We start from the raw sequence: 144179 nt of genomic DNA on the forward strand, positions 1-144179 counted from the left end.
TCATTTTTGAGAAGTGGGGCAAAACAGGGAGCAAAATAGAAAAAAATAAAACTTTGTACTCAGACAAATTAAACTACAGTTATGTATCTTATATGTACTAAGCAATGCTTTGATGCAACCTCCCAACTTTTCTCTTTTTTTTTTTTTTAAAATGTGCTTTTTACCTTGGACTGTGTAATATAATGTCAACTTTATCTTTAACAGCATTCAAGATGTTTTTTAACATTTCAAAACACATCGTCAACAATTCCACAACAAATATCAAATATCATAATGAAATATTACCAAAATATTCATCTGAGGTGGTGACGAAAACCTGAATTTGTAGTCTTTTTAACTATCAAATACATTGAATCAATCAATTACTGTATTAAAACAAACACAGCAAACAGTGAGTCTGTTATTGTTTATAAAGCTTTTATTCAAGAGTCACATTTAAGTATTTTGATATATTACTGGAACACAAAATCTGACAGTGGTGACACATTTGGCATTTCTTTCACAAAACAAATAGAGTTCATGTTTTTTTTTTGTTTTTGTTTTTTTCTGTTGATGCTAGATGCTAATTGAACCTGCTTCAGGAGAATAAAATGATTGAAATATTTCAAATAATTTCCTCAGAAATTGGAAGATGGTGTTGACATATCATGGTTGTGACCAGGAAATATTAACATTATGGATTTAAAATATTCTAAAACTATGAAACTGACAGTGATGTACTCTGCAGAGGAGGACTGTGGCGAGGGGGTCCTTTAGAGTGACCCCTGATATTCCCTGATTTTATAACATTTTAATACATTTCTGACGGTGTTGACAAAAAGTGGGGACACAACTTTGAAACCTTATGAAACATGCATGTGTCACCGAAAAACAAACTTGCCTTGATAAGAGACATTATTAAGTGTTGCTTTTCATAAGACAAGGTATTTTCCATCATTAAAAAAAAACAAAAAACATTTTTGTCCATTTTATAGCTTATGAATGATTGAACCCTTCTTTGTACACACTGTTTTAGATGTAGTGAGAAGATAATAAGTGTCCTAAATTTCACATAATAATGATCAAATTAAATTGAAGGGGATATTTGTGTTAATTAAATAGATTCTATTAGGCTATTAATCCCCATAACATTTACAATTGATTTTTTTTTTAAACCTAATAGGAGTTACAATTTTGCCCCATGTCTCAAGAATGACTGATTTACAAAAACGACCTGCAAAAAACTAATTTGATATTTCAAATATCTCACTTAGACCCCAGCTGAACAAGCGCGGCCACATAGCGTCCTCTGTCGGTGGTATTTTTCAGTGCAGCCCGTGACGATGTGACTCATCGCGTGCAGTTCAGGGCGGGAGAGCGAGGAGCGCTGAGAGTCGCACTTCCACTAGCAGCCCTTACACACACATTGATCAGTACTAACCTCTCTCTCTCTCTCTCTCACACACACACACACACACACACACACACAAACACACACACACACACACTCACTCACTCACTCAGGGCTGGACTCAGACTCAGCCGGGCCGTACCTCTGCCGTCTTCGGATCTACAGTCGCCGGAACGTTTAGGAGTTTTAAGTGGTTTTAATGTTCGCCGGAACGAGCGGTAAGTCAAAGCTTTGTGTGATTAGTGCGTTAGGATGCTAACATGGTTAGCCGGTTAGCATCTGGTTAAGACACAACAAACGTGCGTTAAACAACATCCGTGTGATTTGACAGCTGTAAGCATGCTCTGTTGGGGCACACGACGCTGATTTAGCCTTGTTCCAGTGGATCTGATCATCACGGTCTGTGTTAGGAACGTATAGCCAGTTAGCTATTATTTATATCCTCTTCCTCTCTATGGATATATGGAGCTCATAAGGAGCTTATGGGCCAGATCAGGCCTGCTTTCACATGATGTGTCCATGATCATCACCAGACATGGATGCTTTTCTCTCTTTCCACATGTGGTTTTGTTAGCATTGATGCTAGGAGAATACTTAATGACGGTGGACTTCTCTGGTTTATAGGATGAGCTTGGTTAATTGCATCACAACGAGAAGCTGGATGTGGTTTTGCAAGCTTGCTTCTGATGAGCCTGAGCATCTTGGTAGCTGTGGTTTAATGCTTTCAGTATGAAAGGCTGTGATCACATTACTGATCCATTGCTGCTTGTCTGTGTTTGCAGGATTCCTTTAGCATTATTTACATTAAAAGACTTTAATTTGCTGGATTTCAAAAGGCTTGATGGTTTCTTGGGAGCCTTCAAGTCTTCACTTAGAGGTTTCATTCTTCATCAGGTCTTTCATACTCCATTGCAGGGAGTTCAGAAGATCAGATTCAGTTCTGAGCCTGATCAATATATCTCATAAGGTGTGGAGCACGTTCCTTCAGCTTAGTGTACTGTAATCATGTTACACACCCTGAAAGGTAAAACTAGGCCGGCAACTGCTGGCTTGCTGGCTGCTGTCTTGTAATTTGTGGTTGGAATGTTTTGTTAATATGCAAGACATAACCTTCCCTTTGGTCAAGTGATAACCTTACAAAGCAGACTGTACCATATTTGACACATTCACATTTGGCTGGGTGGTTAATAACACATTTTTCTGTTGTGTGACAAACACATTTTAATATCACTATACACGGACTTTAAAGACTTCACAGCAAAAAGGCATGTAAAAAGCAAAAGGCCTTTTACTTTAAGGTTGTCGTACGTGTCTTTTTGCTGTGAAGTCTTTAATGTTTTTTATAAAGTAAACGTAAGGACTTTTATATTGTTAGTAATATGTAATATTTGATCAAACAAACTTAGGTTTGATTGATTATCCATATTTAATTTTTAGAAAAATGTATTAAATGTGATAAAGGTTTATTTATCTCAATAATCATTGCTCCTCACAATTAAAACTACAGTGCTTTGGTCATAAACATTCAAATATCAGCTGACTAAGATGTGTTGTACTGTAATAAAGATCTTGGTTATACTTTATTTTAAGGTGTCCTTGTTACAGTGTAATTATACATTTAAGCATTGAGTAATATTAATGAACTACATGTACTTACTATATGGTTAGGTGTTGGCTTAGGGTTACTTGCATGTATTTATGCATAATTTGTTGTTATTGTAATAGTAAATACATGCAACGTGTAACAAGGATACATTAAAAAAAAAGTAAATTATGTAAATTACAACTAGATGACAGAATCTTACTTTTTGGCAATATAAATAACAGCATTGGCACAAAATTGCATATTTTGCCTCTGGATAAAATTGAGGTGAGCTTGAGTATGAAGTACATATTCTAACAATATTATCCTATATGGGTCATAAAAGCCAGTTTTTGTACAGTTCAATGAACTTTTCCATTAAAATGAATAAGCAATACATTTCACGTGTCAGGCTTTACAGAGTTAACTCTGCTTGTCTCACCTGTGTAATGAGAGGGACTGCAGTATTACACAACAGTTACAGTGCATTCCTGGCAATCATATCCTTTGTCAAGAATTTTCCAAAAAGGTGGAGCTGTGTAAGGACTGTAAATGTATTCTGATTTCAGTGTTTTGGCATGAAACATTTAAGGTAGGGGTTGACTGTGCAGCTGGGGTCATTTAAATCTATTACTACTGCGTGGTAATTGGTGGCCGGCCAGTGTTAGGCATTACTGTGGGATATGAGTTATTTAGGCTTTGCTGTAGGCTCAAGCTGAAATCTGAAATGCTGTTTGTCTTAATCTCCCACTTTGCTTATGTACAACAGGGTTTGGGCCCCCTTGTTTGGAAGACATCCAGCTTTTATAAATGCATACTAATATTATCCTTAGAAATTCTCACCACTTCAGTGTGGGCTTTGCTAGTAATATCAGTAATAATCAGCTGTTTATGATGACAACATAATCACTAGTGCAGGGGGCCAAACAGTGATCCAAATCCTTGAACGATTGCTCCTCTTAAACCACAACAAGCTCTGTTTTATGAAAAGAGAAGGACATTTCTTTTAGCTGAACAAAAGCTGGTGTAGTGGCCTGTAGTGCTCATTGTTAATGAACCAAGCTATTATAGGTGTACTATGAAAGCACTATGGAAAATTAATGGACCTTGCAGGCTAAGTAATGTTTTTTGCTAAGGCAAGCATGCTGCTGCTACTCATACTGGGTTAGGGATTTGAATGAACCCATAAGTTTAAGAATTAATTGTATAGTTTACCCAAAAATTAAAATTATGTCATAATTCAATCACCTTGAGTAAATGATACAATTTTAATTTTTGGGAGAACTATACATTTAATTCCTAAAGAGAATTGCTTAATATATTTAGTTGCAAAAATTGCATTAAGCCCAAAAAAATGTCTTGTTAGCGTTCACAACACACTATTAGCATTACAATTTCATTAAATGCTACATATAAAGCTTTTTAGTAACACCTCTCACTTAAGCATGAATAGCTGTTACCAAAAAAATTAATAATGTATGCAGACTACACAATTAAAAAAAATCACAGAAATCTAACCTTTCATTGGATAATAAGAATTTAAAATGGGGGGAAATATCATTATGAAATGAATGTTTTTCTCAAAAACACATTGGACACAATTATTGGCACCCCTAGAAAGTCTTATGAGTAAAATATCTCGGAATATATTCCTATTCATATTCACAATTTTGAGCATTACAGGGTGATTATGAACATGAAATTATCCAGCCATGGCTTCCTGTTTCACAGAAATATAAATAGGAGGGAAAACAAAGCCCAAATTCCCTTAATCATCCATTACGAAAAACCAAAGAATATATTTCTGATGTACAGCAAAAGATAATTGAGCTTCACAAATTAGTGAAGTGGCTTCAAGAAAAGAGCTAGAGCAGTGAAAATTCCCATTTCCACCATCAGGGCAATAATTAAGAATTTCCAATCAACAGAAAATGTTACGAAACTGCCTGGAAGAGGATGTGTCTATATCGTCCTAATGCACGGTGAGGAGGAGAGTTTGAGTGGCTAAAGACTCTCCAAGGACCACAGCTGGAGAATTGCAGAAAATAGTTGAGTCTCGGGTCAGAAATCCTTAAAAAAATGGTAAAACAGCACCTACATCACCACAAAGATGGGTTATGTGAACACAGGGATAAAAAGTACCCCATGTGTACAATGAAATATACTGCTGTATTTTTGATGTTGTGGGCCTATATTTCTGCTGGAGGTCCTGGACATCTTGTTTAGACACATGGCATCATGGATTCTATCAAATACCAACAGATAAAAATAAATAAGTGACTGACTCTGCTAGAAATCTTATAATGGGTCATGTTTGGATCATAATCCAAACACAAACCTCAAAAACAACACAAAAATGGGTCACTGAGCACAAAACCAAGCTTCTGCTGGCCATTCCAGTCCTCTGACCTGAACCCTGTAGAAAATGAGTGAGGTGAACTGAAGAGAAGAAGCACCAACATGGAGCTGGGAATCTGAAGGATCTGGAGTGATTCTGGATGAAGGAATGGTCTCTGATCTCTTGTCAGGTGTTCTCTAACCTCATCAGGCATTATAGGAGAAAATTTAGAGCTGTTAAACTGGCAAATGGAGGCTTCAAAAAATATTGAATAAAAGGGTGCCGTTAATTGTGGCCAACATGTATTAGAGAAAAACATTTATTTCATAATGATACCCCCCCCCCCCCCCCCCCCCATTTTAAATTCTTATTATCCAATGAAAGGTTAGATTTTTGTGAATTATTTTTAAATAAAAGATCAAAAGGATTAACAATGCAGATTAATTTTCACAGCTGCCTTTGATCATATTTACCAAGGGTGCCGATATTTTTGGCCATGACTGTAGTTAATAGAATTTATTGATACAACCAATGCATTAAAAAAAGCATGACTGATTAAATAGAAAACTGTGAATATTGGTTAAGAATGTCAGTCAAAGCAATTATAAGTCAGACACTAGGGGGAAAAGCCATATGTAGGATCCAAAATATCATATAAAATTCATAATGGACTCTTTTGACTTTGACCAGCCGCAAACTATTAACACCAACATGCTAAAAAGCACTCAAAAACCCTGGCATCAATTTTGAATGCAAGCACCACTCAGATTTTCTAAAGAAAATTTTAAATGCGGTACTGCTGTATAGTAATTTTGTGCATATGTTTTAGCAACCCTTATCGTCTTTCTGATGTGTGACATGATTTTTGGAGATATGGAGAATAAATAGAATGGCACGCACATGTGAAAGTCATGGCAGCTCTCATGGCAGTCATCTCCAGCACTGGCCAGAGGTTAATGCCACTAAAATTGAATCAGCCCTGTTAGGAGTCAGCCTCTCTTCTGGAGCACCAGCTTACTTGCCAGACTTGTGGCTTTTATTTTTTCACTAACGAGAGGAGATCAATACAAATCTATGATGGTCCATTTTGAAGGCTTGTGGCAGTGGAACCACTCTGTGGCTTTGCATGATGGGAGTACTCAGATTTTCAGTGAAATCTGCTATTGGGCTATATAAACGTGAATAATTTATTATTGCGGCCAGAATAAAGAGTTAAAATTGACTCTTATACTAGAGTAAAAACTGGTTACTACATTGCTACTAATCTCAGCAGTGCTTGATTCTGATTGTTCAAATAGTTTGACCTTTATATAGGGCTGCAACAACTAATCGATAAAATCGATTATTATCGATTATGAAAATCATCGACAACGATTCTCATTATCGATTAATCGGGTCTGCCCACAGTGCACGTCCAACTTCAGCTGGTTAGTCAAATTACGGCACTGAATAATGCATTTCTATGGACAAAATGCATCTAAAAATAGTGGAGGAAACGGAATGAGATTCTGCCGGAGAAGCACGTGATCCAAGCTGCCCAAAACATGATAATTCTTTATTTTAAGCTTTAAGTTAATGCATAAGAGTAATGGCTTGCCCTGTCAGGCGCTTTGACAGATGCGTGTGCGTCCTCAGCGCAAAAACGTTCAGTTTACGGTCATATCCTTATCTATAAATGCCACAAATTCACGCGAGCATTTCCATTTTTGCATAAAGGTCCGTCCTGACAGTCTGTGTTAAGTTTAAAATACCGAATGAGCGCCGGCGCGGCGGGCGCGCGCACGCGCGTCAGACGGACAGAACACAGTAGAGAGGGAGACAATTAATAGGCTTTTCAGTGCAAACATATCCATTGTGCTGAATTATCTGTTGTTGAAAGTTAATTTAAGGTTTAAAATAAATTAAAATATTTTATGAGAGTAGGAACTTTAAAGGGATAACAGCGTGTCTGTCTGAATATAAACATGAGACGCTCCATAACGGCCTTTTACAGGATAAAGAAATGACGAGGTGACTGTGATCAAAGTAGTTCCTGCAGAACATTACTCTTACCTGTTGGTTAACACTGAGTTTGTGTTTTTATTCGTCTTTATTATTATCTTTATTATTTTAATTTTTAATAGAGGTTTAAACTATATTAAATTTTTACAATGCTTAACAAATTTATGTAAGTTTTTTAACAATGTGTTTATGTAAGGTTTGTGCTAGGGATGTAACGATTACCGGTTTGACGATAAATCATGATAAAATTCCCCGCGGTTAGTATTACCGTTTCATATTTTAATTATCATTAAAACCGTATTCGATTACCGTGATTTAAACAACTCGCGATAAATAAATACTGTCCAGCATAAAGCAGAGTTTTCAGTAACAGTCTCACGTGCGCACAGCAGCACAGTAGTTTCGTTCTGAGTGAAAATAGGGCGGAAAGGCTGGGAGGTTTTAAAAGAGTGCTAAGGGAATTATACAAATTAATATATCAATGAATTAATCATATGAATGTACCTCTGAAGGATCTGACTGTCTTCAGAAACAATTCGATGGCATTTTGTTTTCATCTTCGCTCCATGTAATACCTAAAGGAAGTGTTCGCGGAGTTCACGGGAATCAGCTGTAATTCAGCTTTTCCGTATAAAGCGCCACCTGCTGCCAGAGAGTGGATTTACAGACACTTATTTACATTCAGCCTGTGTGCAGTTTCTGTCTGGCCAAAAAATTGACCAAATTTGCATGACCTGCTGTAAATTTTAACCGGTTGATGAAAAACAAACTTATGTACATTTAAACAATTCAGATATGCTATATAGGATTATTTATGGAGCAGATAAAATACATATAATCATTTATTAATTATCATTTTAATTTAACCCTTTTCTTTAAAGGCTGAAATGTGTGGTCTACCTTTATGTTAAACTTTTTCAAAGCTTTATTTGAACATTTACATTATTTATTTGAACATGCTATTAAACTGGTGTCAGTCAAATTGTCATTTAAAATCCAGACCTCACTGGTAATGTTATTGTTTTAGTGATTATGCAAACAAAAAGTCATTTTATTTGCTGTTTGTTGATTTTTAAGTATGAAACTTGGTGAAGTGATTTATGTTTCGGTACTTTTTGAACATCTCCAGCACATTTTAACAATACCGTGATAATACTGATAACCGTGATAATTTTGGTCACTATAATCGTGATTAGAAATTTTCATACCGTTACATCCCTAGTTTGTGCCACTGCTGCTCTAAAGTAACAGTATTGGTGATAACCAAAATCATTTTTCGGCTTTCTGTACTGGTTAGTACTCCAATATGTGTAAGCTCTTTAGTAACAGTAGTAGGCTATTTTTAATGCTATAATATCATTATTGCTGTTATCTATGAAAGAAAACCAGAGCACTTATTTTTTTTTTGTATTTTTTTATTTGAGTATTTTTTTTTCGCGATACCCAATTGCAGTCAAAAAGTACATAAACAATACCAGCAAGAATGCAAGCTGTTATGAGGACATTTTTTATTATTATGTCCAATAAATGACAATAACATTTTTAAATTTAAACAAATTTTTGACAAATTTCTAAAATATGTTTTCTCTTTATTATGATAAGTGGTCTAATAAATTAAGCACTGTATGTTTTCATAGCATTCAGTTGTCACGTTTGTTTGAAGGACATTGGGCAGAATGTGGAATAGTGTTTTTTTTGGTCAATATTTTTTTAATCCGATTAATCGATTAATCGAAAGAATAATCGGCCAACTAATCGATTATCAAAATAATCGTTAGTTGCAGCCCTACCTTTATACAGTTTAACAAGCATGACTAGTAGATTTTACGGTCCCACTTTATATTAAGTGGCCTTAACTACTATGTACTTACATATAAATTAATCATTTGATACAATGCACTTACTGTGTACGTGTTTTTACATTGTACTTATATTTTTAAAATACTTCTATGTAATTACATCTGTAATTTAGTTCTGTAATTACATATTTAAAATTACATTGTTGACCCATCCCTTACACCTTAACCCAACCTTAAACCTACCCATACCACCAAACCTGTCCCAAACCTTATACGTATCCCACCTCAATAGCAGCAAAAGTGTTTTGCAATACAATATGACCACAATAAGTACATTTTTTTTTTTTAATGTAAGTACATAGTAGTTATGGTCACCTAAGATAAAGTGTGACCGATTTTACATGCATAAAATATTTCAGAAAAGCCTTTGACTCTTATTTTTGTAATATATAGTAGTCAACATTTGAAGTGGATCAAAACCTTTCATCAGAGTTGTCCTAAAACCAAAATGCGTTCTTGTCTTAGCCTCTTAGGACAACTTTGATGAACTTTTTTGATCCACTTCAAATGTTGACTACTGTATAAAATGTCTTTGTCTTCTCTGGTGAAGCGTCTTGAGCAGCTTTTTAAAAATAAAATAAAAAATGGATTCACCACAATATTTACTTGGAGAAAGAGTGGTAGAGCTTTCAGAAGTTTTGGTAGCCTATGGGCTAAAATTGGTTATGTAATGTCACTGGTCAAACCATTGGGCCACACAGAGCTTTAAGGTCTTCAATGTGACGTCAACATGCAAGATTACAAACGTTCTATGATAATTGTGGTTATCAATTTATGACTGTTTGTGTACTTATGACTAATTTTTGTGCTTGTGTATCTCTGATTATCAGGAACCTGCCATCATGGGATTGCTGTTACCAGCCAATGTGCTGAAGTGAGCTGGATTTTTCCTCCGGTTTAAGCCCCACCCCTCCATCCCACCGGAGGACCAGCAATCATGGCGGGAATCAAGCGTGGGTATGACGGAAAGATCGCTGGACTATATGACCTGGCCAAGACGCTCGGCCGTGGCCATTTCGCTGTGGTCAAACTAGCACGTCATGTCTTCACCGGCGAAAAAGTGGCAGTCAAGGTAATTGACAAGACCAAGCTTGACACGGTCGCAACCGGTCACCTGTTCCAGGAGGTCCGCTGTATGAAACTAGTCCAGCACCCCAACATCGTTCGGCTCTATGAGGTCATCGACACGCAGACCAAGCTCTACCTGATCCTGGAGCTCGGCGATGGTGGTGACATGTTCGATTACATCATGAAGCACGAGGAGGGACTGAACGAGGAGCTGGCCAAGAAATATTTTGCCCAGATCGTGCATGCCATCTCGTACTGTCACCGGTTGCATGTGGTTCACCGTGACCTGAAGCCGGAGAATGTGGTGTTCTTTGAGAAACAGGGCCTGGTCAAGCTCACCGACTTTGGCTTCAGTAATAAGTTTCAGCCGGGAAAGAAGCTGACCACCAGCTGTGGGTCGCTGGCTTATTCTGCCCCTGAGATCCTGCTGGGAGATGAGTATGATGCACCTGCTGTAGGTAAGTGTGTCTGTAACTGTGGATAGTAATTCTGACTCCAAAGGTCAAAACAAATAAATGCCTATGGCATTTATCCAAGTACATTTTATTTCCTCATTATTATTTTAGTGTTTCGAAAAACTGTTTTAGGATTACAGTGATTTTATCATGTGTTAAGGAGGTTGTTTTCCATAACGCTCAAGTTTGGTTGAGGAGGTTTTTGCCCCCATAGACTAAAAGTAAGAGTTTGGATCTTCCAACCGTACAATAATCCAAACACAAACCTCAAAAACAACACAAAAATGGGTCACTGAGCTCAACCCTTATCATCTTTCTGATGTGTGACATGATTTTTGGAGATATGGAGAATAAATAGAATGGTTGTGTCGTTGCTAAAATTAAAACCATGAAAATGGATTTAATAACATTGCATAAAATAAACATGAACTGAAATAAAATATAGAAAACCTTAAATGTATTTACCCTAAGCATAATATATAACTATATGTATAAGTAAGGAATAATTGACGATGGGCCGTGGATATATAATGCACACTCGAGGTGGTGATGCGGCCACTACGCGAAACGGAGTCTGTGCGTCTCTCAAAAGTGTTCGGCAGCAATGTCTCTAATGTTAATTATAGTGAAACTTGAAGTTAACTTTCTTTTTTGAAGTTTTTGTGAGAAGTCATGCACTTTTTAAATTGTTAAATTATGTTACTGATAAAATGGTCAGAGTAGCGCTAACAATATTAGTGCGTATGTTAACGTGTGTGCAAACTGTTTGTGAGGGAGAGCGAGCGGGAGAGATAGTGTATGTGCTTTCCGTACATAATAAAACGTAATTTTGTGGCAAAGACATGAATATAATCTGTCATTTGTATCCTTATGTTTACTATATTTATTTGTTTGGCCAGTGTCGTTGTGGGTTTTGGTTCTTTTGCTGTTTTAGGCTGTAAGGACATTTGAAATAACGCAAATCATTTGGTGACGTGATATGGACATGTAATGCGGTGCCTGGAACTACGTTCGCCGTGCGTTTCCCTGAAAATAATTGCACAGGTCTTGCAAAATTTCAAAATCCCTGGTAGCCCTTTGGGCAGGAATTCTTAAGATTTTGGTAGCACAAAATGAATTTAACTAGCCCGAATAAAAGAGACATCAGCTGAAGTTCACTGTGGACAATTCAGCATGATCAAAAACTTTCGTGATTGTATTTTTCCTTCAAATTGCATGTCAGGAGAGTAGGGGTGCAACAGATGACACACCTCGTAATTGTATTACATATTTTGTGTCACAGATCAGGTCATTTTTTGGATGAGCAACAAAGTGGCTCTTTATTATTTAAATAACACTTTAAGTACTTGGATACCACAGCAAAAAAATAGGAGCATAACTAATGAAGCTCTTTTAAAGAAAAGTGAACCATCAGTAATAAAATGAGAACAAATGAACAAATTTCAAGCATAGATAAATAAAATAGAACAAAGTTATGAATAAAATAAGGCGCGCAGAAAACAGCGAGTACCTAATTGAATTATCTTTCGCCTCTTCATGTGCTTCAATGGTTTCAAATGCTTGAATGTTTGAATAGGCAAAATGTACAAATGATACACTATGATCCATTTCACCCCTACAAGAAATTTTATATCACTATTCAATATAGTCCATTGGGTAGGGCGGTGATGCATTGTGGTAGAGAATTATTACGGAGGCAGCTGACGTTAATGAAGAACTTTAAATCGCAGACTACAATTCCAGTTCATCAATAAGGTGAGAACCAGACCCCTTATAAATGTAAATATACTCGATTGAATTAAATTAATGGAAAAGTCTAGTGTAGTAGTAGTAATAGTATATGTTTGCGGTCGTAATGATGACAGTAGCGTACACAAAATAGTATCTGTTCCATGCTCCGGCGCGGTTAGCGCTCACACTACATGCGTACTGCGCCCGAGCTCAAACGAATCGTGCCCTGGCCTACCTCTTCCAACCGGGCCAGGGGCGGCTAAACGAACCGCGCATGGTTCAAGACGCCTAGTGTGAATACACCCTAACTGAAAGATACAATATTTTCCAAGCCCTTATACATTGGTAAACTATCCCAGTGTGAGCATGACTGATCAGTGGTTTAACAGCAGCACAATTTATTGATTTATTAAATGATCTGTCACTGTAAGGCATTGCCATACTTCTGCCAAAAACACAGCTTAACCTCTTTATCAGAAAACATGTCAGAACAAACCCCTTAACCCTAGATACTCCAAATGTGGTTCTTCTCGTCAGTTAAGAGGAACTGTCATTTGAGCTTCAAGTTCTGGATCATTAGGCTATGGATTCTTGAAGTGCGTTGGCGGATTCCTTTCATCATTGCTGTGTTAGCTCCCCAAGATAATGAACACAAGTGTGCAAGTTGATGCAGGCTGAGATATAACCTTTCCAAGGCTAAGGCTGAAGAGGCGTTAGGCATGTCGGGGCATGCAAAGCTTCAGTCCATCGACTGGCCAATACAGAGCAACAAAGGAGAGAGCCCTGAGCATCTTTCAAAAGCATCTTGAACCATCAACTCACCAAAAATGACTTATGGCTGCTTATGTAATTGATTTAGCATTTGATATGAAATATGCAAATCAAATAATGTCTCCTCATTTAACTTTCTTTATTAATTAAAATATAAAATAATAATAATTTTTTTTGTAATAAAAATTGCTACATTAAATGTAGCAAATCTTGTAGCCTAATCATGTAGCATTTAAAACAGTACTTTTTAAGGTTTTATTTTTAATTTATTTGGCAAAATTTGACATATAAGTATTAGCTAATAAAAAACCTAATATCTATAGAAGAGAGGTGTGTTTATGCTGAAAAGCTTTCATTTAAGCATGCATGATGCTTGAGTTATCCCAGCACACTAGCACAGATAGCATAGTTAAACTGTATTGGTATTGCATCTCTGTACACATTTGTATGGTAATCTTTGCTTAATTGTATTTCCAGTCCTTATACAGGCAGATGGTGGGACAGTTAATCCGCTCTTTGTTTGAGCTGAGCTTCCCTGCTGGAGCCTTGATTAAACACTCTTTATTGACACTGTCAGTGTGATCAAATAGATATTGTGCTCTGATGTCGGTGGGTTCCCTTCTGAGGTGATTTCTGGTTTCGCTTCCTAATCGATAATAATTTGTCCATTGTTTGGCTGGGAAACCTGTTTAATACCTGTTTGTGCTTCTGGAAAGATGCATCTCTGTAAAACAGAGACCGGCCGTGCAGACAGGTGTATTTTGGACTCTAACTGTCAGGCCCTGTATTTGTGATAATTTCTTGTAATGTGGATAAATACACCAGGGGAGGGATAGTTTAAAGGGGTCATATGATGTTGCTAAAAAGAACGTTATTTTGTGTATTAGGTGTAATGCAATGTGTTTGTGTTTTAAGGTTCAAAAAACACATCATTTTCCACATACTGTACATTATTGTTGCGCCGCCTTTCTGAAACGTGTCCATTTTTACAAAGCTCATCAGTCTGAGAAGCGAGGCGTGCTCTGATTGGCCAGCTATCCAGTGCATTGTGATTGGCCGAATATTTCAAGCGTGTCATGGCGTGACGAGACAAAAACAATAAAATTCATTATAAACGAGGCATTTGTTGCATCCAGTGTGGACATAATTACTGGTTATAATGACTTATACTGTCTTTTTACACGTTGTGTTGTATTGCACCGCGTAAACATTACCATGTCTGCATTTGTGATCGGAGAAACGACAAACAACAAGCGCTACTCTACACTGCTCCAAAGTTGCCTTCGAATAGTCAGTGGCATATTCTTTAAACATGAAAAAATACTTACAGGCTGTGAGTCAGAAGCGCCAGACAGTTGGAATTGCCCCACTTTATAGAAACAGCCTATGAACTTAACCACTGATTTCTAGTTGTGTCCTCTTTTGGAAGCCCAAACAAAGTACTTTTGTTTTCACAACGAAACACAGCGTCTCCAGGACATGGTGCCAGCGGCAACAGCAATACTAAAAATCTAAAAATCACGCCTTCTTTCATCGCTTATACATTTGGGCGGTTTTCTGCAAATCTTCCCACACCGTGACGTATATATGTGGGGGCATGTTTAAATGAACCGTTTTAGGAGGGCGTGGACAAGTCTTTACTTTTATAAAGTATATCTCTTTGAGTTTGATGCTTTAGTCTTTGTAACTTTGGGGATCTTATCTATGCATGAACAGCTTGTAACTAGGGTTGGGCGATGCCTACAAAATTGGCATCGGACGATGTCTGCAGTGAAACATTGCGATGGACGATGACATCGGGGGGGTGGGGGTAGGAGTTAGGGAGTGTGCCCGAAGTGTAAATCTGTATTTAGAACGGCAAGGAAAACAAATTACAATTGCCAACGGTTGCCTGTTACAGTACATAAAATTTAACTTACCACATAAACAGACAGAGTAAGGAGAGATCTGGTCGCACACTGGACGAGAAGAGCAGCGTTGTGCCACATCTTTAAAATTCAAACACATTTTCTATGAGCATACACACACTGATGGTGCCATTCGGCGTCTGTTCGCGGCACCTAGCAACGATTCAAAACAATGTAAAGACGTAGCGCGATGCGGCTGAGCTTCTCATCCAGTGTGCGACCAGCTTGAGACGATAGCGAATGATCTTGTAAAATGTGTGCTAAGTACTGCCACTCCATAGTATAAACGGAGTATGTGCGATCATGAATCTCGAAAGTGAAACTAAAAAGCGATCGAGTAAAAAGCAGTTTCAGTGCCATGCATAATAGCGGCTCCCTGATGCCCACAATTTAGGATATATACAGTATAATTACCCAATGATATAACTGCGAGAGAAATTAGGCTACTGAAATATATATTTTCCTCCCATTATGTATTTATTCCCTTTTGGGGTCCCGTAGTAGGCTACACGGCATTTTCTTTCCGAACACGGTACTGGTATGCGGCGGATTGTGGGGGGTGGAATCGCGATGCCGGCTCAACATGGCATCGTCTATCGGCCCAACCCTACTGGTAACACTCCAAAAAGAAAGCAAAACTTGAAATCGCATCATATGACCCCTTTAATATCTGATGGGTTAAACCAATAATACTTGAATTGCAATAGTCTCTTTTTATAAATGTATACATTTCATCTCAACTGCAATGAAATATTAAGTGTAACCAGGATAAATGCTATAATTAAAGCGATGGTAATATTTGGGGAAAATAACCTAACATTGTATTGTATTGTGGTTGTGTGTAGCACCTACAGCTCTGCATAAACTTCTAGTACAGACATCAGGTGTTATGCTGTTTATTAATTCAAGTTTAACTTAGCTAATTGGTGTACTAGCATTGAAAAAAAAATACGTATGACTGGCAGTGACCTTCAGTATTGAATTGTTCATTTTGCAATCACTTTTAAAAAGAGACACATGGAACATGCCCTGGCTTAATGGATTCAGAGTTTTCTGCGGTGATGGAAACACATGACGAGATGTCCCAACCTTGGCCTCTCCATCTTCATAAAAGTGATGAGCAATGGGATTCATTTTCAACATAAATCATTTCCAGGGTTTATTTGGTCCAACTTAATACATTTCGTACAGTAAGTCTAAAAAACATATATAAACACAGTAGCTTATTTGTAATCTTGTGATATAACTTTAATGGTTTATGGATAGGTATATTTATTGGAACACCTTTTACACTCCTTGCAATTTTAGATACTTGACTATCCTAACCCATCCTTAAATAATTTTTATGACATTTTTACTATTATACTATTATCTATTATAATAAAATGAATGAGATTTTACTCTGAGAAAAACAGGCTTGTGAAAGTTTCCGTCATTTGAAACGATGGCAACTCTGAAAGGAATTTGACTTTTCCACTTCATTTAGTTGATTGATAGCGTGATGCTTGACGATATCTGATTAAAAAGACTGATGAACATGTTGAATCATACCTTGACACGTTTGTTCTTGTTGGTTTCCTTCAGATGTCACTTCTGAACTCTTCACTTAGAGTCAAGGCTAAGTTAACATATTTACACCAGAACAAGTCTTTTGTCAGGGAAACCATGTACAACAGGATTTAAAAACATTTCCCATGGTCATTGAAAGCCTGTATACATTTTAAAATGATGAATTTTAGTCATGGGAATTTATTAAAATGTATAGACACAATTTTTTTATTTTATTTTAATTAGTTTTTTCAAGTATTCTCTAAATTAAATGCTAATATGATTGATTGATTTTAATTCAGAGGCTCTTTAATTAATACTCTAAACATGTAAACAACGACAACAACACCATATGCATTGTGTGCAAAATTGTTTGCAAATTTCATGTTGTTTATCTGTACAGCTGTGTGTGAACAGGCCTTTACTGGATTGGTGCTAAAAATAGACTTTAATATTTGTCTGGCACTGTCTGTGTTTAGCTAGTTTTTAAATCAGCAGCCTCAGAGACAGACTACGTGATTTTTAGATGAGCATGCTTTTTTTTTTTAAATATATGAGTTCATGTAGTCACAGGGCTTTTATGCAGGGTGTCATACCTGCCTCTGACAAACAAATCAGAGCTTCTGTCTTAAATATTGGCCTTATTTAAAATCAGATGAGATCACTGAAGTATGTGTAACAAGCAGCATATGGAAAATTGTGTCCTTGGATGTTGTTAATTAAATAGTCTCCTTATTAAGGGATGGCAAAATAGTGGCTTCTTTGCATCAACATTATGTCCTTGTAATCTTAAATATTTATTATTTATAGCAAAGCTAAAATTTTCTTTAAGCTCTGCAGTGTTGACTTTGGTTCGACTTGTTGTATGATAATCTAAACACCGGAAACACAAGCTGAATTCCAGGACCATGAACACTGATGTCTGTAAATTCAGTCTTGATCGTGGTTGGTTGGTTTATTGGCTCAATGACAGTTGAGTTTGCAAGGCTTTTGGTTTGTTTTAAACGTTATCGACTAGACATTTTTTCAAACGATAAATTCCTGCAAAGCATTTAAAAATGGTGCATCAGCGTTACATTTTACATTTACATTTATTCATTTAGCTGACGCTTTTATCCAAAGCGACTTACAATTGCTATATATGTCAGAGGTCGCACGCCTCTGGAGCAACTAGGGGGTTAAGTGTCTTGCTCAGGGACACATTGGTGTCTCTCAGTGGATTCGAACCCGGGTCTCTCACACCAAAGGCATGTGTCTTATCCACTGCGCCATCACCACCCACGCCACCACCACCACCACGCGTTTATTCTACTAGTCTAGCTACATGAGAAAAATTGTCTCCATTTTACACATTCAAAAGTCTCATGTGAACACCTTGTAGTGGTATCATGTAATGTTTCTTTTATCGCTGCATCTATCTAGAACCCTGTCCATTCAGTCATCGGAAACCATCACCAAAGGCAAACGTGTACACACTGCGGGAAACACACACACACACACACCTAAAGACTGATGGCTGGAGTGCAGATTGTGTGTGAATGTTCTCAGCTTTCTTCCACACTTCCAGCAGAGTCCCTCAGCTCAAGTCGACAGCTCAGGTTCACCTCCTAGAGCGTCTCACGCCTGCTATAAATGACTTTTTCTGAAGTTATCTTTCATCAGAACATCATGCAATGGCACGTAGTTATTTATAAGACTTGTGTTTGAAAAGAAAAATCAATATTTAGTGAAATTTTACATAAATTAAGCTAATTTTCAGTCCCACATTATGCCACAATATCTTAAGTAAGATTAATGTAAAAGTTAGTTTGGATAGTTTGTAATATCTTCGCAATACAGCCATCATGACAAAGTATGTTAATACAATAATATTTTATTTTTACTACTTGGGTAGGTAAAAAAATACCAGTACTTTGTCAATACATGTTTTTAAGTTACAAAACCAGTCTTACAGTGTAGTTCAAAGTACTGACACTTGAACTGCTGTCTGAATGACAGGTGGCTGCATTCGAAGAATCGGCATGCGCTACATGAAGACTGTGCATAGAGTATGCTGCTGTGCATGTGAAAAGTCAAACGCAAGTTCCTATCCTGGTGCTGTATTGATGTAAACAGTCAAAACAAATCGCTGCATTTTGCCTTGACAGTGCATTAGGCTAATAGACCTTCCTGCCACTCTATTATGTCATTAATATTAATAAAGCAACAATATTGGCCAGAAGAAAAGACAACCACTCACTGCTTTTAATTTATTTCTTCACTACTGACTGTTTGCTCAACACTGTAAAAAAAGAAAAGTTGAGCCAACTTAAAATTAAGGCAACCGGCTTTAACGGATTTTTGAGTTCTCTCAACTTATTTTTGTAGGAGATTCTCAACTTTTTGTTGGATAAACTTAAAACAACAAGTTGAGAAAACTCAAAAATCTGCTGAAGCTGGTTGCCTTCATTTTTTTTTTTTTCACAGTGAAATAATGATTTGGTGAACCTTGGAATATTGTTTACTTGAGTTATGCTTTCAAGCTATGCGTGCCATTGATTTAATTTGTTTATATTAATAGTCAACTATTTAAATAAACAAGTGTGTTTAGTAGTGTATATGTTTTTGGTGCAATATTGAAATTGATATCTAGAGCATGAAAATTTTGCTGCTGTTATTATAAGCTGATCAAATATTGGTATCAAGACATCCCTAACCAATTGAATGAAACTGACAAAAGTGAAAAGTGGATAGTCCAGTGGATCATTTGGCTGCTAAAGGTATGACAAAAGGTATGAAAATGTTCAGAAATATAGCAAAATGAATGATTTGCCAGTAACTGGTAAGAAAACCCTAAGGCAAGCTGGATTTATGTTAATACTTTTTGAATGTTTGGGGTCAGTAAGACATCCTACTTTATATAATTTAAAGAAAGTAGTGTTTTTATTCAGCAAGGATGCATTAAATTGATCAAAAGTGGCAGTAAAGACATTTACGTATATATATATACATAAAAAAAGAAAGATTCCTGCTCTAACCAACTCTTACCTGAGACTAATGTCAGCTGAATGTCAGCTCTGTCGTTTTGTGATGTGCGGTAGCATTGAGGTAGGCTAGTTAACAGTAAAGGATTTTTTTTTGCATGTGTGTTAGAAGAGGAAATGATGCGTACTTTCTGTCAGAGCAGCACGGTGCTCCTCTATGGGCCGCTCTGAAGCTGGTTACTGGAGAGGAGAACCGGTGCGGTGAGCTCACCAGAGAAAGTTGCCAAGTGACTAATCCCCAATCACTAATTAAAGCTTCAGCAAGGCACATATGCTGCCTGCACGCTTACGCAAGTTCCGTCACTTCTGCTGCACTGGCACCACAACGAGGGGACGGCAGTGAGGTGTATCTTCTGTGCTGTGCAATGCTGAAGCTCTGGATCACAGAGAGAGGGAGCAGAACACAAATGTGAGAGATGGATGATGCAGGCTATTAAAGGAAATGGAGGAACTATGTTTAGAGTGGCGTCTTTCTTTTCCTGATTTTGCCTGAGACAGGTGTACAATGTGAAGTCCACCCAGAGGGCCATTAATCCAGGCCACTGGTTGCTATGGTAACACCTCCTGCCGCTGTTGAACCAGGTGTGTCCAGCACTCTTGAGGTTTTCCAGAGACATGTGCCTCCTGTTCAGATCACCTGTCAGACCTGACACCAGGACAGAAGAAAAAGGCTCCAGGTGCAGGTTCACTGATGCGTCCCACTCTTTCAGGGATAAACAAGACTTTTTCTTTTATGTTTTCAGCCAGGTCCAGATTTGTACTTTCCCAGCCAGTATTTTCACTGGCCCAGTCACCACAAATATAAATGAATATAGGATTTAAAAAAAATAATTAAACAATTAAATAAAAATGCATATATCTATACATAATTCAAAATAGTTTCGTTTAGTAATAATGTGATTAATAAATATTTTATATGAAAGGAAAAATATTTAATAATTTTACATTTAATTTTAATCATGAATTTTACGATTTTGTAATTTAAATTATTTTTCATTTGGTATACTGGATATTTTTTTACTGCTAAACTGTAACTAATGTACTATAATTCTATTAATAATAATAATAATAATAATAATATTATGTAATATTTTATTTAAAAGAAAACTATTAAAGTAGTAATCACATATATAATTAGCTACCATCAACTGTTTGGTTACCAACATTAATCAAAATATCTTCTTTGTGTTCAAAAGACAAAATAAACTCATACAAGTTTACAACAACTTGATGGTGAACTATCCGTTTAGGTCAGGGGTAGCTGGAGGTAGCTGGAGGGCCGAAGCCCTGCAGCGTTTAGATGCAACCCTAATTAAACACCTGATCCAGCTAATCAAGTCAATCAGGCTTATTTGAAAACTACATGGTATGTGTGTTGGAGCAGGGTTGGAACAAAACTCTGCAGGTCTGCGGCCCTCCAGGAACTAGGTTTGACGCCCCTGGTTTAGGTTTCAATCCGAAACACTAGTTATCTAAATTTAATTATAAACATGACTATATTTATGAACAAACTTTATTTGAAAAACGATGTCATTTTAAACTCGTTCTGATTGATTAAAGTATATCAAATTGTTTTCTACAATTTTAGCAACCTCATATTCAGTATTATCCAGCTAGATAACTGTACCATGGTGGTTCACAGCAGAAGAATTTGTAGTGTTCAGTGCTCTGCAGTGTTCTTTTGATGCCAGTTGTTCCCTTCATTTCTCACTTTTAGATTGGTTTCCCTGATGGTCTCTTCAGATGAAATGTGTTGGTTCATCTGTTTTTCCTTAACTCTGAGGACTCGGTTAATATTGAGCAACATCAGCTGGTGTCTAGTTGCGTGAGCCGAGAACATTATTAATGTCTAAAAATAAATCTGACTGGCCTTCCCCAGTTGGTATTCTCTATTGTCGCAGGTGTCTGTGCAGTGATTTGGCACTTCATATGCTTTGTGTGTGTGCGTGTTTTTGCACGCAACTTCCTTGTTCAGGAACACGCCTTTCTTCTCAGACAGTGAGTCTTTTCAGTAGCTGTCTGACCTTTGTTTCAATAGGACTCTTTATTTTGTGATAGCACAGATGGAGGGAACACAGTGGTTAGGAGTGACGGGACAAATGAGGGCAAAGCACTTCTTTTCCTCGTGAACCTATTGCCCTCAAACAAGGATGTGCTACAAATCCGTATCGTTCAGTTCTTGCTGGAGCATCAGTTAGAGCTCACAGATGCCACAAACATACAAAAACCCTTAGGCCCTGCCCTGAAACTTAAATAGTCCTCATTGTTTTGGTCCCATTGTTCAGGTCAGCAGTCACAGGATGTTATTAGACCCCTGAATTGCTATATATATTTATTTGAATATATTACAAATAAATGCATTTAAACTGTCTAGTTTATTAGAATTTAAAAAATGTGGTCAAAATTGAATGTTGAATTTAAATTGACAAATAAAATTGTTAAATGTAGCAAAATATATTAACTTTTATTTATTCATTTTTGTATTTACTTTTTAATTGATGAATTAATTCCTTTGGTACTTCAGACGGTTTTACATGTGCATTTACCACCCTAGGATTTCTCCCCAGAATGAAACGGTCTGTTATTGGCTTATGTGGAAGGGTCATGAATAATAATGTTGAGCTCTGCTCTGATTGGATGTTTCACAGCGCGGCTCATTTCAGCTTATTTCTCACACAGCAGGAAGGAAACAGGGAAAATATATATTTCAATATTTTCTCTCCTAGTTATATCGTTGGGTAATTCTACTGTATATAAAATGCAGGCATCAGGGAGCCGCTATTACTCTGCGGGCACTGAAACTGCTTTCAAATGCACGATCGCTTGTTACCTTCACTTTCGAGATTCGCGATCGCACTTATTCTGTTTGAGCGGCAGTACTTGCCACACATTTTACAAGATCAGATGCTTTTCAGTGGTGGTCAGGATCTGTAAATCATTCGCCATCATCCTCAGTCATCTCTCCTTACTCTGTTTATGTGGTAAGTGAAATCTTATGTACTGTAATGTAACAGGCTACCGCTAGCAAGGAGCTAACCATGTCCCTTTAGTGGCTCGTGTTATTTTATTAGAACGCGTTATTTGCTTTCTGTGCCTTTCTGAATACAGACACCAACCCATCCCTGCACAGCCTGGAACATAACATTTATTTCCATGATCTGCCATTTTTGCTGTTGTCCTCGCTTGTTTCTTCACAATATCTGCAGAACTTCTGATGGTTCGGCTGGCGGCTGGCCTAGAACATGGGCAGGTATATGCAAATGTTGGGAGCGTAACTATTAGTGATCCCGACTGTAACGTCACAGTCGGTGTTATGTTCTGATTCGCCTATGTTTCAGTGGGCTTTTTAAATTTTTTATTCACGAGATTTACATAAGGAGGAGGAAACAATGCTGTTTGAGGTGTATGTCATTTCCATTTTTCTATTTTTTTTATTATTCAACTATGCCAAGGTAAATACAGTTTTCCATTCTATGGCACCTTTAAATAAATGGCAAATGTTTTCACATCTTGTTTCATCCATTTTCATCCATCATGTAAGTGTCCAAATGCCATGAGTCATTGGATGTGTAACTAAAAATTTGTTGTGACGTGTGTTACATAAGTATAGGGTAACTAGCATTTAATCAAATGTTATTGAAAAGTACTTTTTTATGACTTGGTGAACTGCAATTATAGACATCTGATTTGGAGTTGGACCAGATTTTATTTTTAGCTTGAAGAACTGTACATTACTTATGTAATAGTAAGCACTAGTTAAGGTCTTGTGTATTTGAACGCGTCATGCTTTCTGTCATGCAGTCCTGCGGATTATGTGTTACTCTTACTCATACTTAGGGTTCGAAAATTGAACAAAACTCAAACCACATTGTATTTATTTATGACAATGCATGCCTCTAATTGTGTGAATTTTATGCTGTTCTATTACCTGCAGTTACACTTATGGAGTGGAAACATACAGTGATAATGTTTTGGGTATTATGGAGTAACATATTTTATAACTTCTAACCATACATTTCATTGCGATTTATAGTTAGTTAATTTTCCAATTTACCTGGTATTTCATTTTGCCTTTTAACAGAAATTTAACAGAAATAAGATGACAAAAATGAGAAGAAACAAAACTATTTATATAAAATGCAGCCACAAGATTTGATGTCAGAGGAATTTCTGGGAATGCTAATATTTTTATTAGGCATATTTTACTTGCAAAAACCATACATTTGACAGTATTTTACAATAAATTACAGATAATACAGTGTTATACCATATAGTGTTTTTACTGTATTTGAAGGTACATTAGCCATTCATTGAACAGAAATTTTAGTTAACCCTAAAACACAAAGCAATGAAATGCAAAATTTAAAATACAGGTAAAACACCAGTAAAAAAAATAAAAATGCAATATTTCTTTATTCCTAAATGCCCTTTATGTTAATGCAGTAAATTGTGCCCTATAGTACTGATTTATATATTAAATAAATATGCCTATTTAAAGCTGTTAAAGTCATGTTTAAATTGTTAAATGTAACAATAAAATAAAATACATTTTTAAATGCAACTTTTATTGATTGACTTTTGTATTTCTTTTTTTTTTATTATTAATACATTGATTCATTCTTGTTTTTTTTTAGCTGTTCAGCAGGGCATTGGAAGGCTTAAATAAAGCATTTGAGATTAGTTGGGGTTGGACTGTGTATGTGCACACCATGCTAGCGAATCGATCTTGGATTACATTATGCTGTAAATATTTTATGTTTAGTGCAGGCGTTTCTAGTGCCAAGGTTCTGTAAGAGTCTAAGATGCATCCAGGCTTGAGCATTGTCCAGTCTTGGAGTTAAAATAACCCAAGTTTTGCATAATGAGCCCTGACGTCAAGTGCTTTGTGACAACAAACCGTGGATAGAGCTGCATCTGACGGCTTGACACATAGAAAAGCACTCCAGTCACAGAGGGGCGTAGTCATCTGTTGATGTCTTCCTACAGTTCTACTGCAGACTTCACAGACTGAGCCATTGTTTCTTTATGAGGGAACTACATTTAAGTTCATCCACAGCTGACAGACAGAGCGCCACAGATGGACTCGTACACTAAAGCGGCCCTTTGTTTGGCCATAACCCATTAGTTTTTGTATAGCGCTGGAGAGAGTGTGTTTGAGGCATTGTCCTGTCGCCAAATGCATTTATATTGGAAGTACTCAGACGGTGAAATGAGATGTTTGATTTATTTTGCTTCGATTTATCTTTTTGATGTGCCAAAGAGATGTGAATGTCAGAGATGTTGTCTCTTAATGTCTTCGTATTGTTATAATGTCATTATCTCAATGAGTTTCAGTGTCTTTGTGTATGGCTTTTGTCGCGGTTTCTTTTCTTGAATGAATTGGCAAAGGCATGATCTATCAGTAACTTGATTGTGATTGTTATAATAGTGTGCTGAGTCCTGTGTTGAATGGCTGAAGGAAGCCATCAAGTGAATAAAGGCCCTTTCACATGATGTGTGTCAACGTTTTCCAGCACGTTGAATTAGATGGAGTTAAATGCCGACAAGATGAAGTCCCACAAGTCAATCATAATTTTTTTTTTTTTAAGAATGGCAAGGAGTCAAGCATATCTCAGTACCCAATAAATATAATGGGTCCTGTGAGAGAGGGGCGCTCCCAAAAAAAATAAAAAAAACTACTTGGGAACAGAGATAAGATGACAGATTTGTATATAAAAAAACGTTTAATTGGATTCAAGTAAACCCTATGTAGCAATATTCAGAATATTAAGGTCAGTTATAGGTATCAAACAGAATTACTGCATAATGGTTTGAAAATAAAACCAGTTGAGTCTACTATTAACCCCCCCCCCCCCCCCCCCCCCCCCCTCCCGTTACCATTTAAAAAACATTAACACATTCCCATGAACTATGGCAGATCAAACCAAGAACAAACCTTGATCTGCCTGCACCCCTTAATATGGTCTGTGGCGTCAACAAAAACCTGCACATTACTGTAGCACCAACATTGGCCCCATAGTCACATATTGATTAGGTAGTATCTCTATTAAAAAATAAATAAAAAAATAAAATAAAATAAAGAAAGAGAAGGAATAAAACATAAAAAAATAACATCATAATCAGTAAGCGATACTGTATGCACAGTGAAAGCTTCTAGTAACTATGAATTAAGAAGTGAATATTAAAGTGAACAGTGAAAGACACAGTCACCCAACCATTTAGAGGATCTCTTCTCCGATTAAACAGCAAATGTCCAGCTGGAGTTCACTGAGAGTTGGTGGATGAAAGGGATCTGAGAAAAACTGTTGCTTCTTCTGGGGAGTGTAGCATTTTAGGTTCACCTTGATTGAGAATGACCTTCAGCGTTGCAGGATAAAGGAGAAAATTCTGGATGCCAGCGTCTCTCATCTCCTTCCTAATTGGCGCAAATGCACTTCTTCTTTTTGCGGTGACCGGAGAAAAATCTGGAAAGAAAGACAGCGTTGCTCTGTCAGAAGTTTTCACCGGGGCATGAAACCCTATGTAGCAATTTCCAATGAATCATTTGATGATTAGGGTTTTTAGAAGACAATTTAAACATACCCCATACCTGATCGGAAAATGAAACATGCACATCCTCATTAAGATTCAAGAAATAGGTTGACAAAAAGTAGGCCCGCAGAATGAGCTCCCTGTCCATGTGCAGCAGTTTATAGATGAATACCCGTGGTTTAGCGCGATCTGAGGAGAGCCTTGTGTACACGCGATGCGCTCGCTCCACTTCAATCTCTTTGCCCGCCAGAGACGGGAGCCACGTCGGTAGCAATCTTTTCAAAAAGCCCATAGGGTCGTCCTTTTCAGAACTTTCAGGCAGTCCAACCAGACGCAGATTGCTGCGCCTATTGCGATCCTGCAAGTCCACAACCTGTTGCTCGAGCGCGGCTACTCGCCTATCGTGATCTGCGACGACAGATTTTGTTCTCTCATCTCCCTTGTAAGAAGATCCAGTTTAGAGCATAGCGACTGAACAACTGACATGTGAGAAGCAAACTCGTTCCACATCGCCGTCAACTCGGTTCTTAGAATGTCCTCAAAGTGTGTAACAGTGTTCGCCATCTTGTCCATCATATCGCTCGCGGTCGGTAGCTTGGATTTCTTCTTAGTCGGAGAAGCCGACGGAGACAACTCATGCTGTTTCCGATTGTATGCCATCAGGGAAAGTATTATTAATGAATAAAACTTAAAATAAAACAAGAAAAAAATCAGCAGAAAGGGGCCAAACGTACGGAGCTCTACTCAAGTGCAACTAGGTTCATGAACAGGTCACGTGACTCTCCGCTGTGCCCCTTTTTCTTGATGCCACCAGGGTGGCGTTTACACTGACTGCTTGGGCCCGCCATTGCTGCTTGCAGCTATAATTTATTTTTGAGTTAAGCATATTGGTCTGTTTATTGATTCAGGATGTACCCTTTCTTCAGTCATTCAAAATTAAACAGACTTTGATTTATTAAAGCATAGCTCTCCATTCTATTTCCTGGTGCTCATAATGGTCAGTGCAGCTCCTACCTTTTATCCATGTAAAGTCTCTTATTACAGATGGATTATGAAACCAGTCGAGTACATTTGATTCTCAATTTTTTTCACATTTTGTTTAAAATTGGAGCATGGCATGGCACAGACCTTTATTTGAAAGCATTAATTATTCAAGACCATTGGCATCATGAAGGTGTGTTGTATGGATTCTCTCTCTTGCATTTGGTTTAGTTTAAATTTAATGAATGAAAAAGTCATGTGGGATATATTTGAAACTGACTTTGTCAAAATCGTGTCGCATGACATTTATTTGGCAGATTGAAGATCTTCAAATATTAATAAGCAGTGAAGCAATTGTTTTATGTTTTATGTCAAACGTCTTTTTTGGCTTTAGGCCCACCCCAAACTGAACAAATTTTTTAAATAAATATAAAATTGAGAAATTAAAAACATGCTCATCTTAGAGACACATTCAAACCATTGTGGGTATGAACTGCAGTTTAATGTATATTTGAATTAATTAATATATAGCCTTATTTCAAGTCTAAAGGCTTGTTCACAGCAAGGAAGATAACTATAATTATACATTTTTAATAATAATCTTAATTCCTTGAGAATATGGGAAATTCAGACCATAACTGTAACAATATGACAAAATTCAACTGATTAACATTCACAGCCAATCAGAATTAAGACTACATAACTGCAGAGTGTGCTTATACAGAACATTATCACCATACAACATATTTATATTTATAGTTATAGCCATTGTTCTTGGTGTGAATGGGCCTTAAGTGGGTACTTCAAGACCAGGACCATTGTTCATAGTGAGAAATCTAGCTGCGAAAGACTGCATTCTATATAATATTATTTTCTGCTGCCACCATAAATTAACTTTTTTTTTAGTTGAAGTTTAATAATCAGAACTGACAAAGCTTACACAATCATATTGTCCATAGTTAGAGCATGCTGTGTGTTTACCCTGGTGTCAGTGATAGAGTTTTAAACACTGCAGGATATCTGGCTATACAGTTACCTCTTGCTGGGCCAGATTTGTTTCTGATCCATCTGTCTGTCAGTGGTCAGAGCAGAACCCGCAGCCTGTGGGTGTACAGGTCATTACAGCCGAATAGTCCCAGCAGGGACAGAAACGGTCCAGAGCCACTGGCACGGTGCATAACCACGGCTGCTCAGTGCCTCAGGTGTACTGCTTCACACTCTGCAGCAGATTGGAGCTCTCCGAGGGGCCATTATCAGATAAAACATCTCCCATTACCTTCTAGAAATGCACTCCTGCCATCTGTGCAAGCTAGAGCAAGAAATCATGCCTCTTCCATTTTCTCAAATGTGTTGTCAATTTCATAAAATGGGCCTATTAAAGTGGTTTGCTTCTTGCCACTGCAAACTGTTGCTGTAGTTGCGGTGACATCCCTGGAGACTGAAGGGATAATGGAAGTTTTGCTTAAACTTTCTCATTTCATTTACAGCTGTACTTGCCATTTCTGATTTAAGATTAGGAAGTACATGCTGCTGCAGACCACTCATGCAGTGTTTTTTCACTGTTTAGTTATTGAACATTCCGTAGCACTTGTTAATTACGTCCCTTGTGTTTTGACATGCAGGGCTCGTGGGGCAGATTTTGGCTGAGACAAACCAATTTTTCTCAGTCTGTGGGCCACCCATGCTGCTAAATTGATTTAAGATCTGTTAATGGGCTCGATCACTTCTCCCAAACTCTGTTGACTTTCCGCTGTTCACAACCAGAGCACAGAGTCACTGAACATCTCGCACGATTACAAAAAAGCTGTCATCAGTTCTAGAAACCACACCTCTTTAAAACTGTAGCATTTTGTGATTAGTAAAATTTGCACAGAACTTCAGGGACAACTCCAGGGATATCTGTGTGCCAGCTCTATTACTGGTGTTCCCAACTGTTGCCAGTAGATCATAAGCCATTGTCACAAATGTTTATTTTTTCTATCATGGGAAAGTGAGCAGACACTGTTTATTGAGAATCATAAATATTGAAAATGAATACAAATAATGTGCCAGATGTTACTCTTTGCCAAATTCTTGGTTGACATTGTAGGTATGTAGACCTTTGTCTGTCTTGTTTCATTCTGCCTTCCTGAGGCAACGAAGGCTCTATGATGTGTTTTTCTCTCTCTCTTCACTATTCTAACGAATTAAACAGTCTTTTGAAAATGCTGATGACATTTTAACCCTCTTCCCTGTAGATATCTGGAGTCTAGGGGTCATCCTCTTTATGCTGGTGTGCGGTCAGCCCCCTTTCCAAGAGGCCAACGACAGCGAGACCCTGACTATGATCATGGACTGCAAATACACTGTACCTACTCACGTCTCCAATGCCTGCAAAGAGTAAGTTGCTGCCTTAACCTCTGCCTTGGTCCCAGTCGGATAGTCTCTGGCATTTCCTGCAGCTTTAATGTCCACATTTTTTCCTTTAGGCTATTGAGACACAATGGCTTAATGGAGCCTTTCACTGTACATTCATTATCTAGAAAGCCAGACAGTAATGTTGACATGAATGTTAATAAGCTACCTCAGGCAGACTCGGAGTGACCTTCTCAGAATCGATATATATATATATATATTTATTTTTATTTTTATTTTTTCCTTCTGTGGCTAGTTTGAAAAGCTATCTGCCACTGTCATAGTTATATTTTGGCAGGTCATTAATTGTCATACACATAATTGCAAATAATGATTTCTTTTGTGCCCTTTACAGTGAAACCTTAGAAGGTCTAATGCAAATTAAGCTAATTTGACAACATTCATGGCATAATTTTTGGCATTCAGTTCAACAACGTCATTTGCACCGCGCTCCTCCGTTACTTGATCTTTTTATTTTGGTGCGTAAATCTGTTAAGTTACTTTATATAAGAAATTATGATCCACACTCACGACAACAGTCCTCTTTTGCCGTTTTATTTGACGAACATCACCAATGGGGAAAAGACTACCGATGGCTACCAAGCCTTCCTCAGTGTGTAAAGCAATTACATCCCTCCACCCACTTTTCAAGTCACCAATTATGTCGACGTCATCACTCATTACTCAATGTTGAATCACCACAATCATTAAAACATTTCCTTTTAACTACTAAACAATTTTCACGACACAAAACAACATATTCACTAGTATATCACGCTACACATCCGTGACTGAGGCAAGAATTATGTTATTCATTTATCACTATTATACAAGCCTACAGTTTAAATAAACAATCAACAATATGTACTCCACCAATTGACTTTATATAGTATAACAGTGGAAAATTCAATAATTAGAAACATCAGAAATACATCGTCATAAGCGATTATGGTTTTCACACTGTAAATACTCTAGATTTATTATATAACATCTTAAAGATGAATTCGTCCAATTATAGTACACTAAAGCAAAACAGAAAGTTCTAGTTCTTCATTCATGCCATTTGGTGTCAGTGATTTAAGTTTATGAATCCAAAATGCTTCTCGTTTCCATAGTTCCTTATTTATATTACCTCCTCGACGTGACCCAAAAACCTCTTCTATTCCTATACATTAAAATTGCTTGAAGTCGTGTCTCATTTCATTAAAATGTCTCGCTACTGAAGAGGTTATATCTTGTCGTCATATACTCGATTTATGTTCGTTAATTCGTAATTTCAACTGACGCGATGATTTTCCTATATATATCTTTTGACATGTATGTACTAGTATTTATAACCACACTCCCTCCACCTTTATCTGCTCTTTGAATAGTCAATGTCGGATCATTAATTAATGCTGATAATGCTTCTCTTTGCACTCTTGTTAAATTTAGCTTCTTATGCAATTCATTATGGGGTTCTTGTAATAATTTTTCCACATCGTTTTCTACAAGTCTACAGAAAGTATTAACTGAATGATTATGAATTACTGGTGTGAAAGTACTTTTCGGTTTAAACTGTTGTACATATGGAGTTGCATTCACATTCGAATTAAAAAAAACTTCTCAATTTCACATTTCTAAAAAACTTAAATAATTCAACCTTGACCATAAATGGATTTGAGACATTATATGGTACAAATGATAGTCCTTTACTGAATAATGTAGTTTGTTCAGTGGATAATTCTTTGTCCGCTAAATTAAATACACTTGGGAGGCTTGGTAGCCGAAACGTTTGTGTCTTTTCCCCGTTGGTGATGTTCGTCAAATAAAACGGAAAAAGAAGACTGTTCTCGTGAATGCGGATCATAATTTCTTATAATTTTTGGCATTACCATCAAAAATATTTGACTCTTGCCCTCTTTTTTTTAAACCAATAAGTTGTACTTACAGTGGAAGTAAATCAGATCGAGAATGTGAGATTTGCTCCATGTTACAATTTGCTTGTGGTTACATTGTGCCTCTTAATTGTATAATTGCACATATTGGAAGAATTTACACTGCCAAGTGTCTTCCAAGATGTTTGAGGTAGGGCTGGGCGATATGGCTGAAAACTGTATCACGATATCAGTGTTTCATATCGGTCGATATCGATAATTATTGATATTTTTTTTTAAGGTGGTACATCAAGTTCGTGGTATTACCAGTCTTGGCGGGGACGACGGTCTTGCATAATTTGAAGACGACATTTGGTCTGACTACGGTCAGACTTATAATATCCAAAAACTGCCATACTGGGAGCTGACTTTCTCTTTTATTTACAATTTCCTCGCTCGCTGCGGCACTCATTTTCTGCTTATGAAGAGGAATCCAGCAGACCAGCCAATAGGGTCTGGCTGCAGACGTGCACTCTCAGCCGCGCGTGCGCACTTTTTTTTTTTTTTTTTTTTTACGCGTGCGCACTTAGACACGAGACAACGATATGGCGCAACCAAACATGATACTGTTACATGATTGGCTGTTAGCGTGTCACTCCCTACGTTGCTAGGTTACCAGAGAGCGAGTGCCTTTGTTAATGCAACCAAACTTGCTTCGCAGCCTTTGTTTTCTTCCGACGAAGAATAAAAAATATCGAACGTTTTATCGAACACATTTTTTATTGATATCGTTCACGTGTCTATTGCGATACATATCGTTATCGTTTTATCGCCCAGCCCTAGTTTGAGGTCATCTGCAACTTTCATTGCACCAAAAATACTCTCAAAATTCTGGGGTCCAATTTTTTTTTTTTGCATTAAATAGATCCAAAGTGACCATAAAGACATTGCAGTGTTAATAAAGATTATAATTTAAAATAAATGCTGTTCATTTGAATTTTCTGTTCATCAAAGATTCCTGAAAAAAGGTATATCGGTTTTCACAAAAATATTAAGCAGCACAACTGTTTTCAACATTTATAATAAAAAAAAATTCTTGACCACCAAAACAACATATTAGAATGCTTTCTGAAGGATCATGTGACACTGAAGACTGAAGTAATTACTGCTGAAAATTAATCCTTGCCATCCCAGGAATTAAATACTGTTCAAAATAGAAATTCAATTGTATAAATATAGCTGCGAGCAGCGATGACGGGCCCAAGCCGCCAGTGCATACGCCACCCCGGTGGCATCGAAAAACGGTGCCCAGCGAGCACACACAATACAGTAACCCTCTGGCAGTTTGGTTTTAAGGGATACGGCAATTAAAGGGTTAATCCAAACCATCAACTCTGTGAAACACAGACACACAGAACAACATAAAACTTTAAATTCTGTCAAAATATATTTTTCATTGGTAGTTGATGTTAGTTAATGCATTTACTAATGTTAACAAATGAGAAATTATTAGTTACCAAAGCTTTTAATGATTTATAAGCATTTTTTAATGATTTATTTTTCCATTAACAAACATGAATAATTTTTACTAACACAAATAAATAAAGTAAAAAATATATTGTTAATATTTAATGTTATTTGTGAATTAACCAATGTTAAAAAACAACATTATTTAACTGTTGTTAATTTACATCATTAATAATTATATACCATTTAATGGTGATCAATATTAAAAAAATTTAAAGTTTTATCTTTTGAGCATGACTATTTTTCTAATATTAAAAATATTTTGTTCATTGTTAGTTCATTGTAAGTTCATACTATCAATGAAGAATTAACATGCTGTAAAAAATATATTTTTCATTGTTAGTTCATGTTAATTAATGCATTCCCTACTGTTAACAAATGAGACTTCATTATAAAGTGTTATCAAAACCTGTAATGCTTTATAAGCATTTTTTAAGGATTTTATTGAGAAGTTTAAACAGACTCACTCTCTCTCTCTCTCTCTCTCTCCCCCCCTCCACACTCACTGAACTCACACAGTCAGTCACCCACCCAGTCACCTACCGCACACATTAGAAGTACAGTGACAGGAGATCTCTAAGTTTTAAATTTTTCTCCTAAGCATAGTGTATTGTAAATTCATGAAATTAAGCACATATCCTTACACTGTATTGTTCTGTGTATGTAATTTTTTATGAAGTGTTTGGAAGCTGCTCTTAAAAGATAAAAAAAAAAAGTTTTCTCTTTTTTCTGTAACTTTAATAAATTACCATTAAAACACCATTAAAGATATCCTAAATCCGTCCGCAATTTAGCATCTTCAGTATTTTGGCATCATGAGAAAAAATGTTTGGTGTGATTTCCGTGTTTCTGTTTGGAGGAGTATGAATTTGTTTACAGCTCGTTTTTAAAAAAAAACCACATTAAAATAAATATAGCCGACTTCCTGTTGGTCGTAGCTAATGACTGTAAATTAGAAAGTTGTCCGGATTAATAAGAACAATTTATGTACCGAGTTTGGTGTCTGTAGCTATCATTATATATATATATATATATATATATATATAATCATTAATAATTATATACCATTTAATGTTGATCAATATTAATTCCAAAATGTGTTAATATATTATTAAATTTTAAAGTTTATCTTTTGAACATGACTATTTTTCTAACATTAAAAAGATTAATAAATGCTTTTAAAAAAAATGTTCTTTGTTAGTTCATACTATCATGGAAGAATTAACATGCTGTAAAAATATATTTTTCATTGTTAGTTCATGTTAAATAATGCATTTCCTAATGTTAAGAAATGAGACCTTATTATAAAGTGTTATCAAAATCTTTAATGATTTATAAGCATTTTTTTAAGATTTTAAAAAACAGACCCTCTCTCTCTCTTTCTCTCTCTCACCCACTGGCTCAATCCACACAGTCACTCACACAGTCACTGACAGCCCACCCCACCCCCACCCCTCACTCAGCTGCAGTGACAGGGAGCTCTCACTCAGAAGCAGCTCTGATAGTTTTAAAATTTTCTCCTCTGCATAGTGTATTGTAAATTCATGAAATTAATCACATATCGTCAGACTGTATTGTTCTGTGTATGTAATTTTTTATGAAGTGTTTGAAAGCTGCTCTTAAAAAAAAAAAAAAAAAAAAAAGAATTCTCTTTTTTACTGTAACTTTAATAAATTGCCATTAAATCATCGTTCAAGATATCCTAAATCCGTCCGCAATTTAGCATCTTCAGTATTTTGGCATCATGAGAAAAAATGTTTGGTGTGATTTCCGTGTTTCTGTTTGGAGGAGTATGAATTTGTTTACAGCCCGTTTTTTAAAAAAACCCACATTAAAATAAATATAGCCGACTTCCTGTTGGTCGTAGCTAATGACTGTAAATTAGAAAGTTGTCCGGATTAATAAGAACAATTTATGTACCGAGTTTGGTGTCTGTAGCTAAAACTAACCCCCCCATTTTTGACAAAAGGTGGCGCTATAGAGTGCCTCTTCCACGCCCGTTTATGAGCTTTTTCCAGTGTCTAACTATCATTAATACTCATATGTGTGTTGAGTTTCATGACATTCTAAACATGTTATCTGCCTCAAAATCACCAGAAACGAATTTTCAACTTTGACACGTTGCCATGGCAACATAATTTTAGATATCAATATTCCCTTCACAGTTTTACATCGGCCGTGTTTTGACATTATTCTGGTGAAGTTTGAAGCAAATCGAGTAAAAATAAGATGCTGAATTCAAAGCATTTTGAAAACGACACACTTCCTGCAGCCAGTTGGTGGCGCTATAACTTTCAGTCATAATAGTCACATCTATCCGATCGGCATCATACAACGAACAAATCACTGAAGTTTGATATACATCATACAATGTATGTGGACGTTATTAGGCATTTCCTGGGTCTCATTTTTCGCCATAACTTCATCGCCTCGCCACGGGCAAACCGTTCAACATATCAAAAATATCTTCGCAATTTAGCGTCCCCAATGTCTTGAGATCATGTTCACCGAGTTTGGTGGCAATCGTATGGAAATCCTCAGAGGAGTATATCAAATTCCAGAGCATGCGCTTTTTAAACAGCCCTGAATAGCCGACTTCCTGTTGGGCGGAGCCTAAGACATGCTGCGCGGAAGTTGTTCAGCTCAATGAGTTCTATATGTGTACCGAGTTTCATATGAATACGTGCAAGTATGTGTGAGCTATACATCGTGTTTTCTGACAATTTTCCAGGGGGCGCCGTAGAGCCCCTGTGCCACGCCCGGGTCCCAGCCTCAGCGGCGTCCTAATGGCCGCAGGTTCCAATGTGCGTGCCAATTTTCGAGAGTTTTCGGGCACGTTAAGGCCCCCAAAAGTGCCCGGATGATTGAAATAAAAAATAAAAAAAATAATATAGCTGCGAGCAGCGATGACGGGCCCAAGCCGTCAGCATACGCCATCCCGGTGGCATCGATAAAACGGTGCCCAGCGAGCACACCCATTACAGTAACCCTCTGGCAGTTTGGTTTTAAGGGATACGGCAATTAAAGGGTTATTCCAAACCATCAACTCTGTGAAACACACACACACAGAACAACATATAAAACTTTAAATTCTGTGAAAATATATTTTTCATTGGTAGTTGATGTTAGTTAATGCATTTACTAATGCTAACAAATGAGAAATTATTATAGTTACCAAAGGTTTTAATGATTTATAAGCATTTTTTAATGATTTATTTTTCCATTAACTAACATGAATAATTTATTCTAACACAAATGAATAAAGTAAAACATATATTGTTAATATTTAATGTTATTTGTGAATTAACCAATGTTAAAAACAACATTATTTAACTGTTGTTAATTTACATCATTAATAAATATATACCATTTAATGTTTATCAAAATCAATTCCAAAATGTGTTAATATATTATTACATTTTAAAGTTTTATCTTTTGAACATGACTATTTTTCTAATATTAAAAATATTTTGTTCATTGTAAGTTCATACTATCAATGAAGAATTAACATGCTGTAAAAAATATATTTTTCATTGTTAGTTCATGTTAATTAATGCATTCCCTACTGTTAACAAAAGAGACTTAATTATAAAGTGTTATCAAAACCTTTAATGCTTTATAAGCATTTTTTAAGGATTTTATTGAGAAGTTTAAACAGACCCTCTCTCTCTCTCTCTCTCTCTCTCCCCCTCCACACTCACTGAACTCACACAGTCAGTCACCCACCCAGTCACCCACCGCACACATTAGAAGCACAGAGACAGGAGAACTCTGATAGTTTTAATTTTCTGCTCTCCATAGTGTATTGTAAATTCATGAAATTAATCACATATCTCAGACTGTCTTGTTCTGTGTATGTAATTTTTTATGAAGTGTTTGGAAGCTGCTCTTTAAAGATAAAAAAAAAAAGTGTTCTTTTTTACTGTAACTTTAATAAATTGCCATTAAATCACCGTTCAAGATATCCTAAATCAGTCCGCAATGTAGCATCTTCAGTATCTTGGAAGCATGTGAAAAAATGTTTGGTGTGAATTTTTGGTTTCTGCTTGAAGGAGTATGAATTTGTTTACAGCCCGTTTAAAAAAAAAAAAAACACATAAAAAAAAAAAATTGCCGATTTCCTGTTGGTCGTAGCTAATGACTGTAAATTAGAAAGTTGTCCGGATTAATAAGAACAATTTATGTACCGAGTTTGGTGTCTGTAGCTATCATTATATATATATATATATATATATATATATAATCATTAATAATTATATACCATTTAATGTTGATCAATATTAATTCCAAAATGTGTTTATATATTATTACATTTTAAAGTTTATCTTTTGAACATGACTAATTTTCTAACATTAAAAAGATTAATAAATGCTTTAAAAAAATTGTTCTTTGTTAGTTCATACTATCATGGAAGAATTAACATGCTGTAAAAATATATTTTTCATTGTTAGTTCACGTTAATTAATGCATTTCCTAATGTTAAGAATTGAGACCTTATTATAAAGTGTTATCAAAATCTTTAATGATTTATAAGCATTTTTTAAAGATTTAAAAAAACAGACCCTCTCTCTCTCTTTCTCTCTCTCACCCACTGGCTCAATCCACACAGTCACTCACACAGTCACTCACACCCCACCCCACCCCCACCCCTCACTCAGCTGCAGGCTGACAGGGATCTCTCACTCAGAAGCAGTCTAAGTCTAACTCTCTGATAGTTTTCAAATTTTCTCCTCTGCATAGTGTATTGTAAATTCATAAAATTAATCACATATCCTCAGACTGTATTGTTCTGTGTATGTAATTTTTTATGAAGTGTTTGGAAGCTGCTCTTAAAAGATAAAAAAAAAAAAGAAATGATCTTTTTTACTGTAACTTTAATAAATTGCCATTAAATCATCGTTCAAGATATCCTAAATCCGTCCGCAATTTAGCATCTTCAGTATTTTGGCATCATGATAAAAAATGTTTGGTGTGATTTCCGTGTTTCTGCTTGGAGGAGTATTAATTTGTTTACAGCCCGTTTTTAAAAAAAACCCACATTAAAATAAATATAGCCGACTTCCTGTTGGTCGTAGCTAATGACTGTAAATTAGAAAGTTGTCCGGATTAATAAGAACAATTTATGTACCGAGTTTGGTGTCTGTAGCTAAAACTAACCCCCCCATTTTTGACAAAAGGTGGCGCTATAGAGTGCCTCTTCCACGCCCGTTTATGAGCTTTTTCCAGTGTCTAACTATCATTAATACTCATATGTGTGTTGAGTTTCATGACATTCTAAACATGTTATCTGCCTCAAAATCACCAGAAACGAATTTTCAACTTTGACACGTTGCCATGGCAACATAATTTTAGATATCAATATTCCCTTCACAGTTTTACATCGGCCGTGTTTTGACATTATTCTGGTGAAGTTTGAAGCAAATCGAGTAAAAATAAGATGCTGAATTCAAAGCATTTTGAAAACGACACACTTCCTGCAGCCAGTTGGTGGCGCTATAACTTTCAGTCATAATAGTCACATCTATCCGATCGGCATCATACAACGAACAAATCACTGAAGTTTGATATACATCATACAATGTATGTGGACGTTATTAGGCATTTCCTGGGTCTCATTTTTCGCCATAACTTCATCGCCTCGCCACGGGCAAACCGTTCAACATATCAAAAATATCTTCGCAATTTAGCGTCCCCAATGTCTTGAGATCATGTTCACCGAGTTTGGTGGCAATCGTATGGAAATCCTCAGAGGAGTATATCAAATTCCAGAGCATGCGCTTTTTAAACAGCCCTGAATAGCCGACTTCCTGTTGGGCGGAGCCTAAGACATGCTGCGCGGAAGTTGTTCGGCTCAATGAGTTCTATATGTGTACCGAGTTTCATATGAATACGTGCAAGTATGTGTGAGCTATACATCGTGTTTTCTGACAATTTTCCAGGGGGCGCCGTAGAGCCCCTGTGCCACGCCCGGGTCCCAGCCTCAGCGGCGTCCTAATGGCCGCAGGTTCCAATGTGCGTGCCAATTTTCGAGAGTTTTCGGGCACGTTAAGGCCCCCAAAAGTGCCCGGATGATTGAAATAAAAAATAAAAAAAATAATATAGCTGCGAGCAGCGATGACGGGCCCAAGCCGTCAGCATACGCCATCCCGGTGGCATCGATAAAACGGTGCCCAGCGAGCACACCCATTACAGTAACCCTCTGGCAGTTTGGTTTTAAGGGATACGGCAATTAAAGGGTTATTCCAAACCATCAACTCTGTGAAACACACACACACAGAACAACATATAAAACTTTAAATTCTGTGAAAATATATTTTTCATTGGTAGTTGATGTTAGTTAATGCATTTACTAATGCTAACAAATGAGAAATTATTATAGTTACCAAAGGTTTTAATGATTTATAAGCATTTTTTAATGATTTATTTTTCCATTAACTAACATGAATAATTTATTCTAACACAAATGAATAAAGTAAAACATATATTGTTAATATTTAATGTTATTTGTGAATTAACCAATGTTAAAAACAACATTATTTAACTGTTGTTAATTTACATCATTAATAAATATATACCATTTAATGTTTATCAAAATCAATTCCAAAATGTGTTAATATATTATTACATTTTAAAGTTTTATCTTTTGAACATGACTATTTTTCTAATATTAAAAATATTTTGTTCATTGTAAGTTCATACTATCAATGAAGAATTAACATGCTGTAAAAAATATATTTTTCATTGTTAGTTCATGTTAATTAATGCATTCCCTACTGTTAACAAAAGAGACTTAATTATAAAGTGTTATCAAAACCTTTAATGCTTTATAAGCATTTTTTAAGGATTTTATTGAGAAGTTTAAACAGACCCTCTCTCTCTCTCTCTCTCTCTCTCCCCCTCCACACTCACTGAACTCACACAGTCAGTCACCCACCCAGTCACCCACCGCACACATTAGAAGCACAGAGACAGGAGAACTCTGATAGTTTTAATTTTCTGCTCTCCATAGTGTATTGTAAATTCATGAAATTAATCACATATCTCAGACTGTCTTGTTCTGTGTATGTAATTTTTTATGAAGTGTTTGGAAGCTGCTCTTTAAAGATAAAAAAAAAAAGTGTTCTTTTTTACTGTAACTTTAATAAATTGCCATTAAATCACCGTTCAAGATATCCTAAATCAGTCCGCAATGTAGCATCTTCAGTATCTTGGAAGCATGTGAAAAAATGTTTGGTGTGAATTTTTGGTTTCTGCTTGAAGGAGTATGAATTTGTTTACAGCCCGTTTAAAAAAAAAAAAAACACATAAAAAAAAAAAATTGCCGATTTCCTGTTGGTCGTAGCTAATGACTGTAAATTAGAAAGTTGTCCGGATTAATAAGAACAATTTATGTACCGAGTTTGGTGTCTGTAGCTATCATTATATATATATATATATATATATATATATATAATCATTAATAATTATATACCATTTAATGTTGATCAATATTAATTCCAAAATGTGTTTATATATTATTACATTTTAAAGTTTATCTTTTGAACATGACTAATTTTCTAACATTAAAAAGATTAATAAATGCTTTAAAAAAATTGTTCTTTGTTAGTTCATACTATCATGGAAGAATTAACATGCTGTAAAAATATATTTTTCATTGTTAGTTCACGTTAATTAATGCATTTCCTAATGTTAAGAATTGAGACCTTATTATAAAGTGTTATCAAAATCTTTAATGATTTATAAGCATTTTTTAAAGATTTAAAAAAACAGACCCTCTCTCTCTCTTTCTCTCTCTCACCCACTGGCTCAATCCACACAGTCACTCACACAGTCACTCACACCCCACCCCACCCCCACCCCTCACTCAGCTGCAGGCTGACAGGGATCTCTCACTCAGAAGCAGTCTAAGTCTAACTCTCTGATAGTTTTCAAATTTTCTCCTCTGCATAGTGTATTGTAAATTCATAAAATTAATCACATATCCTCAGACTGTATTGTTCTGTGTATGTAATTTTTTATGAAGTGTTTGGAAGCTGCTCTTAAAAGATAAAAAAAAAAAAGAAATGATCTTTTTTACTGTAACTTTAATAAATTGCCATTAAATCATCGTTCAAGATATCCTAAATCCGTCCGCAATTTAGCATCTTCAGTATTTTGGCATCATGATAAAAAATGTTTGGTGTGATTTCCGTGTTTCTGCTTGGAGGAGTATTAATTTGTTTACAGCCCGTTTTTAAAAAAAACCCACATTAAAATAAATATAGCCGACTTCCTGTTGGTCGTAGCTAATGACTGTAAATTAGAAAGTTGTCCGGATTAATTAGAACAATTTATGTACCGAGTTTGGGGTCTGTAGCTAAAACTAACCCCCTCATTTTTGACAAAAGGTGGCGCTATAGAGTGCCTCTTCCACGCCCGTATATGAGCTTTTTCCAGTGTCTAACTATCATTAATACTCATATGTGTGTTGAGTTTCATGACATTCTAAACATGTTATCTGCCTCAAAATCACCAGAAACGAATTTTCAACTTTGACACGTTGCCATGGCAACATAATTTTAGATATCAATCTTCCCTTCACAGTTTTACATCGGCCGTGTTTTGACATTATTCTGGTGAAGTTTGAAGCAAATCGAGTAAAAATAAGATGCTGAATTCAAAGCATTTTGAAAACGACACACTTCCTGCAGCCAGTTGGTGGCGCTATAACTTTCAGTCATAATAGTCACATCTATCCGATCGGCATCATACAAAGAACAAATCACTGAAGTTTGATCTACATCATACAATGTATGTGGACGTTATTAGGCATTTCCTGGGTCTCATTTTTCGCCATAACTTCATCGCCTCGCCACGGGCAAACCGTTCGACATATCAAAAATATCTTCGCAATTTAGCGTCCCCAATGTCCTGAGATCATGTTCACCGAGTTTGGTGGCAATCGTATGGAAATCCTCAGAGGAGTATATCAAATTCCAGAGCATGCGCTTTTTAAACAGCCCTGAATAGCCGACTTCCTGTTGGGCGGAGCCTAAGACATGCTGCGTGAAAGTTGTTCAGCTCAATGAGTTCTATATGTGTACCGAGTTTCATATGAATACGTGCAAGTATGTGTGAGCTATACATCAAGTTTTCTGACAATTTTCCAGGGGGCGCCGTAGAGCCCCTGTGCCACGCCCGGGTCCCAGCCTCAGCGGCGTCCTAATGGCCGCAGGTTCCAATGTGCGTGCCAATTTTCGAGAGTTTTCGGGCACGTTAAGGCCCCCAAAAGTGCCCGGATGATTGAAATAAAAAAAAAAAAAAAAAAAAAAAAAAAAAAAAAAAATAATAAATATAGCTGCGAGCAGCGATGACGGGCCCAAGCCGCCAGTGCATACGCCACCCCCGGTGGCATCGAAAAACGGTGCCCAGCGAGCACACACAATACAGTAACCCTCTGGCAGTTTGGTTTTAAGGGATACGGCAATTAAAGGGTTAATCCAAACCATCAACTCTGTGAAACACAGACACACAGAACAACATAAAACTTTAAATTCTGTCAAAATATATTTTTCATTGGTAGTTGATGTTAGTTAATGCATTTACTAATGTTAACAAATGAGAAATTATTAGTTACCAAAGCTTTTAATGATTTATAAGCATTTTTTAATGATTTATTTTTCCATTAACAAACATGAATAATTTTTACTAACACAAATAAATAAAGTAAAAAATATATTGTTAATATTTAATGTTATTTGTGAATTAACCAATGTTAAAAAACAACATTATTTAACTGTTGTTAATTTACATCATTAATAATTATATACCATTTAATGGTGATCAATATTAAAAAAAATTAAAGTTTTATCTTTTGAGCATGACTATTTTTCTAATATTAAAAATATTTTGTTCATTGTTAGTTCATTGTAAGTTCATACTATCAATGAAGAATTAACATGCTGTAAAAAATATATTTCTCATTGTTAGTTCATGTTAATTAATGCATTCCCTACTGTTAACAATTGAGACTTCATTATAAAGTGTTATCAAAACCTGTAATGCTTTATAAGCATTTTTTAAGGATTTTATTGAGAAGTTTAAACAGACTCACTCTCTCTCTCTCTCTCTCTATCTCTCTCTCTCTCTCTCTCTCCCCCCCTCCACACTCACTGAACTCACACAGTCAGTCACCCACCCAGTCACCTACCGCACACATTAGAAGTACAGTGACAGGAGATCTCTAAGTTTTAAATTTTTCTCCTAAGCATAGTGTATTGTAAATTCATGAAATTAAGCACATATCCTTACACTGTATTGTTCTGTGTATGTAATTTTTTATGAAGTGTTTGGAAGCTGCTCTTAAAAGATAAAAAAAAAAAGTTTTCTCTTTTTTCTGTAACTTTAATAAATTGCCATTAAAACACCGTTAAAGATATCCTAAATCCGTCCGCAATTTAGCATCTTCAGTATTTTGGCATCATGAGAAAAAATGTTTGGTGTGATTTCCGTGTTTCTGTTTGGAGGAGTATGAATTTGTTTACAGCTCGTTTTTAAAAAAAAACCACATTAAAATAAATATAGCCGACTTCCTGTTGGTCGTAGCTAATGACTGTAAATTAGAAAGTTGTCCGGATTAATAAGAACAATTTATGTACCGAGTTTGGTGTCTGTAGCTATCATTATATATATATATATATATATATATATATATATATAATCATTAATAATTATATACCATTTAATGTTGATCAATATTAATTCCAAAATGTGTTAATATATTATTAAATTTTAAAGTTTATCTTTTGAACATGACTATTTTTCTAACATTAAAAAGATTAATAAATGCTTTTAAAAAAAATGTTCTTTGTTAGTTCATACTATCATGGAAGAATTAACATGCTGTAAAAATATATTTTTCATTGTTAGTTCATGTTAAATAATGCATTTCCTAATGTTAAGAAATGAGACCTTATTATAAAGTGTTATCAAAATCTTTAATGATTTATAAGCATTTTTTTAAGATTTTAAAAAACAGACCCTCTCTCTCTCTTTCTCTCTCTCACCCACTGGCTCAATCCACACAGTCACTCACACAGTCACTGACAGCCCACCCCACCCCCACCCCTCACTCAGCTGCAGTGACAGGGAGCTCTCAATCAGAAGCAGCTCTGATAGTTTTAAAATTTTCTCCTCTGCATAGTGTATTGTAAATTCATGAAATTAATCACATATCGTCAGACTGTATTGTTCTGTGTATGTAATTTTTTATGAAGTGTTTGAAAGCTGCTCTTAAAAAAAAAAAAAAAAAAAGAATTCTCTTTTTTACTGTAACTTTAATAAATTGCCATTAAATCATCGTTCAAGATATCCTAAATCCGTCCGCAATTTAGCATCTTCAGTATTTTGGCATCATGAGAAAAAATGTTTGGTGTGATTTCCGTGTTTCTGTTTGGAGGAGTATGAATTTGTTTACAGCCTGTTTTTTAAAAAAACCCACATTAAAATAAATATAGCCGACTTCCTGTTGGTCGTAGCTAATGACTGTAAATTAGAAAGTTGTCCGGATTAATAAGAACAATTTATGTACCAAGTTTGGTGTCTGTAGCTAAAACTAACCCCCCCATTTTTGACAAAAGGTGGCGCTATAGAGTGCCTCTTCCACGCCCGTTTATGAGCTTTTTCCAGTGTCTAACTATCATTAATACTCATATGTGTGTTGAGTTTCATGACATTCTAAACATGTTATCTGCCTCAAAATCACCAGAAACGAATTTTCAACTTTGACACGTTGCCATGGCAACATAATTTTAGATATCAATATTCCCTTCACAGTTTTACATCGGCCGTGTTTTGACATTAGTCTGGTGAAGTTTGAAGCAAATCGAGTAAAAATAAGATGCTGAATTCAAAGCATTTTGAAAACGACACACTTCCTGCAGCCAGTTGGTGGCGCTATAACTTTCAGTCATAATAGTCACATCTATCCGATCGGCATCATACCACGAACAAATCACTGAAGTTTGATCTACATCATACAATGTATGTGGACGTTATTAGGCATTTCCTGGGTCTCATTTTTCGCCATAACTTCATCGCCTCGCCACGGGCAAACCGTTCGACATATCAAAAATATCTTCGCAATTTAGCGTCCCCAATGTCTTGAGATCATGTTCACCGAGTTTGGTGGCAATCGTATGGAAATCCTCAGAGGAGTATATCAAATTCCAGAGCATGCGCTTTTTAAACAGCCCTGAATAGCCGACTTCCTGTTGGGCGGAGCCTAAGACATGCTGCGCGGAAGTTGTTCGGCTCAATGAGTTCTATATGTGTACCGAGTTTCATATGAATACGTGCAAGTATGTGTGAGCTATACATCGTGTTTTCTGACAATTTTCCAGGGGGCGCCGTAGAGCCCCTGTGCCACGCCCGGGTCCCAGCCTCAGCGGCGTCCTAATGGCCGCAGGTTCCAATGTGCGTGCCAATTTTCGAGAGTTTTCGGGCACGTTAAGGCCCCCAAAAGTGCCCGGATGATTGAAATAAAAAAAAAAAAAAAAAAAAAAAAAAAATAAATATAGCTGCAAGCAGCGATGACGGGCCCAAGCCGTCAGCATACGCCACCCCAGTGGCATCGATAAAACGGTGCCCAGCGAGCACACGCATCACAGTAACCCTCTGGCAGTTTGGTTTTAAGGGATACGGCAATTAAAGGGTTAGTCCAAACCATCAACTCTGTGAAACACACACACACACAAAACAACATATAAAACTTTAAATTCTGTGAAAATATATTTTTCATTGGTAGTTGATGTTAGTTAATGCATTTACTAATGCTAACAAATGAGAAATTATTATAGTTACCAAAGGTTTTAATGATTTATAAGCATTTTTTAATGATTTATTTTTCCATTAACTAACATGAATAATTTACTAACACAAATGAATAAAGTAAAAAATATATTGTTAATATTTAATGTTATTTGTGAATTAACCAATGTTAAAAAAACAACATTATTTAACTGTTGTTAATTTACATCATTAATAAATATATACCATTTAATGTTTATCAAAATCAATTCCAAAATGTGTTAATATATTATTAAATTTTAACGTTTTATCTTTTGAACATGACTATTTTTCTAATATTAAAAATATTTTGTTCATTGTTAGCTCATTGTAAGTTCATACTATCAATGAAGAATTAACATGCTGTAAAAAATATATTTTTCATTGTTAGTTCATGTTAATTAATGCATTCCCTACTGTTAACAAATGAGACTTAATTATAAAGTGTTATCAAAACCTTTAATGCTTTATAAGCATTTTTTAAGGATTTTATTGAGAAGTTTAAACAGACCCTCTCTCTCTCTCTCTCACTCTCTCTCTCTCTCTCTCTCCCCCTCCACACTCACTGAACTCACACAGTCAGTCACCCACCCAGTCACCCACCGCACACATTAGGAGCGCAGTGACAGGAGATCTCTGATAGTTTTTAAATTTTCTCCTCTCCATAGTGTATTGTAAATTCATGAAATTAATCACATATCGTCAGACTGTATTGTTCTGTGTATGTAATTTTTTATGAAGTGTTTGGAAGCTGCTCTTAAAAGATAAAAAAAAAAGTTTTCTCTTTTTTCTGTAACTTTAATAAGTTGCCATTAAAACACCGTTCAAGATATCCTAAATCCGTCCGCAATTTAGCATCTTCAGTATTTTGGCATCATGAGAAAAAATGTTTGGTGTGATTTCTGTGTTTCTGCTTGAAGGAGTATTAATTTGTTTACAGCCTGTTTTTAAAAAAAACCCACATTAAAATAAATATAGCCGACTTCCTGTTGGTCGTAGCTAATGTCTGTAAATTAGAAAGTTGTCCGGATTAATAAGAACAATTTATGTACCGAGTTTGGTGTCTGTAGCTATCATTATATATATATATATATATAATCATTAATAATTATATACCATTTAATGTTGATCAATATTAATTCCAAAATGTGTTAATATATTATTAAATTTTAAAGTTTATCTTTTGAACATGACTATTTTTCTAACATTAAAAAGATTAATAAATGCTTTAAAAAAAACTGTTCTTTGTTAGTTCATACTATCATGGAAGAATTAACATGCTGTAAAAATATATTTTTCATTGTTAGTTCACGTTAATTAATGCATTTCCTAATGTTAAGAATTGAGACCTTATTTAATGATTTATAAGCATTTTTTAAAGATTTTAAAAAACAGACCCTCTCTCTCTTTCTCTCTCTCACCCAGCTCCTCAATCCACACAGTCACTCACACAGTCACTCACACCCCACCCCTCACTCAGATGCAGGCTGGCAGGGAGCTCTCACTCAGCAGTCTAAGAGCTCTCTGATAGTTTTTAAATTTTCTCCTAAGCATAGTGTATTGTAAATTCATGAAATTAATCACATATCCTCAGACTGTATTGTTCTGTGTATGTAATTTTTTATGAAGTGTTTGGAAGCTGCTCTTAAAAGATAAAAAAAAAATTATCTTTTTTACTGTAACTTTAATAAATTGCCATTAAATCATCGTTCAAGATATCCTAAATCCGTCCGCAATTTAGCATCTTCAGTATTTTGGCATCATGATAAAAAATGTTTGGTGTGATTTCCGTGTTTTTGCTTGGAGGAGTATTAATTTGTTTACAGCCCGTTTTTTAAAAAAACCCACATTAAAATAAATATAGCCGACTTCCTGTTGGTCGTAGCTAATGACTGTAAATTAGAAAGTTGTCCGGATTAATAAGAACAATTTATGTACCGAGTTTGGTGTCTGTAGCTAAAACTAACCCCCCCATTTTTGACAAAAGGTGGCGCTATAGAGTGCCTCTTCCACGCCCGTTTATGAGCTTTTTCCAGTGTCTAACTATCATTAATACTGATATGTGTGTTGAGTTTCATGACATTCTAAACATGTTATCTGCCTCAAAATCACCAGAAACGAATTTTCAACTTTGACACGTTGCCATGGTAACATAATTTTAGATATCAATATTCCCTTCACAGTTTTACATCGGCCGTGTTTTGACATTATTCTGGTGAAGTTTGAAGCAAATCGAGTAAAAATAAGATGCTGAATTCAAAGCATTTTGAAAACGACACACTTCCTGCAGCCAGTTGGTGGCGCTATAACTTTCAGTCATAATAGTCACATCTATCCGATCGGCATCACACAACGAACAAATCAATGAAGTTTGATCTACATCATACAATGTATGTGGACGTTATTAGGCATTTCCTGTGTCTCATTTTTCGCCATAACTTCATCGCCTCGCCACGGGCAAACCGTTCGACATATCAAAAATATCTTCGCAATTTAGCGTCCCCAATGTCTTGAGATCATGTTCACCGAGTTTGGTGGCAATCGTATGGAAATCCTCAGAGGAGTATATCAAATTCCAGAGCATGCGCTTTTTAAACAGCCCTGAATAGCCGACTTCCTGTTGGGCGGAGCCTAAAACATGCAGCGTGAAAGTTGTTCGGCTCAATGAGTTCTATATGTGTACCGAGTTTCATATGAATACGTGCAAGTATGTGTGAGCTATACATCAAGCTTTCTGACAATTTTGCAGGGGGCGCCGTAGAGCCCCTGTGCCACGCCCGGGTCCCAGCCTCAGCGGCGTCCTAATGGCCGCAGGTTCCAATGTGTGTGCCAATTTTCAAGAGTTTTCGGGCACGTTAAGGCCCCCAAAAGTACCCGGATAGTCGAAATAAAAAATAATAAAAAAAAAAATAAATATAGCTGCGAGCAGCGATGACGGGCCCAAGCCGTCAGCATACGCCACCCCGGTGGCATCGATAAAACGGTGCCCAGCGAGCACAAGCATCACAGTAACCCTCTGGCAGTTTGGTTTTAAGGGATACGGCAATTAAAGGGTTAATCCAAACCATCAACTCTGTGAAACACACACACACAGAACAACATATAAAACTTTAAATTCTGTGAAAATATATTTTTCATTGGTAGTTGATGTTAGTTAATGCATTTACTAATGCTAACAAATGAGAAATTATTATAGTTACCAAAGGTTTTAATGATTTATTTTTCCATTAACTAACATGAATAATTTTTTCTAACACAAATGAATAAAGTAAAAAATATATTGTTAATATTTAATGTTATTTGTGCATTCACCAATGTTAAAAAACAACATTATTTAACTGTTGTTAGTTAACATCATTAATAAATATATACCATTTAATGTTGATCAAAATCAATTCCAAAATGTGTTAATATATTATTACATTTTAAAGTTTTATCTTTTGAACATGACTATTTTTCTAATATTAAAAATATTTTGTTCATTGTTAGTTCATTGTAAGTTCATACTATCAATGAAGAATTAACATGCTGTAAAAAATATATTTTTCATTGTTAGTTCATGTTAATTAATGCATTCCCTACTGTTAACAAATGAGACTTAATTATAAAGTGTTATCAAAACCTTTAATGCTTTATAAGCATTTTTTAAGGATTTTATTGAGAAGTTTAAACAGACCCTCTCTCTCTCTCTCTCTCTCTCTCTCTCTCTCTCTCTCCCTCCACACTCACTGAACTCACACAGTCAGTCACCCACCCAGTCACCTACCGCACACATTAGAAGCACAGAGACAGCAGATCTCTGATAGTTTTAATTTTCTGCTCTCCATAGTGTATTGTAAATTCATGAAATTAATCACATATCCTCAGACGGTCTTGTTCTGTGTATGTAATTTTTTATGAAGTGTTTGGAAGCTGCTCTTTAAAGATAAAAAAAAAAAAAGTGTTCTTTTTTTACTGTAACTTTAATAAATTGCCATTAAATCACCGTTCAAGATATCCTAAATCGGTCCGCAATGAAGCATCTTCAGTATCTTGGAAGCATGTGAAAAAATGTTTGGTGTGAATTTTTGGTTTCTGCTTGAAGGAGTATGAATTTGTTTACAGCCCGTTTAAAAAAAAAAAAAACGCATTAAAAACAAATAGCCGATTTCCTGTTGGTCGTAGCTAATGACTGTAAATTAGAAAGTTGTCCGGATTAATAAGAACAATTTATGTACCGAGTTTGGTGTCTGTAGCTATCATTATATATATATAATCATTAATAATTATATACCATTTAATGTTGATCAATATTAATCCAAAATGTGTTTATATATTATTAAATTTTAAAGTTTATCTTTTGAACATGACTATTTTTCTAACATTAAAAAGATTAATAAATGCTTTAAAAAAATTGTTCTTTGTTAGTTCATACTATCATGGAAGAATTAACATGCTGTAAAAATATATTTTTCATTGTTAGTTCACGTTAATTAATGCATTTCCTAATGTTAAGAATTGAGACCTTATTATAAAGTGTTATCAAAATCTTTAATGATTTATAAGCATTTTTTAAAGATTTAAAAAAACAGACCCTCTCTCTCTTTCTCTCTCTCACCCACTGCCTCAATCCACACAGTCACTCACACAGTCACTCACACCCCACCCCCACCCCCACCCCTCACTCAGCAGCAGTGACAGGGAGCTCTCACTCAGAAGCAGCTCTGATAGTTTTTTAATTTTCTCCTCTGCATAGTGTATTGTAAATTCATGAAATTAATCACATATCCTCAGACTGTATTGTTCTGTGTATGTAATTTTTTATGAAGTGTTTGGAAGCTGCTCTTAAAAGATAAAAAAAAAAAAAAATTATCTTTTTTACTGTAACTTTAATAAATTGCCATTAAATCATCGTTCAAGATATCCTAAATCCATCCGCAATTTAGCATCTTCAGTATTTTGGCATCATGATAAAAAATGTTTGGTGTGATTTCCGTGTTTCTGCTTGGAGGAGTATTAATTTGTTTACAGCCCGTTTTTAAAAAAAACCCACATTAAAATAAATATAGCCGACTTCCTGTTGGTCGTAGCTAATGACTGTAAATTAGAAAGTTGTCCGGATTAATAAGAACAATTTATGTACCAAGTTTGGTGTCTGTAGCTAAAACTAACCCCCCCATTTTTGACAAAAGGTGGCGCTATAGAGTGCCTCTTCCACGCCCGTTTATGAGCTTTTTCCAGTGTCTAACTATCATTAATACTCATATGTGTGTTGAGTTTCATGACATTCTAAACATGTTATCTGCCTCAAAATCACCAGAAACGAATTTTCAACTTTGACACGTTGCCATGGCAACATAATTTTAGATATCAATATTCCCTTCACAGTTTTACATCGGCCGTGTTTTGACATTATTCTGGTGAAGTTTGAAGCAAATCGAGTAAAAATAAGATGCTGAATTCAAAGCATTTTGAAAATGACACACTTCCTGCAGCCAGTTGGTGGCGCTATAACTTTCAGTCATAATAGTCACATCTATCCGATCGGCATCATACAACGAACAAACCACTGGAGTTTGATCTACATCATACAATGTATGTGGACGTTATTAGGCATTTCCTGGGTCTCATTTTTCGCCATAACTTCATCGCCTCGCCACGGGCAAACTGTTCGACATATCAAAAATATCTTCGCAATTTAGCGTCCCCAATGTCTTGAGATCATGTTCACCGAGTTTGGTGGCAATCGTATGGAAATCCTCAGAGGAGTATATCAAATTCCAGAGCATGCGCTTTTTAAACAGCCCTGAATAGCCGACTTCCTGTTGGGCGGAGCCTAAGACATGCAGCGTGAAAGTTGTTCGGCTCAATGAGTTCTATATGTGTACCGAGTTTCATATGAATACGTGCAAGTATGTGTGAGCTATACATCACGCTTTCTGACAATCTTCCAGGGGGCGCCGTAGAGCCCCTGTGCCACGCCCGGGTCCCAGCGTCTGTGGCGTCCTAATGGCCGCAGGTTCCAATGTGCGTGCCAATTTTCAATAGTTTTCGGGCACGTTAAGGCCCCCAAAAGTACCCGGATAGTCGAAATAAAAAATAATAAAAAAAAAAAAAAAAATAATAATCCTTAGAAGAACAATAGGGCCCTGCGCCTTACTGGCTTGGGCCCTAATAATCCTTAGGGGAACAATAGGGCCCTGCGCCTTACTGGCTTGGGCCCTAATAATCCTTAGAAGAACAATAGGGCCCTGCGCCTTACTGGCTTGGGCCCTAATAATCCTTAGAAGAACAATAGGGCCCTGCGCCTTACTGGCTTGGGCCCTAATAATATGCATAAAGAGATCTGATGTGTCCCTAAGGTGTCAGGGTACTTGTGATTGGTTTACCGGAAGTCAGAGTTTGATAGGCTGCCACATTCAGACTGATCGTATTTTGTCAAACAGCACGGTTATGTAACTGATAAGCTCCAGGCGTAAGCCAGAACTAACCTTTCATTCACTCACAACACCCCCCCCCCCCCCCCCCCCCCCCCTCCACTTCAAACCGTGTCATTTAGCTCACACTACTAGCTGCCTCTTGCGGTTTGTCCTCAGGAACTTGCATGTCAGGCCAGTGTGTGTTTGTTTTCCAGTTCTTTGTCCGGGCTTTGTGAGCACACATGTTTAGCGTTAACATCTTTCAGAACTACTGCCTACAGTTAAAATTAGACTGTGCTTACAGCATAGCTTAAATAGAAAGCCTGTTCACAGAGGAACAGTGCAGAACACACACGCATGTTCATGTCCAGCTGGTGGACACGCTACAATCTGGTCCAAAATGGTTTGTGTGCTTTGCATGCCCTGCCACCATTTGAGCAGAAATTTGTCTTTGAACATCATCTTTTGAACAGTCTTGGCAGGTGTGTGTGTGTGTTTTCTCAATATATGCAAATTAGTTGCTTTACAAGTACATGTTAGTTACATTTACATGGTGATTAATTGCAATTACTTTCATGTAATGGTGTTTGCTCCCAAATAATTAAATAATAATGAGTTATTTTTATACCTGATATGTTTTTGTCTTATCATTCAACATAAGCCTCAATTCTGTCAAGTTTATATATACCTAAACATAGGAGCCTGATAAAAATGCTTAATGTCTTCTGTGCCTTTATTTACAGGAATAGGGGATAATCACAGTCTAAGTACCAAAACACATTTCAGACACTTCAGAAAAGTTAGGATGTGTTATAATGGTGCTGCAGACTTCATCCTGTCATTATCACTTCCATAGAGAACAAGGTGGAAACTGTGCGGCGGGGTAAGGAAATGTGTTGGGTCTCTCTGCGGGATGCCATTGTTAGGCTGCTAGAAGTATCACACAATGCTCGGCTGGAAATTAGATGAACAGTTGGGCCAGTTTAGCACTGAAACAACCTGTTTAACTAGTGATAAATATTTCAGTGCATATCTGCGTAAAGATCAATTACTCATTGAAATGCAAATTACTTTTCGAATGAAATGAATTTTTAGTTTTGTCTTTGTAAAGGTGACAAATTGTGACCTACTACAAAGGAGTTGGTTATTCAAAGCTGCGTCATCATGACTTCAGGATAACCTAGTTTAGGCAGTTTATTAAATGAGTAAGACATATTTCACAGCACAGCTCATATGGAAAGTGAAAATGGACAGTGAATCCATTCAAGACAGTATTTTCCAGCCTTAAAGGGTAACTCCGCTAATTTTCAACCAGCTTTGTATTATTAGTGTTGGCAGTGTTTGTAAATGTTTATTTGTATTTAAAGTCTACTAGCGATGTTTTAAGATGGTTTAAAATCTGCAAAATTGATCTTTAATGAAAAGACAAAGTTATAAATTAAATTCCTCACCCCTTCCACACTGGATTTCACAACAGTCAAATTTTTATGAAGTTCTCAATAGCTAATCCAATAATTCTGACTATTATTAGAAGCAATACTCAATGTAGTTAACCAAAAATCACATTTACACAGCAGAAACAGTTCTTTTTCAATGTGAAAGCATAATATGGTGTCCTAATGCAAAAAAGTATCTTTTCCATGTTAAGCAGAATTGTTGAAGCAGTTGTGACCGTGATATGCGATTCTATTTTTGGGACGGGTTCTATTTCTGCAATATCGTGGTTGAGAGTTCTTTATCAATAACTCCCAGGTACTTGTGTTTTTGTAACAATATTACAGTTATTTCATTGCAAAAAAACTTTAATAGTTATAAATCATAAGTGACAATTTATTATTTACCTCGGATCTTCAATATATTATAATAACCTTGATGTTTATCAATTTGACTATGTACTTTGTATTTATTTATTTATTTTTATAAGTGTGATACAGCGTTTTCATTGGCTGTGATTTCATGGTGGTTTTTATTGGCCATTTGGCTTCTACACAGTGATATGTCATTTGTTCACAATCCCAGTTTGCATAATTGTATATTAAATATTATAAGTTATTATATTGACTGCTCATGTGGCATCGCACAGCATTTTGCTCACAAACTCACTGACAACCTACGTGTTGTCACATCTGGTTAGGACATGGTGTAAAATCATACGTATTTGTTTATGTATACGTCGTTATGGGTAACTACACAGTTTAGACCCGTTGAGCCAGCATTTTTACATGTTAATAAGGTTAACCCAGTAAGCTGCGGAAACGTTCATGTGGAGAGCACTGGGCTAATTGGCTGTTGGCATGTGATTAAACTTTCTATGGGGGTCCAGTCGGCTCCAAATGCTCACTGAGCTGAATCTCTTTCAGTCAGCAGGGGACACCCGAAAAACATTTTTTTTATGATAAAACACTTTTTTTCTGTTCTTTATAGGGGGCATAACACACACAGTTTCACCCAATCTCATGTTAATCTTGAGTACCTATAGAGTAGTATTGCATCCTTCATATCTCCAAAAAGTCTTTAGTTTTATCATATTTATAAAAGAAAGATGCAGCTTTACGATTCTCTCTGAAAAAAGCAGAGCTCTTGGAGACATGCCGTGGGTGGACCTAAAGAGTGACTAGTACTTGAGCGCCGATCACCAACGAAACACAGACATTTGATGCCGTTTCACTTACCATCTGCAGTTCTGAATCATGACCGGGACCTTTTATAGCTGGGACTGCTCCATCTTTCAGTATTAAACGAGATGTGCAAATCCAGCGTCGAACTGGGCCTTGTTTATAAAACGTTCGTCAACAAACACAGTTGAGAAACTCCGTCGCTACCCCCGAAAAACAAACTGCATCCACGGTTTACGTAACGCTGGGTTCTTCGGGAAGCTGAACAAGGTTATCTTTCTCTCACAACCAAAAACACTTCTTTAGAGACATTCTTCCCGAGCGAGTCCCGTGCAGTGCAGCCGGATGAAGCGCGTTGATGGGCGCGCTCTCGCGCTGGTCGATGTGTGCACAGGTGCGTTCTTCCGGGAGAAATGTCCATATAAGGAATTCCACCCTCGTTTACATCATCAAGAGCCACGATCGAAAAAAACTCAGAAACTTATACGAACTCGTAAGTAAGTTTTTTGGCACAGAAATACTCTGTTTTACGTCCAAATTGTTTTTTTGAAATTTTGCCCCATGCTTAGCATGAAAATCCATCTCTTTAACAGTGTAAATAACTCTGAATGCATGAAACAGCATTGTACCCCTCCTCCCTTTAAAAATAAACAATCAAACAAAACTTTAAATTGATTGGAGGCTGTTTTGGGAGGGAAACCTATTTCATAAGTTATTACATTTGTAGTTCTGTTTGGTTTCATTAATGCCTAGAGTTGTCGTTTTTAATTAATTTAACCGTTATTTTGATCTTTTCATTGTTCTAATTTTCTCCACGTATATTCCAAGGTTTGGCAATGTTCTTTTGCAAAATTTCTAATTTTTAAGTTGAAGTAAAATAATAAACTAAAACTAGTAAAATTATGTAGACATTTAAAATAATGATAAAAATTCACAACAAAATAACTGAAACTGAAAGAAAAAAATAAACCTAGCGTGTGTCAAAACAAGGAAAGATTGTTCAACACTGGTTGCACTATCATTCTGTCTTAATATCTCTTCTCATCAGGGTGTGCCCTGCTCTACATCCACTTCTGCAAATTCTTCCCATGACTTTATTATCCCTTTTCTGTGTTTAGTTTGGCTCATGCCATACAAACTTCCAGTGTTTAAGCTGGCATGCACTGTCAGGGTGTATTTTGGCTCCTGAAAGAGCCAGCTGTCTGATTTAGCCCTCTCTATACCCCTGTGACTGCTGTAAGGTTGCTTTCTCTCTCATCGCTGCAGAATCACAGATGAATTTGATAGGCGTTGCAGCACACCATGTGGTTAATGCATGTACAAGCAGTGGTTGGCTCATCAACATGGCTGTACTTCCATCTGCCACCATTTTCATGTCAATCATCATTAACATGAATAATTCATCATTATTTGGTCAATTTTTTACGCCACATTCCTTGAGGAGGAGGTGGGTGTTGAATTTCCTCTGGATGTCATCCACATTCTTGGTGCAAGACAAAAAGAAAGTGTAACTCACAGCCTAAGTTCGTGCACTAAATATTGTGTCTTCTGTTGATTTTTCTTTGTGTGATATCTGCTGTTTTTATCCTCGGAAACCTCAGGAATAGCGTAAACATTCCAAGCAGATCTCCATGGTTGTTTCTGCGATGGCCTTTCCACTAGCAGAGATACTGGAGATAAATTTAGACTAAACAATCAAAGTGCCCAGTTCTCGGCTCGAGGGAAGAACATCCTTGACAAATCCCTGCTGAAGTCAAAGTGTTAATTTATGCCTCTCTTTTCTATATATTTTTCCCCTGGACAGAGTAGACATTTACTTTTATGTTAGAGTAAAAACCTTCACTTGTGTCCCAACCTTGAGATAGCTTGTGTGTGTGTGTGTGTGTGTGTGTTTAGGTAAGCAGCCATGGTTTGCTGCAGTGTTTTGGACCGTTCAGCAGCGATAGAGTGATTTATTAGGATTGAGTAGGAGTCTTATCAGGGCTCCCTGCCATGCTGGAGATCCAAGCGGTGTGTGGAGTCTCAGGGGAAGTAGTTGCTGACAGCAGTCTGGCATCATAGAGAGAGATAGAGTCAGTCCATGAGTCCAGCGCTTTTAGCTTCCACACCTGAACTCACTGCAGCAAGTCACAATCCAACATGTTAGCTGATTTTTACTTTAAAGCTTTGATATTATTAAAAGGCTTAAAGATGTAGTGTGATTTATGTGCCACTATTGCCGATAAATGGAAATGTATTTATTTATTCAGATTACAAATAAAATATTGTTTATTTATTTCATTTTATAACCTTTCATTGGATAAGAATTTAAAATGGGGGGGAAGTATCATTATGAAATAAATGTTTTTCTCTAATACATGTTAGCCACAATTAACGGCACCCTTTTATTCAATACTTTTTGAAACCTCCATTTGCCAGTTTAACAGCTCTAAATGTTCTCCTATAATGCCTGATGAGATTACAGAACACCTGACAAGAGATCAGAGACCATTCCTTCATCCAGAATCACTCCAGATCCTTTATATTCCCAGCTCCATGACGGTGCTTCTCCTCTTCAGTTCACCTCACTCATTTTCTACAGGGTTCAGGTCAGAGGACTGGAATGGCCATAGCAGAAGCTTGGTTTTGTGCTCAGTGACCCATTTTTGTGTTATTTTTGAGGTTTGTGTTTGGATTATTGTACGGTTGGAAGATCCAAACATGGCCCATTTATAAGATTTCTAACAGAGTCAGTCACTTATTGATTTTTATCTGTTCATTTTATCTGTTCAAGTATTTGATAGAATCCATGATGCCATGTGTCTAAACAAGATGTCCAGGTCCTCCAGCAGAAATATAGGCCCACAACATCAAAAATACAGCAGTATATTTCATTGTACACATGGGGTACTTTTTATCCCTGTGTTCACCAAACCCATCTTGAGTGTTTGCAGCTAAAAAGCTAATTTTTTAGTTTCATCTGACCATAGAAGCCAGTCCCATTTGAAGTTCCAGTCGTGTCTGATAACTGAATATGCTGGAGATTGTTTTTGGATGGAGATTGTTTTTGGATGAGCTAGGAGAATCTTTCTTGAAACCCTCCCAAACAGCATGTTGTGATGTAGGTGCTGTTTGACAATTTTTTTTTAAGGATTTCTGACCCCGAGACTCAACTATTTTCAGCAATTCTCCAGCTGTGATCCTTGAAGAGTCTTTAGCCACTCAAACTCTCCTCCTCACCGTTCATTGGGACGATATAGACACGTCCTCTTCCAGGCAGTTTCGTAACATTTTCTGTTGATTGGAAATTCTTAATTATTGCCCTGATGGTGGAAATGGGGATTTTCACTGCTCTAGCTCTTTTCTTAAAGCCACTTCACTAATTTGTGAAGCTCAATTATCTTTTGCTGTACATCAGAAATATATTCTTTGGTTTTTCGTAATGGATGATTAAGGGAATTTGGGCTTTGTTTTCCCTCCTATTTATATTTCTGTGAAACAGGAAGCCATGGCTGAATAATTTCATGTTCATAATCACCCTGGAGTGCTCAAAATTGTGAATATGAATGGGAATATTCTTCAGAGATATTTTACTCATAAGAATTTCTAGGGGTGCCAATAATTGTGTCCAATGTGTATTTGAGAAAAACATTCATTTCATAATGATATTTCCCCCCATTTTAAATTCTTATTATCTAATGAAAGGTTAGATTTCTGTGAATTTTTTATTAATTTTTTTTAAAATAAAAGATCAAAAGGATTAACAATGCAGATTCATTTTCACAGCCTTCTTTGGTCATATTTACCAAGGGTGCCGATATTTTTGGCCATGACTGTGTATATGTATGTATGTATATATGTATGTATATATATATATATATATATATATATCTCATAGATAGAAAAAAAAAAAGTATAGGGAACGCTAGTGTTAGATAAATAAAAAGTCAATAGAATAGAAAAAGAATAGAGAAAGACAGTGTTAGAGGCTTTTTTTAAGAAAACAAGCAGTTAGAAAACGAATAGAGAGTGCAAGTGTTAGAGCTTTAAAAAAAAATCAAATAGATAAAGTTTAATAACAATAGCGAGTGCTAGAGTTAAAGGGTCCAAAAAGGGTCAAACTTTTATTGAAGGTTGAAAAAATATTTGAATTAGATTTTTTTTTTTTTTTTTTTTAAATGTCTAAACCTCCTTTTTTTGTCATTCAGTTTTAGTTTAATTAGCAAATTAGTGGACTTTTTCTTTCATGCAATGTTGACAGCATTTTATTTCATATTTCAGTGTTTTTCGCTTTAGATTATTTCACTCATCATTTTAGCTTGCAGCTTGTCAGAGTCTCTATGATTTCCATTTTAAGCTCTTTTGTCTGGATTTGGTTTTTATCTTCGGGGCTTTTCAGACTGGGTATTTTAAGGCGACCATGTCACGCAGATTAATTTAGTCGCTGCGTGCTTGCATAATATTCTCACTCTCATTAAACAACTACCGGTTTTCACACATTTGATTTGCATTTGAAATTCAAGCTATTGAGCTGAGAGACAGTTCTTCACCTTATCAACAGCAAACTACTCAAAACTCTAGCTTTTGTGGAATTTCGACTTGTCTTCAGCTGATAAGAACATTTAAGTAGTTAAATGACCTTCTCAGAAAGGTTAGCAACTAGATGTAATTGTCATTTCCAGAATGTGTCAAGAGCGTCAATCCTCACCGAGAAGGAATATAACCGTTTTAGATAAAGCCCTGAAGCCTTTTCTTCCTGCTGCAGAAGTTGTTTTCCACTGTAGAGTGCAGAAATGGAAATTTCTACTGTAGCATGAATATTTCATAGATTCATAGCCAAGTATTTGCTTTCAAAGACGTTTTTTTACACGTCGTTTGTCTAAGTGGTGTTTTTTTTCTAGTGACAGATTCTTTGTCAGTTTTGAGGAGGTAGATTGCTTCCTCCTCTGCCACAAGGAACCAGGAATGTGAGTGGAAAACTTAACAGGAATTGCAGATTGGCATTGGACAACAGTGCTTCTTGCAGCACTTTTCAGCAGTGATGCCGTATGCAAAAACCACATAAAAGTTGACCAGTGTAGTTAAATTAATGAAGACATTTTCTTTTTAGTGAATCAAAAACAGACCTCATGACCAGTGTATCCTGATTCACAAACAAACAACTCCTGGTTCCCAATGACCCAGTTCTTTTGAATAAATCTAAAATACAATGTGACCAGTGTCATCCGATTCACATGCAAATGACTCTTGTGACCCAGTTGTTTTTAATGAATCAAAAACATGCAGTGTATCATTGTCATCTGATTCACAAACAAATGATTCTCATGAGCTAGTTATTTTAATGATTTGTTAAAAAAAAGATAGGTTACAAGTTTGAATTAAACAAAGCTTTCACTAACCCCAACTATTTCAGAGCAGCTAGTGAATTAACATCTTACAAGAATCTGCAAGTATGTTGTTTTCAAGGATATCAAAATGAAAAAGAAAATATGCACTGTACCTTTAAATGTTTCAATGGCATATTAGTAAACTCAAGCGTCCTTTTCTTGATGACAGGAACACTGAGACATTAGTTTGAGATATCAGAGTTGTCCTGACAGGCTGTGTGCAGAAACAACATACAAATTGACCAGTGTAGTCATGAAGAAATGACTCTTATGAGATGGTTATTTTTAGTAAATCAAAAACAGATCTCATGAGCAGTGTATGCTGATTCCCAAACAAAAAATTCTTATGACCCAGTTCTTTTTAATAAATCAGAAAAACAACATGACCAGTGTCATCCGATTCATCTGATATGACAAAGTTGATGATTTGTTTAAAAAGATGGTTTACAAGTTTGAATTAGTCTGACAAATCTTTTAATTACTTTCCATTCAAAGCGGATAGTGAATTAACGTCTTACACTAAGCTGCAAGGTAAGGTTGTGACGGTGAGGAAATCTCCCCACCGGTTAATCGACGTGTAACGACACGGGTAATACCGATATCACCGTGGGGGTGTGGTGGTGGTTCCCACTTTTTCTCTCTTTCCTTCACTTTTAAATAGCTTGTAAAAGCGTGGTGCGCATTTTACTTTCACTTTCAAATTAGCGGCAATTCGGCTTAAAGCAATTGTTTGTTTTTAGTTCGAGCTTTCCCTCTTTTTCTCGCTTTCCTTCACTTTTAATTAAACAGCTTAAAAGCGCCGTGCGCATTTTACTTTCACTTTCGAACTAGCATCAATTCAAGAAACAACAAAATTCAACTTCAAACTCAACTATTACTCAATCTATATATAAATCATAGAACTTTTATTAACAAATCAAATCAAAATACACCATTCTATAGGCTATCCCTAATATAAAATTACAAATAACTTAAGTTTAAATAGTGTTTGCTGATTTTCCATTTTGTATACCTGTGGAACCAAATAAATAAGAAACGTATAATGTTTATTAGCAAAACAAATAAGAAAGCTTGGAGGCACGGCATACACCATGTCAAATAAAATAAATTAATTACACAAAGTTTAAATAAAGTAAAAATGAGCAAATATTGTAGAACAACACCATCTGTCGCAGCAAGCCTAGTGCAAGGAATATCTATATAAAAAAGAAACTGCATTTTTACCGTTAAATGTTTCAGCAGCACATTAGTAAACTCAAGTGTCCTTTTATTGATGACAGGAATACCGAGACCTTATTTAATCCGAAACTTTGAGATGTCAAATGCAGCGCATAGTTTGTTCCTTTTGGCTTTTTAATATTGACATTGAAAGGTTACATCTGGACCCCATTACGTTGTCCCACAGCCTTTGATAATTACACTCTTTTTACGTTACCCTAATGACAGCTGTTGTTGCCAGAATGCCCAATGACTGTAGTTATTTTTGAGACCCCGGAGAGGAAGTGTCATCCTGACAACTTGCAGTCTTGTCCCCTATCATATTGTGACAGGGAGAAATTGTGGCTTTAATCACTTCGGTTCTGTTCTAAAAGCGTCCCGTTGTTCCGAATCCCATTTTTGGCACTGTAATGGAAATTTCAGATGTAATGTCTGTTTATAAGAGCCCGGCAGCATATTCAAGGGGAGACAAACAGGCAGATTCTCTCGCCAGTTCTCATATCTATTTATTCTCTCTCTGCCTTAACAAATTTCTTGCATGCAGATAATGACTAGAGCAGGCTGTGCTGCTTCTGCAGCTCAGCAGTGATGATTCTCAGACTGCTGCTGTAAGCCCGCTGAATATCCTTGACTATTTCATGGTAATTTTTCCACATACGTGTGCTGAATGCTGCGCCCCGGTCGAACTTTGCCTCAGCGGCTGCTCATAACAACAGCAACTCAAGTCATTTTCAGTCAGCTAATACAAGTGTTATTGGCTTCTCCTCAGCTAATGATAGAAAGGCCCTCTTTGGCAGCTACATCTCAAGCACATTGCACTCTCCGTTTGTTTTTAATGTGAAAAACTAAGAGTTAAATTAATTAGGAATTTGACCAATGAAACATTAGAACTTGAAATAATGATCTGAATATCATTGCGCATTTACCCCCAGATACATATTGGACAGTCCCCGAACTAACTTCTGATCCTTCAAAAAAACTGCATCTTCATCTTCTCTTCCTGTTCTTCACAGCCTGATAAACCGAATGCTACAAAGGGATCCGAAGAGGCGAGCGTCGCTGGAGGAGATCGAGAGCCACGCATGGCTTCAAGGAGTGGACCCATCTCCAGCCACCAAATACAACACCCCACTGGTGTCTCATAAGAATCTGTCAGAAGAGGAACACAACAGCATCATCCAACGCATGGTGCTGGGAGACATCGCTGACAGAGAAGCCATCATCGAGTAAGGCTTGTTCTAGGCTTGTGATACAAATGTTAAGAAGCTGGGATATCCTCGGGCTAATGTACAGCATTTTCCACAGAAGAAATACCTCTCTGTCATTCTTTGATTTTCCTTAAGCAGGACTGTCTTGAAATGAAAGACTACTTTAGAAAGGGCCTCCAGGTTTGTGTAATCCGTTTTAAGATTTTGGTGTAAAGTGTGTCAGAGCTCTTCACTTGAAGATGAGTCAGCTGGACAGGGGATGGGTGATGTCAATTAATACATCTCAGCCAACATCTTAGGCCCAAAAAGTACTCTACACAATACAAGAACTCTAAAGCTTCTTGCTACACAAGCTTGATTTCAAAAATGTTTGCATTCTGAAATAAGTCCAAATGCAATTCATTGCGCAACACAAGTTGTCATACATTTTTAGCATTTTAGTGTTTCGCCACAAAGAGCACTATAACATAGTTACCTGAACTGTAGTCTCTATCATAAGTGTTATTTTCAGGTCAACTGCTGTAATGGTGGACCAAGAGTTTGAAAAGAATCTTACCATAATCTTAAGTGTTCATAAGTATTTGACTAGCTCATAACTATTTAATGAGTCGTTTGAAGTGTATCTGTCGATATTGAATTAAGCAATTACTTAAATGATCTTTAAATCCAATGAAACATTAGAGCTTAAAGTGCCCCTATTATGGATTTTTGAAAATTAGCTTTCATGCAGTCTGTAACAGAGCTCTAAGTGAATGAAAACATCCTGCAAAGTTTTTAATCTGAAAGTGCACCGTGTGTAAAGTTATTGTCTCTCAAAAGAAAGAGTCGACTCTGAATCATTGAAATGAGTCGTTTTTAAAAGGAATCCCATGCCGTTTCATGTTGACGTCAACATGTTGTGCGCTGACCTGGAAAAACTTGATTTTCGTGTTGGTCTGAATGAAAATGCAAATTCATTCATGGTTTAATTTATCACCTGAAAACACAACATTTTCATGTTATTTTCAGTTTTAGTTTTCGGCTAATTGAAAACTTTTTAATTTCCGTTTCATTAAAAAATTAATTTGTATACACCACTAAATTTGACAATGTTAATTGCAATCTTTATGAAATCTGAAAATGAATAGCCATACTGTTGTGTCCATCTAGGCTGTTGTAAGACAGCATGGTTTTATTAGTAATAGGGTACCATTTTTCACAAATGTTAAAAACTAAGTTAATTTCACTGTCAGTGGAGCATGAAACAAACATAGTGCAGAAGACTCCAACTGTACAGTCTTGTAGAACGATGCATGCTGGGTGACGGTTCAAAGCACCCATCAGTCTTTTCTTTGTCTTTGATCCCACTCCGCAGCAGCTGGGGAACCCCAGTATGAACCCTACTATGAGAAACTGTAGTCAATCAGCCTTAAACGAACCCTCAATATGTTCTAAAGAAGTGTACTGAATAATTGCATTAAAATCCCAAGTACGAGTCATTCTTCCTTTTGTACAATTTTCATGCTTCACACACACACAAAAAATATATAAGTTTACCCGAAGATCACAGCCGATGTGTCGCTATTTATGGTATTTGCTCAGCGCCTCAGAGCTGAACAAAGCCATGAACACAGGCCATGACGTGGTCTCGCCAAAAGATTGTCGCTACATGATTTGAACTAATTTGTTCAATTGTTGGTATGTAATCCCCGAAGAAGCAGTGTAATCACTGCTAACATGCCCAGACTCACCAGCTTGAAAAGTTGGATGAAGAATGTCCCATTTGAATGGGGACTGTGTGTTATCTGGGATTCTTCATAGTTGTTTTAGTCTCAGGTGTTCAAAATTTGGGGCACTATACAAGACCTTTTGAACTGATAGAAGCCACTTGGGTCTCCAGTTGGTAGAGCCCCGGAGTTTTACTAGTTATTGACATGTCAAATTGCATTGTCTAAACTGGTGTTTCTCTCTCAAACTCTGTCTGTATCTCCTCCTCACTTGTCCATTCTCTTTGCTCTTCCTCCAGAGCCCTGGAGACAAACAAGTACAACCACATCACTGCTACTTACTTCTTGTTGGCTGAACGGATCCTGAGGGAAAAGCAGGAGAAAGAGGTGCAACCTCGTTCTTCCAGCCCCAGCAACAAGGCCCACTTCAGGTACCTCATGGGGGTCACTCTATCTAAGCTGTCTGTCATTTGTGTTTTGTCAAGAGAATGCTACTTAGTTTTGTACTGTTTTCTTAAGTTCACTGGGTTTTGGTGCAACATGCAAAACTCAACATTGAAGGTATTTGAAACATTTTTTGTGATGTGTACCCATTCCCAATTACAACAAATTGGTTTTGCCTTGTGCCACATGATAACATTTTGACTTTAGAGCAAGAATTCAAATAAATTGGGGGAGGAAAGGAGTGACTTCCTTTATTGCAGAATCCCATGGTCACCCTGTGGAATGTCTTTAGTTCCCTTTTCTTTTTAGTTGGATTTATATTTCTAGAAAGGTCAGACAGTGGATCCCTGGGGTTTTTATGGTAGTAAAATTTTAGGATTTTTTTTACTGCAGGTGCTATCACAACACAGACCTGGTACAAAATAAAGGAGTGAATGTACAGCGCTCTCTCCACCCTCAGACTGAGGTGCCCTTGAGCAAGGCACCGAACCCCCAACTGCTCCCCTGCTCCGGGCGTGTGTGTTCACAGTGTGTGTGTGTGTGTTCACTGCTGTGTGTGTGCACTTTGGATGGGTTTTTACAACATTTACAACAGACACTCGGCTGACAGGAGATAATTTTATAAAAACATACACAGAAAACAAGCCAGATAAAAAGAACAACCCATTTTGAAATTACAGTAAAACAGCAATCAATACACCATGAAAAACAAGTAGGTTTTTAGCAGGGACTTAAAAACAGACAGGGAAGGGGCCGTTCTAATCTCTAAAGGCAGGGTATTCCAAAGTTGTGGCCCTGCCACCGCAAATGCACGCTCCCCTCTATGCTTAAGTCTAACATGTGGAACTACCAACAAAGCCTGGTCGCAAGATCTTAGGCTTCTAGATGGAGTATATAAATGGAGTTCAGAGAGGTAGACAGGAGCTAGGTTATGTAAAGATCTATACACAGTAGAATTTTGAAGACAAACAACAAGCATTACTCTACACTGCTCAAAACTCGCGTTTGAATCATCAGTAGCAGAAACTTACTTACAGGCTGTGAGTCAGAAGTGCCAGACTGTCCTTGCAAAGTTGGAATAGAAACAGCCCTTGAGCAAGGTAGCATTGTAGGCTACTCTCCTGTCAGGTTCAGGAAATAGTCCTCCCCTTTTTTTTTTTTTTTTGTAAATGTCAAAAAACAAATGGTTTCAAATCAGTCTGCCATGCCATGGTGTACACAGACAGGCTAACTGCAGGTTTGTTGTCTCTCAGAGGGTGTCTGTGTGCAGTAAGGGACAGTATTCACTATAAGAGGTTGTGAGAGGTCAGCTCTGCTGGATGTCAGAATCCCTGTCTGTTCTACATGCTGTGTGTGGACAGCCAGCACATCCTCTGAGCACCGCACCGGGTGACAAATGTGTTTAAAAGATGAGGCTGAAATTGGTTTGGACTGACCTAGAAAAGCAGTGAGGCTGCAGATGCTTTTTGAAAGGAGCTGGGAGTGGAAGAAATGAGAGGATGTGGTGGGAAAGAGAAGTAGGAGAGGAAGATTTTGGGAGGGGAAGAGTCCTTAGGATGCAGCAGGGATCATGGGTGACATGCTTTTTTTTGTGGGAATCGACATATATGAACTGAATGGAAAAGCCAACTGAGCCTCCCAGATTCTTCCCAGAATCATGTAATTCGACCTTGGCTATAGGTAACCCAGATCACGATTGCAGTGTTCTCGTTAATCAGTGTGCCCTTCATAGACAGAGCGTTTATATGCTGTATGTACTCAGAATTGTAATTCCTGATCGTAGTGGAGAATATAGCAGTAGAGTATAAATTCTGACTAGAATGTTATTTTGACGTATGAGGTTGACTCTTGATATTATGCAGAAGTTTCCACATGCGTAGACTGACAGCAGCATTTGCAACAACCTTATTAGGCCATTGCAGTAATTCTGTAATTCTTTTTTTTTAATGATGAACAGATATGAGAATGTTTACAATCCATTCTCATCAGGCCTGTAAACACAGCTAGTCAGATTTTGAAGTCCACTTCATTATATCCTAGAAACAGTTATTAAAGCTATGCAAAAACTGACTTTGTAGGCAACATTTTACCAAGGTTGTCACAAGTTTTGCCCTGTATCCTTGTTAAGAGATTTTCTTTACAGTTCTCTCCGAGCAGCAGTGTGATTTAAGCATTTGTTAATCCCCACAAAGCATTTCCTGCATTTGTTTGCATTGTTTGGCTTGCCTTCATACCAGCATAAGGTTTAGTGTGTTAATGTGGTTATGGCAACCAGAGAGGATGTTTCACTGATTTACTTTGTTTCAAAAGCCATAACAGAGTATATCTCTCCATAACAACTTGCCTGAAACTGCACATACTGTGCTGTGCAAATGATACTCCAGCAGGAAGGTAAGAACATAACAAAAAAAAGACAATGAAAGCAAGTTACAGTAAAAATACAGAGTTATCTTGTAAATCACCATGTTCCTTGCTTGAGTACTTGGCATGAGAAGGAAGTCAGGCTTTTGTCAAGGACTGTCATTAACATTTGGGTTGTTTTCTTAAGGCAATCTCCAGAGCTTCTGTTTTTTAAAAGTTGTTTTTGGCAATGTCCACCTTTACTGAATAATCAGCCTGCTTAAGTTACAACCTTATGCTGTTTTTGACTTTGGGGGATTGTACTCTTTTTAAGGCAAGGTAATTTATATCAAGGACTATGTCCCTTTTTTTTTTTTGCAGGCAGTCATGGCCAACCAAAATCGTCATGCATCAGGACATCAAGGACAGCTTAGCCTCTTCGTCCATCTCTCATGCTGGGGGTCCACAGTCTCCTGCTCGCAGTACAGAGAATCTGCTAAATGGTCACCGCAGTAAAGGGCTTCTGGAAGTGAGCCGTAGAGAGGAGATTAGCGAAGCCTCCAGCAGCTCTGCTGCTCTGCACCCTAACCCCCTTAAATCTGGGGGCATGGCTCCCCTTGCATCCGCTTCAGCCAAGCAACGAACCTGTCTCTTTCGGGTGGAAGAATACGAGGAGGAGGAGGAAGAACAGGAGCCTTTACCATTGCCCACTCAGGTGGTCCTACGCCGCAAACCGCTGTCCATCACCAACCGGCTTACGTCTCGAAAAAGCGCCCCAGTGCTCAATCAGATCTTTGAGGAGGAAGGCGAATCAGATGATGACTTTGACATGGACGAGAGTCTTCCACCCAAGCTCAGCCGGTTGAAGATGAACATGGCATCTCCTGGTACGGCTCAGAAGCGCTACCACCGGCGAAAAAGTCAGGGCCGCGGTTCAAGCTGCTCTAGCTCCGAGACCAGCGATGATGATTCGGAGAGCCATCGCAGACGACTAGACAAAGACACAGGATTCACCTACAGCTGGAACCGCAGGGACAGTAGTGAGGGTCCACCTGGAAACTCTGGGGGCAATGGGGGTGGTAGTAGCGGAGGACAGAGCAAACCACCTGGGGAAGGCAACTCAGGACCAGACAAGGGCAGCCCTGCAGGAGGAGGGAATGGTGGTAGTACAGGAGGGGGCAGTGGAGGTGGTGGGAGTACAAAAGGACAGGGAGGCCCTTCCAGCTGTTCCCGTAGCAGCAACAACAACACTTCATCTGGCTCGACACGTAGTGCAGCTCGGAGTGCGGGGGAACTGGTAGAGAGTCTGAAACTCATGAGTCTATGCTTGAGTTCCCAGTTTCAGCATCGCAGCTCTGGAGGAGGTGGTGGTGGACGGTTTATCCTAGATCCTCAGAGCCTGTCCAGCGTTAAAGTTCAGGAGAAGTCCTCCTGGAAGATGTGCATTGGCTCCAACAACAGTCTAGACAAAGTGATCAACCCTGCCTTGAATGGTGCCATTGGGGCGATGGAGCATTATCAAGACCAAACGGCAATCATGTTAAATGAATTTGGCCTGGTCAAGGAGAACAACCTGAACTTGAAAAATAATGTTCTCCAGCTACCTCTGTGTGAAAAGACCATCTCCATGAACATCCAGCGAAGCCCCAGAGACGGGCTACTCTGTGCCTCAGCCCAGGCCAGCTGCTGTCAGGTCATATGACGGCACGGTACACGGCTGGTTCTCAGAGTGGATTGTTCCTATTGCCACATTTGTAGCATATGATGACTTGAGTTCTCCACCAGTAGCTGTATATGACCTCTCTTGATCTCAACTTGACCTTTAAACCTGCCATCTATGTTGTCTTAATCATTCTCACAACTTATTTATTAAGTTCTTCTCTTGGACCCATTGGTTTTTAATGAAGTGCACGCTGCTATCCTTTTCTTTTTTGTGTCTTTATTTGTTTTGCCCAATTAGACTATTTGTCTTTCAAGTCCTGCTCATTTTGCTTTTTAGCCCTTGAAATGAAACGCTCTTAATATGAATTCCATTGTTCCAACACCACCCAATCAGTCAAGAGATGTGGAAACTGTATGTATAAATAAATGACCTTTAATAAAGTGAGATTTAAATTAAGACCAACAGTATGATAGAACAGAACATGGCAATTTATAAAACAAGCACTTAAAGAAACTCAACCACAACTGGTTTTGTCAATTTTAGCCCCCGAAATGTTTGTAATGAGATGGTAATATAGTAAAAGCAATAGTGAGAGTAAAGAACAAACCCTTTTTTAATTCATAGTGCTGTCTGAGGAGTCTTAAACTGAATGACCATTTTGCACACTTTTTTTTCACCTTTTTTAAGTGCCGTTGACTGTTTCCTTGCCACCATTTAGAAATGTTTAGTATAGATAAACTTTTGAGGTTAATGACAATCAGTTGCAATAACAAGGGATATTTTTAATGGATAATTTCCAAAAGTGGGCTACAGATTACCCAGATGTTTTAAATGTTTTATTTGAATAACATTAAAACACATTCACCATGTTCCTGATTCGCATCACACCAAATTACTTTTTTTGGTATATTTCAGTAAACATTTGGGATTTAAGTGCAATTTATACATGCTGTTAAATTTTGTAATTCCATCTGCGACATGCCCTCTAAGTAATAATGTTTTGCCAAATTTGCTACACAGACAGCACTGTGGATACTCCCACACGTAAATGTGTTCATCCTAGTTTTTATCAAATTATAAAATTAGAATTGCACTACAGAATAAGTATAGTCTACAATTAGGATACTTTGAATACCATACGAATCACAGCGGGGGTAATTAGCCTTTACAATGCTGTTTCTGCCAGAGCAAAATCAAACCCGCAGACAGCAACAGTATTTACTTTGTGTAGTACAGAATACCTCTGAGTCAGTACCCCTCTTCCTCAGCGTCATTATTAAAACAAAACTTGAATTGAGAAATTATTTTATCGAGAAGGACTCTTCTTTGGCTTAATAAATAATTTTCGGTTCCAGACCATAATCCTCTATCTCACCCCTGTTGTTCATGTACCATTCAGTTACTGTATACACCAGTCTCAGAATGGACTGGCCTTAAGGGATGTTTTTAAGTATGTACATATATTTTTTTTAAAGTGTATTTTTTTGAAAGAACTGCTGTTTTAAAATGCTGTTTTGGATGTGAGCCTTGAACTGGCTTATAGTTGGGATAAAATTGGGCTTTTTTTGTCACCTGGCCACCTGATAACAGATAAATAAATGCATGATATGTCTTCTATTCAGTGGATGGCCACTCTTTCAGGAAATATGGCTTCAAGATTTGGCCATTGGGTGACCATCAACTGGTATAGAAACAAGTCAAAGATCTACAGGACTGTGAGTGTGAAAGAATCAGTTGTGAGATTTAAAGGGCATTTGCAATAAGCTAAGCTATAAGTTGCAGCTATATGTAAATATAATTTTGTTTTGTTTTTATATTTCAAATCTGTACATCCTTCAAATGGCTCACTTGACCCAAATTATCTTCTGTTTGTTTTGTCTTTTTTGTTTTGAAAAAATAAAGTCTGTAAATATTGGTGTAAATATGGTGCTCTACACTTAGAAATGCAGTGTTGGACTTCTTGTTCATAGCTGCAATATAGCCTTATTAGATATGAGTGTCAAGAACAGAGCAAGGGAGGTTGAAAAGAAAACAGTGCTATATGCATAATGTCAGTCTCTGACTTTGTCCTACCCTAATGTAAACATCTAAACGACATGTGCATGTGTTGTGCGTTTGACATTATTGATCCACGTTCATTCAGAGGAAAAGAACCACCACAAAATGTTACAGGACCAAACCATGTACTGGCGTTAAAAGAAAAGCAAAAAAAGAGAAAAACTACTTTAAAAAAGCAAAATGAATAAATGTTCTGTTGCTGAAACTTGTCTTTAAAAGTTACATATAGCTATCTATGGTGATGTCCAGAATTAAATGTGAAATATGTTGTCTTTAAACCTGGACTTCCTTTGTCCTTTTTTGTGTGGGAGCCCTACTTTTTCTCATTGAAGAGCTTGTTTTACTCCAAAGTAGATAACGGAAATAAAATGTTAAGATTTCATATCGGTGAAATTTAACTTTGCGCTTTCTGTACAGTAGAAGAAATTGTGGTTCAGAGTTTCGCTGGATACAATGTGGAAAGAAATTCAACTTGACAGAGTTCCGCTGCCCACAAGCCCTTGCTGCTTAAAGGTATTTGCTCCTAATTTGCGGCCCGCTTTTGCTGCCAAGGTGTCTCCAATAACCAAGAGCTTTTCAGGGGTGTCTCAAGTGCACACTTCTCATCCAAGTACATGTCCAGCATCAGCTTAATGGCCGAACACGCACACTATGTGTGTTGTCAGTAGAGTACCTTGCGAGCACACATACACCTTCTGCATATTGTCAGTGTCATGCTTGGTCAGTGGAAACTGCTGAGACTGCTTCACTATCAGAAAGTGTGACAAGTTGTTCCTTAATTAGAATGAGTTGTAAGCTGGCTAGTCACACTGCCCTCAGCTTCAGAAAATATCAAGTGTGAAGACACAGGGAGTTGTTTGTTTGGCTCCTAAGACCTTAGTCTTTTAAAAAACAACTTTAAATAGTCTCTATATCAAGACAAGATGATAAATGGCTGTTTACGTGCATAAAATCGTGTCTAATCCTATTTAAACATAAATGGTTCTCACTTAAGTGAACCAATGGAAAATGAAACAAACTGCATGCCATTTCATATATATATGTACACCTGGTCACAACTATTACTGTAAAGTTCTCTGTGAGAAATAAAAAAGTTCATTATGAAATAAATGTTTTTTTCTCAAAAACACGGACACAATTATTGGCACCCCTAGAAATTAGGAGTAAAATATCTCTGAAGTATATTCCCATTCATATTCACAATTTTGAGCACTCCAGGGTGATTATGAACATGAAATTATTCAGCCATGGCTTCCTGTTTCACAGAAATATAAATAGGAGGGAAAACAAAGCCCAAATTCCCTTAATCATCCATCGCAATGAGAAAAACCAATGAATATATTTCTGATGTACAGAAAAAGATAATTGAGCTTCACAAATTAGTGAAGTGGCTTTAAGAAATGAGCTAGAGCAGTGAAAATCCCCATTTCCACCATCAGGGCAATAATTAAGAATTTTCAATCAACAGAAAATGTTACGAAACTGCCTGGAAGTGGACGTGTGTCTATATCGTCCTAATGCACGGTGAGGAGAAGAGTTTGAGTGGCTGAAGACTCTCCAAGTACCACAGCTGGAGAATTGCAGAAAATAGTTGAGTCTCAGGGTCAGAAATCCTTAAAAAAAAATTGTCAAACAGCACCTACATCACCACATGTTGTTTGGGAGGGTTTAAAAAAAATTATCCTAGCTCATCCAAAAACAAACTCCAGCATATTCAGTTATCAGACACGACTGGAACTTCAAATAGGACTGGCTTTTATGGTCAGATGAAACAAAAAAATGAGCTTTTTAGCTGCAAAAAGATGGGTTATGTGAACACAGGGATAAAAAGTACCCCATGTGTACAATGAAATATACTGCTGTATTTTTGATGTTGTGGGCCTATATTTCTGCTGGAGGTCCTGGACATCTTGTTTAGACACATGGCATCACTGATTCTATCAAATACCAACAGATAAAAAAATCTAATTCTCTGTTAGAAATCTTATAATGGGCCATGTTTGGATCTTCCAACCAGACAATAATCCAAACACAAACCTCAAAAACAACACAAAAATGGGTCACTGAGCACAAAACCAAGCTTCTGCTGGCCATTCCAGTCCTCTGACCTGAACCCTGTAGAAAATGAGTGAGGTAAACTGAAGAGAAGAAGCACCGTCATGGAGCTGTGAATCTGAAGGATCTGGAGTGATTCTGGATGAAGGAATGGTCTCTGATCTCTTGTCAGGTGTTCTGTAACCTCATCAGGCATTATAGGAGAAAATTTAGAGCTGTTAAACTGGCAAATGGAGGTTTCAAAAAGTATTGAATAAAAGGTTGCCGTTAATTGTGGCCAATGTGTATTAGCGAAAAACATTTATTTCATAATGATACTTCCCCCCCCCATTTTAAATTCTTATTATCCAATGAAAGGTTAGATTTTTGTGATTTTTTTTTAATAAAAGATCAAAAGGATTAACAATGCAGATGAATTTTCACAGCCTTCTTTGATCATATTTACCAAGGGTGCCGATATTTTTGTCCATTGCTATACAAATGTACTGCAACAGCTGTTAAACAAACTTTTTTTCTGAATGACCTTCTGCTTAACCAGAATATGGACCTCAATCACAAAACGATGTGCATGAAAACATGGTCACTGAATCGCTGCTATTTTAAAGTCTGAAGAGACAAGTAACGGTTTATTTGGGTGTTCTCACAATATGCCAGTGTTTTTGGTAATGTAGTGTTAAGGCTGGAGTTTAAGGCTGATAAACATCTAAAAGTCCTAAACACAAACATCTCATCCCAAGTGCAGAAGGATGTGGAAAGGATTAGAAGCATGTTATCTGAATATTTGAAATGTTTATTTTCAGGCAGACATTATAGAATATGCTTAATTCAAGTATAGTACAGGGTGAAGTGGCCTGACATCTGTAAACAAAAGCTTTAACAGTGATGTTTAAAGGCACTGCTCTGTCTTTGGTAGAACATGAAGTGAATGAAAACAAACATTTCAATTCCTCAAAGAAATAATACATTATATCTTTTGGGTTTTTTTAGGCCCAATGTCTGATATATTTCTTCTAATCCCCTCTTAACAATTTTTTACAGTTTCAGACAATCATGAATAAAAACTAAAAGCACTTTGACAACCAAATCAACCTAGTTATTTGACACAGAGAAATAATAAAATAATGCATGTAATTGAAATAACAGGAAAACTCTGTCTTTAACCTGTCTTATTAATAAGTGTACAGCATCAATAAGCCATTTTGTGGATAACATGGCAAGGAGTACATATTTAAAGTCGAAGTCAGATAAATATAATACTAGACTGTTTACAGCATGTGTACACCTTGAGTACTTTAGTTGTGTTGTCGTCATCAACCGTCACTTATTCCACGTATTTCAGGTCTCCGTAGCTTCCAGTATTTTCTGAAAAGACAAATAGTATCAAAATATTAATGATGGAACTTACTTGGGAACCTAAACCAAAATAAAAGATCACAGATGAACAGAAGGTGAAAAGAATCTCTAGGATGTATGTGCACAAATGGTTTCAAAATACGCTGTACTAATCTGGGGTATGTTTTAGTATCAGTTCGCCCTGGTCTAAATAAGTCTTACATGTTGGCATATAAAAGGCAGAAGTTGATCTTAGTTCAGCGTACATACAGCCCCAGGCAGGACTGCGTTTCAAATGAGTCACGCTGGGTTTTCAGAGATGGAGGGGAGCAGGGATGCTGCTATATGAAAAGCTTTTTAACAATTAAAGAACATTACAGAAAGCTACTAAATCTTTTTAAAAGACAATCAAAATGAACCCATCTACCCATAACAGATGTTTTTGTTGTTTTTTTCTCTGCAGCATCCACAACTCCCAGATTATGGCCTATGCTGAGTTTCATTTAACCCAATTAATTTCACTGCCTGCAGCAAACCAGAGCAAATTACATTCTCAGTGAAAAAGTGTTAGGTGCAATTAACTTTTCAATCCAAAAGAGAGATCAATAGCGCCGGAGCTGCTGACTCTGTGATTCTGTACGTATAAGTTCATTGAGACTGAGCTCTGGTCTCCTATGAGAAAACTGCACAATGGTTATTAGAAGGCACCAGATATAGAGTGCCTTTAAATGTGGAGAAAGAAAAACTTCATTCAATAATTAAAGAGATCTACTTTGACCTCCACTGGACTCTCTAAATCATTTTTTTTCCCAGAAAAGCAATGGAATTAAATATATAATGCCAATAAAATATAATGGATATATATATATAGTATGCCTGTACTATTATTATTATTTGATCACGTGTTCTTAAATTGATTAACCTCAGCATTTTAGTAATGGTTTATGTTAAAAGCATGCAAATTCCATCAATCCGATCAATTTATTTTATAAATTTTTTTCCCTAGAAGGGTAGTATCTTATATCTATCTATATCAATTAAAAAAAAGGATCGTCTCTTTAAAATGTCCTTTCTCTAAAACACTATCTGTTCACATAAGTGAGTCAATCTTTCTCAGCTGCTCACGGAGACTGGATTTGCGGAAATTCATCTCAGGAGATACTCTCTTTGCATCCGGTGGGCTGAATTAGCGTTAACAAAAGTGAGAATTAAGGTGTTCAAACAAAGGTGGTTTACATGCACCTAAATGGACCAAATATTCTGGATTACAAGGAAGGTCCTGATGGCAAACTGGGGTAATTAACGGGACCTGTCAGTATTGATTATGTTAGAAGGAGGTGGGATTTGAAAAGATTTGAAGCTTCTGCAATTCCAACATACTATTACTCATGTTAACAACTGTACTCAGATTCAAGTGCAAACTCAGGGTCAATACATCATTAGAGGTTGAACAGCTGTGTACAGTCCCATCACATTGATAAGATATTGTCTATACAGCCTAATCATTTATGAAAAAGCCATCAAGGTGATTTTGGTCCAAAGTCTGACTCCCAGTTTGTCATCGCCACCACTGCAATTCTGGCTCTATTGAAAGTGTTGACTTCATTTCGCCTAACACCATTAAAGGTTAACATGGGACATGTCACATTCTCATGGACTTCAGCAAGTTGACAGATTGCCTCAGACGGCTGGCTTGTTCCACTTCCTGTGACGGTGGTCAGGCAATGATGCGAAAGCAGACTGAATCTGACGAGGTCCATCATGCAACCAACATTCTTTGGCACTAGAGCTGGATTTTGGACTGGGCCAAAGAGGACAGTACCCCGGAGCCTCAGACTAGTCAGAGACTGGGCCATTAGTGTGCAAAATGTGATCTGACAACTATAGATTTTTGGCCCCTTTAAGTGTACAGAGGGGCCCAGAGTCCTATCATATAGTACAAGATAAAACCCTAAAAAGTGTTTTAAGTCTAATGTAAGCAACCAAAACTAACATCTTCAATGGTCCGGCCCTGTGTGGCACAATTTTTACACTTTTAAAAAGTTTCATCTTATGATCTATGATGTCCCAAGGTGTCCACCCCAAAATTTGAATCTGATCAGTGACCACTGATCAACTTCTACAGGAGCGTCCAATCCTGCTCCTGGAGGGCCACTGTCCTGCAGAGTTTAGCTTCAACCACCATTAAACACACCTGAAGAAAAGTAATCGAAGTCTTCAAGACAGATTTAGAAGCTAAACTCTGTTGGATGTTAGCCCTTCAGGACCAGGATTGGACACCCCTGACCTTCTAGTTAACGTGGTACAGTATTGTGTGACTCGTTGCCTGTAGTATCAGCTGGTCTGTGCTGAACGCAGACTCGCAATGGGTGGTAATTCAAGCTTGAATTGCTCTGAAGGTAGGAAAAATCCTTAATATGGTATTTACATAAGGGTCAGGATTAATTGCATTATTTTTTATCACATTATTTATTTTTATAATTACACTAAATTAGTGCGTCAAACTGACAGCCCAGGTTCTAAGATAAATGGCCTCCATCATTCAACAAATTGACATCTTTTGGAAAAAGCAAACCATTAATTCTCAGTTCTAAAACGAAGCAAATTAAAACCCAGGACACAGCATGCATGCAAAATACAAGCTGCCTTTTAAAGGCAGAAAAAGCTCTTATCAATACTTTCTACTTCTAGATCACCCATGGATGTGAACATCTTTTCAAGACAACTGTATCTCTGGACTGCCACCTTGTCTGACCCATCTACAATCCAACCCCCACTTCGATCGAGCTCAAGTATTGACGTTAAAGTGAGAAAATATACAAATGTGAATTAACACACAGATGGTTCCCAACCATTTCCCTTAATCTTCAAGGGAGATCACGTCTGGTCCTCAATGCCAGCCTCTTTTCTTTTCTTTTCTTTTTATATTCCTATCAGCCACTCATACAGCTGTTACGGGTTAAAAAGGTCTCATTCAGCAAACAGAAAGGCTAAAATTGCCAGTTGCCATTATGGTTCCATGATAGTGTTGGCAGCTTGGCCTTTTCCTGAAGTTCACCCCGGATCTTTTCCAAATACTGGCCACTAACAGGGGGTTTCCACTGCTGCTGAAAGTGCCGGCTATTTTCAGAGTCCCTTTGCCCTAGAGCAGTGGGAGCTTTTCTCCTGACAGCTGTCTTCACCCTCTCAAGCTGCTGAACACATGGAAATACAGCTAAATGGCGTCATGTGCTGCTAGCTCATCACTAGCACTCTCAAACCAATGGTCCAAGCACCTCCCCGAGGTCCCGCAGTCTTATATCACCAACCAAATGCGCCGTTTAACTGCAGTCGGCACTTTTGAACTCTTAACAGACCTGGACGAGGCCGCTGAAGCTATTAGCTACCGTTCATCATTCTGATGGAGAGACTCTGGTGAAGACGCACCGCCAGCACTGGCAGAGGGATGAGCTGGTGTCAGGTGAAGTTTGTGAGAGAGAATCGGAGGGGTAGAAGCCCAGAAACATCACGTCTTCAGTCATCCTGAAACATAATCAATATGTGTTTTACGACCCGCGTCTCTCTGCTAAATTAAAAGAAATGTTAGACGGATGAAACTTCGATGGAGTCCCGCCTTCATCGCAGATCATCAGCCAAGTGCTTCATCATTCCATTAAATGTGCTGTCTTGATTTCACTTTTCCCTTTTCAGTGCCTACATTCCCTCAGCTACACAGGTGATCATTGACTACACAGTCTTCATGAAGCTGGGGCCATCAACATACTTTCATGGCTTCCTCCTTGAATAAATCTCTGGGTGTATTAATGAACGAACAATCATGCCAATCAGGATTTAACTGCTCATTATCTATAGGGTCAAGGGTTAAATGCAGGATTAAGGATTTGGTTAAAAAAAATTGTTATGCTGGTTGAAGTCTCTTCACATCCCGATAGCAATCACTAAGTTAAGTGGTCTAAATGTATTATATCATCTGTGGAAGGTGTAAGACCATAAAATGCTCATCCAATCAGCACGTTCCATTACGCTATTGCAGACCGAGCAAGATTGTAATACGTCGTTATTGTAATATGATGCGCTTTGTACTGTAATGTTTTGAAAGCGTTGCATTCAACCCTCCACTAACACCTTCTCTCATTGTGACGCTAATTAGATTCTTGTCTGCCTGTGTGTGTTCATATGTTTTGCGTGGCTTTGGAGAATGATTTGCAGGGAGGGTGGGACCTTATGCTTTCAAAGCTATCTTGCTAATCCTAGCCTCTCCGAAATCATCTACCCTACCTTTAAACACTGAATCATATTTTCTAGTAGTTACTCGAGATATTTGGATTAATTGAAATTTCTTCAAAATCCTCAAGAAGATTCAGCTGCAAATGTAGTCTGACCCAGCAACATATCAATTGCAATTCATTACATTGAATGTTTTAATAATGCCTGATTTTAAAGGGCTCACTTTGCAGATCTGAGAGTGCTGACATTTCTTATAGGACATTTGGGAAGGACATTTAAAAAGCCAATAGGCTTTGTGTCACAGCATTGAACCATGACTTGGTATTGCTAGTCAGTGATATAAGAGGAGGGATATTTTCATTCTCGGGATCAACTGATTGGACAGGCTGAGTCATCAATAACTGTTGGTCTTTTGAGAAACAAACAAGCTATAATAGATAATAAATATGAACTAAATGTTGTAAAAGCTTTTTGTTTTGTTTGTCTTCTTTTTTGACCTTTTGCTTCACAGAATGATAGTAGCTATAACAGCTATTAAAGCGATTTAATCGCCATTTAATTACCCTCAAGTAGTTCCAAAACTGTACACGTTTCTTTCTTCTGTTGAACACAAAAATATATATTTTGAAGAATGTTGGTAACCAAAATTGCTGGTAGCCATTGACTTCCATAGTGTTTTTTTGTTTGTTTTTTTCCCACACACTATGAAAGTCAATGACTACCAGAAACGGTTTGGTTATTAACATTCTTCAAAATATATATTTTTGTGTTCAACAGAAGAAAAATAACTTATACAGTCTTGGACTTGATAATGAGAAAACGATGAATTCTCTATTTAACCCTCTGGTGCTCCTTATTTGGGAGTCACACTTGAGGTCTTCACAGTCAAAAGTGACCGGACACCTAAAATTTAACTTCTCTCCCCACCCACCCCTGCAAAATCAATGTAACATATTTTTGTTTAATAATATTTTTTCTTTTGTATTTTGAGAGAATTTCATGGTACTAATTAATATTTATGCAATAATTAGGATACATTTTTTATGGAAGCCCGTTTCCGCCAATGAATAAAAAATAAAACAAGGTAATTGCGACTTATTATCTCACAATTCTGACTTTTTTTCTCGCAATTCTGACGTTTTTTCTCGCAATTCAGACTTTTTTTCTCAGAATTCTGATATAAACTCGCAATTCTGACTTTTTTCTCGCAATTCAGACTTTATTTCTCAGAATTCTGATATAAACTCGCAATTCTGACTTTTTTCTCGCAATTCTGACTTTTTTCTCGCAATTCTGACTTTTTTTCTCAGAATTCTGATATAAACTCGCAATTCTGACTTTTTTTCTCGCAATTCTGACTTTTTTCCTCGCAATTCTTACTTTTTTTCTCGCAATTCTGACTTTTTTTCTCAAAATTCAGACTTTTTTTCTCAGAATTCTGATATAAACTCGCAATTCTGACTTTTTTCTTGCAATTCTGACTTTTTTTCTCGCAATTCTGACTTTTTTCCTCGCAATTCTGACTTTTTTTCTCGCAATTCTGACTTTTTTTCTCAAAATTCAGACTTTTTTTCTCAGAATTCTGATACAAACTCGCAATTCTGACTTTTTTCTTGCAATTCTGACTTTTTTATTGCAATTCTGACTTTTTTCTCGCAATTCAGACTTTTTTTCCTCAGAATTCTGATATAAACTCGCAATTCTGACTTTTTTCTCGCAATTCTGACTTTTTTTCTCGCTATTCTGACTTTTTTCTTGCAATTCTGACTTTTTTTCTCAGAATTCTGATATAAACTCGCAATTCTGACTTTTTTCTCGCAATTCTGACTTTTTTTCTCGCTATTCTGACTTTTTTCTCGCAATTCTGACTTTTTTTCTCAGAATTCTGATATAAACTCGCAATTCTGACTTCTTTTCTCGCAATTCTGACTTTTTTCCTCGCAATTCTTACTTTTTTTCTCGCAATTCTGACTTTTTTTCTCAAAATTCAGACTTTTTTTCTCAGAATTCTGATATAAACTCGCAATTCTGACTTTTTTCTTGCAATTCTGACTTTTTTTCCTCGCAATTCTGACTTTTTTCCTCGCAATTCTGACTTTTTTTCTTGCAATTCTGACTTTTTTTCTCAAAATTCTGACTTTTTTTCTCAGAATTCTGATATAAACTCGCAATTCTGACTTTTTTCTTGCAATTCTGACTTTTTTCTTGCAATTCTGACTTTTTTCTCGCAATTCAGACTTTTTTTCCTCAGAATTCTGATATAAACTCACAATTCTGACTTTTTTCTTGCAATTATGACTTTTCTCGCAATTCTGACTTTTTTTCTCAGAATTCTGATATAAACTCGCAATTCTGACTTTTTTCTCGCAATTCTGACTTTTTTTCTCGCTATTCTGACTTTTTTTCTTGCAATTCTGACTTTTTTTCTCAGAATTCTGATATAAACTCGCAATTCTGACTTTTTTCTCGCAATTCTGACTTTTTTTCTCAGAATTCTGATATAAACTCGCAATTCTGACTTTTTTCTCGCAATTCTGACTTTTTTCTCGCAATTCTGACTTTTTTTCTCAGAATTCTGATATAAACTCGCAATTCTGACTTTTTTTCTCGCAATTCTGACTTTTTTCCTCGCAATTCTTACTTTTTTTCTCGCAATTCTGACTTTTTTTCTCAAAATTCAGACTTTTTTTCTCAGAATTCTGATATAAACTCGCAATTCTGACTTTTTTCTTGCAATTCTGACTTTTTTTCTCGCAATTCTGACTTTTTTCCTCGCAATTCTGACTTTTTTTCTCGCAATTCTGACTTTTTTTCTCAAAATTCAGACTTTTTTTCTCAGAATTCTGATACAAACTCGCAATTCTGACTTTTTTCTTGCAATTCTGACTTTTTTCTTGCAATTCTGACTTTTTTCTCGCAATTCAGACTTTTTTTCCTCAGAATTCTGATATAAACTCGCAATTCTGACTTTTTTCTCGCAATTCTGACTTTTTTTCTCGCTATTCTGACTTTTTTCTTGCAATTCTGACTTTTTTTCTCAGAATTCTGATATAAACTCGCAATTCTGACTTTTTTCTCGCAATTCTGACTTTTTTTCTCGCTATTCTGACTTTTTTCTCGCAATTCTGACTTTTTTTCTCAGAATTCTGATATAAACTCGCAATTCTGACTTCTTTTCTCGCAATTCTGACTTTTTTCCTCGCAATTCTTACTTTTTTTCTCGCAATTCTGACTTTTTTTCTCAAAATTCAGACTTTTTTTCTCAGAATTCTGATATAAACTCGCAATTCTGACTTTTTTCTTGCAATTCTGACTTTTTTTCCTCGCAATTCTGACTTTTTTCCTCGCAATTCTGACTTTTTTTCTTGCAATTCTGACTTTTTTTCTCAAAATTCTGACTTTTTTTCTCAGAATTCTGATATAAACTCGCAATTCTGACTTTTTTCTTGCAATTCTGACTTTTTTCTTGCAATTCTGACTTTTTTCTCGCAATTCAGACTTTTTTTCCTCAGAATTCTGATATAAACTCACAATTCTGACTTTTTTCTTGCAATTATGACTTTTCTCGCAATTCTGACTTTTTTTCTCAGAATTCTGATATAAACTCGCAATTCTGACTTTTTTCTCGCAATTCTGACTTTTTTTCTCGCTATTCTGACTTTTTTTCTTGCAATTCTGACTTTTTTTCTCAGAATTCTGATATAAACTCGCAATTCTGACTTTTTTCTCGCAATTCTGACTTTTTTTCTCAGAATTCTGATATAAACTCGCAATTCTGACTTTTTTCTTGCAATTCTGACTTTTTTCTTGCAATTCTGACTTTTTTCTCGCAATTCAGACTTTTTTTCCTCAGAATTCTGATATAAACTCACAATTCTGACTTTTTTCTCGCAATTCTGACTTTTTTTCCTCGCAATTTTGACTTTTTTTCTCGCAATTCTGACTTTTTTTCCCACAATTCTGACTTTTTTTCTCACAATTGCGAGTTTATAATCTCACAACTGTGACTTTCTCGCACCATAGCAAACCACTCTCCATGTAAGGCTTTGCAGTGCTTAGTTAAATTTGCTATAGATGAACTATATATTGAACAAGATGAATGTTGCGTGCCAATATGATTTTTGAACAAATATAAAAATGACTCATTATTCTTTATTTCTGTGTTTTGAGCTCGCGGTTGGACAGTACCATTACCGCCGGGCTTTCAGACACAACATTCTTCATTTCTTTATAGTTCTGAATTTGAGGCAGCTTCTATCGCGTTATTTTAATAACAGTATTTCATGTTTAAATAGAGACAATCCTTTTAAAATCCTATTGTTTAAACCAGATTAGTGCCATCTGGTGGGAGTAAAATAAGAAAAACATCTGCAATTCATGGTTTAGCCCATAGATTACCATATAGCTCTATATAAAAGGCCTATAAATTCTCTAATTGTTTTTAGACATAAATGCTTATTTTTATTAAGTTGTGGGTTTGGATATATATTTAGACATTTTCAAAGACAACTTTTTGTAAAGGTTTAGATTTTTTTTTTTTTGTTTAAAGTGTTGATTTAATGAGTCAGTTTTTGAATTATTATTACTACAGTCAAACCTGAACACAGAAAGCATTTTGTTACACAAAACATTGAAATTATATAAAAATGTAACAAAAATGAACAGGAATGTTTTATCAGAGTTTAATCCTTCCGGGTCTGATCTGATTTCAACCTCTTATTTCAGTTTTCTGACTCGTTTTGGCTATATGGGTGTAGCCATACCAATTAATTTGAGTGTGTACAATTGTGGTGATGCGGATGTGTGTGTGTGTGTGAGTGGATGTGTCTGTTTTGCACTCTTGATGTTTTAGAGTGTAACCCCTTCCTTGCTGTCCACTTTTTTACTGCATTGTAGTTGAATTATTGCTTTTATTTTACATATTTGCTGTGTTACAGTCACACCCGTTCATAGGTGTGTGTGAATGGATGTTTTAGAGTTTCACCCCGTAATTGCTGTGTACTTTTTTTCTGCATTGTCGCAGATTTGTACATTGTACACACAAAAATTTGCAGAATTTTTGTGTTTTTATCAATTTCCCATTCATTTCCTATGGTCGATCATTTTTTATTTTTTTATGACCACTTAGCCAGCTCGAATCAAGTCCTCAATTGCTTTGGTGTTCACATTCCAAATGCCATAAAAGTCACCAAGTTTCGTACCATTCTGATGAAGCTGTGACTTAAAAAAATTCAAAACCGAAAATGTTTCGGTCAAAAGTGACCAAAGAGCACCAGAGGGTTAAAGATGTCCTTCTTCATTGGCTAAAAATTAACAAGTCACATGGCATTTACAGCTCAGGTGACTGAATGCACATGAGCAAAATGGCAGAATTCAATTAACAAACTTCCGGGGGGGTCCTGCAGAAGCCGAGTAACTGCCATTGAGATAAATTACAGTGTAAATTAATAGCTCTCCCCAGGTATTTTAAACCCTCTTGTCTTGCACATATTTATCAACGTCTGCTTTTCAGCAAAAAAGGTGGAACCAATTGATATTCATAAGCCAGTTGATTTTATAATCTGCCCCCCACTACTTTTCGTTCCTGCACCATTGCACACTAGTGCCCCGATTTGCTAAACCCAACACATAAAAATGCTAAACTATCAGAGTTGTGCTCATCATGTATCCAAATTAACTGGAAAATATTATAATCCACAGCATTAAGAGGCAAATATATATCGCACACATCTTATCTGCTGAGGAAACACAAGGCCACATTAAGGATGCCAACAGCACACGCCAGCTCATTGTCATTCACAATCCAACTGTGCCATATCACTAGAGCCATGGCAACGGACTTACCGACCGAGGGCTCGTCTCTGCAGAAATAAAGCCATTGAATCCTTTTAAAGCGTGTCTATGCTGTCGCTTTGACAGACATTGTATGGAATCATTATTAATACTTTAGATAATAAAGCACGCACATTCCTTTTTTAAAAGAGAGACAGTGTTCTGAATTCATTACCACGAATGTTCCAAATGTGAATCACTGTTTCAGTCTAATTGAGCCAGGTTCATATCCATAAACAATAAATTACTGCCACTAGCACCACCTACCTTGACCTTGGAATCACAGATAGACACAAACATCTTAAAGGGATAGATAACCCAAAAATTTTAAACATTTTCCTTCATCGTCATGTCATTCCAAATCTCTATGATTTTCTTTACTGTGTGGAGTATTTCCTGCGTGAGATATCTTAAAGAATATTCCAACTGCTTATGTCCATACTAAAAACATTGGACCCCAATGACTTTCACTGGACAAGAGAAAAGAACGACGTACATAAACGATGGCTTAATTGTAATTTTTTTTTTTTGTAATTTTAAGGCTTCAGGATATGTTTGGTTTTGTTCAGAACAGAATATTTCCATAATGTTTGTACTAGTGTGTTAAATTGATGAAAATTTTAATGTTTGCATTTTTACAAAAATCTTTCAAATAAATGCTATTCTTAGAACTTTATATTCTTCAAAGAATCCTGTAAAAAAATGTATCAGGGTTTCCTTTCATAAATATAAAACAGTTATTTTAACTGCAATATTAATATTTTGAGTTTCCACTCTTTTCAAATTAAAGACATATGATACATGATTTTGTTTTTACCTACAATATCAACAAACAGCTAATACTATAATATATTATTGTATGTTTTTATTAAAAAATAGCATTTTTTAATCACAGCAAAGTCTCACCATTTATGCATTATTAAACATCTTCATATCGCTTCAAAAATAAGAGCAGATGATTCTAAATTAGTATCAACTGTGATTAATGTAATATTTCCTTGAGTCTTTATTTAAAAATTGACTATTTTTTTGTTTTATTGATTTACAAATAACCAAATTTATTTCAGAGATGATAACTGAGCCCTGCTCGCTGAATTAAACATGCAACATAACGAGGTCATAAGACAGCAATGTTGCAAACTACTGTTTGAAATATTTATCACTGCAAAATACATACTGTCTCAATGCTATTTAAAAACAATTAAAATAATAGAAGGCAGTTCGCAGTAAGCAGTATTATATTCCAAACATGTCCTTTGTCTTTTGAGGAAAACGTTTTTTTCCCCTCATTATTAAGTCTGCTTGGGCAGACTGCAGCATGTGTTTCTTTGTGAGTGACCTACTTCTTATGCCGCATACGAGGTGATAAACATCTGCATAAATAGCTAAACCTTATTAGCAAACACTACTTGAACACACTCTGTATGTCAGCAAAGTATCTCAGCATGTACAAAGGTCTCTCTGGATCATTTAATGATCAGAAAGCATGTTAATGCTGCTCTCGCCTCTCTGAGCCGAGAGATCATGGTTGCCGCATCACCACTTATGTTGACGCAGACATGTGTTGTTGACTCTGTGAAGCCCACCGAGGCATATACGCAGATGACTATTTGCACTGAAGTACTTTCTGACAGGGCCTGTCATATAGGCGGTCACATTTCCTGTTTGCATGCAATAGATATGTGCACATGTACAAATGTGTACTCACCCTTTTCTTAAGAGCTTCTAGGGAGTCAAACTCCAGCTTGGCTAGTTTGACTTGGATATGTTTTGGAACATCTGGAATGACGAATGCCAGGATGAATTTGAAGGCAAGTAGAACATGCTGCAATAAACAGAAAAAGACAAATTTACTACACAGTTTTCATGGACTGTTGTTATGTAACATAATTAAGTACTAATTACACCTCAAATATCTTTGTTTGTTTGTTTTAGTAACTTGATAATGTCTAATTCCAGACTGATCAATGACATTTAACAGAGAGGCTCTTTTTTTTCATAATGTGAACCTCTCTTGACCAACAGAGACAGATTAAATCAAAAGGGAATGTATTTCAGTCATATTGAATGGCTGGATGATTTTTATGGCTCTTTATGTGTTCAAAGGCCACATTAGTGAGATGCATGCTGCTGGCAGAGTGTCAGCTGTCATTGCTACTCCAGTGTGTTAAATAGATCACCACATGCCCACTGCCTCTGTAATCAGCTCGCTATTCACCTTTGTGTGATCCAAAGAGATCTAAAGCACTCTTGATGGTTTAAGTAAATTCATAAAAAATAAATGTATACTTTCAGGTGAATACTGCAGTGCATGTACCTTCCATAATGTGAATACGTAAATTTAAGGGTGGAATGGGTTTTCCTGTTGGCTTACAAAAAAAAAAGTAATTTTATGTTTCTGTGATAGTTCACCCAAAATTTCGTCATCATTTACTCACCCTTTTGTCCATAAGCCTTTCGTTCATCTTTATAATATATTCATTTGTGAGATTTCTGTCCCTGAGGAGACCCTCCCTCACAATGTAAAGCGCTTTGAGTGCTTAGAAAAGCTCTATATAAATGTAATGAATTACTATTTATTACATTCAAATTCACCCAAAACACTGTAAAAGCAACTCATATGAATAAAGCCGTTTAATCCAAGTCTTTCAAGGAGACACAATCACTTCATATGCTGAAAAGATTTCATGTAAGCTTTTATTTTAATCTAAACATTGATTAACACACCTACATGGAGTACATCAAAGATGGTAAACACAGAAGCTCAAAATTACTAGAGAACAAACCTCATTTGCGCTTGATGAAGTTCAAACATGCTTGTGTTATATGCGAGAACAAACCTCAATAGTTCTTGTTAGTCAAGCATGTTTACCATGTTTGATGAGCTACAGTATATGTATGTTTATATGTTAATAAATGCCTCAATTAAACCTCTTCAGAATATAAAGTGATTGTGTCTCCTCCTCGGAAGACTCGGACCAAACCACTGGATTTATATGGATTGTTTTTAAGATCTGTATGAATCATTTTGAAGTGTTGGTTGCATGAATCTTTCTATGAAAAGACAAATCTCTGAGGTTTTGTTAAAAATATCAAATTTTTTTGTTCAAAAATGAACAAAAGTGTAATAGATTTGGAACAACATGAGGGTGAGCAACTGATGTATATGTAGCACAGTTAGCTCACATATGGAACGGATGGTCTATAAAACTCACAATAAACTACATCTGTCTTAATCTCCCTGATTGTCAGCTATTGTAGACTAATGTGGAAAATGTTCCAGCTCTGCTTTGGATGCAGTAGTTTAGCTCAGATATCAATGATCAGTGTGTCAACACTCTAAAAAGCTCCTGAAAGTCAGAGAAGAGACATTAGCTAAAGCTGTGACTGATGGAGACAAAGGAAACCCCTGGGACTCGTCAACAGATTTCTGAGAAAATCAAAACAAAATCTGCTCTTCTTGTGTGGATGACATAAATTAGGATTATGTCATTGACTCATTATAATTGATGTAGTGAAATAATTAATATTTTGTTGTTGCTTGGGAAATACACCAAAATCCAAATTGCATCTTTTGAGACTCTGGGCCATTTACACGCACAAACGTTCACATAGTTCATTATCTGAACTTAAATGACCCAAATTCATTTAAATATATGAATCATCACTCTCATGGCCCATAAACATGACAGCAATTGTAGAGTTATTGTGCTAGAAACCCTTACTTTCATCTAGATTTCATTCATATTTAACAGTAAATGTATTCTCCCAAAGGTAATAACACACATTGAATACTTAATGTCTGCATTCACAGTAGTCATAGAATGTTAAAAACAAATCATCATATATATCATATATCATCAAAGGATATACTCATAAACCTTGCCTCATTCTATGCATTCTAATCAAATTGAAATTACTAGATTTTGCCAGTGAAAATTTGCTGAACAATGGTAAATGTGACCACATTAGGATTTCAGTTAAAAAAAAAGGTCCCGTATAGCATCATTATGGAACACCCTTATCCAAGGGAGTATGCTTGCGATGCTTAGATAGGTAACTCGCTAGACTTTGGAACAGAACTCCTGTGTTTATCTGAAAACTGATTTGAAATTTTCACCAGCAAGCCTAAAGAAACTCTCTACACTAAGTACTGCTGCCAGATATGGGTTTGAGAGCACTGAATGAATGATTCATCAGTGATTTATCACAACAGTACATCAGTAACAGACAAGTACAATCTCCTGCAGGGTGCAGCCTAAAACAAGCTGAGAGCATGTGCAGAAGTGTGACTCAAAATGATGTTGCATTTGAGCATGAACTGTGGAAAATGCCACCCTCTCTTCAGGCTGATTGCTGTCTGAGTGAGAGAGGAGTGTGATGCAGAGACTGAGAATATCAGAACTGATATAACGTGAGAACAAAGCCCAGATTATTTGTGCAGTCACATTTTTCCCAGACAAATGTGTCATTATTGCAGATGTACTTAAAAAGACAAACACACCCCCAAATACAGACAAATATGGAATTGTTTGAATAGGTAAACCGAACCCTATATTAGAGGAGACATATTATGCCCAAATGATACAATATATCATATAAGCCTCAGGTGTCCCCAGAATGCCTCTGTGAAGTTTCAGCTCAAAATTCCCATTTGTTATATTATTTTGAAAATGGCAATTTTGAATGAAAGCAGAAACAGGCTGTTTTCGTGCATGTTTCTTTATATGCAAATGAGCTGCTGCTCCCCGCCCCTTTTCCAGAATAGGGCTGTGCCTTTACAGCTCGTACTTCAAATACTCTGCTAAAAAACATCTGGTTTTGATTATCATGTCTATCATGCGGAAATTATGTGTTTTAAACCATATAAGTTTAAGCTTTTGATTTACGGTTTGAAGCACATGCACAGAAAGCGGCTGTTACACGGCATGCGAGTACCAAACGAAGTTCTCTTTAGCCTCGTTCAGACTCTCAGGCCAAATCTGATTTTGTGCATATCCGGATGGAATATGATTTGAATAACTGACATATCGCAACTGTTCATATCCGATTTGTGTGTCCATATGTGCTCTTATGTTTTACGGAATGTGCGTTGGTTTCTATGGCAATGATGCTGCGTTGTTATGCCTAGGCTAAAAACAACAGTAACAGCAATACAGTTTGCAATACAGATGTTAGCTGTGTCCGAAATCGCTCACTCGTTCACTAATCCCTATATAGTGTAAGGCAGTTGAGTGCACTATATTAGAAAGGAGTGAACGAAATGATGTGAACGGATTCGGACGGTGATGTGTACACTGCGCGTGAGACTTGGCTGTTGCAAAAACATCTTCGTCACATATATACTTTTTATTACATGTACCTGTAAGTCACAGGGTGAGCGGAATTTGACACGTTTCCAGAGAAAGGCTAACAAAAAAAAGTTGTTATTTTTCTTGTTTTTTTTTTTTTTTGGGGGGGGTGGCTGGTAGATTCACCAGGGACCCGATATTTGCACTTTAAGGGTTAGTTTACCCAAAAATGAAAATTATGTCATTAATTACTCATCATCATGTTGTTCCAAACCCGTAAGACCTTCGTTCATCTTCGGAACACAAATTAAGATATTTTTGATGGAATTTACGTTCAGCATGTGCGCACTGTCTACTGAATATAAACAAAGCTGACTATGTTCAGTGTAAGTGTGCTGCACGTAAACAACACTCATTACGTTGATTACATTCTGGGGTACTCTCCAAAATGAAGGAACATGGTAACTCAGGAAGAAGAACTGCTGAATAAATTATGTTATTATTGTTTTCTTTGCACACAAAAAGTATTCTCATTGCTTTGTAAAATTACGGTTGAACCCCTGGTGTCACATGGAATATTTTGCCAATGTCCTTGCTACGTTTCTGTGCGTTGATTGTGGTAATATCATTGCTATGGAGAGTCAGAGAGCTCTGAGATTCCATCAAAAATATCTTACTTTGTGTTTTGAAGATGAACGAAGGTCTTACGGGTTTGGAACAACATGAGGGTGGGTATTTAACGACAGAACTTTCATTTTTGGGTGAACGATACCTTTAAACAAGAAAAATTCAGATTTTCATGATTTGTCACCTTTAGAGGAGTTATAACATCAGAAGCAACTATCCGTGATCTGTTCAGCCTGTTGATGACCAATCTCATGTGTGACCAGAGAACTGGAAGAAAATGTGTGTCGGAAAGGTGTCAGAGTCTTTCCAGGCTAGCCGTCATCCTCTTTAAGACGTGAGTGGAACGAAGTGAGAGCGAGTGTGAGAGGGCGGCCAGACACATCTGATCTTGCAGCGTGTCAGACATGGTTAGAGAGTCTTCAGTTAAACAGCTCTGGAAGAGCCTGTCTGCCAGTTAACATGAGCACTCGCAGGGTGGGGTGAACACAAATACACACACTCTCATTGTGTCCGATTGCTAATTTAGCCACTGACATCCAGATTATATGAAAACCGAATTTGCCCGCTTTCTTATTATAATCATGTAGAAAGCCGTGCTGCAGATAATGACAAAACTCACAATGAGAGATTCTCATCGTATAGTACAACAATACAATCACACAATGTCAGATCACAGAAACATGTGCCTAGTAGATTGATGCACTCAGAAATTAGTTAACATGTTAGCTCTTCTGTTTCCATTGTTCTGAAGTCAGTGGGATTTTTTGATTGTGGTCCTGAAATGCCCTGAAATAAGTGGTAAACACAAGCTCAGGGTATTTTCATTTTTTATATTAAGACATAAAATACATTAATAGCATGCTTTTTAAAGCTTTTACTTGTCTTGAAAAGGCTGTTATTAGTAAGTGGCTAAATGGGACTACACAGGTTGTCGGCCCAGGGATCACATCACACTGAATAGGTAAACTCATCTACTCATTAGTCTGCTTTCACAGCCTCGCTGTCTTTATAATCACACGCTTGCAAACTATTCTAATTTTCAGGTAAAATGACAAAGAGATGTTGGAAGCTTAATAGTGGTGTAGTTTGTTTATAGCCTACATTTAGGCTTTTACTTCTGCCAACTGTATTTAGGCTTTGAATATTTATAAAAGTTGTGTTTTGTGAGGGTTATCATGGTAAACAAGTATCGTAAACTTTTGCTGGTCACAGAGCTTATTTTCTACAATAATCCAAAATCCAACAAAACAGTCCTATTGGGTTTTCCAGGTTGGCCAACAAACATCACTGCAGTACAATAATACAACACCAAACTTAAAGGGACAGTTCATCCAAAAATGGAAATGAAGACCTTTAAGAATTTTCATTTTTGGGTGAATTTTCCCTTTAATTTCAATATTTAGAGTGCAGCATTACTTGACAAATGTTGTGGAAGTCTCTTTTGATTGCCAAGCTTTTTATGGTTTATAGAAGGTAAGCTATAGTTAAGCAACTTGTAGTTAAAAAGATGCAAGATAATAAAGCTTCAGGACCTCAAGCTATAAAGGGGCACTACAAGCTGCTAACAAATACAAAGTAATTGAAAGTGAAATGAAAGAAATTAATTTTAATTAGAGTGACAGCATGACACAATATATATAAACTACACTCTTCAAAAGTGTGTGGTGAGTACGAATGTTTTTTTCTCAAAGAAAAGAGTACCTTATGTTCACCAACACAGCATTTAATTTATGCACAATGCAGTAAAAACAGCAATATTGTGAAATATTATGAAAATTTTAAATAACTACTTAAAATGTAACTTATTCATGTGATGGCAAAGATGAATTTTCAGCATCATTACTCCAGTCTTCAGTGTCACGTGATTGAGAAATCATTCTAATATGTTGATTTACTGCTCAAGATGTGGAATGCTCACATTTCTTATTATTATCAATACTGAAATACGCTGCTTAATATTTTTATGGAATCTGTAATACATTTTTCAGGATTCTGTGAGGAATAGCAAGTTCAAAGAAACAGCAATGATTTGAAATAGAAACTAAAAAAGTGCAAAATGTTTGAAAAAAACATCTGTCTGCACACAAATCTTCCTCTGAGAGGTCACAATCAGCCTCCCTAACATCAAGCTTTTCAGTTCTTCCTGATCCTCAGCCATCTCCTGTCACCGTGGCTACACTGTTGCCTAGTTACTGCTCTCTGAGGCATGTCATCGTGTAATTACCTGAGTATCGAATGGCCCAAAAATAGGCAGCAGTCATGGCTCTGAGAAATACCAGCAATGACACACAAACCTCTCTGATTCATTCCACCGTGAGCCAGTGACAATGCACACAAACGCAAAGTAAAGAAAAGATAACAGAGCAAGGGGACATGTGCATTACCCATCATCTAAAGATGACCGTTGAGGGCACAGAAATTTCTCCATTACTCTTTTCGGGATTATTTGCTCATGTATGCAACAAAAACAACAAATCCTGTTTTCCTGTATTGAAACACCATCGTATGTACAGTATATCTCATTGCTCACAGGGCTGAACAAACACTTAACCCCAGTATAAACTTCTGAACGTTACTAATCTTGCGCCATTTGTGCGACAGACATCGTATCGTATATATATATATATTTTATTCTGGTGAATATTCCTTTAAAAACAATGCCTTAATAATAACTTTATTAGCAGCAGTTACCATTACATTAAGTAATACATTTATGTCATAGTTTCTTTAAGTTAAACTGAACTTTTATTTTGATCGGTTGCTGTGAAGACCTTTAAGTTTCTGTTTGTATATGATATGATGATAGCCGTTCTAGACATTATGTTCATGTGTTCACGTACTCATATATTGAGGGGGCAGAGGCTGAAAACACACATGCTTCAGTATGTGTGTAGTAAACGAAACCACACGTCTGGGGGGGGGGGGGGGGGGGGGTTGATAAAACAGGTGAAAAAAAATCCTACTCATATTGACAGACAAAATGAGCCATATCTGGGGTCTGGAACATGAGAGATTTAATCGTTTGTCCTGCCCTCCTCTGTTAGTATTTATCATATTGTCATATCAGACTATATGATATTGCATTACTACTTCTGAAAGCGATCCATACATCACACAGCACTCTGCAGTCAGTGAGAAGCAGACCCTCCCCCTCTGCGTACTGATCCAACGCCAATCCTTGCTCACTCCACTTAATAAACTAACAGAGTCAATCAAATATAGAAAGACAGCCTTGCCCTCCATAACAGACAGAGAATGTGACTTGCTTCCACTCAGTGTGTGAGCTCTATGTAAATGTGCATATACACACATATGTTTGTTAATAACAGAGAATTTCTATAGCTACTAAGGAATAAAATGCTGAATTTATAGACTCTTTAGATTTATAGATGCTTCAATAATTCCAATAACAAATCTTTTATTGCTTTTGAGAAAGCACCTTGCTTGCAATATTTGTCCTTACTAAATAAAACTATAATAAAATATATTTTTATATTTCTATTTAACAAAATTACCACATTTATTGCAAAAAGATTTAAATAAAAAATCAGTGAAGAAGCATTCAGACTGATGAGTGAGTGAGTCACTGTACTGACTTAAATCAATAACCAATTTATTTAAAAAAAAGAGTATTCTCATTACTAGATCAGTTACTTCAATGTTATTTTTGTACCATTAAGATGCTATGATATGTTTTTAATTTTATTTCAGTTTTTTTTTTTTTTTTTTTGGGTTACTATAATAACCCTTGTTATTGGCTAGGAAAACTTGTCATGCTCTATCTTTACCGTTCAATGGAAGAATGAAGACCCATTATGTGAACTGTTATGTGTACAGTATAATGACATGGGTACTATAACAAACACTTCATGTGTCCCTGTACACCAAATGGCTTAAAAAAACATACTAAACTGTGTTTTTGAAATTCAAAAATTGCCAGTAGTTTTCTGTAAGGGGTAGGTTCAGGTTAGGGTTAGGGTAATGGAATGTTCCCGTAAAGCACATGCAAGAATGTGTGCGTGTGTACCTGGTATTCCCTGCTATTTTGACCTTGTGGGGACATGGGGTTTTGGTCCCCATGAGGAAACAAGCTTTTTAGTATAAAAATATTATGCCATTATTATTCCATTTCTTTAATACAACAAATATTACCCCGTTGATACCTTTAAAATTAAGTAAATGTAAATGAATGCAAGTCAATTTAGTGTCAAGTCCAGCATGATTAATAAAAGATGAAGTGTATAATTCTGAATCATTTGTGGCACCAGACAGACAAATGTTATAGGTGTTTCCAAACAGGTTTACAGCCGTCCTTTATGTAGCCCCAAACACAAGCCACTAATTCAGTTACGTTGACACATAAGACCCAAGGGGTCTAGGTTTTTGGCTGGTTAACACCGTCCAGTTAGACACACCCGGTAGATGCCATAACTTCACTATTATGGTTTCAACAAGCAGTTTTCTCCATTGATGGCAATTCAAAAGCATTTTTTTCCTTCAATAAAACTAATGAATAAAAAATGATTCAATTGGGACAGACATGACTATGTTTCTCCTGATCTTATTTTATTTGTTTGTTTGTTTGTTTGTTTATTTGTCTAATAGCCCCCCCCCCCCCTCTCTCTTTTTTTAAAGATAATTATAAGGTCAAGTAAACAACACAGTTTTGTTAGTTATGATGGTTTTTATTCATTACGTACTTTTCATAATTCCATTTCTGATGATTGAATCTCATGATTTCACTGTTATTCTGCTCTACAAAGGCAATACATAAATAAATCAACTGTAACTAAGCCAACACTGAACCTGAGGAAAAAAGATGAAATAATTAGTGCTGGGCAACGATTAATCGAATCCAAAATGAAAAATGTTGTTTACATAATGTGTACTGTGTATATTTATGTACTGTATATATAAAAGACACACACATACAGTATATATTTATAAAATATTTACATGCATATATTTATATTCATATCATGTATATTACATATCAATATATTTTATATATATAAAATCTTTCTTAAATATATACACATGCATGTGTATTTATATATACACAAGTACACACACATATATTATGTACACAGAAACTTTTATTTTGGATGCGATTAATCGCGATTAATCAGTGCCCAGCACTAGAAATAATATATATGATTTTGTAGTATAGATAGATAGATTACACAACTGTCCTAATGTAACATCCTGTTCTCTAGCATCCGAGCTATCGAAGGTTGATGAGTGCCATGACCCTCACAGGAAATGAATGGACACGTCAGAGATACAGACATACAGTGTAGCCACACACTCACCCACAAACAAAGTTGATTTGGAGCAATGAGCTGACCTGCCGTGACCTGAGCTGACAGCAGCTGTTCCAGTGTAGCAAGCATACCCGTACTCCAGCTGAACCAGCCCTAAACAAATCAATTCACACCAACCAGCAGGAGCAGCCAAACTCAATCCAATCAATCTGAATTAGAACTTCAAATACCGCCTATACGAGGCGACATCACTACTGTTTGCTTTTGATTTGACATGCATATCTTCTCTGACTTGAGTCAATTTGGATCAAGTTTATTTGATTTAATGTTGCAGAACGAAACAACAAAGCCACACACAAACCTGAATGACTACAGCCAGTTGCTTTTGAGGTTTGTAAAGACTTCTCTATTCCCACAACACTCCTGGTTTTGAGTTTTATTTAAAATTCGGTCACGGTACGCTGATGCCGTGCGCGAATCAGTATGGCCTAATTACAACTCCAGTGATTACTGCGAAGTTTAATTAGCGGAAAACAAGACATGGCAAAACGAATTCCTCCCCAGATCCCCACCAGGTTCACACAGAATTTCAGAAGTTCTATTTTCTCTTCCCCAAAAAACACAAGTCTCTTGTGTGTTTGTGCGTGAGTGTGTGTTTCTCTCCATGCTTTGGGTCAGTTATTTTGAGTGGGTCTCCTGAGGCTAGAAGCGAAGCTTATCCTTTACTGAACCTCCTGTTTAATTCTGACGTTAACCCATATGGACTGGAGCTCCACGGCAGTGGGGATCTGGATTCTTCTCTTAAACAAACTGACAAAGTGTAATACACTGTTTCCTGCATTATCCAAACCACCAGGAAACAAGGACTACAACCAAGTTTAGTACCCTTTAACACCCATCCACTCACACGCAGAATGAAAACAACTCACTGATGCCACCTTATGGACCATTTGGACCATTGCAAATGGAGGTTATTATAGGTTATCATGGTGTAAGGACAGAAGAATATGTTACCTCTATTGCCACCACAATGAGGATCAGCTGAGTGTCAGATTCAGGGAAATATGCCTTCACTTGTGGGGATAAACCAATCAAGGCACAGTTGGTAACCACAGCGATAATGCTCATCGTCTCGAATGCCAACTGAAAGAATAAAAAGACCAAATGTTAGTTTTGTTTTTGTAAGTGTGTGTGTGTGTGTGTGTGTGTGTGTGTGTGTGAAAAATAAATAAATACATAAAGTTTCTGTTGCAGTATTAAAATTACAAATACCTTTTAAGAAATAGAAATATTCAAACAATCAAAATAAAAATCTAAAAAATAAAAGCTAATTCAAAATATTATCAAATAATATTTATAATAGTACACAAATAATACTTAAATAACCCTGGTGTGTAAACATGCAGTACCGTTTAAATGAGACAGACAGACATGTTTCTTATAAAGACATCTAGTCTAAATAACTTTAAATGCTTAAAGTTATTTTTCACACATGTAAGTGGATATCAGATATATAAGAGAGACTGTGATTTGATGTTTTTGATTATTAAATGTATTTTTCCACTAATCTTCCTTATGACAAATTCTGACTCATAGGTATTCTGAGTAACAGGATGACGCATGTAACGTTAAATAAATAAATAAATGATGGACTTTTACATTTGATACTTCAGTACATTAAAAACAAGTACCTTTGTACCATTTACTCAAGAAAACTTTAAAGCAGTACTTAAATTTAGAGTATTTGTACTTTAACTCAAGTACATGATTTGTGTACTTTGTACACCACTGTGAGATATCAATTTCACATGCTCTTTTCTCTGAATATGAGTATAACTGTGCCAAATCCATCTTTCACGGGCCTTTGCGAGCAAGTTCACCCAACAATGAAAATTCTGTCATCACACAATGCTATTGTATGGCTTCGGATAACCATGTACACTACTGTTCAAAACTTATTCAGCTGTTCATAAAAGAATAATGCCAATTTCTAGTTTTGTAAGAACCTTTTAGAAGGCTATATTTTAGATTGTTAATATTATAATATTTAACACAAACATCTATAACAAGTTGCATATTCATGATGATTCAAATAATCGTTTTGTACCGTTATTAAAGTTTATCATATTAAACTCTGTTTTTATAGCACTGTACATTTCTTCTGTCTCTTAAGCTTTCTTTAAAATACAGTAAATTATCAGCTCTTCTGGATGGGAGACTTTCTCATGAGGTTTTCTCACCTGCCACACCCCGATGTTCGCGGCTGGTTCTGAGAAGGGACGCTTGAAAACATGGCACATCTTGAAGGCGTCAGAATAAACCTCAGTGATGTTGTTCAGCACCACCAGCACAGCAGCCAGAGGATACACACAGGAGAACAGACTCACATAGCCAAACAACAGGAACTGCTCGAGGTAATCGTCAAATGTGCCCTGATCAGAGAGTTTTAGATCAGAGAAGTTATTTCAGAGGAATTTAAAGGTCAAAAAGGGACAAAAATGGTGATGTGAAACCTAAATTGTGATGTTTTTTGGTACAAGAATCTCAGACTAACATTTTAGGTGGACTTCAGGGGAAAGTGCTTGTTCACAAAATTATATATTTTTGAAAATTATATATTCTTTAAAATTCAAGGGATGATAGCAGTTACTGGGACCTACCAGATAGGTGTACATTTCGGTCTCCAGCTGAACTTGTTCCAGCAGGGGGAGCTCTTTATCACCCATAAGTCTCCTCATCCTCTTATGGACTTTCTTGTTCCTCCTCCTCTGCAGCCAGTATGGCAGGAAGGCCTCCATCACTTGATTCAGGATTTGAGAGGTGATGAGCAGGGTGGCCAAACTCTGATGATCCACACACAGAGACAATTTACCTCCATTTGAAACCATAAGGCATCTTGTAATCAAGTCATTCAAATTCAGTTGATTTATTGCTTGTCGAAGCAGCGGAGCTTTGTCTGAAATACTGACCTGTCTCAAAAGCACCATATCTTGCATGACAAAGGCAATATAGAAGAGAGAGGCAAAGCAGTTTACGAAGTTAAACTGGAAACAAACAAAACATCCAATAATTAAAACTAAATTTTCACTTCAGAAATGTGCATTATTTTAATAATGCCACACCAGGATTCCCACACCTTTAGACCAATGCATTTCCGCTACTATTCCAGTCGTTTATGGTAACTAATGATTTTTAAATATAATCATATAGGCATTGAAATCACAATTTTAAATTGACTGGGAACCCTACATTACAGGCACACATATATTTACAAGAATTAAAAAATAAATAATAAAATATTAAATGCAAAGCATACCACCAAAACTTTGAGCACAAGGTGATTCTGAAAGGATGACTCCAGTCTGTGGTTTTCTGCAAAAACAAAATACAAAGAATGTGATTTACCTCCATGTTGGATGGTAATTTTAAGTGTGAGGCATTAATAGCATTTCCATGAAATTATGGCAACATCACAAATTAATATGATTTAGACCAATGGTTCTCAACCAGGGGGCCTCAGCAAACCCAAGGAGGAAGCAAGATGACTTAAGTATTTAAATAAATATTAGATTATTATTAATATATTAAAATAATCTAACTCCATTCTAACTTAAAATGTTAAAATTAAAATAAAAAACAATAAAAATATTTATTTTTAATCTCCCTCAATAACTATTGTTTTTACTGACAATATATGGTTCTGGAATACAAAACGATGTTAATTCACCATATAAACAAATTATAGCAAATCTTCCGGAAATATCTTGGTATGTAAGGAGATTCCTTCAAATATTGCACTGGACAATAAGGTGCTACTGAGAATGCTGAGAACCACTGATTAAACTGAAGTAAATTTCAGTTGATGTTCCTTATAAAGACACTATGAACACCTGATCCTGCGACTTTAAATCTTACAATGTGACTCTATATCTTATTACAATTGCAATCTCACAGTGTGATTTAATTTTTTCATATTTTAAACTTCATCTCACAATTACCTTTTTTTATTTCAACTTTGAGGCAGCAACTGGCTTGCATAAGATTTAGTTTAAAGCTAACTGGTATTATTCCAAGACAAAAAAAACAGATTATAAAAGAAGAAGGGCTCACCCCAGGCTGTGAGAAACTCTGCAGCATAACGATACAGTAAGTTCATGACCTCGATGACCACAGCGTAGATGATACTGGGTACAAACAGCAGAATGCTCGTCGCGATGTTAGGATTTTCATCGTATATATTTATGGCCCAGAACTCCATGTCAAAGTAAACCATCATCACGTAAAAGGACAGATACAGGCACAGCAGAACAAAGGGTACCGACACCAAATATATCCTCAACTGCCGCCTGTCGTGGGAAAATAAACACTGTCAAAACAAACTGAGCATCTAGAACACTTCCCATATTTATCATGCTTATATTTGTTTTATTCAAATGCTTTTTTTTTTCCAAAACATGGTAACATTTCAAAAACTGGTACTTTGAGTTAGGGTAGACCGGTTCCTCTCGGCCCGTGACTGGATTAAATCCTAGAGCTCCGTGGAATCCAGCTCTCGGTTCTTCAAACGCTTTTTTGCGGCTCATAGTTCCCCACCCGTACGCTAACATAGCGCTGCATCTCTTCCACACTTCCAAGAATACTGTAGACCAAACCAGGTTGAAGACCGCAAACAGCACGTACTTGTCATAGTCCTCCCAGTCAAAGAGGTAGTAAGGGATACCGATGAGGGCCATGGGCACCAAGGCATATGTGAAATACTCCAGAAATCCAAAGTAGAGCGCCAGACCCTCACCAAAGTAATGTCTGATGTCATCTACAGCATGGAAGACACAAACAGAACACCTGCAACTTATATAACACACGGCAGTTTCAATGCATGTGTTTAATGTTCAAAAACACCAGACTTTAAGTTGAGCTGAGCTTTGAGATGGTGCAATTACAAATCTGCTTCACTTTACTGTTCATTTGCATTAAGCGAGCAATCAACAGTACTTCTGAATTCCCAGAATAATTCAAGAGAACAGCTATAAATCACACACACCCACCAAATATGACATTCTGCTGTACTTATATAACCAAAATTCTTTTCACAGTAAGTTATATCAGAAAACTGGTGATAAAGGCTGGAGTTGGGTTTAAAGTTCGTGCTGCCAGCGCACACAGACAGAGTGACTCACCCAGTGGCTGGAAGGACAATTTGAACTTTTTGTACCATGAGAACGAGAGCCTTTTAAGGTCTTCTTTGTTATGGAGAGGAAAATACTGGATTAGGACACCTTTAGACTGCAACCTCCGCACTAGAAAAGAGTTTACCGATAAAATGTAACTTCAAACATAAAACCAAAAAAAGCACTGTGAACAAACATGAATAAAAAAATACTAAAGCATTGTTGTTAAACAGCAAATATGACAATCTGAATGGCAATGGTTTAAATTTAGTTTTACTATTTCTATTTTCTAAACTTTTTCTATTTCAAGACTGATATAAAACAACAAAAAACTTTTTTTTTTCTACACGGGCAGGGTCTTCTACTCAAAAGTGCATTAAAAACACCAATATTAATATTCCATTTCTGAATTTCACTTTTGAATAACCAATAACCAAGTAATCAAAAACATTTACACCATTAATGTTTTAGCACACAGAAAGCGAGACCAATGGTTAAAGGGTTAGTTCACCCAAAAATAACAATTATTTCATTAATTACTCACCCTCATGAACATCTTCAGAACAAAAGTTAAGATATTTTTGATGAAATCCGAGAGCTTTCTGACCCTGCATAGACAGCAATGCAACTGACATGTTCAAGGCCCAGAAAGGTAGTAAGGACATAATTAATATAGTCCATGTGACATCTGTAGTTCAACCTTAATTTTATGAAGCTACAAAAATATTTTTAACAAAAATAACTTAATTCAATAATTTCTTCTCTTTCGTGTCAGAATTCAACGTGCGATAGTACAACGGCGCATGCATGTGCAGAAAATAATTGTTGAATAAAGTCATTATTTTTGTTTCTTCGCACACAAAAAGTGTTCTCGTAAAGATGAAGATGAACAAAGGTCTTGCGGGTTTGGAACGACATGAGGGTGAGTAATTAATGACAAAATTTTCATTTTTGGATAAACTAACCCTTTAACAGCATTTTCACCACCCTCCCCTCAGAAATTAAAAATACACACAGCAACTTTAATGTTTTTGTAACGTATTTATCTAATGCAGCTGGTTATTGAAATACACCTACCAACTGATTTTCCAGGGTAGAGCTTAAGCTTAGGGTATCCAGGAACATGCTCTTCGTTCTTAGCCCTAAGTGTATCCAACTCATGTTTGATAATGTATTGACACTCTGCGTCACTGAGAAATCCTTCACCATCTCCTATGAGCACAATGTAACAATGCAATGTTACAGAACAACCTGGACCAACACAGTTACTCTTAATACTGTATAGCTGTTGGAAAAGTCGATCGCACTTTAGTTTGGGGACCAATTCGCACTATTAACTATGACTTTAACCTTAATAAACTCCTAATTTGCTGTGTATTAATAGTTAGTAAGGTAGTTGTTAAGTTTACGTATGGTGAATCTAAAATATGGTCATTCAGAATAAGACATTAATATGTTCTTCATAAATACTATTAAACAGTCCATACGCTAGTAATGTGCATGCTAATAAGCAACTAGTTAATAGGGAGAATTGGTCCTTAAAATAAAGTGTTATCACATAATCAACATCTTGTTTCTAATTAGTCATATACTGTAGATGTGAAGCCTTTATTATGAACTAATGAAGCTGAAATCACAAATCTCACCATTAAAGTCTTTGAAGCTTTCTCTGTTGGCATAAGTGAATCCTCGCATTGTCCCATCGTGAAACTCCTTAAACAACCCTACATCCTCAGCTCCATTTAAGAGCCTTTGCAATGTAGAGCCCACCCCAAAGACATTTGGATTAGACTTCTGATCATCCTGAGCTGGAAATGGGAGCTGATTCACCAACAACTCTGCTCCTGTAAACAGAATCACCATGTTACACTACATTATTATTTTACCATGTCAAATTCCCAATAAATAAAAAATGTGCATCAAATTTGACAATAAAAATGAAAGTTTTCTGTAAACTAAAGAAAACTGTGTCACTGTTTATTGACTCTAAAAATGTATTATTAATTCATAAATATTATAATTAGTACTGTCAAACGATTAATCGCATCCAAAATAAAAGTTTTTGTTTACATAATATATGAGTGTGAACTGTGTATATTTATTATGCATACATAAATACAAACATGTATATATTTAAGAAAAATATGTTATGTTTATATATTAAATATATTTATAATATAAAATATAAATATATATATACATGTAAATATTTTCAAAAATATATACTGTGTGTGTGTGTGTGTGTGTGTGTGTGTGTGTATGTGTATTTATATATACATAATAAGTAAACAGTACACATACATATATTATGTAAACAAAAACTTTTATTTTGGATGCAATTAATCGCGATTAATCGTTTGACAATACTAATTATAATATTTGTCTTGTCAGGCAAAATGTCATATTATCTAATATTTTAGACTTTTGATGTTGACATATTTACATTCATATGTATTAATTTCTCCTTAGACATAAGGAAGATTACATAGAGCCAGCATTATTCATAGTACACAATGGCAAGTTTAGTGGAAATCGAATTTAGGAAACAAGATAAATCAGAGGTGAAATGCAGAAAAGATTTTTGTGATGGTAGACTGGGTGAGGGTTGGCAGCTCATTTCACCACAGAACAGTCATGAGGGATTCATTTCCTGTTGTTGTTGTTTTTTGGTTTTTTTCTGCATACTGGCTACATCACATGATTTTGATGGTGCAGACAAAAGTTTCTGAAATAGCACTGCAGTGAAGCAGTCTCAATAAATTCATATTTTAATTATTTATTTCCTTATTATCGCATCTGGACAGTTGCAGAATAACTTAAACCCAAAATGAATTTCAATACAGAACTGAAATTATAAACATGCTAATCAACGAAGAGGCATATTCAAGTAGCCGTGTATAAAATAATTTTTTTATTTGCTTTTGAATAAGCAAGCGTAGTGTCATTGAACCATAATCTGTATAAATATAAAAACAGCTTGATACAATAACATCTCATGTTACTGGCCTCTAGTGTTGAAACATTACAGCAGGACTTTATCATTTATGACAGCTTTACAGCTTAAGTACAATAAAAATTAATTACAGAACTAGTACTAATATCCATTTAACACTGCAGTGTCAGACTATTTTAATTCATAAATAGAGCACTGAGCAGTTAATATGGCACTTGTTGTCTGTGCAAGCAATATGTGTGAAGTAACTTTGCACTTGTGTTTCCTCTACAAGCAGAATTTGATATTCTATGGTCCTGACCTCTGTGAAGGGCAGGGTTCATGTTTGGTGGGCCATGAGTGGTTGAGTAACACTGACAGAGGCCCAAAAAAACAAAGAATGGACTTCAAACACAGACAACTTCAGAAGGCAAGTAGATATTTCAGAAAAATGTTAAGTTCCTGTCAACCTCTTTCCCAAGATGTAACATGCCAGGGGTCTCACCTCTATTTTGCTGCTTGTCTCTGATCCTGTTTAGTAACCAAGTGATGGCCTCTGCTTTAGTGTCACCAGCAAGCTCCAGGACCACCAGAGGGGTGAACGAAGAGACATCACTGTCAGAAAACGACAAGCCAAGTTGCATTTTTTCCTGATCCCTGTGTTACACACAGACGAAAAGAGGCAAGGGGCATAAAAAAATATATATAAATATATATGTATATAAATAAAACATATCACGCTCCTCAAGATTCAGATACAAAAGATAACAGGGTGAGATTTTACTTCAAAGCAGATGAAACAGCCCAAGTAACACCACACAATTCACTTTATAATATCACTTACTCTTCCAATACACGCTACCATTTAAAAGTTTATGATTTTTTAGACATTAATACTTTTATTTGGCTAAAATGTATTCGATTCATCAAATGTGGCTTTTACACTACTACAAAATAAATCAAGTGAAAATTAAGCAGCACAACTGTTTTCAACATTGCTAATAATATTACATTTTTCTTGAGCACATTACTGCTTTTTTATCAAATAAATGCAGCCTTGGAGAGCATAGAGACTTCTTTCAAACACATTCAAACATCTGGCACCTAAATGCAGTGATTTTTACACTGATAACACTTTCGCTAGTTTCAACGACCTTCTACAGAAATTTCAGCTTGCACAATCTAACCTGTTTCGTTATTTATTCAATCTCAAAGTTGCACCTTTCCTAGCCTGCCCCCTGCCCCCTATGGATAACATTTTACAGATTCCTGTAACCCCCAAAGGTTACATTTCTGCATTATACAATATAACTGTGTCTGCAAGCAATACCTCAATTGAAAAAGTTAAAAGAAAAGTGGACCAAAGATATAGACTGTAATAATTGATGAAATATGGGATGATGCCCTAAAAAGAGTAATGTGCCTGTGTCTGTGCACGCCAATACTTCATCGAACATATTACACTAAATCTAGACTTTCAGAAATTTATCCAAACGTCGATGACAGATGTGATCGATGCAAAAGTGATAAAGCTGACCTTATTCATATGTTTTGGTCCTGCCAAAAGCTGAAAAACTACTGGACACTTGTATTTAAAACAGTAAATGAAGCTTTTAACTTGAATATAACACCCTGTGTTGAAATTGCTATCGTTGGAGTGCCAGAACATGGAATATCTTTGACTAACAATATGTAAAAAGTTTTTGCTTTTGCTTCTCTATTAGCAAGAAAGAGAATATTGTTGGAATGGAAATAAAAATTTGGATTTGTGATTTGATATTATATTTAAAACTAGAAAAAAATAAACTGTCAAAAAAGGATCCATCCAAAAATTTTACAAAATTTGGAAACCTATGATTACATATTTTGAAAAGATGAAGACCCTACCTTATAACTACTTAATAGGACTAAAGTTTTAGAAAGGCCATCTGACTTTAATATACTTGGTTATGTCATGATTACTTATATATCTACACAGAAAGACTATTGGAGTGTCCAACATTTTTTTTAATTTAAGGTTGTGGAAAAGGGTGAGGAAAGAAAATACATAATTATGTAATTGTTTGCACTTTTTTTGTCTAAACATGTTTGAAAAATTCATAAATAAAGTGCAAAAAAAATAAAAATCTGGCACCAAACTTTTGAAAAGTACTGTGTATCCATTCTCCTTTAGTCAAATAGCAAAACTGATGACAAGATTGGAAGATGCTTTAAAGGAGCTGATGCTTTTAAGTGTTGTAGTAGTTCATAAAGTATCTATGTTCATTACAGTACAAAGTTCTCTGGAATATTTGATTCTGACTGGTCAGTCGTGGCACTGGGCAGTCAAGACTTTTTGTATAATGGCTGCTAAACTCTATATTTCACCACTGTCTATACAGCAACATACACGTGCTATTTTTGTGTCTCATGTATCACTCTGTGGTCTCTTTCTTTTTATACCAACGAAGCTGGTCTGACCAGCAGTAATGTACCCATGCAGGATATTTATCAACCAAATACTCTTCAAGTGTAAATTTTATTGATTTGCAGCTTTACAAAAAAAAAAGATTTTGCGTGGAAAAAAAAAATAGTAGTACACCGCTACATCAGCACTGATGATAATAATATTACAATACTACATCAAAAACCTAATATTAGAATTATAGTATAACATCATTAAAGAGGAAAGCTAGAGAAAGACTTTTAACTAGTCTAGTTTGAACAAACAAGTACAAGGCACCATTCAACCTGAGAAGGAAAGGAAGGTTAAAGGAAGGTGTGGAAAGGGACTTATATCCATTTCCAAGCCATCTACCATTCTACTCTATGTAAAACAATCAACAAATGGAGGATTTCAGACCACTTGTAATCTGTCCACTAAAAGCACTTCAAGATGCTTCAGGGCCTGGCAAACTTGAATTCCACATTACAACAAGTAATGCTTGGAAAGAATGTGAAACCATCTATAAAAATGTTGAGGCTGAACCATAAATTGAGTTTTCAACATGATAATGACCCAGAACATGCAAGCAAATCCACAAAAGAATGGCTCCGAACAAAGGAATGGAAAAGTCTGGAATGGCCAAGTCAAAGTCCAGACCTCAATCCAACTGAAATGTTGTGATGGGCCGTACATGAAAGAATCAGGATCAGAATCAGAATGAGCTTTATTGGCCAAGTATGTTTACACATACAAGGAATTTGTTATAGTGACAGAAGCTCCACAGTGCAACAGAAAGACAGCAACAGGACAGGACACAGATAATAAAAGATTAATATACAAATGACCAAAAAGGCAATGTACAAAGCAGCAAAAACACAATATATAATATAGACAACTATGTATGTACAGGTCAAGTATGTGCAAATAAAAGTGATTAAATAAAAATAAAATAAGTGAGTGTGGTGAATGGATAATGTATTATAGTTGTGTGTTCCACATTTATTGTTGAGTGTTCATGAGATGGATTGCCTGAGGGAAGAAACTGTTCCTGTGTCTGGTCGTTCTGGTGCACAGAGCTCTGTAGCGTCGACCAGACGGTAACAGTTCAAAGAGGGAATGTGCTGGATGTGAGGGGTCCAGAGTGATTTTGCCAGCCCTTTTGCTCACTCTGGATAAGTACAGTTCTTGGAGAGTGGGGAGGGTTGTACCAATGATTCGCTCAGCAGTCCAGACTACCCTCCGTAGTCTTCTGAGGTCAGATTTGGTAGCTGAGCTGAACCAGACAGTTACTGAAGTGCAGAGGAAGGATTCAATGATGGCGGAGTAGAACTGTTTCAGCAGCTCCTGTGGCAGGTTGAACTTCCTCAGCTGGCGAAGAAAGTACAACCTCTGCTGGGCCTTTTTGACAATAGAGTCGATGTGAGTATCCTACTTCAGGTCCTGGGAGATGGTGGTGCCCAGGAATCTGAATGACTCCACTGCAGTCACAGTGCTGTTCATGATGGTGAGTGGGGGGAGAGCAGGGGGGTTTCTCCTGAAGTCCACGATCATCTCCACAGTTTTGAGCGTGTTAAGCTCCAGGTTATTAAGACTGCACCAGACAGCCAGCTCCTTAACCTCCTGTCTGTAAGCAGACTCGTCACCGATATTGGAGAAGACCCTCCAATATCACACAGTATGGAGGAATGAGCAAAACATTTATTCGTGTTGATGTTTTTATAAGAATTAAAAGAAACACATCAAGAAGCCACTGATGTAGGGGTGTACTTATTTTCTGCACAGTCAAGTTTCCATTGTTATTCATTATATCACACGCATATTTAGATTATGATGTTTTAATTAATCTAAAAATGCAAAAAGCTTTCTAATGGTTAGGTTTATGGGAACGGTTGGGGTTAAGAGGGAGGAAATAGCATTGGTTCAATATAAAAACAACACAAGTGAATGGAAAGTCACCACAAAGGTACAAAACGTGTATGTGTGTGTTATTTTGTATCATTTTGTGTCTGCCTGCTGCCACACAGCAAATTGCAAATATTATTAATAATGCATGCATGCCTCTGTTTATGGATTGTATCTGGATATGTACAACATAACATCAACCATTTGAAGATGCATGCATCCGTAAACATGCAATTCTGGAAGAGGAAAAAAAATCCTGAAAAGTAACATTACATAAAAAGGTGTGGCAAGAAAACTAAACCTGTAGGAGTGACACAGTTTGTGGACACGTCTCAGGAAAGACAGCATGTGATTCTCATTACATTTAACATCTCGTTGCTTGTCCTGCTGTCTGAATGACAGTCAACTGGGCGGAGCTAAACATGCATGCCCGACTAGGAAACATACAGACAGGCAATATGTGACCCCACTTACATTCATACGGGCAAATAACCCACAAATGCCACTCTTGCTACCACTTTGCAAAGCTTAAATGCTTGTTAAGTAGCATATTAAAGAGGCAAGGCCTGAACCCCCTTGACATGTAACTATAGCCTATATCTACTCACAGTGTTGTGCCGCCGGAAAGCGAAACAGACGTCAGTCCTGCGCTTTAGAGACCCATTCAAGCCAGTTGATTTAAAAATCTTGTTAAAATTTGTGTTTAATTCAAGTGTATGAGCCGGAGAGGTTTAAAGTTAAGGCTGACTTGAGTTCCTCCACGTCATCGAGATGACACAGCCCTTATTCTAGATCACGCCCACCAACAAACACATGGATCAGCAACTGTGAGTGATTTAACATCAAATAAAATAAACATCCTTTGTGCCTTCAAACAACACGCATGCAGTGAAAACGACTTCTGAACTGTACAGTAATAATCTCTAGCCAGCTAGGAGGTCTAGATCAGAGTTCACTGACGCTTTGTCACGTGATCAATGCTAGCGCTGTCCGATTCGTGAGTGAATCACTCTTTTGAACCGGTTCTTCTGAATTGATTCATACAAATCGCGAATCAGTCTGGATCTGGCGCTTATTAAATGGGTCGGAATGGTTTCATTGCCACTATTTTTGGGAAACATTTAGGTCAGTTTAGTTTACATAGTTACAACAGGGACACTGAAATGCTAACGGATGCTTCACACAGAGCAATGCGAGATATCACTGATGCAGAAATGTATAAATATCAGTACAAAAGTAGACCTTTATTTATCCCATCAGTTAATGGGATAAATAAAGCTCCCTGCGAAAGCTCTTGAGACGGTTTTCGGTTTATCCTTTTTTTTCTGGTTCAACTGATTCACTCAAAAGAATCGACTCATTAGAACAATAATGTGTTCACGATTCGGACATTGAACGATGAACAGTGTTGAAAACATGGCTGAGGAGACAGTGTGAGTGTGACCCTCTAAAACCCTTCAAAATGAAAATGGTGTGAATTACGGCCTATTTGCGTTGTTACTGTTGTTTTTTCAGTTAGTTGTATTAGTAGTTTGCATCTTGTAAGTGAACTGTTAGTGTACACACAGTGTTGATCAATAAAACCTAATATTAGGTTGTTTGTTGTTAATGTATTCTGTGTTGTTTAAATTGTCTTAATTTAAAAAAAAATAAATAATCACTTTAACTAATATCTAACTAAATGATGAATTGCCTGTCTTTGATTGACAGCTCTTTTACATTCTCTTGCTTTAGACAGATGTTACTTGGTATTCGTAGTTTCTTCCACAATGTTTTCTGTTTCTTAGACAAGACATTGAGGTCAAATGTAATTCATTAGCATTTACAGTACCAGGAGCGTGTTTTGGTCACTTTACAGTGTTCATGTTATTACATAAGAACAATGTAATCCTAATAAACAACATATAGGACTACTTCAAGATTCAAGATTTTTATTTGTCACATACGCAATTATACAGGGTATAACCAGCAGTGAAATGTAGGTCGTATAGGACCTACATATAGGACTACTTAATGTGAACCGATATTCTAAATCAGATCTACAAATCTATTCCCATCCACTTATAGAAAACTATTTTTGTAGGTTATTTGTGACCCTGGACCACAAAACCAGTCTTAAGTCGCTGGGGTATATTTGTAGCAATAGCCAAAAATACACTGCATGGGTCAAATTATTGATTTTTCTTTTATGCCAAAAATCATTAGGATATTAAATAAAGATCATGTTCCATGAAGATATTTTGTAAATTTCCTTCTGTAAATATAGCAAATATGCATTGCTAAGAACTTCATTTGGACAACTTTAAAGGCAATTTTCTCAATATTTAGATTTTTTTGCACCCTCAGATTCCAGATATTCAAATAGGCTAGTTGTATCTCGGCCAAACATTGTCCTATCAGAACAAACCATACATCAATGGAAAGCTTATTTATTCAGCTTTCAGATTATGTATCTCAATTTCTAAAATAAATGACCCTTATGACTGGTTTTGTGGTCCAGGGTCACATTTTTCTCTGTCTTTTTCCTCTGCTGACCTAATAGTGTGTCTTTTCTCAGCAGGGTTTTTATTCAACAGGTGCTTTAAAAAAAAAAAAAGTTACGTTTTGTTCAAGGTGATTAATGAAGTCTCTTACCTCAAAATAAATGTGATAGTTTCATAGATTCTCCTTAACTATTTAAATCAGCAACATTTTTAAAAGGAGTCAATGACAAATCCATATCATCAATTTTGTCATTACTCATCATGAATCGGTCATTGCTCTTGATCATGCTTTAGGGCAGTTTAACAGTGCATAGCAACAGTTTCTCTTTAGTCTACAGCCACATTGGATCCCATACTCAATATAATTATTTGTGGCAATGTGCACAATTAATTGTCATTAGTTATATATAATAGTTTAATAATGTATTTTATTAACATGTAATATGTGTAGCATGGACACTGTACTTGTAACTTTTTGTTTTTTTACAATGCACAATGCTGCTTTGATTTTGCAGAGTGAGTTTTATCAAGTAATTTCTCGAGGTCTGAGGTTTGTGTTCGCTGGAAAGCAGATTTGAAAGCCTACTTACTACTTTTTTAATTTCATATTTCATGAATATGATTCTTATAGAGCTTATTAGTTAGTTAGTTAGTTAGCTACTGCTCTGAAAGAAGATTTTAACCTGTGCCTCCTTAGTATTTCCTCTACTTATGTATTTATTTGTTAGTATTAGTATCAGTATTAGTATTATTAATTAAAGAACAACCATTTTCAGACGTGGCATTTTAGTTTCTGTCTGAGTAAAATAAGAAAAAGATGCTCACATTTCATTGTATTGTAGATCATGGTGGGTCACTGGCTGGCTGCCCTCCTGGTGCCCAACATCACAGAGCCAGCTGAAGGAGGCAGAAGAGAAGATGCTGCAGTGTGAGTAACTGCTATCGTGTCCTTTGTTTCTATCAATTTATGCACCTTTTTCCTACGCCTTAAGTGCGCTCTATGAATACAATAATATAAGCATTTTCAAAAAGTGAGGTGTTTCAAAAATTTCACTGAGGTGACATTATTTTACGCACCCTTCAACCATCGATAATTAAAAGGAAATTTAAAAGTGTAAAAGCAATAACAAATGACTTTCAACACACACTTATCTCAAAGATCCTCATTCTATCCCCAGCAATTTTACGGACGTGATATTATCATTATGGTAATTGATGTCTATATTTCGTAACAATTACGTTTTACAGCATCTGTGTCAAAACACACCTGAAAAGAGACATGAGGATTTGGGAGAATAATGAAAGATTATTAGTGCATTCCAGGGAATTATTCATGGTTTAGGGTAAACGTACACATTAAGCACACTTCCATTTTTGAGATCAGATTATAAAAAGAACAAATAATTTATTATCCTACTTGATGTCTTAACCAATTGATGTGTTTGTGACTATATACCTCCTATAATTTCAAGTCAATCAGATCATTGCAGACTGAGATACGAGTCTCCATGGCTGTGTCCAAATTCAGGGTCTGCATCCTCCTTAGGATCCTTCCTACCCGGTTGAAGGAGGAGGGATCCTCTGACGTCCGCAAAACCCGGAAGTCGGTGTTTGTGAATTTGGACAGCCTACCCTTCTTTCAGTTCCCTCCCTTACCCGTTGCTCATATCCTGTCGCCTAGCAACCGTGACAGCGCCAAGCAAGAAGCGGGAAAATGGACAAACAAAGAGTTATTCTCCTCATTTTAATTCTTTTGGAAGAAATAAAGCAATTAAATAAATTAAATACTTTCTTTGCTCGTTGTCGGAGAGTTTTTTATATCAGACTACAAGACAGTCACATCCAGGTAAGCCATTATAGCCTATTTTTATTTGTTTTTAAGTATTCTACTAATTTCTCCTACAAATTCATTGAGCCGAAGCATAAACTTTAGCTTGTTTTGTCAGAGAAACTCCTCTCCCACTCCGCTACCGCTCGCTTCGTCCGCCATTACGCTCTGCCGAAAAGAATTATGGGATAGGTAGGACGGGAAAGGATCCACCACACCCATCCTTCCAATTCGGGGAAAAGGAGGACGTATTTGTGGGCCGCATTTGAAGGATCCTACGAATTTGGACAGCCTTCGTCGCGGCGCTGTGACGTAACATCCTTCAAATGAGTACTCCGAAGGATGCAGACCCTGAATTTGGACACAGCCCATGTGTTCACACTGCCCGGCGGCCATTTTGAAAGCTTTATGTCACGAATCAGGCCTCTGTGGCTCTCTCCGATCACCACCAGAGGGCACCCTCACCCGAGTACTAGCTCTCCATGTGCCTAGGACTGATTACCGCCAGGTGTTTCTCATTACCCCAGCTACTTAAGCCGCACTCTCACTTCACCCCATTGCGAAGTCTTGTTTAGCCCCGTCTGACATTTCTGAGCGGTTACCCTGATTGTTTACTCTGTGTATGATCCTGGACTGCCTTGACCCTTGTGATTCTCTGCCGCCTGCCCCTTTCTTGTTTGATCTGTGCCTGACCTGTTCCCAGCCTGCTGCCTGCCCTGACCCCAGCCTGGGTTTTCTGTGATATTCCTGACGCTGTTGATCGACCCCTGCCTGCTGTTGACTTTGATCTTAATACACACTGCAAATGGATCCGACCGCTTCTGACTCCTCATTACACTTTCTAAAAACTTTCACCAAAAGACTAGCCCCTTAAATGTGTTTGTTTAGATGTTTAAGCCTTTATTTTGGGCAAGTTTCACTACTTATTGTAAAATTAAGAAATTAATGTTCAGACTTTTGCATATTATAACCTGGAACTTGGATGTGGGAAATAATTACATTAGATCCAAAAGATAGTTTTAGCAACATAGCGCAGATGCTACAGAACAGAGTTAGCTGACTAGCTGTATAAGATTGTATTTGTATTTGAGAGAGGTGGGGCATAGAGGAACTACAATAATGTACAGTATTTGAAAAATAATGTGTTTTTTGAACATTAAAGCATGTCAACATATTCTGTTACACCAAATACACAAAATAATGCTCTTTAAAATAGCATCATTTGACCCCTTTAATGAACATTGACAGCCCATTCAGTCAAAATGATGGATAAGAATTATTTTATAGTACAATCTTATGATTTGAAATGTCTTTTTGAGTGGAATTTCCCAAACCCGGAAGTGCCTCGCATAATTTAAAACGCAGTAGGCAGTACACATGATCCCTCATCAATGTTGAAAGCAGTCATGGAACACTGTATATTACTGTATGTGTGTGTGTAATGATGTATGACAAAGAATGAACAATACTAGGACAACTCGTAACTTACTTCACTTGATCAACGCTGATAACACCAACCAGTGAACAGAAAGATCGCAGGGCTTAAATACATGGGGATGATAAACTAAACAAAAAATCAGGTGTGTTACTTAAAGGGTCCTATTATGCTCTTTTACAAAGTCTTGATTTTGTTTTGGGGGTGTACTAGAACATGCTCTCATGCTTGGTGGTTCGAAAATCACATTATTTTTCACATAATTTACATTATTACAATAACTCTCTCCCCAGCCTGGGACAAACGGCTCGATTAGTTCCGGTTTGATGAAGGCCCGCCCTCCGAAAAACAAAATGTGTTGTGATTGGTTAGCTGTCCCAGTACGTTGTGATTGGTAAACAGCTTAGACGGCGTTTCAGTATTGCCCCGCCCCTTGCCAGAACAGCAAGTTAGTCAATATTGCCATATCAATTCAGACCCCGAGAATATTGAACAACAGGATCGGGCAGAACCTTTGCATGCACAGATATTGCAAGACATATTAAAGTGGAAATATTATTGTTGTTGTTTTTTTTGGCTAAACCACGTTTTAGATGGGATGTCAAAAACAGCTTAAAAATAACTGCATTGACTATGTACAGATAAGTGCAATGGTAATATGTATTATGTTTATTGTTCTTTAATTCTAACATTATAACATGAATTGCACTGAAACTGTTATGCAGTTGAATTTATTTACTATTTGCGGCGACATATATATATATGCAAATTAATTATCTGCCAGCAGGAGGCGCTGTTGGAGTGGAAGAGCTCGAGGTTTCCCTAGCGCTGTACACAAAGCAGAGCTCCGCTCACAAATGCTGCTTTATCAGGCATTATATGCAAGATTAAATGAAAATCCTAAATTTTCTGAAAATAGTTGGTTTCCATCAGAAATGCAGTGATATAAAAACACCCGCACTGGGTTTCGATTTTGAAACGTGCAGTGCTCCTCAACCATTCAAATTTCTGTAGGCGGGATTTACAATTTGTGATGTCATAAATACAGGAAAACAACTTTGTAGTCCAAACGAGCCGTTCGCTGTAGTTATTAAAAAGGGATTTTGTAAAAACGAAATGTCTCGCTTTGAGATTTGTAACTTTGTAGATCTTTTTATGCCCAAACATACACACTACACACTGACTAAAATTCAAAAAGTGAAAAAGCATATAGGACCCCTTTAATCAGAAAGCATGGCAACAACTAGAACTGAGAACTCCGGGAACAGGGAAATGAAACGGAACAAATCATGACTGATAAAAAAAAACAAATGTGTTGCCTAATAAACCACACAGACAGATATTTTTGTTCTTCTCAAAACAGCATTTAGTTGAAATAGAAATATTGTCTAAATGTCACTTTTGATGAATATAATGCATCCTTATTGAACAGAAATTTTATTTTATTAAAAATAAATAAATAAAAGTCTGGTTATCTGTAAAGGAGAAACTTACTGATTCCCTGTCTTTTCCTTTCATTCCTATCAGACATCACAAGCAAGTTCTGCAGGCAGTCTGTCCACATATCTGACAAAAACTCACTGTGGACATTGGTATTTAAGGGGCCAGTGGAAAATAAGACCCCTCTGGTGCTGCTGCATGGATTTGGGGGCGGTGTGGGACTCTGGGCACTGAACCTGGACTCTCTCTCTCAGCAGAGGCCCGTTTACGCCTTCGACCTGCTGGGCTTTGGCCAGAGCAGCAGACCTCACTTTAACGCGGATGCACAGGAGGCTGAGCTCCAGTTTGTGGAGTCCATCGAACAGTGGAGAGAGAAGCTGGGCCTGGAAAGTATGATTATGTTAGGCCATAACCTAGGAGGATATCTGGCTGCATCCTACGCAATCACATACCCAACCAGGTTTGTAACTAAAAAGAAAAAGAGCTCAGCGTCAGTGAAATATACTTATCATGATCTTAAATAAATACTTAAAATGTGCAAGCTTATTTCTACAGTAAAGTACATTTGATTAACATACGAAAACTCGCAAATGTCATATTAATTGATGAAAGTGTGTTGCATAATTTTATGGTCATGTATCATTATATGTTATAATAATGGTTCCGGCAGAGCCTAGAACATGTCAGAATTTGAGATTTGTCTGTCTTGCATTTTATGCATGTTTTCATGCAATGGCAATTTAAAGGACTTCATCACAGTCACAACAGAGAATTGCATTGCTCAAATTTTAAGATAAATCATAACTTATTACACACACACACATATATCTATCTATCTATATATATATATATATATATATATCAAGTACACCCCCCCCCCCCCCCATTGTAGTCATACTTCAATAAATTCAAATTTATCATTTGCAGTTCTGTATCCTCTAATCTGATTTTAAATCAGCCCTTTGATGAAGAAACTCATTTCTGTGTGCTGTGTTGTAACTGTGCACTCTAGATGCAAACCACTTTTCTTCACATCCTTCCTGTTTCCCGTTTCCCACAACCTTTATGTCTGTCAGCAGTTTGACCTCAGAATTTGATTCGAAATTATTTTTGTTAGCATCAGATTTCAACAGCATTGGAATTGTGTTTCCTTGAGTGTATTTTTGCTTCTATGATATCCACTAAAATTTGTATTTTTATATTAAATAAAAGTAAAAAATGTGCAGATTACTACAAAAAAAAGACACTAAATGCGGTCATGATCCAGTTAAAATACAGTATGTCACAGACTTATTAAAGCATGTCCTTCTTTTTACACGCTGTCCAGAGTAAAGCACCTGATTCTGGTGGAACCGTGGGGTTTTCCAGAGCGTCCTGACCCAGGAGACCAAGATAGACCCATTCCTGTGTGGATCAAAGCTATAGGGGCAATGCTGAGCCCATTCAACCCTCTTGCTGGTCTCAGATTGGCTGGACCTTTAGGTAAGATTTACTCTAATCTGAGTGTGCAAATCAAATGTAATAATGAGAGAAAGAGAAATGATAGCTTAAGGCTCAAGATGTGCTTGTATATCTTAAATGATGTGGAACACCATTTGATAAAGACTGTCATTAATGAAACCCAGGGACAGATTTAGCCAAGATGTTGTGCTTGTAATTTCAGTGAAATTGTTCCCTCAGTAATTGGAGCATGTCACTTATCATACCTCATACCTGTCTCATATCTCATACATTAATCGCATTGCCTTCTGTGTATATGCTGCTGGTTTTGCAAGAACAAATTGGCTTTGGCAATAACCCTAGAATTTTCCAGGATCTGAATATTTGTATTCTGAAGTTCATAGATTAATATTAATGATAATTTTCCAATCATATTTTATCAAGCTAGCTTTTTAATAACTCATCTGGGATAATATTTCATTTATCTTTTCCTCTTTTCCTATTTGTTTTACATGATAATGTTTGATCTTGTTGTATCTTCAGATCGGTTCAAAAATGATGTGTCATCTCCGTTTTCTTGACTGCTAGTTTAGTATAATATCCCCTGGACAGACAATCCCCAGTATTTTAGGAGTAGCATAACATCATAGCCAGAAATCCCCTGACTCAGGATGGTTCTAACATCACAAGCAAGCCCAGGCAGAATCTACTTTTTTTCACTGCTGAATATATTTGCTGATTTTTTTTAGGGATTTATAATTGCTGAATTTTTTTTTAGGGAAATCTGCATAGTTCTGTTAACATAGTTGAAAGTGTTAAACGGAGCTATGATACATGTTGGGGGTAACGCATTACAAGTTACGTAATCAGATTACTTTTTTAAAAGTAACTAATAAAGTAACGCATTACTTTTTAATTTACAAGAAAATATCTGAGTTACTTTTTCAAAACAGTAACGCCAGTTACTTTGTTTTCCCATTTATTGACTAACAAGTCTCCTGTCCCCATATTGGGAGAAATCGGAAGTACAGAGGCGTTGTGTGCGCTGATGCACATGATGTTACTGTTGTTCTAGACTAAATGTGAACGTGTAATAATTCATCTCACTCGCAAAAAAACTGATTTAGTATTCATCAAAATGAATTAAAACAGTGAAATGCAAACTCAGAGTATGACGCAAACCTGCAATAATTAAATATGTTAAATAACCGATGTTCACATTGTTCTGTAGGCCCTATTCTTGTGCAGACTCTGAGACCAGACTTCAAAAAGAAATTCGCAGCTGTGTTTAATGACAACAGAGTGACAGAATATATTTACCATATTAATGTCCAAATTCCAAGGTAACAAATCTATCTATCTATCTATCTATCTATCTATCTATCTATCTATCTATCTATCTATCTATCTATCTATCTATCTATCTATCTATCTATCTATCTATCTATCTATCTATCTATCTATCTATCTCCATTATGCTTTTGTTGTGAATGGCCTTGTACACTCACCGGCCACTTTATTAGGTACACCTGTTCAATTGCTTGGTAACACAAATTGCTAATCAGCCAATCGCATGGCAGCAACTCAATGCATTTAGGCATCTAGATGTGGTGAAGACGACTTGCTGAAGTTCTAACAGAGCATCAGAATGGGGAAGAAAGGGGATTTAAGTGACTTTGAACGTGGAATGGTTGTTGGTGCCAGACGGGCTGGTCTGAGTATTTCAAAAACTGCTGATCTACTGGGATTTTCACACACAACCATCACTAGGGTTTACAGAGAATGGTCCGAAAAAGAGAAAATATCCAGTGAGCGGCAGTTGTGTGGACAAAAATGCCTTGTTGATGTCAGAGGAGAATGGGCAGACTGGTTAAAGATGATAGAAAGGCAACAATAACTCAAATAACCACTCGTTACAACCAAGGCATGCAGAATACCATCTCTGAACGCACAACACGTCGAACCCTGAAGCAGATGGGCTACAGCAGCAGAAGACCACACCGGGTGCCGCTCCTGTCAGCTAAGAACAGGAAACGGAGGCTACAATTCTCACGAGCTCACCAAAATTGGACAACAGAAGATTGGAAAAACGTTGCCTGGTCTGATGAGTCTCGATTTCTACTGCAACATTCAGATGGTAGGGTCAGAATTTGGCGTAAAGAACATGAAAGCATGGATTCATCCTGCCTTGTCTCAACGGTTCAGGCTGGTGGTGGTGGTGTAATGGTGTGGGGGATATTTTCTTGGCACACTTTGGGCCCCTTAGTACCAATTGAGCATCGTTTAAACGCCACAGCCTACCTGAGTATTGTTGCTGACCATGTCCATCCCTTTATGACTGCAGTGTACCCATCTTCTGATGGCTACTTCCAGCAGGATAATGCACCATGTCACAAAGCTCAAATCGTCTCAGACTGGTTTCTTGAACGTGACAATGAGTTCACTTTACTCAAATGGCCTCCACAGTCACCAGATCTCAATCCAGTAGAGCACCTTTAGGATGTGGTGGAACGGGAGATTAGCATCATGGATGTGCAGCCGACAACTGCGTGATTCATGTCAATATGGACCAAAATCTCTGAGGAATGTTTCCAACATTTCCTTGTTGAATCTATGCCACGAAGAATTAAGTCAGTTCTGAAGGCAAAAGGGGATCCAACCCGGTACTAGCAAGGTGTACCTAATAAAGTGGCCAGTGAGTGTATGTGTGAATGTTGAAATGCTCATAATGGTTGTTCTTTGTTATGATTCTAATTTTTTTAGTGGTGAAACAGCCTTTAAAAACATGACCATTCCGTATGGCTGGGCAAAGAGGCCCATGCTGCAGAGAATTGGCTTGATTCACAGCGACATCCCCATTACGGTGATCTATGGCTCACGCTCCAGCATAGATGGCCACTCCGGCAATTCAATCAAAGAAATGAGGCCAAACTCCCATGTAGAGATCATTGTGAGTTCTCCATTCACTGCTCAACACACACTGTCACTCATAGACACTTTTGCATTGCCTTAAAGAGGTCATATTTTCTTGATCGTTTGAGGTATTATGAAAGCATACTGTAACTTTGCAACATCACACAGATGAATGCATTTGAACACATGGCTGCCCACATTTACAATGCTTATTCTGTATTCAGAAACTTAGAAAACCTAGTCACAATGGGGTAATAAGGAGAAAGCCAGACAACGCTGCTCCTGGCTGTGTGTAGCACCTACACCTCTGCATATGCTTCTGAAGGATCACAGTGTTCCAAATGAGTGACTGAAGTTTATTTTTATCAAGATCCCTTGTCATTGTCAGAGAGGCTATTATTGAAGGATGGAGCAGTTAAATACTATTTTTGACACCATTTTGAGACGAGCACTAAAGGGGGTGATTTTTTTAAAGGCAACATGACAGTATTTCCGTTTTAGTGCATGATATAGGCATAGGATTATGGAATTTCACAGACATTGGGAGCTTTGACTGGATGACATAACTTTCACAAGTAACTTCTTACTCCCAGTGGGAATTGAATTTGCAAAAATTCTAATAGATTGAAATGTTGGGAGCAAGCGGTCTTGTACAAGTACAATTTGTAATTGCTTGAATTGGCAGTCCAGAAACAAAGGTCTTTGTACAATGAATGCGCTCGTGTTCCAGACTGACTCCTCTCACCACAATAACAGAGCTAATTAGTGTAGTTCTGCAATGCCGTTGTGTAATCTTCAAGTTATTAGGAAAGTTAGTCATACAAAAAGAGCCAAACTAAAATATTGCAATGTTTTACATCACAATCTGTGGCAGTGGTTCAAAATAAACACCTACAGTTTATTATGGCTCTTCTGATACACATACTGTATTGTTTTCTTGGTATTCTTAGGCTGTGCCTATGTACTATTATTAAACTTCTTATTGACATGCATTGGTTTTAGGCCATACGAGGTGCAGGACACTATGTGTATGCTGACCAGCCAGAGGATTTCACCCAGAAGATACTTCATATCTGTGAAACCATAAGCTGAAGAGTGATGGTGAAGGTACATGCTGTCAGGAACTCTTCACACATGGCTTTCTGCAGAACTGTGTATCTCCACATCAGTTTGTGAGCAGCAGATTATCTTCGTGGCATCCTAGAGAGTTTGAAAGCCACTTGGTTTTAAAATCAGATGTTTGTTTTGCACCACTACTAACAAGTTTGCATGTCACGTAATTATGATGATATACTGACATGAAAAAATTAAAATGTTTATATAAAAAAAAAGATATTTGATTTTGATATAATAATTATGGATTATTATAAAAATATATTACTAATGTTTATATACTAAGCTTTTTAGCAAGTATTAGCTTTATTTATATAGAATTTAATATATACATATAATCCACAGACTCTCCACAAATTCTCCAAAACAGAGCTGTTAGGCACTTAAATTAAATTATCATTAAAAATCCCTTGTTAATTATTTCAACATTATTAATATTTCTTTGCACTTTTTAATCTTTTGTGTTTCTAAACTATCATGAATGTTTTATGAATATAGACAGCAATGATTGTGTTGTAGAGCTTTTAAAGCCTTCTTGTTTGTTTTCTACCTCATGAAACTCTAAAATCGGATTAGAAGGGAGACAGACATGTGGAGCAACAGAAAGCATATGTGTTCTCTGGTCATGCCATTTACTTTATGTGTAACCTGAACATTTTCATGTAAGATTCCCACAAAATCAGTTTCCAAAACATTTATACATTTTGGCATTTAAAATCCATCTTGCCCTGCAGTTTTCACAAATGTTATGTAAAGATACTGAGCTCCAGGTCACAGTCTGTTAAGTATTCAGGCAAAATAAATGCAATGCATGCTTTAGGACAAGTCAATATTCTGTAAAAGCATTCAGTGATAAATGGGCATTTTGTTTGTAAAGAACAGTGATTTTATTGTCAATATAATTTTCAATTAAATTGAGGGTGTCATAAAGATTTTGAAAATAACATTTGTTCGGATTTATATTTTTCCAGTTTTGTCAAATCTATTTTTCATGTGTCAACTCGGATGTCTATTGTTAAATTTAATAGTAATAAACTTATTTTATGAGTCTCTTGAATACAGCTGCCCCCTGTCCTAAGGGCCGTATCAAACACACTCGTCATATGACTGATTGTGGCCAGACGGTTGCCTGGAGACAGTTATGACACAGCAGGTGGAAAACGCTCTCATGATTTACGGGTCATAATTTATATTGTACCTTACTCATGGTTACATTTTTTAATATTCCTTACATATTTGTAACACTCTCCATTTGCAGAAATATTTATTTGGCTTTCGTCAAAAACTACTGATACAGAATGTTCTTAGCGTTGAATTGTCTGTACATAATGTCTGTTCATATCCACAAGAGGGCACAATGTAACACTGCAGGGATATTACCGCCCTGCACCACCCCCACCAACACACATACATACACATACACACTCCATGCAGTTAAATCACATACACTTACTGACACTGACTACAGAGTCAATGCAGTTAAGCATCAAGGGCAATGTTAAGCCATTATAACATCCTCTACATCAATAATATGACCCCCCAGCTCAGCCCACAGGAAGCACTTTATAACTGCACTTCCTGTGCATGTGGTAACGCTGAATGACCAAGAGTGCTTTACTGAATTAAAGTAAAAAGCACATTCTAGCCCTGAAATTGCATGATAGTCTTGTAGCATGTGGAGTATTAGGCGTTCGAGTCTCGAATGGTGCATCACAAAAATGTGCCGATAAGACATGGAAAGACGTTCTGGGAAACCTGCGTTCCTAACAATGCAACATGGTATATTTACAAAGAAATACAGAACTGTTTTATTCATTTTATTGATTATAGTTCAGTACATGTATTGTAAGCTGGTTTATGCTCACCAACACTATATTTATTTCAATAAAAATGCAGCAAAGACTGATATTATTAAAATGTTGAATAAATTTAAATAACTTCTATATTAACATAATTTAAACTGAATTTTAAACAGCAGTTTCACATGATCATACAGAAATCGTTCTGTAATTTTTTTTAAACGTTGTGTTGCTTAAAGGGGTCCTATTATGCTCTTTTACAAAGTCAATATTGCAATGTCAATTCAGACCTCGAGAATATTGAACAAGAGGATCGTGCAGAACCTTTGCCACGCACGGATATACAAGACATATTGAAGTGATAATGTTATTGTTGTTGTTGTTTTTGGCTAAATCACGTTTTAGATAGGATCTTAACAATAACTGCATTGACTACAGATAAGTGCAACGGTAATATGTATTATGTTTATTGTTCTTTAATTCTAACATTATAACATGAATTGCACTGTTATGCAGTTGAATTTACACTGAACAAAATTATAAACGCAACACTTGTTTTTGCCCCCATTTTTCATGAGCTAAACTCAAAGATCAAATACTTTTTCTATGTATACAAAAGGCCTATTTCTCTCAAATATTGTTCACAGATCTGTCTAAATCTGTGTTAGTGAGCACTTCTCCTTTGCCGAGATAATCCATCCACCTCACAGGTGTGGCATATCAAGATGCTGATTAGACAGCATGTTTATTGCACAGGTGTGCCTTAGGCTGGCCACAATAAAAGGCCACTGTAAAATGTGCAGTTTTATCACACAGCACAATGCCACAGATGTCGCAAGTTTTGAGGGAGCGTGCAATTGACATGCTGACTGCAGGAATGTCCACCAGAGCTGTTGCCCGTGAATTGAATGTTCATTTCTCTACCATAAGCCGTCTCCAAAGGCATTTCAGAGAATTGTCAGAAACCATCTCAGGGAAGCTCATCTGCATGCTCGTCGTCCTCATCGGGGTCTCGACCTGACTGCAGTTTGTCGTCGTAAGCGACTTGAGTGGGCAAATGCTCACAGGCAGACAACGTGTATGGCGTCGTGTGGGTGAGTGGTTTGCTGATGTCAGCGTTGTGGATCGAGTGGCCCATGGTGGCGGTGGGGTTATGGTATGGGCAGGTGTATGTTATGGACAGCGAACACAGGTGCATTTTATTGATGGCATTTTGAATGCACAGAGATACCGTGACGAGATCATGAGGCCCATTGTGCCATTCATCCACGACCATCACCTCATGTTGCAGCATGATAATGCACGGCCCCATGTTGCAAGCATCTGTACATAATTCCTGGAAGCTGAAAACATCCCAGTTCTTGCATGGCCAGCATACTCACTGGACATGTCACCCATTGAGCATGTTTGGGATGCTCTGTATCGGCGTATACGACAGCGTGTTCCAGTTCCTGCCAATATCCAGCAACTTCGCACAGCCATTGAAGAGGAGTGGACAACCTGATCAACTCTATGCGAAGGAGATGTGTTGCACTGCGTGAGGCAAATGGTGGTCACACCAGATATTGACTGGTTTTCGGACCCCCAAATACAGTAAAACTGCACATGTTAAAGTGTCCTTTTATTGTGGCCAGCCTAAGGCACAACTGTGCAATAATCATGCTGTCTAATCAGCATCTTGATATGCCACACCTGTGAGGTGGATGGATTATTTCGGCAAAGGAGAAGTGCTCACTAACACAGATTTAGACAGATTTGTGAACAATATTTGAGAGAAATAGGCCTTTTGTATACATAGAAAAAGTCTTAGATCTTTGAGTTCAGCTCATGAAAAATGGGGGCAAAAACAAAAGTGTTGCGTTTATAATTTTGTTCAGTGTATTTATACCATAGTCCCGCAGACTTACACTATTTGTGGCAGCATAAATATATATATATATATATATATATATTTATGCAAATTAATTCTCTGCCAGCAGGAGGCGCTGTTGGATCGAGAGATCTCAAGGTTTCCCCGGTAACGCTGTACACAAAACTGATCTCCACTCACAAACGGTGCTTTATCAGACATTATATGCAAGATGAAATGAAAATAAAAAAAATTCTAAAAAAAAAAAAAAAACAGTTGGTTTCCATCAGAATTACAGTGATAAAAAAACACCCGCACTGAGTTTCGATTTTGAAACGTGCAGTGCTCAACCAAGCGTTCTCCCCACCCGCCAACCATTCGAATTTCCGTAGGCGGGATTTAAAATTTGTGATGTCACAAATACAGGAAAACAACTTTATAGTCCAAACGAGCCGTTCGCTGTAGTTCTTGAAAAGGGATTTTTTTTAAAACGAAATATCTCCCGATTTGAGAAAGAGGAAATGATTTACCGAGATTTAAAAAAAAAAAACGGTGGATTTTTATCATTATAGGGTGGTTGTGTACACATACACCTGTGCCAACACACATTTCAGTTCAAACAACTTGTAAAAGTGCATGTAGCATCCGATGACCCCTTTAAGGAGTAGTGTATCCAGACTCACAGTATATAAAACACTAAGCAAAATGTACTTGGATAACATGCTGGTTTTGCTGTCACGGTTCGCGCATCCATTGTGTCCTCTTTGTCCCGTGTACTGTCATGTGTGTGCGTGCCGTACGTGTGTGGGCGTGGCCGAGCATTCACCACTCACTCCTCTCAGCTGTGCCTCATCAGCAGCGGCAGCTGCAGCCCATTTCCCGCACACATAAATAGTCACCAGATTCTCTTCTCATTGTCAGATCGTTTTGGATGTCTTCCCGTGCTGTTCTGTCTCCAGTTCCCGTGTGTTCTCGTCAGTTCTGGTTCCCGGTGTCAAGGTCTGTCTGTGTAGTCGTGTGTTCGTCGTTCCTGTACTGGATTCCCACACCACCTTGGACACTCTTCACCTCACCGGCCGTGCAGCCCATCCATTCCTGCGTCACCGATCATCATTCCATCCTGTGTCTGTATATTCAGTTTCTGGATAATAAATCATTTCTTTACCTGCAACTTGCTTCCTCATCTGTACAGTATCATGACAGAACGATCTGACCATCCCATGGAAGCAACGGGCGCCTCAGCCACATCTCTGGAGGATTTCATCACCCAAAGCATTGAACGCATGAACTCTCAAGAGGTGAGCCTGAATACCACTGGTCGGGTTATTCAGGCTCTGGTGACGCAGGTATCCGAGCTCACCCAACAGCTCCAACAACTACGAGTTCCCATTGCGCCACCCACACCGCCAGCTCCCCCCACTCCATCGGGACCCCCCTTCCAGTCGGAACCGCGGCTACCCGTTCCTGAGCCATACTCAGGTGAGCCACAATTTTGCAGGGCATTCCTGACGCAATGCTCTATGCATTTTGCCCTGCAACCCAGAACCTTTTTTTCTGAACAGAGCAAGGTGGCTTTTGTTCTCACGTTGCTGACTGGAAGGGCGGCACTATGGGGAACAGCGGTGTGGGAGAATCAAGATCCATGCTGCACCTCGTTCCTGACTTTATCCGAAGAAATGAAGCGAGTATTCGATCGAGCTGTCGCCGGAAGAGAGGCGGCCAGAATACTCGCCGATCTCCGCCAGGGTGAAAGATCTGTATCGGACTATTCCATCGAGTTCCGGACCCTGGCGGCGGAATGTCGCTGGAACGAGGAGGCGCAGTGGGACATGTTCCTGCATGGGCTAGCTGACCACGTTCAGAAGGAGATCTACGTCCTGGACCTCCCCACCACACTCAACGGACTGATTGACCTGGCCCTCAGGGTGGACGCACGGCTCACTAGAGCGGAGCGACGCGTCCAGGCCAGCCGAGTCCCTGGTGGGTTTGAGAGTCACCGTACCAACGACGTGGACGTGGTCAGCTCCGTCAACGATCTCGAACCCATGCAGGTAGGGCGAGCTCGGCTTTCCCGGGAGGAGAAGGAGAGGCGGAGATCCCAGGGGCTCTGCCTTTACTGCGGAGGGGCAGGACACTCAGTCTCGAGATGCCCGGTAAAAGGTCAAGCCCGGTAGTAAACTTGAGGCTACTATCGGGTGGGATCTCCGCAGAGAAGACCTCATCTACATCATCGACCCTCCTCCCGGTGAAACTGAGATGGGCTACACGTGCCATCACCTGTCAGGCGTTACTGGATTCTGGTGCAGAGGGTAATTTTTTGGACTTTTCGTTTGCTCACAAGTATCACATCCCCATCAAACCTCTCAAGCACAAGATCTCTGTCCATGCCCTGAACGGTCACCAGCTACCCCCCATTGCCTTCACCACTGAGCCCATCACTCTCACCACGTCAGGCAACCACACAGAGACTATATCCTTTTTGATCATGGACACCCCCTTCGCACCGGTCGTGCTCGGCCACCCCTGGCTCATCAATCACAACCCTAAAATAGACTGGCATCATAAATCCGTCATAGCTTGGAGCAATAACTGTCATGAGTCCTGTCTTGTGTCTGCCTGTCCGTTGGTTTCTGTTTCTGTGTTTCAGGAGGAGGCGATGGATCTGTCTAACGTGCCCGCGGAGTATCAGGACCTGAAGGAAGTGTTCAGTAAGTCTCGAGCTGCTTCTCTCCCTCCCCATCGTCCTTACGACTGTGCCATAGATTTACTGCCAGGTATGTCTCCGCCTAAGGGCAAGTTATATTCACTTTCTGTTCCAGAAAGGGAGGCTATGGAGAAATATATTTCTGATTCTCTAGCTTCTGGGTTCATCCGCCCTTCCTCTTCTCCGGCGGGGGCGGGGTTCTTTTTTGTGGGGAAGAAGGACGGGTCCCTGCGTCCTTGTATTGATTACCGAGGGTTGAACAACATCACGGTAAAGAATACGTATCCTTTGCCGTTGATGTCTTCAGCCTTCGAGAGGTTGCAGGGAGCGTCCATTTTCACAAAATTGGATTTGCGCAATGCCTATCATTTGGTCCGCATAAGGAAGGGGGATGAGTGGAAGACTGCTTTTAACACCCCTAGGGGGCACTTTGAATACTTGGTCATGCCCTTCGGGCTGTCCAACTCCCCAGCAGTCTTCCAGGCACTCGTCAATGACGTGCTGCGAGATATGGTAGATCAGTTCATATATGTCTACCTGGATGACATACTGATTTTTTCTTCGTCTCTCCAGGAACATGTGCAGCACGTCCGGCGAGTGCTTCAGAGGTTGTTAGAGAATGGGCTTTTTGTCAAGGCGGAGAAATGCGCTTTTCATGCACAGTCTGTTCCTTTCCTAGGGTACATTGTGTCGTCCGAGGGAATGCGCATGGACCCTGAGAAGGTTAAGGCTGTGGTGGAGTGGCCAAGTCCTGATTCCCGTAAGGCCCTGCAGAGGTTTCTGGGCTTCGCCAACTTCTACCGGCGTTTTATTCGCAACTTCAGCCAACTAGCCGCTCCTCTGACTGCTTTGACCTCCCCCAGAACTGCGTTCAGGTGGTCTAACACAGCCGAGGCTGTGTTTGCCAAACTCAAGGACCGCTTTGTTTCGGCCCCCATTCTCATAGCCCCTGATCCCTCACGTCAGTTTGTGGTGGAGGTCGACGCGTCAGAGGTGGGGGTAGGCGCAGTGTTGTCCCAGCGCTCTTCCGCGGACGGCAAGATGCATCCCTGCGCGTTTTTGTCCCATCGTTTATCCCCAGCCGAGCGTAATTACGACATTGGTAACCGAGAGTTGTTGGCAGTCAAGTTAGCGTTGGAGGAATGGCGTCACTGGTTGGAAGGGTCAGGGGTACCTTTTATCGTCTGGACCGATCATAGGAATCTAGAATACATTAGAAAGGCTAAAAGACTGAACTCCAGGCAGGCTCGGTGGGCACTTTTTTTCGGACGTTTTGATTTCTCTCTCTCGTACCGCCCGGGTTCCAAAAACATCAAACCCGACTCTTTATCTCGCGTTTTTGACAATTCCGAACGCCCGTCTACTCCCGAGTGCATTTTACCTGAGACTCTTTTTGTATCCACACTCACATGGGAGATCGAGTCGAAGGTCAAAGCGGCCTTAGAAGGGGTAATGCCTCCGCCTGGTTGCCCACCGAATCGGTTATTTGTGCCGGAGAGGTTACGGTCCGACGTTATCCAGTGGGGGCATTGTTCCAACGTGGCTTGTCATCCAGGAGTCAATCGAACTAGGTTTTTGGTTAAGCAACGATTCTGGTGGCCACGTATGGCTCACGACATTCACAGTTTTGTTTTGGCTTGCTCGGTCTGTGCCACTGGTAAGACTTCCAATCGACCCCCAGATGGGTTACTCCAACCGCTGCCGGTCCCTTCGAGACCCTGGTCCCACATCGCTCTAGATTTTATTACCGCCCTCCCGCCCTCTCAGGGCAACACGGTCGTTTTGACTGTGGTGGACCGATTCTCGAAGGCGGCCCATTTCATTCCCTTGCCCAAATTACCCTCAGCCAAGGAGACAGCATTGACAGTCGTGAACCACGTCTTTCGTTTACATGGCCTCCCGATAGACGTGGTTTCCGACAGGGGACCCCAATTTGTGTCCAAATTTTGGCAAGAGTTTTGTAAATTGCTGGGAGCGACTGTCAGTCTGTCCTCTGGGTTTCACCCCCAGAGCAATGGCCAAACCGAGAGAGCCAACCAAGATTTGGAGAGGGTGTTGCGATGTCTGGTCTCCAAGAATCCTTCCTCTTGGAGCCAACAACTCTCTATGGTGGAGTACGCCCACAATGCGTTGCCAGTGTCGTCCACGGGCCTATCTCCGTTTGAATGTAGTTTAGGTTACCAGCCACCAGTTTTTCCCAGTCTGGAATCCGAAGTCGCGGTCCCCTCCGCTCACGCCTTTGTCCAGAGGTGTCACCGCACATGGACTAGAGCCCGTGAGACTCTACTCCAAGTGGGGGCGCGCACCAAGGCTAAAGCCGATCGCCACCGGTCTAAGCCCCCCGTTTACGTCGTTGGTCAAAAAGTGTGGCTTTCAACCAAGAACATTCCTCTCCGCTCCGTTTCTAATAAGCTCGCTCCCAAATTTATTGGCCCGTTCACTGTCACCAAGATCAGTAGTCCGGTGGCAGTCCGCCTCAACCTTCCTCCGGTGTACAGGAGGATTCACCCCGTCTTTCACGTATCCAAAATTAAACCCGTGTTTCATTCTCCCATTAATCCGCCAGCCCCGGTTCCCCCCCCGCCGCGACTCGTAGACGGGGAACCCACATTTTCGGTAAACCGTATACTGGACTCTAGACGGAGGGGACGCGGATTTCAGTACTTGGTGGACTGGGAGGGTTACGGTCCGGAGGAGAGAAGTTGGGTTCCTGCGAGAGACATACTGGATCACTCCCTTATCGATGACTACAATCGACAGGTAGGGGAACCTGGGAACGCCAGGAGGCGTTCTTAGGGGAAGGGTACTGTCACGGTTCGCGCATCCATTGTGTCCTCTTTGTCCCGTGTACTGTCATGTGTGTGCGTGCCGTACGTGTGTGGGCGTGGCCGAGCATTCACCACTCACTCCTCTCAGCTGTGCCTCATCAGCAGCGGCAGCTGCAGCCCATTTCCCGCACACATAAATAGTCACCAGATTCTCTTCTCATTGTCAGATCGTTTTGGATGTCTTCCCGTGCTGTTCTGTCTCCAGTTCCCGTGTGTTCTCGTCAGTTCTGGTTCCCGGTGTCAAGGTCTGTCTGTGTAGTCGTGTGTTCGTCGTTCCTGTACTGGATTCCCACACCACCTTGGACACTCTTCACCTCACCGGCCGTGCAGCCCATCCATTCCTGCGTCACCGATCATCATTCCATCCTGTGTCTGTATATTCAGTTTCTGGACAATAAATCATTTCTTTACCTGCAACTTGCTTCCTCATCTGTACAGTATCATGACATTTGCGACACAAGTGCACATCATCTCACAACACCAATGGAAAAGGATTTGCGCTGACATTGTAGGTCACGTGACACTGCCAAATGGTGGACATAGCATGTTTATATTGTGTTTATACTACATACATACATACTTTAATAGATATAGTTGTTTTTAATGGTCAGCCTCATTAAATGCAGTACCTTCTCTGAGAGTGCATGATTTCAGAAGCAGCTATGCACTTCCAAACAGCCCACTCCCCTCCCTTAAGAAAAGAAAACCAGATTTGTTTCTCCTAGACAGCAATCAGATTAAAAGGAGACTTTTGCTCAGGTTTCTTTTACTTTCACTCTTAGAAAAAGATGCTCGCGAGGCTCATTTGCAGGCCAAAACACTTTTGCTGCTATTGAGGTGGGATACCAGTAAGGTTAGGAACAGGTTTGGTGGTATGGGTAGGTTTAAGATTGGGTTAAGGTGTACGGGAAGGGTCAACAGTGTAATTATAAATGTAGTTACAGAGATTAATAACAGATGTAATTACATGCAGGTATTTTTAAAACTATAAGTACAATGTAAAAACATGTATGTACACAATAATTGCTTTGTATCAAATAATTAATTTAAATGTAAGTACATAGTAGTTAAGGCCACTTAATATAAAGTGGGCCGAAAAAATCTTACTGATCCCAAAGTTTTAAACAGTATAATGTACATTACCAAAGGACTACGTCTACAACCAGAAGTCAGTGGACAGAAGTCACTAGGAACACAAACATTTCCCATCAAATTTCTGTAAGTTGTCAGGGAAATGCTATTCACATTCATTTCACATTAACATTCATGCCATTGTGTTTATTTTTATTTCTATGTATATATAACTGACAGCTCAAACTAAATTGTATGAGTTGGGAGACTTAAGTGTAGCTCTAAAGAAGTAGAAAACGTTTTTTAGTCTATAAAATGAAAGCCAATGTTTTATCTTGGTCCCCATTGACCGTCGTTGTAAAAATTCTTCAGAATAACTATTTTGTGTGCAAAGATGAACAAAAGTCATTCAGGTTTGGACTGACATGAGGTTGAACAAATGATGACATTTTTGAGTGAACTACACCAATGTGAGTGTACAGTATATACATTAGTGTTTAATTGTTTTGCATTGTTTCATTGACAAAACACCGTGTCTTGTACAATTTTTATTACATTTTCATATCATTCATGCTCCAGACTGCGTGGTATTTACCCAAGGCGGTGAGCTGTTTAGTTTACTTTTAAGAACACCTGAGATGTGTCATACCACACAGACACCACAAATTGCTCAACCTTGCGAGTCCATTACGATCTCATCTCTGAGTCACACACAGATATGAGGTTAATCTGTGGGAGTGTGTTTTCTGTCTTGAGGTACAGCACTAGAGCTATGCGAGAGCAACAGAGAGGGAGGAGAAGCAGTGCTCTATGGGTCGTCTCAGCATACGGCCGGAGGAGGTCTTCACACAGCCCTCGGCAGACAGGGCTCTGTTGGGTTGCTAGGAGACCAGCCCGGCGCCTATATTAGATCTAATTTATTAAATTCCCCCTTCTCTCACGCCGATTTCTCACCATCTCTCAGCCGTCTCTCTATTTCCCTCTATCGCTCTCTCTGTGTAGGCTGAAAAGAGAGATGTAGAGCATATAGGCTACACACAGATCTGCAATAGTGTTACAGCCACAAGCTGCACAAATTCACAGAATGACACCATATTACTGGCATATTGGCTGTTTATTAGTGCTTATAAAGCACATGTTCTGCATGACCATATTCTACATCCCTAATCCTACCCAATACCTAAACTTAACAACCACCTTACTAACTATTAATAAGCAGCAAATTAGGAGTTTATTGTTAATGGCAAGAATTGGACCTCAAAATAGAGTGTGACCCAAATTTTATAAAATTTGAAGCCTAAATATAACAAGTAAAAAGCTAAACATGATTTCAACATCACCACCATTTATTTAGCTTCCAGCAACTCCTTCAGTCTTTATTTTATAGGCATGTTCCCTGAATGTTTGAATTAGAATAGTTTGCAAGAGCGCAAATGTAAACATAACGAGGCTGTTAAAGGAAACTACTAATTAGATTAGATTAGTTTTCGGCTATTTGACATTTAATGTCCTTAACAACCTTTGCAATCCAATTTAGCCACGTTTAAGCAAGAAATGTAAAAGCTTTCAAAAACAAATAACAAGGCCGTTTAACTGATGTATATTTAAACCTTATTTCAGGCATTTAACCAGAAACCCATTAAAAAAAAAAAAAAAACTCATCGACTTCAGGATGATGGAACAGAAGTGCTAAAATGTTAACTTGTTTCCAGGCCTTGGCTTACATAAAGGCATCATCCCTGCAGCACTCAATTGTGAGCAATTCATTTATGCATATTTTTTTGTTACAGTGTAATTATACATTTACGTACTGAGTAATATTAATTAACTACATGTACTTACTATATAGTTAAGGTTAGGGTTAGGATTTGACTTAGGGTTACTTGCATGTAATTATGCATAATTAATTGTTATTATAATAGCAAGTACATGTAACGTGTAACAAGGACTTCTTTAATCAATTACTCCACCGAAACCTTTCTCAAAATCAACCTCAGTCTTGCATTCAGATCTACCTCCATCTAATCAAAAACCAATAGATAGAACCAAGTCCCTGTACTACTTTTTTCTCTCGATAATTTGTTTCACGTGGATGGATGTACATCACAATGTGGAAGAAAATATCTGTTGCAACGTTTGTTGCATTGCGACTATAAGTAAGTTTGCACCCATGTTAAAGTATCACATTATGGTACAATAATAAACCACACTAAAACAAAAAATAAGCAGTATGCTACAAATTTAGCCCTTACAAAATGAAATGTACTGTGTAAGAGATTAATTAATATTTCTTTTGAAATCGGTTATAGAAAAGAATGTGCAGTTTGAATTAGAAGAAGTCTGCATAATAGACGATGGACCTCTGAGATGCACTTTAAATTGTCCTTAAAAAAAGCTCTGGTCATTTTATGAGAGAGAGAGAGAGAGAGAGACTGTGGTCAAAAAAGATAAATGTTTACTGTGTATTTCAGTGTAACATTATTACGCTTTGATAAATCAATAATAAGCTTTTTAATAAAACAATAATACTAGTTTGGAAAAGTATTATACACATCTTGTCAATGCACTCTGCTTTACAGATAAATGTGAATTATGTAATTATATTTTTGTACTGAACTTTATTTAACATGTCGGTGACCTCAGTCTGAATCAACATGCACATATCACATAATTTAATAATAATCACACTCTTTTTGCAGTAAAGCATTAATCACACACCACAGCCAAGATGGTGCCCAGTGAGAAACAAGAGTAAAATTGCATAAATTGGAATCCTTTGTTCAAAACCCAGCAGTAAAACTTCACAATATTACATATTACATTTTCTTAAAGTGCGGAAGAGAGATTGTTTGTAAACCTCAGGAGGAATGAGATAGATGCATGTGAGAGTCTGTTTGCTCTGTGTTCATGTGTCTATCCATTTATTTAGACCCTCATTAGTTAATGCCTCAGTGATTGCTTCCTGTGGTCCACAAGGAGCCAATTATTAGGCATCACAGACAGGAAATGACAGAATGTAGAGTCGCAGGAGGGATTTTATGAACCAAAAATGTATGGATAGCAACTATAATATTCCATGAACATGAGTAGTCTCCTTGCCTCTCTGACTATGATGTGTGTTATGTGGATAGGGATTTTTCATTCTAATTAATGAATTAACGAACACAAAGTATGTTCCATGTTCTCATCTCTGCCTGCCAGTGCAATCAAGGAAAATTACAGGCCATAACTATGCTAATATTCTCCCTAAATGTCTATTTAAACACAGCAGCCGTGAGTATCATGGAAGGAGCCTCATAAGCGTTTGGTCTCATCGGTAAATTAAGTTATCATGCCAAAAACATTTTGTAATTTACAATCTCAGCTGCATTTACATGTCAAAATATCATCGCATTTACAAATCGCATAACTACAGAGCAATTTGTTCTTCTTAAATTTGATTTCAAACAAAATAACAACATGGAAAGTCTTGGTAAGATGACAGGTCATTACAATTACACAAAGCCATTATGACTAAAGAACAACTTGTCTCTCTGGCACAAGAAGTAATTAAGGAAAATAAAAATGCAGTCACATTTAAGACGCAATCACACTAGACATTGAGCAAGCAAAAATTCTATGGACACTAAAGCGGTCGTAATATATATATTATTATTCTTCCCTAAAACTGATCGTGCAGAAGAAACCGTAAGGCCTAGAGAGCTGAAACTAGATAGGTCAGATAGTAGTAGTCCAGCCTTCTTGTCAGATACCAAGGCTCGCCCCAATCGGCCTATGGGGGGCGCTATAGTGAACAAAAATGCGAAATTGCTCATAGCTCCTAAACCGCTTGTCATAGGCCGTTTCTCAATATGCGTACTTGTCTGTACTTGTGTTCTTGTGGACTTGTGAAACGTCATCAGTCGCTGCCGAAGTACTGTTCCAATTCAAAGTTCACATCTAGCCAAGTCCAGTTCAAATCCCCGGATGTGTTCTTGATCCGCCCCTTTTACCGAGGATGCATCGAGAGGTGACTTGTGCGGACTTGATACGGGCCATAACCCAGAATTCAGTTCGTCCTCCCGTCCTCGAGAGTTCGTTCTTCTGAGTCGAACTTGGCAAGTCCAAACTCGAAAGGACGGAAGTCCAGACTCTGCGAACTTGGTATTGAGAAACGGCCATAGACTCAAAGTCCTTGGGTCACGGAGGTCAAAAGCCTAAAAAATCAGATTTGCGCTGCGAGGTATGGTTTTTCATGCAAAATTTAGCTATGTCCAAAACATACTTTTGCAAACTAGTCCTAGGTTTTTCGCCCAATCTGAACCAAAAAAAAAAGAAAAATTCTATGGACAGTGAATATCAATAATTATCAAAAAAAAACACGAAACGTTCGAAAGTGGAGGGCCAATTTTACAAAAAAGGCTATAACTCGTTAACGAAATGAGATATCTTCACCAAACTCGGTACACATGTAAGAGCTGAATCTTTGGTCAAATAAAAAAATGTGCAGATCTGCCACTTGGTGGCGCTGTAAGATGGGAAAAAAACATAAAAACAGCTATAACTACGCAAGAGTTAATTAAAATGACCTGAAAATTGATATGCAGTGTCTTGGTCCAATGTGCCATAAGCACCTATGAGGACATTGGCGTATCTCAAAAAACATGGCCGCCATCGGCCAATGAAGTTTGAGCACCTATTAGACAAGGTTAATGGAGGTCGATCGGAAACAAAACTCATTGCTGAGCATGTTCAACCCACATGGCCCCTAAAGTCTGTAAGAATTTTGAAAGAAATCGGCCACTAGTTGGCGCTAACAAGATTTCTTGGCTCTATATTCATGTGGTATTTCACACATCCACACAATATGCATATCATTTGATAGATCTCCTCATGATGCACAACTTTGCCTCAAGAACTATTGCTGACAATCAAATCGTTCATTAATTATTCATAAATAGGTTTAAAACCTACTTTTACGAACTAGTCCCTGGCTTTTTGCTCAATCTCGATCAAACCACTGCAGTAATAATCTTTGGACTCTCTAGATCAATAATTATCGAAAAAAATTGAATTTTGTCCTTTGGTTAGCTATAATTAGCTCATTTAAAAAGGGGGCGTGGGCACATATAACCATAAGCCCATCAAACCTAAACAAAAACTTTAAACTTTACGAAAGTTGGTGAAAACATGTGTCAAATGACTATTAACAAGCATCAAAAGTTTCATGGAGATCGGACCTCTTATAGGGCTCTTTTATGGCCCTATAAAAGTTAAAAAGGCCTCAAACACAGAATTTCTATATTTCTATAATTTCTATTCAAAAACTTTAAACTTTACGAAAGTTGGTGAAAACATGTGTCAAATGACTATTAACAAGCATCAAAAGTTTCATGGAGATCGGACCTCTTATAGGGCTCTTTTATGGCTCTTTTAGGGCTCTTTTATGGCCCTATAAAAGTTAAAAAGGCCTCAAACACAGAATTTCTATAGTAAATGACCTCCAATTGAAATAAAATGTTCATATATTAATTTATACACTATATCTTCATATAATATGATAGATCTCCTCATTCTGAACAACTTTGCCTCTAGGATCACTGCTGTCAGTCCAACTGTTCTTTAAATATTTGAGATTATTTTAAAAACATACTTTTGTTAACAAATCGTTTTTTAACCCAAAATCAATCAAATCAGTGCAGTACTATTCTCTAGACTCTCTAGGTCAATAATTATCAAAAAATGTTGAAATAAGCATGCAAATTTTAAGAGAGATTGGGCAAAAACTAACACTTTAATAGTTCTAAAGCTTAAAACACAGTGTTCCAATTAAATTCCAATTTATAACCATTAGATGGCAGCGGAAGACCACTAATAGGCTTATGAAACACTAAAACAGTACTGTTAATAGGTTTTCTTGTGCAGATATAGTAAAATCACTGTTATAACATTTTAAATCATTTAATCATTTTAATTAAAGTTTAACATTTTGTTCATACAGATATGTCAGTTTGTACAATTTTGCCGTATTATGATCACAGAGAAACCTGAAAATGCAGGTTTAACTCTTAAAATCAGAAGACTTGCAATAAGTTTTGTCAAATATCAAATATCTATATCTGCAACAAAATGTGTATGCTTGTATGTCTATGTATGTGTGTGTCTTTGTGTGTGTGTGTGTGTGTGTGTGTGTGTGTGTGTAAATATGCTTATAGAGTATTAATATACTAGTTTAATCATTTAATTTCAGTGTGTCTGTATGTGTGTTGTGTGTCTGTGAGCCTATTATCAGTTTTGATGTGTTTAACTGTCAGCCATACATCAAGATTGGCCAAGACCACCTTAAGTGCTTGAACCCCGGTAATTGCTGCTTCCAGCTATATTTATAATTATAATTTTTAAATTAAATGATTACATTTTAATTAAATGATACTCTAAATAAGAAACTAAATCTGCCAGCAGGTGGCGGTAAATGTCTTTATGAGTCATTCATTCGAACCGGTGATTCATTCAGGAATTAAGTAAATGGCTCTTTTTATGAAATGTCTTTGAATCATTGGTTCACACGATTCAATCATAAGATGATGTACAGGTCTGGGGGCAGGGCCAGTGCGTTAACTGCGTTAAAGTATTTTAATTGTGTTATTTTTCTTAACTAATTAATCAAGTTAACGCGTTAAACTGACAGCCCTAATATATATATATATATAAATATAAAACATAATTCAACTTATAAATACATCCATAATGGAAAAATATGAAATCTACTCCACTTTATTGTAATGATTAAATCCTGCAGATTTAAAGTTTGCATTTGTTTTAATTTGGCCAAGAGGTATCAATCTGTCACACTTATTCTTACTATTAATAATCCATTAACTACAACTTTTGCCTCAATAAACTCATAATTTGCATCTTATTAATAGTTATGGTAGTAAAGTACTTGTGAAGTTTAGGAATAGGATTATGGATGTAGGGATTAGGGATGTAGAATATAGTCATGCAGATTATGTGCTTTATAAGTACTAATAAACAGCCAATATGTTAATAATAAGCATGCTAATAAGCAACTAGTTAATAGTGAGAATTGGTCCCTATACTGAAGTGTTACCTATCAATCTTCTATTGGTTGCATTTTTTCACATGATAAATATTTGTAAGGCATAGTTCACCAAATTTGGCTTGAAATTCACATGAGCTTGCATTTGCTGTTAGGAAATATTAATGGAGGTCAATTGAACGAAAAGTGTAGTGTGACCAGCCCTTTTAATGGGTGAAATCCAGTCATTGCAATAGGAATACACACTAGAAATTTTGAGTGAAGGTGAGAGATTTGGTAACAATTGTAATATTCCACTTTAGACATTATACTAACTATAAGTAAACTTGCAACCAATCATTAGAGTATTAGTAGACTGTCTGATTAATATCTGCTAACACTATTTTGATGGTTCCCCAACAGACATTCTACTGACTATGTAACTTTGCAAGTACATATCCACTTATTCTACTAACCCTAACCCTAAATTTAGTCTACTAATACTCTAATGAGAATTAGTTGACATGTAGTTGGAAGATAATCAGAGTTAGATAACAAGTAGTTGCAAGTTACTGATATTTTATTGACATGTAGTTGCAAGTTAGTGAGAGTTAGTTTACATGTAGTTGCAATTAACATATAGTTGCAAATGAGGGTCAGTTGACGTAGTTGCAAGATAATCAGAGTTAGTTGACATGTAGTTGCAAGTTGATGAGTGTTAGTTGACATGTAGTTGCAAGATAAACAGAGTTAGTTGAAGTACTTGCAAGTTATGTAGTTGTTAGTTAGTATGTAGTTGCAAGATAATCAGAGTTAGTTAACGTGTAGTTGATAGTTAATATGTAGTTGCAAGATAATCAGAGTTAGTTGACATGTAGTTGCAAGTTTTTTCGATTTATTTTTTGGCATTTTGCCTTTAAGATAGAATTGTCACGGTCCTGCTGGTGTGCCCTGGTTGGCCACCAGATGTCACTGTGTGTTTGTTTGAGCACATGGCTTGTTGTTTGTGGTTTGTGCCATGTGCTCTCCTGTCTATTGTCTGAGCCCGCCCTCCTTGTTATCTCATTATTGTTTCAGTGATTTCACCTGTGTCCTCCTTGTTTATCTGCCCATTTATTCTCCTGGTGTCTGCAGTCCTGTGCTGTTTCGTTGTTTAAATGTCAGATGGTTGACGTCGTGTGTGTAGGTCATGTCTGCCTGTACTACAGTTCTCTGCCTGCCTACCTGTTTTTCCCCCTCAGGGTGGTTTTTGTTTATTTTTGTTTCCTTTGATTATTAAAAGAAAGACCATTCTGCCAGCATTTGAGTCTTCGTCTGTCCCCACCCGTGACCGAACGAAACAGCCACTTGAAGACTCAGCGGTGATGGGAATATTTTTATTCCCAGCTCCCAGACAACAGAGGAACTACACCCCAGCCTGTGGGCCGCATCCCTGCCCACAAGAAAATTGTCCCTTTGGGCAGTATGCCGAAGACCTCTTTTATGCAGGCCAGGGGCTAGGGATTGGAGAGAGCACCCTCATCCACCTGTTTCTAGCGGCCCTGGATGAGCCTGTCAACTGGGAGGAGCTGAGGGAGCGAGATATGTGGTCCTATTGGGAGGTGGACGACCACGTCATCTATTTGAAGGAGGTGGAACTGCTGGAGGGTGCCCCCCTCCCAGTCTGGGCTGTCGTTCCAGAACCTCCTCGGATCGTGCTGGCCACTTCCAGATTCTCGAGTTCGTTCTTTGGGCGTCCCGGGCTGAGACGCAGCGTGGAGGATCCTTTGCTGATGTCAGTGAGGGAGGCAGTGGCTGCTCACGGTCCACCCAAGGTGGCGGTGCCTGCTCACGATCCTCCTGAGGCGGCGGTGTATGCTCACAATCCTCCCGAGGCGGCAGTGCCCGCTCACGATCCTCCCGAGGGGGTGGTGTCCGCTCACGATCCTTCCGAGGGGGCGGTGTCCGCTCACGATCCTCCAGAGGAGGCAGTGCCCGCTCACGATGCTCCCGAGGCGGCGGTGCCCGCTCACTGTGTTCCCGAGGCGGCGGTGCCTGCTCACAAAGCTCCCGAGGCGGCGGTGCCTGCTCACGATGTTCTCGAAGCGGCGATGCCCGCACACGATCCTCCTGAGGCTGCGGTACACACGCACAAGGTTTCCGAAGCAGCGGTGCCCGCTCACAAGGCTTCCGAGGCGGCAGTGTCCGCTCACGATCCTCCCGAGGCGGCGGGGCCCACTCACAAGGCTTCTGAAGCGACGGTGCCTGCTCACGATCCTCCCGAGGTGGCGGTGCCCACTCACGTTCCTCCCGAGGTGGCGGTGTCTGCACACAAGACTCTCGAGGCGGCGGTTTCCGCTCACAGTTCCTCCAAGGTGGAAGTGTCTGCCCAAGTTCCTCCCGAGGAAGCGGTGTCCGCTCACAGGGCTCTCGAAGTGGCGGTGTCCGCTCACAGGGCTCCCGAGGCGGCTGTACCCGCTCACAATTTCCTCAAGGCGGCATTGTCCGTACACAAAGCTCCTGAGGCAGCGGCAGTGTCTGTTCACGATCCTCCTGCTCTGCCTGCCCCGCCTTGGCCTCCTGCTTTGCCGGCACCACCCTGGCACAGAGGTGTCTCCAGGCCCTCTGCCGCTACACGGGCCTGGCCCACCATCCCTCCCCCTGATCCGCCTCTGGCCCACCTCCCTCCCAGACATTTTGATTTCAGTTTTAGTGTGTGGAGCACCTGGAATCTGCTCCTTAAAGAGGGGGTTGTGTCACGGTCCTGCTGGTGTGCCCTGGTTGGCCACCAGATGTCACTGTGTGTTTGTTTGAGCACATGGCTTGTTGTTTGTGGTTTGTGCCATGTGCTCTCCTGTCTATTGTCTGACCCCGCCCTCCTTGTTATCTCATTATTGTTTCAGTGACTTCACCTGTGTCCTCCTCGTTTGTCTCCCCATTTATTCTCCTGGTGTCTGCAGTCCTGTGCTGTTTCGTTGTTTAAATGTCAGATGGTTGACGTCGTGTGTGTAGGTCATGTCTGCCTGTACTACAGTTCTCTGCCTGCCTACCTGTTTTTCCCCCTCGGGGTGGTTTTTGTTAATTTTTGTTTCCTTTGATTATTAAAAGAAAGACCATTCTGCCAGCATTTGAGTCTTCGTCTCTCCCCACCCGTGACAAGAATAGTATAGAGTAGACAGGAAGTGAAGTGGAAGAGAGAGGAAGGTGGGATCAGGAAAGGTCCTCAAGCTGGAACCCCGCAATGCAACAGCGTTATATGTCGGCGAACCGCCTGTTAGGCTATTGACACTGACAATGAGAGTTAGCTAACATGTAGTCGCAAGTTATTACATGTTAGTTGACATGTAGTTTCAAAGACACTTATCGTTAGTAGAATATCTGGACTATTGAAATAGTGTGACCAAAAATTTCCGCACACAGATTTCACAACGAATTCATTCAATTGAATTCACCACATTGACCAGCAGTAAATTGCTTGATTTAAAAGTGATTTTAAAGGCATAGTGCACCCAAAAATGAAAATCATGTCCTCATGTACTCAGCCTCAAGTTGTTCTAAACCTGTATGAGTTTTTTTTTTTTTTTTTTCGGCTGAACACATGGTAGCCGGTAGCCATTGACTTCCATATTATGGATTTTTTTTTTAAAAATACTATGGAAGTCAATGGTCACATTAGCAAAATTTCAGTTAAATTTCAGACAAAAAGGTCCATTGTCTATTGTCAATAGTGCAACAATGCATGTAGCACTGCATTGTTGGTCAATGCAAATACATGTTACCAAATTGAAAATGAGCAAAATCTGTGCTGAGAATGTTTTTGCCTTAATGCAAAACTCCCAATCTCTATTGAAATGGCAGAATTTCACAGACATTTCCTCAGAGATGTGATCATACCTTAACAGAAACAGCACCACAGTGATGCATGAAGTCAGTTCCTCCAATATATAATGAAAATAAAAACGTTGAAATAGCATGTTGGTGGGGAAACTCTACTGCAGGGTATGGGAGAGAGAGAGAATAAAAAAGTTTCGGAAAGAATTGGTGATCAGACCCCAGGGCACAGCCACATCTCTCCGTCAATGTGCCACTACTTCCTGTACAACTCATGACACTCAGCAGGCCACAGCTGGAGCAGCAGACAGGGGTGGAATCAATCTACCATTTCCCTTCTGCATTCTCTCTTTCGCTCATGCTGGCTGTCAGCCTCTGGACTGGCTAGAAATGTGCTAAAAATACACCCGTGGAATAATAAGGTCTGAGTACCATGCAAAGAGAAAAAAATCTATAAAACATGACAGCTGATGACCGTGTGTAGAGTGTGTGTGTGTGTGTGTGTGTGTGATTCCAGCTGCTGTTGTTTTTTACCGTAACCCTCGGGTTGGCCAGTGTGCGATACGCCACTCACGCGTGCTATGTCTGAAATGTCGCGCGACTGCTGACTGCTTCAAACCGCTCAGGTGAGACAACAGCACAACTGTCACCATGGTGACCAGGACCTGGCGAAGCCTGACAGCCCAACACTTGCTCACTGCATCCCTGCTGCACTAAAACAACGCTCGGTGTGACGAAGACTGATTAGAACACTTCAGCACGCTTACAGAAAACAAAACTATGCACACATCCAAAAGTTATTGCTACAAAGCTAAGGTGATATTGGTTGTTTCTAAGTTCAGAGTGCTTTTAAACATGTCGCTAAGGGGTTGCTAAGTAATGAAAATTTATTAGTGCTGTCAAACGATTAATCGCATCCAAAATAATAGTTTTTGTTTATGTAATATACAGTATGTGTGTGTATGGTGTATATTTATTATGTATATATAAATACACACACATACAGTATATATTTTGAAAACAATTACGTGTTTACATGTGTATATTTTTATTTATATAATTGATTTTACATATAAATATGTTTAATATACAAATATAACATATTTTCCTTAAATATATGCATGCATGTGTGTGTATTTACATATACATAATAAATATACACAGTACACAAAAACTTTTATTTTGGATGTGATTAATTGCGATTAATTGTTTGACAGCACTAAAATTTATGTTACATTTTCACTTGACCTTTGCATTATTATAAAGCAACCAAAAATATTTTGCATGTTTATATTAGCATAATATTTATATTATGCTACATATTTATATTAATATTTATAATATATATGCAAAAATCATACAGATTCATACAAGTCAAGTTGTACATTTTCATACTGTTTATGCTACATTGGACATAATTTACGCATTCCCCAATTCGTATGAATTTGCATAAATTGTCAGTCCTCTGTCATGTGTGTCTTGTGTTCCCGCCTCTTGTGTCCTTATTTGGTTTGTTTCCTGTCCTTGTTTAGTGTCATTATTAGTTAATTCTTGTCCAGCTGTGTTTGTCTAATTATCTATTATTATACTGTGTATTTATAGTCCTGTCTGTTCAGTTAGTTGTTGTCTGGTATACTCGTTACTCCCGGTGTTCCAGGTGTCTGCCCTGCATGATCTTGCCCTGCCTTGTTTGAATTATTTGAATACTGTTATTTGAGTTTATCCTCGTCTTCGTGTTCCTCGTTCTTCCCTGTTGTGTGCACCTTGACAGAAATGAGCTACACCTAACCCCGCCCCTAAACCTACCCATCACTGGAGTCTAGACAAAATCGTATGAGTGAGGTTGTACAAATCTGTACGTAGTAGCCACCTTGTAAATTGCGTACGAATTGATGGCGAGATATAGTGTAGGATGATTTTTGCCTTTTATGAGTCCCACAATGTTCTGGAATGTTCCAGAAATCATTAGAATATTCCAAAATCTTACAGAAAGTTCTAGAAAGTTCTCATCCTTTCTAAAAAAAAAAGTTCACAAATTTACCTGAACTAAATATATACCAAAATATTTATACATGAAAATAAATAGTACAAAAATTATTTGCACCATAGAATTACTAAAGAACCGGAAAAAAAAAAATGTTTATTTAAATATTTTCCTACTCAAATATACTCCATTTCTCTCTCTATCTCTCTAACACACACACACACACACACATAGACAGACAAACTCTGGCAGCCGCTCTGAGTTAGAGCTTCCATAAAACAGCTACAGGACAAAAGGCAGCAGAGAGACCGAGTATTTCCTCTTTTTCTGTCTACTAACTGTGCTGACCCCACGGTACGGAGCAAACCGAAATGCTGAGTGAACTACTCATCCCCTACTACTGACATCTGGGAGTTTTATGTGCATGTGAGTATCTCTAGATACGTTTTTTTTGTACAGCACACATATACATTTCACATCTGAATGTTCTTTTGCCATTATAAATACTATAGTTCAAGAGTATGCAACTATGTGTGTGTGAAATGAACGCATGGGTTGTTCCTGCCAAGCAAGCAATAATAGGGTTAATGCTTCCGTAGGAGTTCC

General features: G+C 37.6%; 3 protein-coding genes across 6 annotated transcripts; 2 read left to right on the forward strand and 1 right to left on the reverse strand.

Annotated features, from left to right (window-relative positions):
- Positions 1–1306: 1306 nt before the first annotated feature.
- Positions 1307–71925, forward strand: LOC306877917 (SNF-related serine/threonine-protein kinase-like). Its single transcript, XM_079429956.1, has 6 exons — positions 1307–1608; positions 10001–10696; positions 29423–29564; positions 62398–62610; positions 64598–64729; positions 67464–71925. The coding sequence occupies exons 2-6, from the start codon at positions 10108–10110 to the stop codon at positions 68782–68784; spliced, it is 2397 nt and encodes a 798-aa protein (XP_079286082.1). The 5' UTR covers positions 1307–1608; positions 10001–10107; the 3' UTR covers positions 68785–71925.
- A 1314-nt stretch (positions 71926–73239) lies between these two features.
- Positions 73240–108815, reverse strand: LOC306878375 (anoctamin-10-like). Of its 2 annotated transcripts, XM_079430693.1 has the most exons (14): positions 108467–108815; positions 104037–104188; positions 102246–102443; positions 101677–101811; positions 100609–100728; positions 99911–100244; positions 99542–99777; positions 98748–98803; positions 98401–98475; positions 98092–98274; positions 97672–97863; positions 96446–96574; positions 85958–86074; positions 73240–74220 (listed from the first exon to the last, which is right to left on the reverse strand). In XM_079430693.1, the coding sequence occupies exons 2-14, from the start codon at positions 104173–104175 to the stop codon at positions 74194–74196; spliced, it is 1941 nt and encodes a 646-aa protein (XP_079286819.1). In that variant the 5' UTR covers positions 104176–104188; positions 108467–108815; the 3' UTR covers positions 73240–74193. The 2 variants fall into 2 exon arrangements, with proteins under 2 accessions (XP_079286819.1, XP_079286820.1); XM_079430694.1 differs by lacking the exon at positions 98401–98475 and having other exon boundaries at positions 73468–74220; positions 98739–98803; positions 108467–108793.
- A 418-nt stretch (positions 108816–109233) lies between these two features.
- Positions 109234–130105, forward strand: LOC306878376 (1-acylglycerol-3-phosphate O-acyltransferase ABHD5-like). Of its 3 annotated transcripts, XM_079430696.1 has the most exons (8): positions 109234–109291; positions 111184–111269; positions 115132–115504; positions 116372–116526; positions 117716–117827; positions 119248–119434; positions 120400–120504; positions 129858–130105. In XM_079430696.1, exons 1-7 carry the CDS (start codon positions 109257–109259, stop codon positions 120487–120489), a joined length of 1038 nt encoding a protein of 345 aa, XP_079286822.1. In that variant the 5' UTR covers positions 109234–109256; the 3' UTR covers positions 120490–120504; positions 129858–130105. The 3 variants fall into 3 exon arrangements, with proteins under 3 accessions (XP_079286822.1, XP_079286821.1, XP_079286823.1); XM_079430695.1 differs by lacking the exon at positions 129858–130105 and having other exon boundaries at positions 120400–120719; XM_079430697.1 differs by lacking the exon at positions 129858–130105 and having other exon boundaries at positions 109241–109329; positions 120400–120719.
- The last annotated feature ends 14074 nt before the right edge of the window (positions 130106–144179 follow it).

This window comes from Barbus barbus, assembly GCF_936440315.1.
Source record: "Barbus barbus genome assembly, chromosome: 12".
NCBI lineage: Eukaryota > Metazoa > Chordata > Actinopteri > Cypriniformes > Cyprinidae > Barbus > Barbus barbus.

What these genes read in the sequence shown, in the direction of transcription:
- LOC306877917 (XM_079429956.1), top strand. Translation starts at nt 10,108, where the DNA reads ATGGCGGGAATCAAGCGTGGGTATGACGGAAAGATCGCTGGACTATAT. An exon ending in GTCTCCAATGCCTGCAAAGA is followed by an intron (nt 29,565 to 62,397) that starts GTAAGTTGCTGC and finishes TGTTCTTCACAG; the next exon opens with CCTGATAAACCGAATGCTAC. An exon ending in AGCAACAAGGCCCACTTCAG is followed by an intron (nt 64,730 to 67,463) that starts GTACCTCATGGG and finishes TTTTTTTTGCAG; the next exon opens with GCAGTCATGGCCAACCAAAA.
- LOC306878376 (XM_079430696.1), top strand. Translation starts at nt 109,257, where the DNA reads ATGAACAGTGTTGAAAACATGGCTGAGGAGACAGT. An exon ending in GCAATCACATACCCAACCAG is followed by an intron (nt 115,505 to 116,371) that starts GTTTGTAACTAA and finishes CACGCTGTCCAG; the next exon opens with AGTAAAGCACCTGATTCTGG. An exon ending in ATTAATGTCCAAATTCCAAG is followed by an intron (nt 117,828 to 119,247) that starts GTAACAAATCTA and finishes TAATTTTTTTAG; the next exon opens with TGGTGAAACAGCCTTTAAAA.
- LOC306878375 (XM_079430693.1), bottom strand. Translation starts at nt 104,175, where the DNA reads ATGCAACTTGGCTTGTCGTTTTCTGACAGTGATGTCTCTTCGTTCACC. An exon ending in AGACAAGCAGCAAAATAGAG is followed by an intron (nt 102,444 to 104,036) that starts GTGAGACCCCTG and finishes TTCTGTTTACAG; the next exon opens with GAGCAGAGTTGTTGGTGAAT. An exon ending in CCGGTCTACCCTAACTCAAA is followed by an intron (nt 99,778 to 99,910) that starts GTACCAGTTTTT and finishes TTCCCACGACAG; the next exon opens with GCGGCAGTTGAGGATATATT.